The 142,561-nt window shown below is 45.8% G+C and overlaps 2 protein-coding genes across 4 annotated transcripts in view; one reads left to right on the forward strand and one right to left on the reverse strand.

Moving 5' to 3' along the window:
• Nucleotides 1-325: 325 nt before the first annotated feature.
• Nucleotides 326-115,260, forward strand: RBM33 (RNA binding motif protein 33). Of its 3 annotated transcripts, XM_082632962.1 has the most exons (19): nucleotides 326-923; nucleotides 14,148-14,226; nucleotides 20,430-20,478; nucleotides 23,472-23,548; nucleotides 25,532-25,844; nucleotides 29,567-29,683; nucleotides 41,187-41,358; nucleotides 46,749-46,957; nucleotides 50,816-51,104; nucleotides 57,872-57,930; nucleotides 77,348-77,480; nucleotides 77,881-78,218; nucleotides 79,667-79,930; nucleotides 81,285-81,572; nucleotides 84,949-85,587; nucleotides 99,546-99,752; nucleotides 102,108-102,296; nucleotides 111,746-111,834; nucleotides 112,084-115,260. In XM_082632962.1, exons 1-19 carry the CDS (start codon nucleotides 881-883, stop codon nucleotides 112,130-112,132), a joined length of 3,603 nt encoding a protein of 1,200 aa, XP_082489088.1. In that variant the 5' UTR covers nucleotides 326-880; the 3' UTR covers nucleotides 112,133-115,260. The 3 variants fall into 3 exon arrangements, with proteins under 3 accessions (XP_082489088.1, XP_082489090.1, XP_082489089.1); XM_082632964.1 differs by lacking the exon at nucleotides 99,546-99,752; XM_082632963.1 differs by lacking the exon at nucleotides 29,567-29,683 and having other exon boundaries at nucleotides 327-923.
• Nucleotides 115,261-133,738: 18,478 nt separating this feature from the next.
• SHH (sonic hedgehog signaling molecule) overlaps nucleotides 133,739-142,561 on the reverse strand; it is a gene marked incomplete at its 3' end in the record, with an annotated part of 9,581 nt that continues 758 nt past the window's right edge. Inside the window, exons 2-3 of the mRNA XM_082632520.1 lie at nucleotides 137,244-137,505; nucleotides 133,739-134,559 (exon numbers count right to left, since the gene is read on the reverse strand). Of these exons, the coding sequence (XP_082488646.1) occupies nucleotides 133,739-134,559; nucleotides 137,244-137,505 (1,083 nt within the window). The remainder of the gene's footprint in view (nucleotides 134,560-137,243; nucleotides 137,506-142,561) is intronic.

The raw sequence follows: 142,561 nt of genomic DNA on the forward strand, positions 1-142,561 counted from the left end.
TTCAACCCCCCTCCCCCACAAAGGCCAACAAATCATAAGTCGTCTTCGGACGCCTTATCCTGAGTAGCCCTCACTCTTCTCCGCATCACTGTCTGGTCCCCTTTCTGCCACTCATTAGCGTCTTGCTCTCCACCTTTGTCGCTGCTCAAACGCAAACTCTCGCGCACTCGTTCCGCGCCGTCTGCCTCAGGGCCGCACCGGCTCAGCGTACGCGTCTCTGCCCGCAGCCCGCAGTGCGCATGCCCGGCACCTCCCGGCCCGCCCCAGGCGCGCTCGCTCCCCGCGTCGGTCCACCGCTCAGTTACTCCGCCCCCACCCCGCGCCGCACTGTCTGAACACAGAAACCAGGCTCAGGTCCCATTGCGGAGCGCGGGTCCGCTCCCTCCCACTTCCAACGAGACTTCCGCCGGCCGTAAAGCACGGCGCCAACTGCTGCAAAGCGCCTTGCGACAGAGCCCGGGGCCGAACTACAGCCGGTAACCGCCCCCACGTTAAACAGTAGGCTATCCGGAGCCGAGGAAGGCGGACGCTCGCGTGTTTGACTTCCGCGCTCGGCCTGCGTCCCCCGGAGGTGGCTCGGAGCCGCCGCGGCCAGGAGGGGTGAGCCCGCGCCGGCGCCTCCCGGCCGCCATCATCCCGGCGTGCACTGCGGCGGCGGGCCGAACCGGCCGCCATGTTGCGATAGTTTGTTGTTTTCTTCCTGAGGAGGAGCAGGCTGGAGGCCCAGCCACCTGCCGGCCGCGCAGCCATCCGCCCCCAGGCCCGGCCCGCTGCCCCCCGTGTCTCGTCCCCCGCCGCGCGTCTCCGGGCCCCGGCTGGCCCGGCGGCCCCCACAGCTGGCCTGGTGGGGCGAGGCTGAAGGCCGGGCCCAGCGAGCACTATGGCGGCCGCGCTGGGAGCGGGCGGAGGAACCGGCGCTGGAGGTAAGTGAGCGGCCCCGCGAGGGAGGCGGCGGCGGGGGGAAGCGGGCCGCTCCCGGCCGTCGTTGTGCCGTCGTGTCCCTGCCTTCGCGGCGGTGAGGCGTCAGGCTCACCTGAGGTGGCGGGCGGCCTGCGCGGGGGGGGGGACAGCGCCCGCCCCCGGGCCCTTTGGGGGAGGGTCGCGGCCCAGGGGGAGTTGTCCTGTCGGGCTCCGGGTGGTTGGCACCCCTGCACTAGACCCGGCTAGGACTCACCTACGTGAGGGGATGTGTTTGTGCGGAGTTTCGGAGAGCAAGGAGTCTGAAAAAATAACCTCCCCGGGCTGGTCTCATTTTCCATGAACTCCTTAGTGGTCTGATACCGACCCATTAGGGCTTCGTGGTCAGCATCTTACAGAGATGGAAACGGGGCCGAAAAGGGTCAGGTACTGATGCAGTTCCTCTGGGTAGTTTCTCTTGTTTTCCGAGCGTAGATGAGTTTGATAGGGGACCTAACTCAAAACAGATTTCAGGTCAAATCACTTTCTGGTTGAAATCACGTTTTGTTGATTGAGTTTTTTTTTTTTTTTTTTAACGTGAGAAAAACACTTGAAAGTGACTTTACGATAGTTCGAAAACTTTGATAAAGGAGACCCTTAACTGGTAAAGTATGAACAACAGCAGTGTTTGGGCTTAGTTCTCATTATTGAAAGGTCAAACCATCCTATTGCGTGTTCTTTAGGAATGCTTATTTATGAGTACGTTGCAATAATCCTGTCTAGGTCTAAGTATTTTGGTCTAAGTATTGAAGCGCTCATATGGCGCAATGGAAAAACCCACAGAGACTAAGTGCAAGAAATGTCACTTCTGGCAGTATGATCTGGTGTATGCCGTTTTTCTGTCACGTGATTTTTTCCCTGAGGCTTTCTAGTTAAATTTTGAAAATACTTGGTTTACCTTCCTTCCTTGGTCACTTTCTGGGGTTCAGAATCATGGTTCTGTATCATTTTCAAAGTGTAGTCTGGGAGCTCCTGGGTCAGAACTGTTTCCATTAATAGCACTCCTGCCACTTGCATGTGTCGCTCTTTCACTGGAGCATAGCGGAGTGTTCCAAAGGCTGCGTGACACGTGAAGGCGTCGTTGTACAGGTGGCCAGTGGAGTGTGTGCTTGCATAGCTTTTTGAGTTTCTCATTTTTAATTTCGAAAATAGCAAATGTTAGTGAATGTAATTCACATAAACAAAAGCTTTTTGGTGTCCTTAGTAAATTTGAGTCTAGAAAGTTCTTGAGAATGGCTATTTTAGAGGATTAAGTGGGTTTTGTCCTTGATGATTTGGAGTTTTTCCTTCCATTTTGTCGCAGGTGCCTGGTTTCCCATTGCTTTTAGACTAAAGGCAAACTCCTTACCAAGGTGTGTGAGTTCTGCATGACTCGGTCCCCCAGCCTCCCCAAGCTCTTGGGTCAGCCTGCTTCCCTCCAGGAGGACTGCACCTGCCCTCCCTCTGGCTCTTCATCCCCCAGGTCTCAGGCTCCTTGGGAGGCCTCCCTTGAGCATTCTTTTTTCTGTCTCACATATGTCCATCTCTTGCTTGTGTGCCTCCCTCACCTAAATTCTGTGGCACCTTTCTTTCTTCAGAGCATTTACCTGAGTTTGTGATTTTATTTGGTTATTTATTTACCTTTTAAAAATCTCCCTTCCCCAGGAGCCTGTAAGCCCCTTGAGGACAGGAATGCTGCCTGTTTTACCTGCCGTGTATTCCAAGTTCCCGGCGTGTGTGCCCCAGTTTGCTTTGTTCACTTAGTAGTAGGTCTTGGCGATCTCTCCTGTGTTAGTAGGTGAGAGTTACATGGATCCACCATTTATTGATTAACCATTTTTGTATTGATGGGCATTTCAGTTATATGTCCTTTTCCACTGCTGTGGAAAATTGTGCACTAAACGTCTACAGACACATCTTGGTGTGCTTAAGCAAATATTTCTGGAGGATTGATAACTCTAGAAGTGGAAATATGGTGTTGTAGGCTACATATATTAAAAACTTTTTTTGTGCGTGTGTTTTTTTGTTTTTCGGCCTTGCCTCTCGGCACGTGGGATCTTAGTTCCCTGATTAGGGATTGAACCGATCAGGGATTGAACCCGGGGCCACACCAGTGAAAGCCCGGAATCCTAACCACTAGGCCACCAGGGAACTACCGCTCCCACCCAAGTTTTCTTTTATTGAAGTGTAGTTGATTTACAAAGTTGTGTTAGTTTCAAGTGTACAGCAGAGTGATTCATTTATATATATTTACACATATATATATTTTCTTTTTCAGATTTTTTTTTGTCACTTGCTTTCATAAATTTTTTTCGTAATGGTGTCTCCATGCCAAGAGTTCCTCTGTGCTTTTAATACCTTATGCTTCTGTGCTTTTTTTATGTTTAGCTTTTATTGCATATGGAATTTTATTTTGGGTGTGGTGTGAATTCGGGGCTTCTAATAGTTCTAATATGATTTATTGAATTCTCTTATCTTTTCCAACTTTATAACATATTAAATTCTCATTCATAATTTTAAAAAATTACTGCTCCATGGTGTGTGTCTATATATATTATAGCATGTTTTTCAGAAATTTCGATTAGCTCTGCATTAAAAAAAAATAAACTTCAGAATCATCACATTCTATAAAGAATTCTGCTGAAATTCTTACTGGGATTGCATTGAGTTTATTAATATAACTTTGGGATGATGGATACTTTTACAATATGGGTTCTTTCATTCAGCAACAAGAATGTCTTGCTGTCAAGCTCTTTTTTGCCCGTCAGTTATCTGCCACATTTCTGAGTACCTGCTCTGTGCTGGGCACTGATCTAAGAGGTTGGGATACATAAGTATTGGAATAGAAGAGATTGCAGATATGAAGAAAATTTTACTTAAGGTAAGTTCCTTAGGAGAAGGGATCTCTGTCTTCTATGGAACTTACCTTAGTAAAATTTTCTTTATATAGTTTTCATACATTTCTTGTTAGTTTTATTCCCAGATATTTTGTATTTGTTGTTGTGGATGGTGTAGTTTTTCATCCTATTCTGAAATTTGTTGCTGATCTACTACAGAAAAACTTTTTTTTGTTGGTTATTGTGTATAACTGGCTTATTGGAATCTTGTTTTAAGAGTTTGGTGCTTTAGATTTTCTAGTCAGACTGTCATATCTGCAGTCTCTTCTATTTCAGTATTTATGTCTCATTTCTTTTTCTTGTACTTCTCGTTCTAGAGCCATTCCTCGTCAAGTCCTCCAATATAATGTTGGGTAGTAGGGGTGATGACAGGCATCTTTGTCTTGTCATCGTGTCATGAGTTTAATGAGTGTTCTTTTAATGTTTTACCAGTGAGTATGGTGTTTGCTGTAGTTTTCTGGTAGTTATTGTTTGTTTAGCTAAGGAAGTTTATTTTTTGAGTTGGGGTTTTAATTTTATCAAAGCCTTTTCTGCATCATTGAGGTGATCATGAGGTCCCTTCTTTAATATCTTGCTGTGATGTATTGATAGATTTCCAATGGTGAATCAATCATGCAATCTTGTGTTCAAAACCTTCTGGTTCTGTAAGTCCTTTTCATTGTTTTGTTGCTTTTCATTTTAGGGTTTATCTGTGATCATAAGAGAGATAGGCTTATAGTTTTGTATTTGTGTGTGCACATGGTGCTATCCTGTTTTTTGTAAGATAGGCTGACTTCCTAGAATGAGTTGTGAGATTTTCTGGACATTGTAAACATCTCTTTATTAAATGTCAGAAGAGCTCTTGTCTGCAAAGCCATTTGGATCTGTTGCCTATTTATTTTTCGGTTTCTTCTGATACTATTGGTCTATTTAGCTTTTTTAAATCCATGGGTCAATTTTGATAAATTTTTCTGGGAAAATTATTCTTTATGTTTATATTTTCAGATGAACAAATATAGAGTTAAAGGCTTCAGTTTCCTAAGAGTGGGTGTGTTGAAGGTAGGTAAATTTTTGAGACCCACGCATGTCTGAATAAATTCTTACTTTATTTTCATGCTTGATTGATGATTTGGTTGGGTCTCGAACTCTAGATTTGACTTAGATTCATTTTCCTTAGATTTTTGGTGGTACTGCTGTGTTGTTTTCTGTCTTCCAGTTCTGCTCTTGAGAAGTCTGATGACATTCTGTTTCCCTGTCATTTGTATGTGACCTTTTTTCTCTTCCTGGAAGGTTTTAACAGTTCCTCCTTATTGTTATAACATTCATTAGCATAGGTCTTTTTCTATTTCTTGTGCTGCATTTGGTGGATACCTTAGTCTGGAAATATGCATCCTTCAGTTCTGGGAAATTTTCTTACGGTACTATCTTTCTCCTTTCAATTCCTCTGTTCTCACTTTCTGAAATTGTTATTATTGGATTTTGATGCTTCATTTCTATACAAAAGATCAACATGATGAGGTAGTTCATTAAGATTCTTTTGGAAGGATAGATACTTTGGTAGTTCACAGAGTCAGATAAAGGAGTTGGACAACTAAGACCAGAACAACAGAAGTCAGGGCGGTGTGGGCCTTGGGCGGGCTTGCAGCTGCTGATGGGGCTTGCTCCAGCTAGGCTCTGTGGCTGCCACTTCCTCATCAGTTACTCTTCTTATAAGCACAGGAAGTTTGTTCCTGTTTGGCCAGGTGCTGTTCATCTTTAGCTGATTTAGCTACAGCAAAATGTGGGTCCACTGTTGTAGATCTTTTGATATTTTTATGTTTTTTGGAAGAAGCTGTAACTCCGGTACTTATATATAATTATATTTTTAAAATATTGGCAACCAAGTTGATTAAAAAAAAAGACAACATAATTCAAAGAGAGTGTGTGTCTTCTAGGCCACCAGATTGCAACCTGTGCTTTAGAGTGATTCTGCCGTCATGATTTTGTAGGTTCCATGAATTAGTGATCTTCCTACCTAAACATTCAGGAAGTTACGGTTACCCTTAATATTTTTACATAGGAAATCAGAGGGTTTGTTACTGCAGTTGCTTCCTGAATAAATTCAAGAGCGTTGTACTTCGTGTTTGGTAGACCAGAGTTTAAATCTGATTTTGCCGTTAACTAACTTTGATTAGTCTTACTTTTCACATCTGTAAAAGGAGAATTTGGGGATGGATTAAATGAGAAAACAAATATAAAAATGCTAGCTTGCTGAAGTAAAATGAAGCCTCTCTTCAGCTCTTCAGTAGTGCTAGGCTTATTTGAGCTTTATCAGTCATGTTTGTTTTAGTTAGGACAGAGGCCATGCTTTGCATTCCAAGTATGAAGGGCTTTAACACAGGTATTAGAGGCTTGTACAATCCTTGGAAAGGCTGGGGGTGTGATGGTCAGGAAAACTTAGTCTGGTTATCTGATGCTGATGGTTGGGAGCCTGCCCGGACGCCCTTGTAACTGAAGACTATTGCGAAGCTCCAGTGGACTGTCTCAAGTCTGCAGTACTGGAGGTGTTGACTTCTGATGGTATCGAGTCTCAAGAAGCCCCCACTGACCGTCACAGCTCCTGCAAGCCCGGATGCCACACGTGGTTTTCAAGAGCACATTCTGACCTCTGAGGGCCTCATATCTGCAGTGTGTGTGTCCGTCTGTCATCTGTCCTGCCTCCGCCTCATCAGAGTAACTGATGATAATTGTGACTCAGAGCTCCTGTGGCTGCCTTACCTCGCATACTCTAACTCAACACCACACAGGGAAGGAGGCTCTGGGAGGTCTACTCCTCCCATCCTGTGCACCATTGCGTAGAGCGGTGGGGACCACAGGCTCAGCAGAGCTGTTACTTCTGTCTGTGGAAGGAAAGACAGATGGGTGGAAGGACTTTCTCCCTTTCTTTGACATTTCTTCCCTTACACTTCACCAATTTAGCAGCTAATCTTTAGCAGTTGAGAAGGTTTCACTTTTTAAAAAGAAGGTGTGGATTCTTGGGAAAAGAAATGGGGTGTCATTTTCTCTAGATTCTAAGTCATGATGGGAACGTTCAGTTGGCTGAGCTTAGACTTCTTGTCCTCTCCCAGCCTGCCCGGGCCAGCAGAGAACTCAAGGGTCTAGCTTTTATGGGAGGCAGGGCCCTGCTCTGTCTTCTGTCTTCCTTCAGGACTCATGCTGTGATTAATTTTCAACACAGGAAGAGGAAATGCAGTTGCAAGACTCGCAAAACAAAGTGTCAGTGTGCACTGCACTTCATAAGCGAAATACAAAGTTCACTTTAGGGAAACCTCTCCAGGGTCCCATGAAAGTAAGAGAGTTTTAGAACAAAACTACAAATAATTTTTCAAGTACATGATGTAGGGGTGCTTTCTGAAAATTTTGCTTGGTTACTCAAAATTTGGTAGTTATACTGTAGGGCAAAGATGCTCACTTTGAATGTTCTTAAATATTAGTCCAATTCCTTTCTCTAGCTGCTGTTTAAATAAAGGGTCTGGATTTCCTCACTTACAAAATATGGAATTTTGACTCTGTTAGTGATTCAGAATATGAGCATGTATACATGAGAATGGTGTTGAGGCGAAAGAAAGAAGGTTAGAACCTTTGGACTAGAGCAAAGATTGGCAATCTTCGTAAAGGGCCAAATGGTAAATACTTTAGGCTCTGCAGATCACAGGGCTTCTCTTGCAATCCTCTGCTGTGCCTTGTAGCTTGAAAGACCTATAGAGAATATGTAACTGAATTAGCATACAGTGTTCCAATAAAAGCTTATTTACGTAAGTCAGGCAGTAGCCAAATTTGGACAAAAAGAGGTGGCAGACCCTACGTGGCCTGTGGACTGCAGTTTGCTGACCCTTGGACTAGACAGTTGCTAGGACCCTGTTCCAAGTTAATATTCTATAAAATTTCTAATCTAAGCTCCAGGTTCCTGGAAAGGATGAGGAAATAAGAATGATAAGTAAAAGAGTTGTGTTCGTTACAGATATCTAATTGCTGTGTAATTGAAGATTGTAAAAGTTCCAGTAGCTGTTTTTAAGTCTTGCAGATGAGGAAAGTTGATTCCCTGAATAACATAGCATGTCTGGTATAATGTTTATGTTTAGCCTTAGAAGGAGAGTTTCTAGGTAAAGGCATTGACTACTCTTGTCCTGCTGAGTTGATCTTCCCCTTGGTCTTCAGGGATGCGATGTTCTTCCTTTAAAACTCTGGATTAGCGTGGACATGTTTTGTTCTCTTGGTTCTGCTCAGTATGACAGATACAAACTAGAATTTTAAAAAAAAAGGATTTGTTTATATTCTAAAGGAGAACAGAAGGGAAGTGATGCAGAAAATGTAAGAAGAATAAAAATAGGCATACAGAGTTCTTGTCTTAGTTTGTTTCTTAGGATTTTGAGTTAGAATTCTTTTCATATCCATTTTGACATTCCATATTCCAGGTGGTAAGAAAGTATGTTTTTGTTTTCTGCTTTATCAGGTGTGGTTTTTCCTTTGCTTAATGTGGTTTTGTCCAAGCACAAGGTTACCCACATTTACAACCTCCTGTGTCTCCTTTTGGGAATTCTAGTTATTTTCCACTTCCTTTAGGTATTTAGTTTCTCTCGGCAGTGTTCCATAGTTCTTAATTTATAGGTCTTTCACAAATTTTATTATGATTATCCCTAGTATGTATTTCATATTTTTAAGCTAGTGCAAGGATTTGTTTTTTAATTTCCAACTGCTCATTCCTTGTATGTAGAAAAACTATTGATTTTTAAAATATTGTTCTTATATTCTGTGACCTTATTTCATTCACTGAATAGTTTCAGTACCTTTTTTTCATAGATTCCATATGATTTTCTCCATAGTTGATCATGTTTGCTGTGAATATTGACAGTTTTACTCCTTCCTTTTCTATCTGAATTCCTTTTATTTCTTTTTCTTGTCTGATTGCACTAGGTAGAACTTCCATTACAATGCTGAATTGCAGTGTAATGGAAGCCACAATCCCAGTCTTGTTCCTGATTCCAGATGAAAGCACCGAGTCTTTGCCTTTACCTGTGATGTTTGCTATAGGTTTTTCTTACAGATGCCCTTTGATCAGGTTAGGGAAATACCATTCTATACTTAAATTTGATGAGAGTTTGTATAAGGAATGTGGATATTGAGTTTTTAAAAAAAATAAATTTATGTATTGATGTATATATTTATTTTTGGCTGCGTTGGGTCTTCGTTGCTGCATGCGGGCTTTCTCTGGTTGCGGTGAGCGGGGGCTACTCTTCATTGCGGTGTGCGGGCTTCTCATTGCGGTGGCTTCTCTTGTTGCAGAGCGCAGGCTCTAGGCGCGTGGGCTTCGGTAATTGTGGCACGTGGTCTCTAGAGCGCCAGCTCAGTAGTTGTGGTGCACGGGCTTAGTTGCTCTGCGGCATGTGGGATCTTCCCGGACCAGGGCACAAACCCATGTCCCCTGCATTGGCAGGTGGGCTCTCAACCACTGCGCCACCAGAGAAACCCTGGCAGGCGGATTCTTAACCTCCGGGCCACCAGGGAAGTCCACATGTGGGCTTCTTAGTTGCCACACTCGGACTTCTTAGTTGTGGCATGTGGACTCTTAGCTGTGGCATGCATGTGGGATCTGGTCCCTAGACCAGGGATCAAACCCGGGCCTCCTGCATTGGGAGCGTGGAGTCTTACCCACTGGATCACAAGGGAAGTCCCTCTGCTCTAATCTTTATCATTTACTTCCTTTTGCTATCTTTTGGTTTAATTTCCTTTTCTTTCTCCAGTTCCTCAAGATTTAAATTAAGGCTGTTGATTTGAGATCTTTCTTCTTTGTTAGTGTAGGCAGTTGTAGCCATAAATTTTCCTCCAAGTACTGCTTTTGCTGCATCCCATAAACTTTGATATGTTGTATTTTTGTGTTCATTTTTCTCAAAGTACATCTTATTTCCCTGTTTCTTATTTCTTCTTTGACCTATGGGTTGATGAAGTGTACTGGTTAATTTCCATGTATTTGTGAATATTTCAGTTTTCCTTCTTCTGTTTATTTCTAGTTTTATTATACAGTTGACCCTTGAACAGTGAAGGGGTCAACTGCAACCCTCTATGCAGTTGAAAATCCATGCATAACTTTGCAGCCGGCTTTCCATATCCATGGTTCTGCATCTGTGGATTCAACCAATCACGGATTGTGTAGTACTGTAGTACATATTTATTGACAAAAATACACACATAAGTGAAACCTATGCAGTTCAGTCCAGTGTTGTTCAAGGGTCAGCCATTTTTTAGTCAGGTTTGTATGCTTTGTATGCTTTTGACCTTTTGAAACTATTAATTAAGAATTGTTTTATGGCCTAACATATATCCCAGAGAACGTTCCGTGTACACCTGAGAAGAATGTATATTCTGCTGCTGAGTTGAGTGTCCTGTATTTATCTGTTAGGTGTAATATTCAGTATAATTTCATCTTTTAAAAAAAATGATAGTACTGTACCATTTATTTTTAAATAAATGGTAAATAAAGCTTTGCAAAGTCTTAAATTTCTATTTAACTTCCAAATACTCTCATCTTAACTTGATTATGTCTGCAGAGACCCTGTTTCTAAATAAGGTCACATTCACAGGTGGGGGAATGGGGAGGTAGGACTTAAATGTGTCATTTTGGGGCACACAGTTCAATCAACTACAGAGTCAGTTAGCAACAAATTTCTTCTGTTTTCGTTTAGCTGTGAATGTCTTTTTTTCACCTTTATTTTGATAGTTTTGCTGGATATAGAATTCTTTGAGCACTTGGTATATGCCTCTGACCTCCATTGTTTCTGATGAGAATTAGCTGTTAATCTTATCGCATTTGTTAAGTGATGAGTTGTTTTTCTCTTGATGCTGCTGAGGTTTTCTCCTTGTCTCTGAAACATTTTGACTGTGATGTGTGTATTTGTAGATCTCTGTGTTTATTTTACTTTGAGTTTGTTGAACTTTTTGAATGTGTAGATTAATATTTACAAATAAATTTGAGAAGTTTTTAGCTATTATTTCTTCACATATTTCTCCCTGCTTCTATTTCTCTTTTTCTCCTATTACACATATATTTGTGTGCTTAATGGTATCTCACGTTTCTCTGAAGTTATGTTCATTTTTCTTCATTTTTTCTTTCTGTTCTTTGGATTGGATAATCTCTGTTGATCTGTTTTCAAGTTTACCAGTTCTTTCTTTTTTGCCCGTTCAAATCTGTTGTTGAGCCCCTCTAGTGAATTTTTCATTTTAGTTATTTTTCAATTATAGAATTTCTTTTTGCTTCTTTTTTATAGTTACTGTTTATTTGGTGCAACATTGTCATCATACCTTCTTTTAGTTCTTTAATCATGGTTTCATTTAGTTATTTGAGCATACTTACAATGACTAATTTTGTCTGTTAAAGCTGATGTTCATGGCGTGTGGGATCTTAGTTCCCTGATCAGGGATCAGACCCATGCCCCCTGCATTGGAAGTGCAGGTTCTTGACCACTGGACTGCCTGGGAAGTCCCGCACAGGCAGTGTCTGTTGCCTTTTTTCTGGTGGGTTATGGGTTGTGCTTTCCTGTTTCTTTGCACGTCTTGTAATTTCTTGTTGGACATTGGACATTTTAGATAATATATTGTGTCATGTCTGAGTGCTGGTCTCCCCACTTCTCCACCCTGGGCCTGTTTTTTTTTTTTTTTTTTTTTTTTTTTTTGCGGTATGCGGGCCTCTCACTGTTGTGGCCTCCCCCGTTGCGGAGCACAGGCTCCGGATGCGCAGGCCCAGCGGCCATGGCTCACGGGCCCAGCCGCTCCGCGGCATATGGGATCCTCCCAGACCGGGGCACGAACCCGTATCCCCTGCATCGGCAGGCGGACTCTCAACCACTGCGCCACCAGGGAGGCCCCCCGGGCCTGTTTTTACTTGCTTGTTTACCTTTTTGGTGACCAGCTAGGTTTTAAGTGAAGTCTGTTCCCACCCCACATCCCACTCTGGGCAGTGTGAAGCTTCTGATGTCACTCCTCAAGGGGGCCACAGCCTTGGGCATGCCCACAGTCACCCTGGGATGGTGGTGCTTTGGCTGGGCTCCTTCCGTCTTTTTCTCTAACCACACCTTCCACAGTGCCCTGGGCCATAATTTCCTTTACAGACTGACCAGTCAAATTCAGGCTCCTTTGATTGGATAGTGTCTGAGGTCAGTGATTGAGATCTGTTCTAAGTAAGTAAGGGCCCTGGCCCCTGTCTCCTCATTTCTCTCTGGTCCACTAGGCATCCTGCAGTTCAGTCCTTATCTCCAGTGACTCTTATCTCTCTAATCTCTCTCCAAAACCTTCACTGTTTCTGAGAGCACCTTTTGCTTAGGACTTTTTTTGTACTCTGTTCATAACGAAGTTAGTTCCTCTGAGAGAGTTTTGGAGCTCTGTTGTTACAAGGTTTGCTTTGCCCCTTGGGCTGACTCTGAGCCCCAACTCTTGTGCTGTGGGTGGGGACAGTGATGTACTTGTCTCTTGGGTGACACCCTTGCTCTAGGAGCTGAGTGCCTGGGTGGCAGCAGGGTGGGGGGCGGGTGCTGGCAGTAGCCATGGATCTGCTTGCTTACCTCTCAGTATGAAACCCCCACCCCGTGAGCTGGGACAGGGGTGATCTGGGTGCCGGTGGCGTCTGTACCACACTTGGGGCCTGGGTGAAAGAAGGGAACACCGGTCTCCTGCTCACGCCCGGGAGTTAGCCTCAGCGCCAGGCAGGTTGCGAAGGGGGAGGACTGCTGAGGTCTGTTGTTCTTGGCTGCACTGTTCTAGAGTGGATGGAGTTGATGCCTCACTGAGCTGCGAGGGGGAGGAGTGAGTGGGTCCTGGTTCAAAAACCACAGAATCCTGTAGCCGTTCTTACCAAATGTGAGTAGATTTCTTGAATGAGTGTTTTCCACTTAATGTATGCATTTAGAATCAATTCCAGAGACATGAGTCATTTCATTAAAAATAATTTTCACCAGTTTCACAGAGTGGGTTGGTGGAGCTCCTCCTGATGTTATCCTGGAAGCAGAATTCCCCAAGGATGCTAATTCTTTAATATCTCTCGTTCTTTTTCTTCTTCTTCTTTTTTTTAAAGCACCTATTCTGTTTGGTAGTGTATGGTAGGAATTGATGTATTACCTTGTTAGAACTTTATTGGTTAATTTCTAGCCCCAGGCTGGAAAAATTCCTGGGGTTTTATGTTTATGTCATCTTGCTCCCCTAGGTAGACTCTCTGGGGAGACATATGCTGCTGCTTCTCAAGCCTCTTTGCTTGCATGTGTTCTAAGATGAAAAACTTAAATTCCAATTCTTTGACTTTCCTAATAATAAAAGTAAATTTGAAAATGAGGTAGGAGATATGGTGTATATGTGAAATATACACTCAGTATGGAAAAAAAAAGTAAAATATCTTAAAGTTATCTGTATTGAGTACATGTTATAATGATGTTTTTGATACACTAGGTTAAAATGTTGTTAACATTTAACCTGTTTAAATTTCGACTTTATTTAAAAATTTTTTATAATTCTTTTTTTAAAAATTGAAGTATAGTTGATTTACAATATTGTGTTAGTTTCAGGTGTACAGCAAAGTGATTCAGTTATTTTTTTCAGGTTATATTCCATTATAGATTATTATAAGGTGTTGAATGTAATTCCCTGTGCTGTACAGTAAATCCTTTTTGCTTATCTATGGTAGTTTGTGTTGATTAATCCTGTACTCTTATTTGTCCCTCCCTCCCTCCGTCGCTGTCCCCTTTGGTAATCATAAGTTTTCTGTGTCTTTTTCTTTTCACTTTTTAAAATGTGAACAGTAGTAAAATTTAAAATTATGTATGTAGCTTGTATTGTATTTCTATTGCTTGTTAATTCTCTACATAATCTCTACTGCCCTTAAATAGGGTCTTAGTTTTCCATGATTAATTTGGAAAAATGTAAAAATTTCAAAAAGTATTAGAAAAGTCTCTTTAAGTTTTGCAAAGTCGGCAATTTTCCCCTTTTATAGAGTTGTAGTAAAAAATAAAAAATATGTACTCAAAAACCATTGTTTTAAAAAGAAAACAGTTTTACTTAAATTTATGATTAAAAAAACGATTCTGTTAGTTTTCATGCCTAATAGTGTTTAGTAAGTTGATTTTCTTTAGGTAGATGTGTGCTTTAAAATTTTTTAATTATTAAAAATGGCTAAAGCATTTATAATTGTTGTATATGAAATTTTACTATTTTAAAATGTCGTGTCAGGAATCCTTAAATGAAACAAGTTGTTTCAGTATTTGAATGTGTGTCTGTTTTAATTTAGTAAGACTGACTTTCGTGGCCTCTCGCTCACAGATGATGACTTTGACCAGTTTGATAAGCCTGGTGCGGAGCGGTCCTGGAGGAGAAGAGCTGCAGACGAGGACTGGGACAGGTGCGGAAACCCCTGGTTACGTGCAGGATCCATGCTGATTTATCTCCCGTCGCTAGGCCACACAGAGATCTTTACTGAAAGCAGTGTGTTAGCTACTGATGCTCTTCCCTGGGCAGGCTGGTCCTTACTGGGCTAAAGTAGGGCAGGGGTGAGCACTCCAGGTAGGAGGCTTTGTGGTGGGCTTCTGCCCCAGGCCTGTGCTGTCTCAGGGCTGCCAGTGGAGCACTGGGGGTCTTATCTCTCTGTTTCTATACAGTGGTGGTATTGACTTGGTGGGCACCCAGGGCTCTTATTGGAGTCATTGTACGCCTGCAACAACAATAGCAACAGGGTCCCTCCACATTCTACACTGTGTTTGGCGAGACGTTAACGGTTTTGCTAGTATAATTTGTGCGAAATGGTATCTCGTAGTTCAAATGTGGATTTCTCTGGTAACTAGTGAAGATGGAAATCTCTCTTTAGGAACACACACACACACACACTATTAAAAATGTCTACAGTTATGATAGATGTCAGTTCCGTGTAGTGATTACTTCTGGGAAGGCGCTCTAGTAGGGGTTAGAGGGATGTGCACTGGAGAAGTGCACAGAGGCCTTCATTTGAGTTGGGGGAGTTCTCAAACGATGACTATTCGTTGCATATTTCTTACCATCTTAAATACTGTGTTGAAAATATGAACATTACCTTGGAGTTGCAGTCAGAAAGTTTGATAATGGAGGTTAATAGACCTGAATAAGGAACAACAGTGATATACTGCTGTGAAAAGAATACGTGGTTGCCGTTTGAAAAGTGTGATGTCCCAGAAGTACTGAAAAATCTACATTAAAAACTATGTAATTCTTATAGTCTACATAAAGTTGGTTACCCTCAATGATTCTTAAGGTAGTCCATCAAAAAGTGAGAGCTTAGAGCAAAGTTTTCTATATAAGCAGTGGTCCTATTGGGAAGTACTGATAACTAGTTTTATTTAAAAGACTATAATGGGGAGCTGAGTAAAATCTTGTGTATTTTCATAGTTTACTCATCATTTGGACTTTCTGTTCTGTTAGTCATCTGGTAGTATTTATGTCTGTTTTTCTTTTGGGTTGTTTGTCTTTTCCTTATTGATTTTAGGGATTCTTTATACTTTTTGAAATTTGTTTTTTGCGCTTAGAGATAACTCCTTCCAGTCTGTGGTATGTATTATCTTAAACTTAAGAGTCTTCAAGTAGATTTTTATAAATAATATCATTATAATCTTTTCCTGTATGTTTTTTTAAATTAAAATATGAAAAATGTGTTTGGAAATCATTTTTAGACTTATGGGAAAGTTGCAAGAATAACCCAGAAATTCTTATAAGCCCTTCTCTCAGACTCACAGTTGCTTTTTGTCATATTCATGTTATTCTCTCCCTCTTTACACACTCACATACACACACATAGAACATTTTTCTTTCCTGCACCATTTGACAGTAGTTTGCAGTAGTTTGTATCATGCCATTTTCTTCTGAATCTACATTGGTTATCCAAGGTTTGTCAGTTGTCCCAGTCATGTGCTTTCTAGCCAAAAATGAGTTTCTTTTCCTCCTCTTTGTTTCTTCATCTGGAAGAATTCTGTCTTTACAAACTTCTGTAAAGCCTTTGTCTTTGATGACTTTCGACACTTTTGAAGAGGACGCACTGTTTGGTCTTGCAGCAGCCCTCAAGTGTGGTTTCGCTGGTGGTTCCTCAATCCTAGTTCAGGCTGTGCCTTTGGTAAGGAGCGCTCTTCGGTGACACTGTGGCCTTCCTGAGGCCACCTCTTCAGGAGACACGTGATGTCAGTCAAGCTGCTTTCTGCCTCTTGTCCTCAAGAAATCCTTCCCTACCCAGTACTCTGTATGTTCCTATGAAAGTTTTAAAGTGTTTTTTTGGTCTCCCTCCCTCCCTCCCTCCCTCCTTTTCTTCCTTCGTCCTGTCCTTCCTCCTGAAATTGATTAAATTGATTGATTTTTTTTTACTTATTGAGAATTTCAAGTGTATATGAGAATAGTACAGTGCAGGCAACATACCATCCTTCAGCTTCAACAGTGTCAGTGGGAAGCACTCTTGTTTTATCTGTGATCGCTGTAACCCTCCTCACATCACAGACGTAATTTCATCTGAAAATATATCAGATTGTATCTCTCTAAAAAATAAAGGATTTATAAATATATAGCCATAATAGAATTATATCTAAAAAGAAGTCCCTTAATAGGAATGTTTTATTAATGTTCACATTTCCCTGATTGTCTCATGTATATATAAGTATATAACAAATACACACACATATAATGTGGATATGTGTCTGTGTGTTCTTTTATAGTTTGACTTGGAGTCCAAATAAGATCCATATATCATAATTGATTGGTAGGTCTTTTAAGTATTGTTTCATCTGTAAGTTCTCTCCACAGTTTTTGTTAGTTCCCTGCAGTTTTTGTTGAAGAAACAAGGGGTTTATCTTGGAGAATTTCTGCTTTTGGTGATTGCATCTCCTGGAGTGTTTTTAGTATGTTCCTTCATCTCTTGCATTTTCTGTAAATTCATAGTTAGATCTGGAGGTTGATCAGATTCAGGTTTGAATGTGGGCAGGAGTAGGGGCTCTGCAGTGTCTTAGTTGGTGGTGTGTTCCTCTATCAGGAGCTTCACAATGTCTTGTTAACTTTTTGTGGTGTTACCAGCCATTAGGTGATCCAAGTGGTGATATTCTCATTCTGTCATTCCTTCTTTTTCTGTTAGTTGTGGTAATTCCGTAAACTACTTGGTTCCTCTGAGGTACAGAATAAGTGCTTGATTCTTTACTTTTATTTACCGGTTTTCAAAAGAATGGGTCAGTTCCTTAGCATCCTCCAGAGGTGAGTTCTATTTTTGAATCGTTTCACATTCATAGATTTAAATACTGCATGTGTTTTTTAAATCCATTGTAGTTATTATTCTTATTCCTGTTTGAATTGTCCCAGTATTTGTTCAGTGGGAATTTATTTCAGTTGTCCTGACATTAGTTGGTCTTCTGCTGTGATGGAATTGGGTTTTGTGTGCAGTGAGACAGGGCTCTAGTTTTTCTTGTTCTTTCCAGTGTGACTAGCATTTGTCCCAGTGTCCTCTCTTCACTCATCTTCAGCGCATGTTTGCATATGAAGATTCTGTATCATATGTATTTCTTTATTTGATATTTTTAAAGCATAAAATGGCCTCTTCCATGTACTGGATGGTAGAGGAGAAGTTTGAAAGTTTAGGAGAAGAGTGAGTCAGAAAACGTATCAGTGTACGTCCCGGTAGGAAAGAGCATGTTGAGAAGGTCTCCACTGAAGGTCATTTGATGACGGGGATGTTTACGGGGCAGGGCTAAAGAAGCAGGTGTGACACTGGGGGAGCAGCAGCAGGCCTGCGGGGGAGGGCTGTCCGAGGGCCCAGCCAGGGCTGCGCTTGTGTGGGGGGTGGAAGTGGAGCTGAGCAGGTGGGGGGGACAGTCTCTCCTCCCGCTTTGTGACATTCCATTGGGACCTCCCGTGGCTGAGCCCATCCAGAAGAAAGGCCGGGGGAACAGAGAGCCCGGGGGAACAGAGAGCCCGTGGGAGCCATTCCCGGAGACCCCATCCAGGCCCTGGAGCCGGCAGGGACCAGACGAGGGTGGCCTGGAGTAGGGAGGCACAGAGACGACGAGCTCACGAGCAGTCTTTGTTGTCACTTAGATTTCTCATTTTGAAAGGCTGCAGCCAGGTGATTGCCTGCAAAATACCTGTTCCCTGAAGAAGTCTTTTAGTGTAATTCTGTTTGTTAGTGAAAATTTACGTGCTCCCTAAGAGCTGGTCGTCTCTCATCTTTGTTAAGAAATACCTGCCAAAGAGGTTGTTCTTCCTCCAGTAGTGTTTACTGGTGAAATCTTGTGGGAGCTCTGCAGTTGAGTGCAGGAAGCCTCCTCATCCTTTTGGTACTCCTTTCACTTCCTGACAGCTACCGTTATTGTCCACGAGTATTACTGTTCACCCCTTTGAAAGGACTCGATTTGGACCATTCAGTCCCATTCGTTCATTGTTGTTTTTGGTGACCCTTGGTGTACTTTTGGTAGTGTTTCGTATTTTACAAGTTTCTTCCCTTTTGTGTACTTCTTTCTAAGGATCCAACTTTATGATAACAATAGAGAACTAACTACATTTAACTTTTTTGGGGTGTGTACATAGTAGTTAGTATTTGGACTCTGGAGCCAGACTGTCTCAACTCATCTACTGGTTTCTGACTTGGAAGCAGGGTGACCTTGGGCCAGTTCTTTAACGTCTCGGCGTCTTTGTTTTCACGTTGAAAAAAAACGGAGAATGATGTAGGTGTCTGGTTGCTGGGGTTGTGTTATGTCAACAGAAGAGCGAGTATGTGTGAAACGCGTGGAGTGGTTCTTGGCATGTAGCACACTGAATGGGCGTTAGTGATTTCTTGAGCTATAATTTATGCATATTGTAGTCGCGTGCACTTAACCCTTCTGTCTCCCGTCTTGCTTGCTTATTTCATGCTATTATTGCCTTTGTTAGTCATGGAAACAACTGTTCTCCATCTCTGTACACTCCACTCATTTACATTTTCATTTATCTTCTTTTAAAAAATGCTTTTGTTTAGAAAAAATAGGTGGTAGTCCAAGACTGATTTCTTATTTCCATATATTTGTCAGCAACAAATACTTTCTAGATTTTTGCTTGTATGATTACCAGCACCTGTTCATATTATGGTTTAAAGAGTTCTCCTCAATTAGTTTCCCCTGGGCAAATGGTATTACCTTCCCTTTTCAGTTATTTAGAGTGATGCTCCAGAGGGGTGCTTGTCCTCAAAGGGATGCTTGTATTTTTGGGGGGTTATCTAGAATCAAATTCTCAAATGCGGTTATTGTAAACATTGTGACTAGAAAGCATTTTTTCCTCGTCCATGGAAAATGATTGTAACACTGAAGATACAAAAATTGTATCTGAAAGATGATTAGATGATTAGTGGATTGAAAATGTTGGAAGAAGTTATACATTAGTCTCTAATAACTGTTTTAATTATACAGGTCCATGAAAGATTTTTCCCATGAGCTAAGTTCTCGTCCTGAATCTGTCTCTGCCGTGTGACCTTGGGCAAATCGTTTTACCTTGTCCTTATTTCCTCTATCTATAAAACGATGGTATACGATTTATGTAGGGTAACATAAAATAGTGAAAGAGGAGGTATTCGGTGCATGAATGAAATGACTTGTTGAGTTGTTTCTGGTTCTAAAAAGTAGTATATAGAATTTCTGTTGTAACTTCATATGTGCATTCCAGAATATTCTGGCATTCTGCACAGTAGCACACTAGAAGTAAACATGGGTTTTGGGTAAAATAGCACTCAAAACCTATAGAACTTATGGATATTTGTAACCAGAGCCCTTATTTAAAAAATAGCAAATCATAATAAGAACATCGGTGCAGTTAAATCTCCATTGGCAGTTGTACCTAGAGTCATAGTCTAATTACGTTTCCTCCTTCTAGATGTTGGTCCTTAGTCATTTGCTTTTAAAAGACATAATTTAGTGGTAGCCATCTTCATCAGTTAGAGAAACATACAGTGGGAAATGTCTTCAGGTTTTTCATCTGGTAAGGGTTTTTATTTTAATTATGAGAAGAACTCCTTATGATTGCTTCAAAACATAAACATGCTGACAAAAGATTGCAGACAGCTGACATGACTCCCATGTTATAAAGATAATTCTCTTAGTTATGATTTACTTGAATGTCCTCATCAGCATTGATTTTTCATTTTTAAACTTCTTCAGTTTTCACAGTTTGAGTGTTAAATGGTCTTTCAATGATTTTGGTTTTTAATTTTCCTAGTTAATGATGTTGGGTATCTATCTTTTCCTATTTCATCGTAGGTAAGAGAAAGCATAGATATTGTATTATAGTTTTTTCTTTTGCTCATTAATGAACAAGTCCAGAGAAATTAAGATCTCATATTGAGGTGAAAAAACTAAGATTAGAAGTCTAGTGAGAGCCGCTAGTTATAGCAAAGCTTCCCATACTTAAAGGACCAGATGTTCCCTATATATTTGAAAATATGTTTTCATTATTAATAAAGGAAAATGTAGCAAACTTAATGTGAAAGTACCCAAACCCTAAAGTCCTGGATAAATTTCCCAGTGGTCTACAAACTTCGCAGTGTGTAATAGGAATAATACATTGTCATGTCTCTTTTTTCCACAGTGAACTTGAAGATGACTTACTTGGAGAAGATCTGCTCTCTGGCAAAAAGGTAAGAAATACAGATCTTCCTGAAATTAAATGATAGTTATTTAATTGCATTTAAAATATAGGAATACATCTTATGCATGGGATGTGTTACTGGAAAGTTGGGTATAGATTTTTATTGTGTGAATCGAATTACTCTTTAAATGCACAAAGAGTCGAGTGTTTAATTTGTTAATAAGTTCTTTGATAACTTAGAATTCAAGCCCTAAACCTGTTGAAGCAAGTTCTTTAGCTCCTGCTACGCCAAGGCACTCTAGCAGGCACTGAATCTCTGAAGGCGGCAGCAAAGCTGCCACTTGCCCAAAGGAAGCGGCAGCTCCTTCCTTAACATTCAGTGGTTAGTATTTGCATACTGGAGCCGGGATTTACTTTTTGGGAATATTCAGAGATAAGCATAAAAATAAACATACTCAAATATGATACATATTCAGATAAATAAGAATAAAAGTCTAAAACCTGATGTAGGTTTTTCTAAACTCTTGATCAAGTAAAAACTTGGAAGCAGTTATCGTTGATGTGTATATCTATTTATATATCGTGTGTGTATATGTATATACGTAACTCTACATATATATATATACTTTTTTTTTTTTTTTTTTGGCTGCGTTGGGTCTTTGTTGCTGTGCGTGGGCTTTCTCTAATTGTGGCGAGCGGGGGCTGCTCTTCGTTGTGGTGCGCGGGCTTCTCGTGGTGGCTTCTCTTGTTGTGGAGCACGGGCCCTAGGTGCGCGGGCTTAGTTGCTCTGCAGCATGTGGGATCTTCCCGGACCAGGGCTCAAACCCGTGTCCCCTGCGTTGTCAGGCGGATTCTTAAGCACCACACCACCAGGGAAGTCCCCTGCCAATATATTTTGAACCATATGAAACATTAAAAATAAAAAGCCAAAGGTTAACGTGAAATACTGAATTTTTATTTTACTTATTAACAGTTTAAAGACACTTGTTAGTCTCACTAACTATCAAGATAGCTTTTCAGGCTTAGTTTTTTGAAGTCTTCAGATTGTGATGGCTCCTTACTGTCAGCAGTTATATTCAGGCTCATTATACTCTTAGGTGATTGGGTCACATCAGTTGTCTGATTTATCAGATGTGATTAGATTTTCCTTTTCCTTTTATAATTTAGTTGATGAAGGTCCAGTACTAGAAGTACCAGCTTTGCCATTTTCCTGTAACTTACTATGTTGCATTAACATCTTCTCTAATCCGTGAATTTACTGTAGCCGCTCTGTTTTCTGTTTCTTACTGCACCATAGGCCTGCAGGTGTCTTGGCTTTGGCCTCCCCCAACCTTTTCTCCTTTAAAAAGTAGCTCTGTCATCACCTGTAACTCTAAGTAAAGATTAGTTCCCGTTACCTGTAAACCCGTTTGATCATAGTGACTGAAAGTGAAAAACCAGGGAGAGTGCCCCTCAGCCCGCCCATGTTGAACTTGTGCTCTGGCCTCAGGATGCTGCATGTGTGGTGTGATTTGGGGGGCCAGGGCCAGTCCTTCCTGTGTCATGGTCATAGAGGGGAGGGGAGGACTGTGTTCTTTCTGACTCAGTGAATTAGTTTGCACATCCTTGAACTGCACTCACTGTACTTGGGACTCCACTACCCTAACGTAGACACATTTTTTTCCTTTGTAATTATTTAAAATGCTTCAGTGAGGAATACCAATTACATGTTAAAATGTTTAAATGTAGTAAAGTATTTGGACATGAAGTTGGAGTTCTACCCTTGGGCAAGGCTGATGTATCATAGTTTGCCCTGGGTTTCTGTCAGGGAGCCCACCTGGCCCTAATGATTTCACAGGCATTCTTGGCCACTTTCTCTTACTCTTTTTTGCCCTGCTTTCCTGCAGACCACGCTGACCAGAGTCCTCCATAGCTATTCCACTCTTGCCTGAGGAAACACTTCACTCCAGTTCATCTTTAAGTAGAAACTCAAGTCTTTTTTTCTTCCTCTTTCTTCCCTTGTGTGCGTGTTGTCAGGGAGTAGTAACGCACACGCACCACAGAAATCATTTTAATAGGGTAGGGAAGTGTGAGGTGCCCCGGGATCTAAGAGACTGGCACGCACGCATGCAGCCTAACAAAGCCTGGAACTGTAAAACTTTGACCAGTTGGCAAATTCACTAGGCTGCTTCTGCTTACTGATCTGATGAGTAGACACGCCTGTCAAGAACAGGAGAGAGGGTCTAAGTTGTGTTTATTTTCATGTGTTCATCCGTACTGGACAAACCAGAGTTTTCTTTTAGTCCCTTACCATTTCAATTGGGCACTCTAGTTATCTAAAATCTGCTTATTTCTAAAATTCCACTATTTTTTCTTTTGTTGTGCTAAATTTAGTCAAATATTAAGGATACCATTTTTTTTGTGATAAGAAAAAATTACTTGTTTATAGGATACTGCCAAAGGACTCGTTCCTTTTTTTCCTTCGTTAAGAGTTATAGTAAATATGATCATTATGTTTGCTGCTTCTATACTTATTTGACTGTGCATCTAAAAATTAGTCTGGGGCTTCCCTGGTGGCACAGTGGTTAGGAATTTGCCTGTCAATACAGGGGACACGGGTTCGAGCCCTGGTCCGGGAAGATCCCACATGCCGCGGAGCAACTAAGCCCGCGCGCCACAACTACTGAAGCCCACACGCCCTAGAGCCCATGCTCCACAACAAGAGAAGCCACTGCGGTGGGAAGCCCGCGCACTGCAACTAAGAATAGCCCCTGCTTGCTGCAGCTAGAGAAACCTGCACACAGCAATAAAGACCCAACACAGCCATAAATAAATAAATAAATGAAAAATAAATAAATAAAAATTAGTGTGGGGTAGTTAGCCACTATGCCATATGTAGAATCTCGACTGTCAAATGGTTATATCAAACTGAGAAAACTTTCTGAATGGCAGATGTTTTAATAACAAGATTAGAAACAATCCAGTCAACGTAATTTTGCACTTTTGTAACAAGTCTTTTTTGTGGAAGTGACATGCATTAATTAGATTTCTTACTTTAATTAGAATCAATCAGATTTGTCAGATGAGGAGCTAAATGATGATCTTCTACAGAGTGATAATGAAGACGAAGAAAATTTCAGGTACTCAATATTAGCTCATTAAAAATGTTCTTTATGTAACTAAATTTCTAGTAACTAATTTATAATTATAGTGGCATATAAATGATAATGTACTGTATCTTTAACATATGATTATATTGTAAACAGGATATTAATATAACTCTTTGATGTGGAAGCCATATATATTTTTCTATAAATAGATCAACTGTTTAAAGTCAGTGTTGGTCTTGCATTTAACGACCTCTGAGAGCTCTGTTGAGTGCTGGTTATAAAAGTTCAGTACAGGTATACGCACCGCTCTTTTAAAGAATTCCTTTATTTGGACGGGGGGCAGTGGCCTCCGACTCTTAATACGGTTGGTCACAGTTTGATGTTCCTGCTTTTGTTTTCATTTTAGACAGTTTTTATTTATACATATCTAGTAACTGAATTGCCATTTTGAAAATTCCTTTGGACTGTACTTCGACTCTAGTTGACTATCTGAATATAGTTGTTTTAGTCTGTTTGGGCTGCCATAACAAAGTATCATAAAATGGGTAGCTTACAAAGAACAGAAATTTATTTCTCACAGTTCTGGGAGCCGGGAAGTCCTAGGTCAAGGTGCTGGCCTGGTTGGCTTCTAATGAGGACCCCCAGCCTTCTCACTGTGTACTCACATGGTTGGAAGGTGTGAGGGAGCTCTCTCGGGTCCCTTTTACAAGGGCACTGATCGCAATCATGAGGTTCCACCCTCATGACCTAGACATCTCCCAAAGGCTTCACCTCCAGACACCATCACATTGGGTGTTAGGATTCAACACATGAATTTGTGGGGGGGGCACAAATATTCAGTGCATGACAATAAAGAATATCTTTCTGTTGCTGACATAGTAACGCAATTAGAAGAGGAAGAGGCATTTAGTATACTCTGTTAGGGGGAATAATTTTTTCAGTTTTATGAGGAAACATTTATTGTGAAAATATAGAGACACTTCTTGCTTATAAATGTAGTTAACAAATATATTCCATTCATTGTTGAGCTATAGATTTGTAATAGTTTTTCTAACATAATGGGTAACAAGTTTTAAATTAATTTATTCTGTGAGTTATTTGTTTCCCAATTCCATTCTGTGACATCATTATTATATATTGATCTTTTGAGTTAGTTAAGTAACCCTTGAAATAAGCCTTTGGAATTTTTTTAGCCATATGTCTTCAAGTGTATGTGGCATGTTCAATTTTTTGTTAGGATTGGATACTTAATAAGTCTAAACTTAGATTTAGGTACAAAACCTTGCGTTTTAAGTGTTATTATGCATTTTTAATTGTTTGGCATTTATCTGTTGTGATTTAACAGGTGGAATATGATTTCTTTTTTTGCAGTTTTAAAACTGCCTTCGTTTATTTTACTCAGAAATTAACTGTTTTTTAAAAAATTTGTGGCTAGTATAAACTTTAGTTGAATATTGAAATGTATTTTCATGCAGATTTTTAATATTTTGATTTTTTAAATAGGAGTTTATAGTTTGCGTCATAGATTTAAAAAAGAAAACAAGTTCTTAAAATTCCATCTATGATTTTCTGTTTATATCGTAATACTCCTAGTTTTACCGGGACGTTTTAGAAAATAGATACCACCCGTTTCATTCTAGAAGTTAGAGTGAAACGTAGTCTGTTTGCTTTCAGTCCTGGACTTTTGCCCCGTAGACCTGTTTCTCGTGGTTGGTCTGATTCTCCCTGTCAAATAAGCTGCAGCTGATGATAGAGGGGGCGCCTTATGCAGTAGGAGTCCGGTGCTGGCCCTGTGTACGTGTAACGCACTGAGCTCTGCCGTGTGCGGGAGGGGTTTGTAGTGCTGGCCTAGTAGGGAGCACACGGAGTTTTGCTCATTGTTGTTGTCAGTGTGCCTTGATCAGTCACTGGAGTGACTTGTCACCGGTCTTTCTAACAGCTAACTTACGCAATGATTTAGTTTTGAGCTTCACTCCAGTTGCCTGCCTTTCTTTGTATTTTTGTCCCCTCTAGTTCTCAGGGTGTCACAATTAGTCTGAATACCACATCTGGCATGGTCACATCATTTGAACTGTCTGACAACACTAATGACCAGTCTGGAGAACAGGAATCCGAGTATGAACAAGGAGAGGATGAACTCGTTTATCACAAGTCTGATGGATCTGAACTGTATGCTCCCGAGTACCAGGAGGAAGGACAGTATGAAGGCCACGGGGCTGAGCTGACGGAAGACCACATCCAGTACGCGGGGGAGCCGGAGGAGGAGCCGCTGTACAGTGATGAGGTGTTAGACATCGAGATCAACGAGCCTTTAGATGAGTTCACAGTGAGTCTTTCTCCTTTGTATGGCCGAAGAGAGCATGGCTGCCTGGGTACAGGTTTCTAGACTGATTTGAAATCTGTTTCCCTCCCCTGGGAGGGCGGGAAATTAGACCTTATTATCACTGTCTGCCAGTTTCTTTATCTGCGCTATGACAAAGTTTGTGTTGACAGCTTGTTTGGCCAGAGGTAATGCTCCTTTGTCATCCTGGAAGGCTGCACAGAATCGTGACCTTGAGGAAGAAAACAGCTTTGTGTGGTGGAGATACACTGTCAATTGTTAGAAGTACTTAATGCAGGGCTTTTATCCAGGCTTTAGACAAGATCTGATAAAGTCCTTCTAAGGTGAAAAGATTATTGACCTGCTAAAGACATCTTTAAGGTGCTAATATTCCAGAGTGATTGATGTCCTGTTCATTCATCCTTTTTTGTAACTGCGAACTGTCTAAACATGAATAAAGAGATTGGAGATTAGTTTAGGAAATGTCACACACAATTTGTTATCTGTAATCAGGAAGCAAAGATTGCGCTGATTTTTATTTCAGAAAGGTGGTTTTGGTTGGTAGCTTTTTTTTTTTTTAGGTTGAACTGTCAAGAAAGAAAAAGGTATTAATGAAAGATTGCTCATCTGTCTTCATGATTTATCATTAAAAAAGATTTGTTTTTGAAATAAGCACTTAACGAAATTTATGTTGGAAGGGCATGACCTCCATAGGTGCAGTAGAATCTTAGGGTTTTCAGGGTGCTGGCCTCCCCCAAGGTGCAGTGTGAGTGGGGCTGCTGGAATGGGGTGGAGGCCTGCAGCGTTAGGGCTAGAGTTCTGCCTTTATCTCTTAATGTTTCCATTCAGAGTAGGTAATTTTTCATTTGAGAAAAAATGTGTGTGTGTGTGTGTGTGTGTGTGTGTAGTTTTGAAAGACACTAATTGTTTACATGGAGCCTTAGAATATTTAGTTCCAAACACAGTTGCGTTTATATATCGCAGTGTTATTTTTAAGATTTATTCTTTTTGAATGCTTTCTCTTTAGTAGATATAGTAATGAAAAAATGTTTCTGGGTTTGGTAAACAGAATCCTGTAAAAGGCATCATGGGTCCTTGTTTTTTCGATAACTCTGTAATGGTTTCTTTTGGTAATAAATCCTTCAGTAGTGTGGACAGGTGCTCTCTGGTTTACTGGTGTGTCCATATACTATGTTAAAGTGAGACACTGTAATTTAGAATGATTCTTAAAAATTAAGCCAAGATCTTTTAAAAACGTGACCCGTTATTCCCTGGTTAGAGCGTTTTAGTATTTCTACTGCTCATCCCTAAAATAAGATGGTCAGTCAGTTACATCCCTTGTAAATTCAAAAGCTCAACAGATCTTTACCAGTGTCCAAGCAGTGGGGACGTAAGTATTGCTGAAATATGAAGCATGAAGCGTGGCCCCTGCCTTCTGTGAACTTAGACTTTAGTGGAACAAATCACAGTGTGGAAAGTGCTTGATAGCACTTACACGTGGTCACATAAGAGGTATCTCTCACTTTGGTCTTCTTGCAGAGTTTGTTGTAAAGAGAATTTTTAGTGAGGACTTTCCCTCTCTTATTTTCCAAACTTGAGGTTACATTTAGGCCCCTTGTTTTATAAAATCCAGCTTAACTATCCAGCATCTTGTGCCTAAGATTCAGGTATTGAAAAGAAAAAAATGCAAATTCAATATACTCACAGTACTTCTCCGCATTAAAATAAATATTTTCAGAATTAAAAAAAAATCTTAAAGTAAATAAATTTACTTAACTGAACGTGTCCAAATGTTTTCACAGAGAGTTGTAAAGTTTAAAGGTACAAGGCGAAGTTAAATGTCTTTCTGTGAGCAATATCAGCTCACGTCAGTATATCCAGCTTTATAGCCACACTCATTCTTTCCTTTCTTCCTGGTTTCTTTAAGATTATTGGTTTTTTTTTATAGATATCACAGTGGTAGAATCTGGCACTGCCTCTTCTTTGCATGGGAAGAGAAAAATGGACTTTAAGCTGTGAAATACTTTTCTCTAGCCCTGCAGTGCAGGCCTCTTACTGTCTTCTTAGGCTGTCACTGGTGCACAGATTAATTAATTATTCATTATTAGAGTAACGAACATATGAGTAGATTGTAGTCCTGTGTGTCCCAGTGGTATTTTAGTTTATTAAATGGTTTATTTAACTGTGGTTCATGTCCTAGTTAGGACTTGTTAACTCATACTCTAAAGCTAGAATTAACTCTGTACTCATCACGAGTATATTCTCTCTATTTGAGCTCACATGTAACGTCACAGGGAGGAATTATGTGTATAACTTGGAGTGGAATCATAAAATCGCAGAATTTTACAATTGGAGGTGACAATCTTACATATGAAGAAACTGTATTTTCCCATAAAAAGTTGGTAGTAAATTGTGGTGTTCTTTCCTTTCATACTCAAAAAAATTTTGGGGGGATTTTGCTGTCCTAATCTTGAGAGTGCATTGGGATTTGATGTAAAAACTTGTATTCTTGTATTAGGAAGAGATGTATATTATTTATTATTCAACAGAATATTAGAACACTGTCAGATGATTTATACTTTTGAGCACAACCAGATTTACTTAGTGCCTTTAAAGTTAACATAGATTGAGATTTCATAAAACATTGTTCTGTAAAAACAATTTTAGATTGGTAATTTATGTAATGCATAGCAGATTTTTGCTTCCCAGTGAGAGTTCAGTGGTGTAGACTATTCTCCATTGTATGTTGGCTGAAAATTTTGATTAGCATCGTATGGCCTTATTTGAAATCTGACAGTTCTGCTCTCAGTGAATCATGGGTAGTGATAGGTGCTCTTTTAGGTAGGATGGTCACAGTTTCTTTGGGGAAGTAAAATGCAGTGTGTTTGGACAGTCTTGAGAGACAGTTGTGGGGACTAAGGTGGTCTGTCACCTTGGGTACAGCTGCTGTTCTTTGTAGAGAGACTATTGGATTCTGTGCAGTGGGGCTGTGCAGGTCCCGCAGCTGGGCCGCTCTTCCTGCCTGCCTGTTGTTCACTTGAGCTGGTGGCCGGGGCACTGGGGAGTTCAGCTCCCTTGGAGGGGATCAGATCTTGTTACTTGTAGTGACACCTGTAGGAGCCCTTCTTGCCTTGCAGTTGTTGTTTCTATCCAGCTTGCCTGCTTCCTTCCCTATGCCCTCAAGAGATGCCTGCCTGCTGCCATGCCCTTAACATTTCATGCAAACCTGGAATCATCCTTCTAATTCAAGGGAGCGGCTTATGGAGAAACTAATTCTAACATGTAATTTTAATACAGCTCCTGAGTTGAATTGAATTGCCCATACTTTTGTTGTCTATTGTTGCTATAAAAACGGTTCGAATTGGGCATGATTCCAGGCCCCATACTGCTGCTGAGCTGCTCTTTGCAAGCACATACACACTTTCTTTTTAAGATTATATTTCCTTAGTGTTGGATTTGAAGAAGAGCTACTTGTCAGGGCCCTTGGAGGTTGAAGCAGGGTCCGTGTCACTCCCTGTAGCGACTGGCTTGGCATGCTGCTCTCTTGCTCTCATGAACACTCAGGGAAGGCCCCATTCTGGTTTTGTGCTTAGTGCTTTTCTGCTCAGTCTGATAATTGCCACAGTAAAATTTACTAACATAACTAAGCATGAGTCATGAAGGTGAAAAGTGCTTAAAAACCCCAAAGCTATATGAGAAAAACTTACTTTCTCTTTAATGGCTGTTAGGATGAAGAATACTTGCAGGCTTGTGGGCAACAAGGGATGAAAGAGCAGGAAGACTGTGTTGCTGAAGAGGAATTAGATGAGATTACTGATTCCCAGGTTGCTCCTGAAACTGAAGAGGTATTTGTTCATCTTTTAAAAAGAGTCCAAAAGTTTGCTGGAGTTTCTTTCTTCTTCCAGATTTAAATGAGCATCTTTTTAATATTAGCGAAAAGTTGATACATCTCTTCTTTGAAGTATGAGTGTAGTTAAAAAAAAAAAAAGAACAAAAACAAAACCCTGAGCTTTCTAGAATCTTTGGACAGTGAGTTCTGGTTAGCTTTGGCTTCCAGATAGCTGTTTGCCCTTTGAGTGTTAAGAATGTTTTAAATGTTTTATGGGAGTGTGGGTAGAAATGTTTTGAAATGCGCAGTATATGTTAGTGCTTTGAAAGGAGTGCTGTAATTATTTCAAATTAGTTAACGTTAGTTAATTTTGACCATTATTCAAAAAATACTGCAGAGTTCCCTGGATTTAGGTGCTGTGTTAGGTATTGAAGAAACAAGGATGATTGAGAAGCTTGGTTCTTGTGCTCAAGGTACTTGCAGCCTCATAAAAGGGAGAGAAGATGTGGGCAAATTCCAGTGATGTAAACATAGGAGTAAACCTCCCAGAAGAGAGGCTCAGGTACATGCTTTAGCAGCTCACACAGGGGGCCTCTCTGGTCGGGTGTGTGTCTTGAGGATGGATTGGGGAACCAGGGTGGGATGTGTTGAGGCTTTATGGAAGAGGTAGCCTGTGAAGTAGGTCTGGAAAAATAGATGTCATTGGACGAATAGAGGTGTGCTCTGAGACAGAGGCTTATAGATTCTGTTTTCCAACCTTAGCACTTGTCCCATGGGTCAAGCATGTGAGCCACAGAATCATTCTGTAGTCTTAGAACTTGTGGGTTAAATATTTTTTTTCCTTAATAATGTTTTTTTCTCAGTTATTTTCCTTAATACTTTTTTCCCTCTTTTTCCCAAGAGATCATGAAAAGTGGTATTTCACTGGCTTAGGTCATTCCTTTAGGTCTTACACCAGTGCTTTAGAAACTCAGTATACATTTACCCTTATCTTTTCCCTAATATAATGCTACGGCAGAGTATATGAACACGTACAGACACTTTCTGGGACACATCCTTGCTTTTCCCCCACGAGCTAAATTTGACTTCTCTTTTTGTGCTTTTTCTCTGTCTCTCTTGCTATTTGAAATAATTTGAAACTTAGAGAAAAGGTAGAATAGTAGAACGCTCCCTTTTCCCAGATTCTTCAATTGTAGGCAAATATATTCAGCCCAAGGAACCAAGACAAAGCTAAAGAAGATGTTAAGTAAGAAATGGTTCTCCTACCGGTGACTGCTCTGTTCTGAGGGATGAGCCACCGAACCGAGGCTCAGGGACCAGGTTCATGCGGGTCGTGTTGAGCACCACGTTCTGCCCCATGCGAAGCCAGGACGAGCCTAGGTTAGGTCAGGCCTGTGAAAGGGTGTTTTGGCAAAAGATCTCTGAGAGAGAAATCTAAGAAGCTGTTAAGGCGTGGCGGGGACAGATGGAAATGGCTGTGGAGGTCATTCTGGGGGTGAGTAGTTGAAAGGGAAACCTGGGAATCCAGCACCCATTAATTAGTTCATGTCCTCTTCATTAGCTTGTAGTATTTTGTAGTTGGAAAATTAATTCCATTGTGTTTTTTTTCCCCCCAGTAATTTATTCTTTCAGCATTTTAGGTAATACTTCTCCTTACTCTGATAATGTATTGTGTTTGTAGCATATTTTAGAGTGAGAAAAGGTTTTGTAGATTTTAAGCTTTAAATGATCTCTGGAGATATAAACTATTTTATTGTAAAGCAGTTAAAGAATAAGAATGCTAGTAGGTGTTATGCTATTGCTTGGGTGCCTTCTGGAACTGATAAGTTATGACTTGTAGATCTAGATGTTTCCGACTTTGGTTCCTGAACTGTATTCATTAAAATATTGAAGCAAAAGTGGATTATTATTTTAAAAAATGGTAATCTTACCTTCCATTTTCAGTGTCTTCTGAACAGAGAGATTGAGAGAGAGAGAGTTATCTTTGGAGGAACATGAATGATCAGACCCAGCCCTCAAGTAAATGAACTCAGAACATGTATGAGTTAATATAACAATATCTCAGACATACTTAGGAAGGCTTAATCATTGGGGGAAAAGTTAGATCCCTTCCTTGTACCTTATGCCAATATTGATCTCAGATTAATTCACACCAAACTTTACATGTATTAGAAGAAAATGTTTTAATAATGGTGTGTTAGCCTTAGGCTTACCTGCAAAACAGAAAACTCACCAAATAGTACAAGTTTATTTCTCACTGATGTCAAAAAATTCCAGAAGGCATTTCAGATCTGGTATTGGCCTCACAAGGTAATCAGGTACCCAGGCTTCTTCCAGATTTCCATGGTACAACTCCAGGGCTGCTGGTCTTACCATGGTCCACATCCAAGCAGTGGATTGCAGCAAGACTGAATGAGACCATGCCCACCCTTTGAAGACATGTCCCAGAGTTCTCAAACAACACTGTGTAAACATCTCATGAGTTATGTCTTAGTTACGTGGCTGTACCTCACAGCAAAGGAGACTGGTGAATATAGTGTTTTATTAGGTGACAGCATGTTCAGTTAAAGCTGGGAGTTTCATGATTAAGGATGTGATAGAGAATGAGTAAAAATGAGTACCAAGTTGTCTTGGTTTCACTACTCTCTACTACTCTTGGTATTAGGCCTTTTTAAGCCGTAAAGGAAAAGAATGATTTGATCATACAGAAATACCCCAAAACACTATAAACAAGTTTAGAAAGTCTTAGAGAAATACCCCAAAAACACTATAAACAAGTTTAGACAATATGAGGAAATATTTACACATGAGCCTAAGAATTAATATATGTAGTAAAGTTAATATGTTCGTTATGGAAGAGTTAATACACTCAGTATGTTCCGTATATACAGATGAGCACTCCTGTAGAAAGAAGGGCAAATAATGTGCGAAAGTAATCCAAAAATAACATAAGCAAATGATCACTAAGTATATAAAATATATTCAATAAAATAAAAATTATAACAGTTGAGAATTCTAACCTGTCTTAATATTGGCAAAAATCAAAATTATTGGTCAAGTATTTTTTATTCTGTTGGGGGGGTTATTTTGGAAATATTGACTGCCAGAAGAATTTTCCACAATTCTGTCATGTCTCTGCATGTTCGGGGGAGCAAAGCACCTCCTTTGTTCCCGACAGTCTTTTCAAGGATGTTTTTGTAGCAGCATCTAGGAAAGACGTATCCTTCTCTGGAGCAGGGGGCAGCCATGCCTTCTCATTATAACAGTTCCCTAAACTCAGTGCCCCTCCTGTAATACAGCTACCTTTGCACAGGGTCACCTGGCCCTCTTCGTCAGATGGCCCAATGGGAATTGGGGCTTAGGGAGCTGGACCCAATTGCTACTGCTGTTGTTAAGAGTAATAAATTGTCCTAGTCTGTGGCTGAGAGTCTCGTGCCTTCTCACAGCCTCCATGAAACAGTGGCAGGCTACCTTACTGACTTGCAAGAAGAGTAAAACTGCAGACCCTGCACTGTTTCTGACAGTATCAAAAGCCTGAGGGTCCTTTGGCTCAATAACTCCACTGATGACGTCCTCCCAGAGTCACTCTAAGGTGTGTTCAAGGATACACGCACTGGGTATTTGTTTGCAGCGTTGAAAATAAGTGGAACCAATGTAAATAGATTTTTCTAAAAGGTTGAATAAATGATGGTCAGGGGACCGCAGGTTGCCAAAGGATGCCCTTGCTCTATGGAAAGAGGCTCGTGATGCGTTAAGTGAAAAGAGCAAGCAAACAGATTTCCTCCCCTTAGGTTCCTCCATAGCTTTGCATGTCTAAATGTGTGTGTGTGACTCTCAAACATGTGTCTGGACGGATAAAGACAGAAATGGTGATAGTGATCACCTCTGGATGGTGGGATTATTTTATACTTTGTGTGTCAAATATGTTAAAATGTTTTTGCCACAAATAAAATAACTTTTGTGAACAGGGAAATACAGAGTGGTTAAAATTTGACCCTTGGTGATTTGGAGGGGAAAGAAGTAGAATGCATTTGTTGAACTCCTGTGATTTCTAGTTGCTGCTAACTCTCACTTGAAACATCTTAATGCTTGTTTTCTATGTGACCCTTTTTATAGAGAAGAAAGTAAACTGTCATCCAGATACATAGTTTATACCGTCTGTTAAGAGGTGTGTTATCTGCTTTTTCTTTGAAGCTGTATGTTCCATAATTTAATTTTATATATTGTATTTTAAAATATTTTTAAAAGGTCACTCATACATTTTCCTTACTCTCTGTCCTTGATTGTTGGTTTGTTTATTTCCTTGTTAATGTGGCTTGTTTTTGTACTGACTGAGAATTCTTTGTATTGCTCTTTGCTCTCAGGACTTAATAGTCCTTCTCGGAGGCAGGTGTTGTGCTGGCCTTTTCTCCTGGCAGCAGATGTTTGGGGCTTGTTTTCTTCCCCGCAGTGGAATCGCTGAATGTCGGTCAGAGATGATTATTGAGAACTTGTGTGCACGGTACTGTTGTGGGTGCTGGTAGGTATTATTTCAGCACCTTTCGGTAGGCTTTGCTTTTGGGGGGCTGTCCTCCCATCGTTTTTAGAAGTGTAAATAAATCATAGAGTCCTCAGGGAAGAGCAGCACTTTTATTGTGCCGCACACACCTGTGTTTTGGTGTCTTCCTGGTTTTTTGACCCATTTTCTTAAATTCACTGTCTGCAGCGTGTTGATGAACCAAACCTTTGCACTCCACCTTGCGTTGCAGCGTTCATGGCTCTGGGTTGCTTAAGACGGAGGTGGAAGGCATATTGCAGTTTTTCAGGTGACTTCTTTCTAGGAGTTACGTTTAAGTACACATTAGAATCTGAATTATGGAACTAAAAAGTAATTTCAGTTGAACAGTCTATTTTCAGTGGCTTCTTTTATTTAACTAACGTTCTTGCTTGGTTAATGCAAAGGAATCACTGTACTCGAAACAAATTAGAAAGACTTAATTATGAAGACTAACTCTCAAGCCTTTCTAATTACACAGCCACTTCAGTGTCAGTGATGCTTTCGTCTTCAAACATGGTTAAAAAGGTTTTGGCTTGTATAGAGGAACAAGTGAGAAGTTTAAAAATATCTTTGCACTAGTTAAATTCGAAATACTTTTAAAATTGTGATAACATTTACATTTAGTGATAGGCACAGATCTGAGGTATACGTTCAGTGTTTTGATACATGTATACATCCAAGTTACTACCCTTTTGATGGTGAGAAACAGTTAGTTCATCACCCCAGAAAATTCCCCCTTGTTTCTTTCTAGTCCGTCCTGACTCCTCTCAGAGGCAAGCCGTGTTCTTAGTTCTGTTGACTTAAATTAGTCTTTCCTACTCTAGAACTTCATGTAAATGTAATCATACATTTATGTAATCAGTATGTGATGATATAGTGCTGTGTGTCTAGCTTCTTTTGCTCACCGTAACGTTTTTGAGTTTCATCCGAGTGGTCGTGTATGTCAGTAGTCAACAGTTCATTCCATTTTATGGATATACCTTATTTGTTTTCTCCTGATAATAGATACTTGGGTTGTTTCCAGTTTTGTTTTTGTTATTATGAATAACTCAAAGCTTATTTTACACAGTGTTTTGTGAATGTAATTTTTCATTTCCCTTGGCATTAACTAGGAGTGGAATTACTGAGACAGGGTAGCAGTGCGTTTAATGCTATAAGAAACAGCCGAATGGTTTTCCAAAGTGTTTGTACCGTTTATACTCCCACCAGTCATGTATGAGAGTCTCAGTTCTCCCATTTGCTTGTCTAGTTTTTGTACCATGATTTGTTGTAAAGCCTTTCCCATTGAGTTGCCTTAGTGCTTATGTTGAGAATCAGTTGACCACTTAAGTTTAGGTCTCTTTCTGGAATTTCTTTTTTGTTCTGTTGCCAATACTACACTATCTTGATTACTGTGGCCTGAAATCAGGAAGTGTAATTCACCAGTTTTGTTCCCTTTTCAAGATTGTTTTGGCTATTCTAAATCCTTTGAATTTTGCATATAAATTCTGCAATTCACTTGTCAATATCTATTAAAAATCCGGTTGGGATTTTTATGAAAATTACATTGTATCTTTAGATCATATTGGGGGAAAACTAACATCGTAATAACCATGTTGCCTGTTGATAAACAGCTTAATTCTTCCTACTTGTTTTTTTATTTCTTTCTTTTGCTGTGATCTCCAGCACTATGTAGAATAGAAACATTGAGGGCACTAGTTTCTGCCTTGTTCTTCATAGTAGGTGTAAAATATTCAATCTTTCATCAAGTAAAAGCTACTTGGAGGTTTTTCAGTCAAATTGAAGTTCTTTTCTATGTCTAGTTTGCTGAGATTTTTTTTTTAATCAGAAATGAGTGTTGAATTTTGTCAATGCTTTTTCTGCATCTGTTGAGATAATCTTGTGACTTTTATCCCCCGTTTTATTAATGTGAATTAAATTGGCTTTAAAAACTATTAACTATATTCCCGAATTAATTTCCATTTTGCAGGTTCTTCCATTAATGTCCTCTTTCTATTCTGGGATCCAGTCCAGGGCACCACACTGTTGTCTTGTCTCCTCTGGTCTGTAATAGTTTGTTGGTCTTTCCTTGAGTTTCACGACCTTGACAGTCTAAAGAAGTACTGGCCAGGTGTCCTGTGGAATGTCTCCCAACCTGGGCTCGTCTGATGTTTTTCTCATAATTCTACTGGGGTTATGGGTTTTTGGAAAGAATACCATGGAGGTTAGGTGTCCTCATTCCATCATACCACTGGGTACAGGACCTCCCTGGCAATGTCACCCTTGATTATGTGGTGAGGTGGCCTTTGCCAGTTAAAGATAGTAATTCTGTAAAGTTACTATCTTTCACTTTCTCTGCTCTCTTCTTTGGAAGCAAGTAACTAAGTCTAGTCTGCACCCAAGGCGAGGGAGAGGTCCACCCCTGGAGGAGGGGAGAGTATGTACATATATTTGGAATTCTTCTCGAAGTAAGATTTGTTAAATTGATTTTTGAATGTTAAATCAACCTTATGCTTCCGGCTAAACCTCACTTGGTCGTGACGAATTTTCCTTTTATTTTTTGCTGGATTCCATGTGCTTTTATTTTCTTAAGGAATTTTGTGTCTGTATTCACGAAGGAGGTTGGTCTGTAATTTTCTTCTCTTGTAATTTTTGCACAATTTAATTGCTCAGTCTTTCCAGCTTATAAATGTTAACTGTTGGTAGAATTAGATACTTTTTGTATTTCATGATATAGTAAAGAAGTATCCTCTATCAAATATTTTGTAAGCACTAAAAACTTTTGGGAAGTTTTTTAAAGCAGTGTTCTCTGTAGTTGTTTTCTATTGGGTTGGCCAAAAAGTTCCTTCAGTTTTTAAAGTAAAAATAAAAGACATTTTTCATGTTCATCAAGAACTTTATTGAACAACACATTCACCCTTTTGTTCCACTGCCTTCTTCCAAGAACTGCAAATAACTGTTCCAGGTGCCCTTTACAGTCTTCCAGGGAATTGAAATGTTTTCCATTAAGAGAAGTTTGTAAATGGAAATCCGAAGATGCAATGTCTGGTGATTACGACAGATGAATTAGAACTTCCCAGCCAAGCTGTAACAGTTTTTGCCTGGTCATCAAAGAAACATGCGGTCTTGTGTTACCCTGATGGAAGATTATGTGTTTTCTGTTGACTAATTCCGGACGCTTTTTGTCGAGTGCTGCTTTCAGTTGGTCTAATTAGGAGCAGTACTTGTTGGAATTAATTGTTTGGTTTTCTGGAAGGAACTCATAATGGAGGACTCCCTTCCAATCCCACCATATACACAGCGTCACCTTCTTTGGATGAAGACTGGCCTTTGGCGTGGTTGGTGGTGGTTCATTTCGCTTGCCCCGCGATTTCTTCCATTCCACATTATTGTACAGTATCCACTATTCATCGCCCGTCACAATTCGTTTTAAAACGGAACGTTTTTATTGCAGTTAAGTAGAGAATTGCATGCGGAAATAGGTCAGGAAGGTTTTTTTGCTTAATTGTCTGTTTTTAAAGAACTTTCATAATGGTTTTCATATGCACCCTCCGTTAAGCATTACAACTACATGTTTCAGGTTTTCAAGATAATTAAATAGCTAAAGATCAAACCTCCAGATATTTCTGGCAGTGTCCATAATGAAATCAGAGATTTACATACGTATTTAAATTCTTACAAAATATAATCTTAGGCTAATTTAATTTTTATATTGTTATCCAGCACCACCCTTGAGTGGAATTTTAGTTGTGAATGGAATATTGTGAATATGTATGAATATTCCATTCATAAGTATTTCTCTGCAGAGAAAGTCAACATTTTGGCAGGTAGGTTAGTTAGTTAATTCTGTAAGCACATAGCCAAAGGAGATGCCCAGTATTTAAAATAAGAGGTAGTGACCAGTGGCTGAAGGAGCGAGTCTAGCTTAGTGAATGTTGCCAGGTGGCCTGTACTTGAGGCAACTGAGACCAGGCAGTGTTTCAGTTTTAGCTCAGGGCTTGTATAATCCTTGATGTAGTTCAAAGCTGAACTGGACCCTGCGACTTGGACCAGAAGTTTGCATTCTAGGACATTCCATCTCTCAAAAAGCTACCTTGTGCCATCCTTTTTGTAGTCAGGCCCTCCCTCCATTCCTAATCACTGGTAACCAGTGCAGTTTTGTTTCTTGGAGAGTGTCATACATGTGGAATTGTCGCAGAGTATCACCTTTTGAGTGATAAACCTTTTGACTTCTCTCAATCAGCATGATGCCTTTGTGATTGCATCCCAGTTGTTGTATCAGTAGTTCATTCCTTTTTATGGCCGAAAGAGCATTCCCTGCTTTGGATGCACCATAGTTCGTATATCCATTCACTATTGTTTCTGTTTTCGGTGATCCAAAAGAGAACTGTAAACATTTTCCTGTAAGTTTTTACGTGAACATAAATTTTCATTTCTCTTGGGTAAATATCTAGCAGTGGGATTGCCGGGTCAAGACTAGAATTGTTTGTTGGTTTGTTTCTGGTAGCCTATAGTATTTGTTTCAAAGAAACAATTTTCAACTTGTCTGTGTTGTATTTAGATTTCTTAGATGGAGATTTGTATGTAGAATAAACTATTAGCTTCAGTACTGTCATGTTTCACGTTAAACTTGCTTGGAAAGTGTTTGAACTGTAATTGCTTTTAATGGTTGAATTAGAAATGACTATTGTAATAGAATCTTTGCTTTACTGGTAGTGATTTCTTTTCCTCCTCTGTGGCCTTGCTACTTAAAGTGTGTTCTGTGGACCTGCACCTTGGCTTCACTTGGAGCTTCTTGGAAATACAGAATGTCAGACCCCACCCTGGACCTGCGGAATCAGAATCTGCATCTTAGCAGGATTCCCAGTGATCGGTATAAACCTTAAATTTGAGAAGCACTGCTCTGGAGCATTAATGGCGGTGGAGAAGAGTATTTTGTAAATGAGTTGACGTTTGCTCAGTTTGAGTGTAGTGCAGCACAAACGTAGCTAGGTCCATCTCGCACGTCACTCATTCTTGGTTCCAGATATTCAGTGAAGTAATGGTATTAAACCAACAAAATGCCAACATTTTGGTACTTTAAAATTCTATAGTGGAGGGGCTTCCCTGGTGGTGCAGTGGTTAAGAATCTGCCTGCCATTGCAGGGGACACGGGTTTGAGCCCTGGTCCGGGAAGATCCCACGTGCCGCGGAGCAACTAAGCCCATGTGCCACAACTACTGAGCCCGTGTGCCACAACTACTGAGGCCCGTGCACCTAGAGCCCGTGCTCGGCAACAAGAGAAGCCACCGCAGTGAGAAGCCCACGCACCGCAACAAAGAGAGTAGCCCCCACTTGCTGCAACGAGAGAAAGCCTGCGCACGGCAACGAAGACCCAGCGCAGCCAAAAATAAATAAATTAATTTAAAAAAATTCTATAGTGGACTTCCCCTGGTGGTGCAGTGGTTAAGAATCCGCCTGCCCATGCAGGGGACACAGGTTCGATCCTTGGTCCGGGAAGATCCCACGTACCGCAGAGCAAATAAGTCCGTGCGCCACAACTGTGTTCTAGAGCCCCCAAGCCACAACTATTGAAGCCCCCGCGCCTAGAGCCCATGCTCCGCAACAAGAGAGGACACCGCTATGAGAAGCCTGCGCACCGCAACGAAGAGTAGCCCCCGCCCGCTGCAACTAGAGAAAGCCCACACGCAGCAACAAAGACCCAACACAGCCAAAAATAAATAAGTAAAATAAATTTTAAAAAAAGAAATGGACTAAAATTAAAAAAAAATTCTATAGTATGCTGAGTATCAGAATACTGAAACGTGGCTTTGCAATCATTAGGCTAAAAGTTACAGTTTACATTCATTATTTTATTTTCAGGCATTTGATTCTCTACTTTAGGGTTTATAGCGATGAGTGTGTGCATTTTTTACACAGAAAATATTGGGGAAAGAATCCAAAATGATTGTATCTTTTTAAATTTTTCTTGCACACTTTCTAATGAAGTAGTTCATATTTGTTTCTGTTAAGAGTAAAGGACATGTAAGAATTATGAATGATGAGACTAAAGGAGTAGTTTCTGGGTCTTTTTTTTTTTTTTTCTTTCAAGGTTACCAAAAGTCTAAGTGAACCTAACGGTCAGTAGGTACCTACCTTATTAGGTAACAGTAGGTCACTAACATGTAACATGAGGTGAAAGTGATTAGTGTCAAAAGGAACATGAGTTATACAGAAAGAATTGTTGATGAAGAAATTACTTTTAGTTTGGGACCGGATTAGGCAGAATTTTTGTAGGAATCCTGATGTAATGAAATAAAAGATAAAAACTGGTTTTAGTGTGATGTGAATGAAGAAAAAAATAGTTTTATGGTTAATAATCTGAGCTAGAGGTGGTAATGAGCAAACACTAGGCAGTGGAACGAAGTAGAAAGGGGTGAGAAATGTTACAGGAAAGATTATGGAGGCTGAAAAAAACCAGACCAACCCAACAGCAGATTTGGAGCACTTGCCTGGCATTGAAAGTCAAAGTAGATGGGGCCAGGAATTACAGGAAAAGTGGAGCCTGTTTAACGGAAGGAGTGTGCTGTCATCTAGTGTGAGTTACGGGGTGGGTTGTATGCTAAGAAGCTCGTGGAACACTAGTGTTAATGTAATGAAGATATTGAACTTTGTTTAGCTCTGAATTAGAGTCCAGGCCAGCAGGGATTTTTGGAATTCGTGTTTGTTCTCTTAGAAGTATAAGTAATAACAATGTGTAAGACTTTGTATATTAACCAGGAGTAGGAATTTGAATTTTTTCTAACATTGTTAATTTTTAATGTTTGAGATTTTGTCTCCTGGGATCAGTTTAATGTTTCACATGGCTTTACAAATAGGACATTTTGCAGTATTTTTACATCTTAAATATAAAGAGCTTTTATGTGTGCATACACATATGTGTATACATAACCATTATTCAATATTTAATTCAAAAGAATATGAACTCACTTTCCCTCTTGTTTTTTGTATGTCTGCAATGTAGGGAGGCATGGAAACTTTGGAGCTGCAGAAGGACATGAAAGAGGAGTCAGATGAAGAAGAGGATGATGATGAGGAATCTGGACGATTACGTTTCAAAACTGAAAGGAAAGAAGGAACAATTATTAGGCTCTCAGATGTAACTAGAGAGAGAAGGAACATTCCAGAAACTTTGGGTAACTTTTTTTTGCCTGTCTCCCATCCTTCACTCCCATTTCAACTTCCTCCATAGTACTGTTATGATTAATGAAACAGATAAAAAAAAGTTGCCTTTATAGAGTATTATGCATGGCATTCAGAAGGTGGATGGTCTGTGTGAGGGGTGAGAGCTGAGTTACGGTGCTGTAAAGGTCAGTCTATATAAATGACTTGTCTTCTGGATTAAAACATGTTTGAATAAAATATTTGATTGTTTTTTTTAATAGTTTTTCTTTTGGAGTCTGTGGCTTAGACCTGCTCTCATGCATACTGTGTGGTTCCTGGCTGGCTCTGGGAAGGTGGTGTGGGGTGGTACAGGGTCATTTTACCCTTCCCGAGACTGTCCAGGTTGCCAGGGCTAATTCTGGGCCAGACTGTTTTGATTTGGTACCTTTTAGTGTTATTATAACCATCTCTTGTTGTTGTTGTTGTTCTGTATGCCCTTCCTCTCAGTGTTTAATGAGACAAGATGACTTGTTTGTAGCACAGTCAGTTGAACATTATTCCTGTTACAGACCTACTGCAGGCTGTTGCTAATCAGCAGAGCCTTTTCCAGTATTGACCCCCCGCCCCCCGTCTATGGTTTTGTCTAGTGCCCATTGCAAAGAATAAAGCAGTGGTTCTCACATTTGAGCAGCAGAATCACCCAGAAGACTTGTTAAAACACATATTTCTGGATGCACTCTCAGCTGTTCTGATTCAGTAGGTTTAGGGTGGGGCCCAAGAAAGTTGCGTTTCTGGTGAGTTCCCAGGTAATGCTGTTCCTGCTGCTCTGGAACCCATACTTTGAGAACCACTGGGATGTTGTCCCGTATTCCAGGGAGGAGGGTAGGAGGGTGGAAGGATGGAAGGACAGAGGGTTGTTGTACTTGTTCTCTGGTCTTGGTCAAAGTAAAAGTCAAGAAACTACCCATTAGTTAACTACCTTTATTACTTCATAAAACTGTTATTTGTAACCGTTTCCAGTCGAAACCCTGAGTGTGTGTCTTTAAGTGGCAGATAGGAGTTCTCTGTCAGGGCACTAAGCTCACAAGATGCCAGAGTTAACAGTAGTGAGCCAGTCTTACCATGTTCCTGTACTAAGTGAGGTTTGTGGAAAGGTTGGCCTAGAGACTTAGTGTTCTCCATTTCTTCTCCCTCCAGTTTCCTCCTTCTACCTTTTGGCCCAGGATTTCCCTGGACTGTTCTTAAGTTATGGTATAAAGTTGCCGGTTAGTCTGAACCAGTACACCATAGGTTTCTAAGAAAGCAGAGCTGAGAAGTTGGGCTTGGGTAAAAGGAGATGAATCAAAGGTCTTAAAACGGGGATGAAATGACCAAAAGTATCCGTCAGCAGGAGTAATTGGTAACATTACAGAACAAGCTTATTGGAATAGATAGACATCTCAATCTTGGGCTGGGATAAGATGAACAAAGGAGAGATGGCACCCCTGGCTGAACACCAGAGGGCAATGGGCAGCGGCTTATTAGGGAAGGAGGGTGCCATGTGGGGCGGGTGGTGGTGAATCATCCCTTTTCTGCTTCTGTGTAGCTGGGCTGCGGCTTTGTTACATAAATTGGGGAACATATGTGTCAAATCTTAATAACTGGGATAGCTACACGTTCTAAGGATGTGAAATCACTTCACAGACAGCGTCAGGAATGGTGGCCTTCCCTCTCTGCAGCCAGCTCCTTATGGGCCCTGGTGCATTTCATGGATCTCCCTCCCCGCATCCTCAGTGCCCTTGCTTCTCCCATCCCCCCTGGTCCTCAGCTACGGTCTTCTCATCTCTTTGCACTTTACCTTGACCCAAGCACTGATGTGTTCTGAAATGTCCAGCTTGCCTGTGTTCATAATTTGTACTTGTTTCATTCCTGCATCTCTTTCTTTTCAGGATCTTTGCCTCATTTCATTCTTTTCAGGGTCATTTGTACTTCCTTTACTGAAAAGAATTTGTGTCGAATCTTTTTTTTTTTTTTTCCTTCTTTTTAAGGCATTTCTCAGTTGCTATAGTCACGTCATCCTGAGACAGGAGGGTGGAAGGGGGATAGTGATGGGCAGGTTGGCCCTTTACATACGGGCAGAGAGGGCCTGGGGTTCTTAGAGGCAGAGTGTCTGAAGCATAAACAGCTTGACCATTTACCATTTTTTTAAACATTAAGAAAAAAGGCTTTAAATGTATTTGTGCAGAATGTGATTCTTTGGCTAGATAATAGGGCAAGTAAAAATGATACTTAAAAGTATCTTTCTCTGTTCCTTATTTGTAAGCCCTAACTTAAGAAAGCTTAGTGTTTGAAAACATGAGTTTTCTAGTAACTGAAAAGTTAGGATTATTCCCAGTACAAAAACGATTTTTCTGTTCATTTTAGAGATTGGTTTCCTAAAGCAGTGAGCTCCCTTATTTCCTTAAGACCCCTCCCCCCCAACAAAAGGTTAATTTTATATAGAAGAAGAATATTCAGTGAGAAAGAGAAGCTACTACAGTATTTGGTATACTAGAAATTCACATAAATTTGTACTCATCGCTTTGTATATTCCTGGTGATAGAAATATCAGTTTCAGGTTCTGTATACAGATGCTTGCACTTATTTGATTGTATAAAGCTGCTTACCTACTCTTTGTAATGGGATTAAAATACCTTGCTACCAGAGTATATATGTCGTCTCATATGATATGTGTTTTTTGACAAATGATGTCTTTTAACATTCTGAATACAAATAAAAACAATTATTTTGTGATATCATTGATTAATGTTAAGAACACTCCACTCTAAAAAGAATGAAATGATGGTCTGGCATCCCCCATTTCTGACCCTTCCATCTGCATGTGGACTAGTGAGTTCTTTTCAAAATCTGGAAGGGCATTTGGTCACTTTTAGTCTTCTTTACATTCAAATATGTGATGTCATCCTTAAATATGAAGAACACATTGATATTTATGACAGTCTTGACCATTGGAGAGCCTAATTCACAGTTGTTGATCTGTATTTTGAATTACACATTGGATTAGATATGGAATTTTGGGCTTTTACCTGAGTTATGATCTTAAGTAGTGAGCTTTTATCCTCAACCAGGATTCTGGGAATTAAGTACCTTAGAGAAAATGTGACCGTTTCTCAGTTTTCCCAAGGATGGTACAAAACTACGTACTTAGGAAATACATTCATTCATTACATAAAAAGGACCCCATTGGGTAAAAGGGCTTAATTCTCTGACAGAATGCAGTTGAGAAGGGTTTCTAGCACATGCATGTTTAAGGGAAAGATTTATTTTGAATGGAAATGTCAAAAGCCATCTCTAAAATGTGGGTGTCATTGACCAGTTACCCTGAAGTGTCAGCACAGCAGTTCAGAGCTGCCAGTTCTTTTACCCTAGGAGGTGGACCTCAGATTCTCTTCGGAAGCAGTACAAGCGATAAATGAAAGACCATGTTTATTTTAGTTAGGCTTTGACTGTTCTTTCTCTATGAGGAGGCATCTAGATTTTGCCGTATTCTCAGTTTCATTGGCACATGTAATATGTTAAATTATGTTTTACTGCTTTAGCCTGAAGACCGTTGTTATTATGCCCACATAAAGTTCTCTTGAAATAATATCCTCGGTTAATTTTGCTTAAGGCAAAGGATCTTTGGGAAAAATATTTTCATCTAGTAATAAACAGTTTAAGGTCACCTAGTACCAGCAATAGGATACTGCCTTCAGTTTACACGATGGTCCTTGTATTTGCAAGATTTTCACAAATTTCTTGATTCAGTTATCTGTTTAAAAAAAAAAAACACCTCAGACTGTCTTTTGTGTTTATTTTGCCAAGTAAACTGTTTTATAGATATTCATTATGTATTAGTTCAACTATTATAAAATTATTTATATGTAAATATGTTTTTCTTAAGCACATTTTAGAAAGGGACAACACTGTAAAACCTTGTTACACTGAGCTATATCTCTTTACTTTGGAATATGGACATAGTTCAGAAAACGCTTAAAGGGAAATTAACATTTCAGTTGAAGTTACAAATGTAATTTCCATCCTGTCATATTTTGGTGACCTTTTGTGACAGCTTGTCTCAATTGGAGGAAAGCATTTTTACTTGCTGATTAAAGATGTCATTTGAAACCATTTTATTACTGGGGATAGTGAAATTAATCTTGACACTTAGAACCACTAGCAAAATAATTGCTGATTCACTGCATAAAATGTGTATGTGAACCAATCATGTAGTCAAGATGAGAATAAAAGTCTGTGCTTGTTAAGAAGAGATTAAATTTTCTTTTGAATGGAGTCAAAGATTCATTTGAAGGGAAGGGGAATAACATAGAAACAATTTTAAGAAAATGAAATGTGGCTTAGAGATTTTGGAAGAGTTTGGAGATGATGATGGAATCCAAGGTAGGAGATAAACTGGTAATATTTAAAATTTACCCTTCACTGTGGAAGAGGGCATAACAATGCTTCTTAGTAGAATTCAGTGAAATCTTTAGAAGGTATTCATTTATTAATGGAAGATATATTATCATAACTTAGATAATATTTTAAAATAAAGGAACCATATTTGAATAAGTTAGCATTTTTCTTCTAGGAATTCAGAATAATGTGCCAACTGAAGTTTCTTAGGGCCAGAGACTGTATGTTTCTTGTATCCCTAAAGCATTGGTCAGAGAGGTGAGCAGCACCTACTGGGTGTCCCAGAAATATCTGCATTAATGGGTTTTTTCTTTTCTGGCTTTGCTCTCCTTTGCTGTAGCTTCCCTATCAGACTGCATGGATGTAAGCCTTTCTTCACAGAGTAAAGTTGTTATTTTTAAAAAAATAAATCTGAAAATCTGAAATGACTGTATTAAATAAGTTTCCATTCTTTATGAAATTAACCTAAGCATTTGACTCGAGAGTGATTTTATTAGTTTTGCTTTTAAAGCAAAACAATCAGGAATTTGTCATTTTTGAGTCTCTGTGCCGCTGTGTATTAACTAATACTTGTCCTGGTTCCGCTTAGAAGAGTGTCCTGGTTTAAGGCTGGGGGAGCCAGGTCTTGACCAGCGTCATCCGCCATCACTGCAAGATGCCTAGCAGATTAAGGGCGGCGGTTGGGTTGAACTTCAGCTCCTTCTTTTTAGCTTTCCTCAGCACAAATGAAAACACTTTAAACTTTGCAGGAGATGCTTGTATTTTATTACAAGGGAAAGGCATGTCTTCCATTTGACTAGTCTCACTCATGGGGCCTGCACGTCTCCGTGATTGTGCCCTACTTGATGCTGCTAGTTGGGTTGTTTGTAGTGGGTGAAGCACTTGCTGTTCCTAAGTTTCATTGTCATGTATTTCTTTCCTGTTTTTCCCTATAAATCTGATTTAGGCTATTCGAAGGTATCTAACACATATGCATCTTTTCAAATAGAGCTTTCAGCAGAAGCCAAAGCTGCGTTGCTTGAATTTGAAGAAAGGGAGCGACAGCATAAACAGGGACGCTACGGCTCAAGGCGGGGAGGAAGGAGAGGAGCTTCGTCCATGTGTCGTGGAGTGGGAGACCAGAGGAGAGAGAACAGTGAGAGGGGAAGAGCCAAGGATCACAGGCCCGCCCTGCTGCCCACACAGCCACCTGTGGTGGTAAGTTGTATAGTTTCATTCTGGGAGCTTGCAACTTCAGAACAAATGAAAATATGCTTTTGTGTAGGTATCATATTTTGCATTTATCTTAGTCTGAAATTAAAATTTAGTAAAAGGCATAATGGCTCAAGTTTCTTTGTAATCTATAGTATGATTTCGTGTATGGTCACACACATTCAGTCCTCTAGTATTCAGGTAGTGCAAACTAATTCTCTGCACACTGCTGATAAAGAGAGAGGTGATAAGGAGACCTGGTGTCTGCCAGTGGCCGAACCACAGGGGAGCCTTGCTTGTACCTTCTGCTTGTGGAGAGGTGCTGCTCCTATGAGCACCATTCTGAAAATACTGAACGTCTTATATCTAGAATCTAGCAGTAATGGTGTATTTTATAAAATATTTTTTCTTATACACTGCTTACCGTAGGTTTTTCCTTAAATGTAGCAGTTTCTCTTACAAGTAACTGTCATATCCTATCCATAAAAATGGAGATTGTCATATCCATAAAAAGTTTTCATAATTTAGGAAGAAATCAGGTACTTGTAACTTCAACTTCATTTGAATTTCCTCTGTATTTCAAAGATGAGACATCTCAGGAATAAAGACAGGAATTGTAGTGATTTTTTTTTTGTTGTTGTTCCTTCAGTTAGCTTCAGGATTTTATAGCTTTTTCCTTCAGAAGTCAGTCTTCAAGGACAGATTCATTTAATATAAATATGTGTCCACACTGTCTACCCTCCCCTACATTATTATCTGAGTTTAGGGGAAAACCACACTTTGCCTCCGTGTAGAAATGTTATGTTTTAGGAGGCATTCATTTGTGAAATAACAAAGTAGAAAAGATGACTTACTGTTTTTTTGTTTTGTTTTATTATTATTATTATTACTTTCAGTTACTTTTTATTGGAGCATGGTTGCTTTGCAGTGCTGTGTCAGCCTCCACTGCACAGCAGAATGACTCAGCCGTACACATACAGACATCCCCTCCCTTTTAGACTTCCCTCCCATTTAGGTCACCACAGTGCATTAGGTAGAGTTCCCTGTGCTGTACAGCGCGTTCCCATCAGTTGTCTATTTTATACATAGTATCAGTAATGTAAATGTGTCAATCCCAGTCTCCCAGTTCCTCCCACCCCACACCTTTCCCCCTTGGTATCCATACATTTGTCCTCTAAGGATGACTTAACTGTTTTAGCATGAGAATTCTAATTTTGATCTACAGGGAAGAGAGGTAGGTGGGTTGATTACAGCATAAAGAGGTTGATGATATTAATAACTGCTGTCTGCTCATACAGCTGTTCTTAAGCTTCTCTGGTAGCGAGAAGACTGGCCCTTCAGTTTTTTCTTTTTCTTCTCCATCCCATCTCCTCGCCCCCAACCTCCACTTGCCGTGTACTGAACAGCCAACTCCATTATTTTGGCCTCCTGGGGGGGAACCAGCCACACAGGAGACCAGTTTTTGCATAATTGTGTCTCCGTGATCCTGGAAAAGTAACTGAACTCGCTGTTTTCTTATCTGCATAGGGGAAGTATGTGCCCATATGTGCCTCCTTCAGAGAGGCTCAGCTGGGAGGTCCGTGAGCGCTTTACAAACGTTGCCCAACCTGAGTCCCCCCGCAACAGTGATGCCGTATCTCTGGAATTGTGTAGATGCTACTAGGGCTCCCGGTGAGCTGGGACTGAACCCACTCCTGGAGCTTTGGCATACATGTTCTACGCTCATCTTTGCTAGTCAGTGGTGTTTGAAAGCTGCAGTTTACTGAAACGGTCACAACTGTCTGAAACGACCTTAACCTCGCTCACGCTTGTGTCCACCCTTGATCCTGGCCACTCCCCACCCCAGAGCTGTCTCTTTGACTCTTCACCCTCAGAGTTCTGGAAAGAATAACCTTTGCTCACCGTCTTTGCTTGTGTCCATTTTCTCGGTCCGTCCCTTGCTGCCTGGACGTCGTGCCTTTCCCTCTCCCGAATGTGCTCCCAGAATTGCCACCTGACGTTTGCAGTCCGTCCTGTTGGACTGCACTCTGGGACCTTGGGCATCACCCATGAGCTCCTCTTTCTTGAGCCTTTCTTATTTTGAGTGTCTGAGCTTGGGGTGTACTCTCTTCTTTTCCAGCAGGGCCCCTTCTGTCTCTCCTGTTCCTCTGGCTGCGTTGTTCTCAGGCCTCTGTTTAGTCAGAGCTCTCAGTCGGCAGCATTGTCCTTCCTGCCATCTGCTGTCTCCACACGAGTCTGGGTCTGTAGCCCTAGCCTCTTGCCAGCTCAGTTTCTTCATTTCCTAGCTGCCCTGGGCCTCTCTGCATGGGTGTTGCCCAGGCCCTAAATTCCCCTTGTTTAAAACATGCGATTTCCTTAAAAATCCTTCATGCTCTTGAGTGAATGGCCCTGCACTGTGCTCATTCCCACTTCTGTTCAGATTTAGCTTAGCTATCCCTCTGTCAGCGTGCTCTCCGTGTAGATTCAGTGGTGAATGAGATAGAAAAGACTCCCGCACCATGTGCAAATGTGCACATTACAGATGTCATGAGTTAGAGGAGGGAGCAGACTGGTTTCTGGGAGCATATGTATGTATCCACGGATTTAAGCCGTTTCCAGAATCTTTAGAGAAGTCCTCCCTGAGGAAGGATAGGTTAGACAAGGTCATGTACACTTTGGTTTCAAAATTCTCGTTGTTCCTTTGAAATGTCTTCTTTCTGCTGCTCTTGTTCAGACCACGGCCGTTTCTTCCATTCAGCTCCCGCTGTAGCCTGTTAAATGGTCTGTCTGCTTCCATCCTCCTTCCCCTCGTCCATCTCACACACTGTTAGTCGTCGTCGTCCTGCATGCTGTGACCACTGAGAAGCCTCCATAATTTGGGGTCATCCCGGGGAAAACAGCTCATTATACGAGACACTTTGGTCGGCGGTAGCCTGCTGGCTCCAGTGCTGCGTGTGGCCGGTTTGGTTAGTGGCTACAAGCAGGACTTGTGGAACCAGCTTCTCTGCTCTTCTGCTCACCAGCCGCTTGATCTCGTAAAAGGAGGGTCCTGACAGGGGCCACTGCATAGGGTGGTTGTCAGCGAGTCAGTTACTCCTCATGCTGACCTTTGAGTGGGTGCTTACAACACAAGAGCCCGGTGCTCTGCGGCTGTGGCTGTGGGGGGTGGTTTCCTGCTCTCCAGCGAGTCTTCCATGAAACAGCCCGAGGTCCTTGACCACCTTGAGGGTGTATTTTCCCACCGTCGCGTCCTCCGGTCTTCAGGTGTGGCTGTAGCCACGCTGATCTCCCCCTTGTGTACCCAGCAGGCATGTGTTTCTGCCTCTGCTGCTCTCCGGTGATTCTGTTCCCCTCCTGGCGTGGCACGTCTCCTTCCCCTCCTTCCTGGTTCAGATGCCGTCTTCTCAGGAGCTTCCCCCCACCCCCTTCGGGGAGCGCTTTGTCCTTTTCTGCAGCCTGGTTCCTAGCAGGGTTGTTTGTGCACGTTCCCGCCTGGCTCGCTAGGCTTTCTCACAGAGGAGCAGGGCTGGCTGTGCAGGGACGGCCCAGGGCAGGTCGTGCTCCGTCCCCAGCGCAGCGCTTGGCTCGCGTTGGGCAGTTTCAATGGTGGAGCTGCACTTTTTTTCCTTTTGGAATCCATGCCTGTTAGTCTGGAGCTGCTGTTTTCCCTCCTGGCCCTGAGGTCGACTCGTGTTGTCCGACAGTGGCCCTTACTGTGAGCAGGCGAGCAGCTTACTTATCCTGCTGTTTTACACAGGCTGCTCCTATAACTTATTTCTAAGTTGTAACTTTACAGTTCAGTCGATGTGAAATCTGTAAGGCGCTGGCTTTTTTTCTTCTGAGTGTTGATCTCTGTGAATGTGTCTCTTTTCCGGTGCTTTTCAGGCGCACTCTCCGAGGTTAATTCCTCCTCCACAGCCTCAGCCTCCCCCTCCGCCGCCACCGCCGCCGCCTCAGCAGCAGCCGATCAGAAGTCTGTTCCAGCAGCAGCAGCTCCAGCCTCTGCTTCCCCTGCAGCATCCGCACCACCCCTCCCCTCCTCAAGGCATGCACCTGCCGCCCCAGATTGAGGCCCCGAGGGCGATGATGACCCCTCCTCCCGTGACTCCACAGCAGCCCAAGAACATACACATAAATCCCCACTTCAAGGGGGCAGTGGTGACGCCCGTTCAAGGTACGTGTCTCCGTTGCTGTTGTAAAGTTCCAGGTTCCTCTGGCAGATCATTCTCACGTGCAGGTCTCTAAGGACCACGTGGATTCCCTGACTCTTCCCCCACCACTCAGATGCGCGCTGCCTGGCCAGGCTACGCTCGTCTGCTGCAACACGTGCGTCTCTTGTTGTATCATTCAGTGGCGGGGACTGAGAAGACACAGTACATGTAAAGGGCGTCAGAGGTAATTGTGGGAGTGTCTGCTTGGTGTTCTTCATAAATTCCCAGGTGGGGATGTTTGCAGAGTCAATGTTCCCTTCAGGTTCCACTCGGTGTGCTTCCTTTGAGTTCCAGAGGTACAAACCCATCTTTTAGTTGTCAATTCTAAGTGAATAACCTCTTCTGTTATGATTACAGATGCATGTTCCTGAAGCTGGGAAACTAGTTTTGAGCAGTTGATATGGAGCATATCTTCATGCATCTGTTCAACACAGTGTTGATTGAGATCCTGCTCTCCCTGGCATTGGAGATATATTGGTGAACAAAACAGACAATGCTTTCTTCAGTTGTGATCTGGCTTTCTAGCAGAGACAGCAGTGAACGTAATAAAATAAGAAGGCTGTGTGGCGTGTTAGAGGACGAGCATACAGTGACACACGCGTGCAGGGTGGGGGACATCGGGGTGGGCTGCAGCTTTCCATGGGGTGGTGAGGGCCGGCTTCATTGAGAAGGGAAGAGTTGAAGGTCCAGGAGCTAGTGATGTGACTCTTTTGGGGGAGAATATTCCGGGCAGAGGGGTCGGCAAGTACAGAGGCTCTTCCTTCTGGTGAGACTATGCCTTTTGTGTTCAAGTAACTAAAAAGAGACCATGTAACATTAACGTAGTGATAAAGGTGGAAAGAAGTGCGGAACCTGGGTCAGGTAAGACCTGGGAACCATCCCGAGAGCTTTGGCTTTTGCTGTGATTAGAGCAATTTGAGCAGAGGAATAATGTGATCTGGTGTATGGTTTTTTTTTTTTTTTTTTTTTCGCGGGCCTCTCACTGTTGTGGCCTCTCCCATTGTGGAGCACAGGCTCCGGATGCGCAGGCTCAGTGGCCATGGCTCACGGGCCCAGCCGCTCTGCGGCATATGGGATCCTCCCAGACCGGGGCACGAACCCGTATCCCCTGCATCGGCAGGCGGACTCTCAACCACTGCGCCACCAGGGAGGCCCTGGTGTATGTTTTAAAAGGGTTATTGTTGCTGCCGTGTTAAGAGTGGGCTTGTTAGGGTGGCAGGGGTGGAGACCAGGCATTCAGCTAGGAGGTGACTACGGTAATCCAGGTAACAAATGACATGGCTCAGGTCAGGGCGGTGGTGGTGGTTAGGGGTCAGATGCTGGATGCAATTCAAGATGGAGCCGATGGGCCGGATGAGCATGAGAGGGGAGAAGAGGCAGAATGATGCCGAGCGGGGCAGAGTTGCCTTCACCTGAGAGCACTCGGGGGAGAGCAGGTCTTGAGGAGCAGCACGACAGAAGTTCTGCGGTGGAGATGCCGCCTAGACGTGCAGGGGGAGTGCCACGTGTGCAGTTACTAGGGAGAGCTGAGACCAGGGGTCTGGGTGCAAAGCAGATGGGGGTTTGTTGGCACAGAGGTGGACCTAGAGCCTGCACCCAGTGGGAGACCCAGGCGTCATCGTGTCGGGGAGACCGAGGCCTGGAACCTGGGGCCCTCGACGTGATAGGCGGGGGCCCGCAGGGAGGTGGAAACCCAAAGAGTGTAGAGGACGGGGGCAGCAGGGGACCCACTGCTGCCGGGTTGTTGGGGACGGGCTTCAGGCCGCGTGCTGCACGTGGCGGTAGAGGGGTCTTTGGGGTTTTGACAGAGTGGTTTTGGTGAAGTGGTGGCCGTACATGCCTCACTGAGGTGGGTTTGAGAGGGAACGGGCGCACAGAAATGGGAGATGGTTGTACTGACAGTTGTCAAAGGTGTCCTGTTGAGACAGAAGCTGGGGAGTGGAGGTGCTGGGCAGCATTGACACCCACTCGAGCTGTGGGTCCTGACCGGAGACCGGGCTGCGTGCTTGCACGCTCTTCTCCAGTCACACTCACCTTTCTAGACAGAGGTGGACTTGCCGGAGTCCAGGTGTTGGCAAAGCAGTAGAGAAGGCGCTTTGCTCACAATGAAGGGCTGTGGCGTGTACGGTGACAGGGGGCCAGGAGATCTTTGAGGGTCCAACAGTTGGAGGAGCTGGGGTCCTGGAGGAAGAGGAGTGGAAAGGTAGAAGGTGGTGCGGTAAGAAGGGGGACCCGTAGAGATTGTGTGAGGTTGTGGGTAACGCCCAGGTCTCAGGTGTGGTGGACCTGGGACAGAGGATGGCAGCCGGGCGCCGGGGCGGCAGGGCGCTGGGGCATGAGCGTCGCTGCCGAGACCTGAGACAGGGCTGGTGTTGAAGACAGTGGTGAGCTAGGAACTGAACTCTGAGACCCAGGAAAGAGCAGTGGTGTGACCAGTACGTGGGCAGCAGTAGGGGTTCCTGGGCCGTGTCGTCCGATAACATGAGATCCAAACCTGGGGTCTGAAACGGCAGTGAGGACCGAGAAGGACCCCCCGCCCCCACCCCCACTCCAGAGCCAGCGGGAAGAAGGCTGAGGGAGCAAAACAGCCTCATCCTTTGGGAGAGCTAGATTTCCATTAGAGCAAGAAGGGGAAGAGCTGAGGCCATCACAGGTTCTGCTGAGGGTGAACTTGGAATTCTAAAGGGTCAGGAAGTTCCAGAAGATGGAGAGAGGCCTGAGATAGGACTTAGGAGAAAGCCAGGGCCTGGCGTCACCATGAAACTGTGCTGTGGCCTTGGAGCAGAGGGCTGTGAGGGCAGCTGGCCGCGGGTGTCAGTGTCCGTGTGTGGCTCTAGGAGTTGGTCCTGTTTTACACACCCAGGAGGGTCGGAGTCGGGTTGGTACCTCTGGGTCCCTGAGCCTCCTTCCCTGGCCCCTTCCCTTGTCCCCATGCTGTGCTGGAGTCACTCGTTGGCCTCACCCCCTCCCAGGGCTCTTAGCTCTCAGGGGCAGGCAGTATGGCTGCTGCACTTAACCTTTGTAGTCCCTGCAGCTAGCACACTGGTGGCCTGGGTCTCCTTCAGCAGCTGTGGGATGAAGAATCCAGCACACGCTGCGTGAAGGGGGAGGACGACTCATTGGGGAAGCCTGTTCCATAGCGGCTTCCCAAGACATGCAACTGCAGTAAATCTAATTTGTCGAAATAATGTTACCCATGTCAGCATCTGTTACTGTGTATTTCCTTCTAAAATTGAATGGAAAACTGGCAGTTGGTAAGGTGCACAGATTTTCTTTAGCTTAATGAAAATAAACAGTGTTGGAACTACACAGTGGGAAAGCTATAAGGAAACCCCAAGCTGTCCTCTAGGCATGAAAATAGTGTGCCTTGCCAGAGTCAGTTGCCAAATGGGTAAAGAATGCAGGCCTTGCATCCCAGTGCTCATGCCTGATTCAGTAAATACAAGATCAGCTTTCTGACAAGAGTTTTTAAACTCTTAGAACCAGCTAAATGTGTTCTCCTCATGAAGCCAGGCGACGCAGTGCCCCACCCACGTTCCTTCTCTTTAATGTACCTTTGATCTTGAGAACGCTGACACAGGGAGAGAGAGAAATTGCCTTTGCAGGATATACACTCAGAAGACTTTCGAAGCAGTTGTTTATTCGATATTAAATGAACGAGCTTAATTAAATAGAAAGTGGCCGTTATTCTTGAGAGAGGCTGAATGTCTAGTGGTCTCCTGTACATGAGAGAGAGATTAACCCGTGATTCTCGGAGCCTCAGGCAATTAAAAGGTATTTTAAAAAACTGTTTTTAAAAAAAATTTTTTAATGTATGCACACCTTTGCCTGATAGCACATATTTTCTTTTCAAGGATGAAGAGTGTTCTATCATATTGTAATTAACCAGTTTTGGTGGAAATTTAACTTGTTTTCCAGATTTTCGGTATTAGAACTGTGGTAATGAATTGAAACATTAATCAGTTTAGTTCATTAATTCGTGGGACAGTATGCGAAATAGGTATTAAATATCAAATATAAAGAGTTCAGGGTTCAACTAGAATGATCTGTTAGCATTACAGGTTTTATTTTATTTATTTATTTTAAAAATTTATTTATTTATTTATTTATTTATTCACTCATTCATTCATGGCTACGTTGGGTCTTTGTTGCTGCGCGCAGGCTTTCTCTAGTTGCGGCCAGTGGGGGCTACTCTTCGTTGTGGTGTGCGGGCTTCTCATTGCGGTGGCTTATCTTGTTGCGGAGTACGGGCTCTAGGCGCCTGGGCTTCAGTAGTTGTGGCACGTGGGCTCAGTAGTTGTGGCTCGCGGGCTCTAGAGCTCAGGCTCAGTAGTTGTGGTGCATGGGCTTAGTTGCTCCGCGGCATGTGGGATCTTCCAGGACCAGGGCTCGAACCCGTGTTCCCTGCATTGGCAGGCAGATTCTTATCCACTGTGCCACCAGGGAGGCCCTAGCATTACAGGTTTTAAATTCTCTCCTGTTCACAGTGAAGAAGGAGGCAGATAAGTAGAAGTGTTCTGCTTGCAAACCAGGTCGTGGGCTACGGGACTCCTGCAAAGACGCTTTGCAAACACCTTGGCAGTCTGACCACGGCCCCCCCCTGGGTTTGGCTAGATTTCTGATCTCCTATCACACCTGTTCTCAGATGCTCTCTTCTGTCATCTCTTGTTCTTTTTCTCTTCTTTCTCTTTCCTTGCTTTTTACAGTTGATTAAAAAAAATTGCCAACTCATCAGAAGGCTTCTGTGTAAGAAATCTGTTAATTATGATGGGATTTCTTGCTCTCATCCATCCCCCTTCCCCCCTCCCCCCGAACTTAGAGAGACTTAAAATACTTACCCTTTCATTATATTGGAATTATTTGATAGGAATTGATGTTTAAATCCCAAGTTTAAAAATAAGTGGTACATATTCTTGGAGACCTGTGTATTATTTTCTATTTGGTAGTTAATTTTAAAAACACTGTCTTTATATTGTTTACTATGTAGTTTTTTTCCTTCCTCACTTTCATTATAATCTTCTGAGGTCAGAGATACTTTATTAGTTTTTTCTTTCTCCACTTCACAATCTCATATTTTGCTTCAGGTATATAATCCACGTACCCCAGTGCCTGTTAGCTAGCTGTATAAAATTTTATATTGTCTTGCACAGTGACCCACTGTTACTTTGAAATTTTGACTCATTAGATTAGACTGTCAAGAGGGATGGACTTCTCCCATTTTTACATTTTATCAAAGGAAGTTTCTCTCAGTCTCACTTTCTGGCTTTGGTCAGGCAATTGACACAGGCTCTCATACTATATCACTTTCATTTGGACCTGTGGAAGTGTGATGTTAATAAGAAGCTGAGTTACGGAATTCTTTGAGTAATCATAATAACTAAAAAAAAAAATTCATCCTTAGCACTCTTTTTTTTTTTTTTTTTTTCTTTTGCGGTATGCAGGCCTCTCTCTGTTGTGGCCTCTCCCGTTGCGGAACAGAGGCTCCTGGTGCGCAGGCTCAGCGGCCATGGCTCATGGGCCCAGCCGCTCCGGGGCATGTGGGATCTTCCCGGACTGGGGCACGAACCCGTGTCCCCTGCGTCGGCAGGCGGACTCTCAACCACTGCGCCACCAGGGAAGCCCCTTAGCACTCTATTTTAAAAGTAATTTTGACTGACTTTTAAGCTTTATCACTTCTGTGTTTCTCATTTACCAGAACTGTTATTATGTTATTCTTGCTAAGTTCTACATGGTTATCCCTTTGTGTGTGTCTGTGTTTTGATGTCGTCCTCTTATGAGGACATTGGTCATGTTGGATCAGGGCCCACCCATGACCTCATTTTACTTAATCACTTCTTTAAAGGCCCATCTCCAAATGCAGTCACCTTCCGAAGTCCTCGTGGTTAGGGCTAACATACGAATTTGCGACGGGGCCGCAGGTCAGCCCACAGCCTCTGACCATCTGAGATCTTACTGGATGCATTTGGCAGGACGTTTTAATGGAAGCTATAGCAGGCTACCATGTAGCAGTCACCACTCGGGTGGGCATATTTTTCACCCCCAAAATCAAAATCAGTATAAGGCATATGTTTTAAATAGCTTCAACATATCTCACTTAGCCCCACGGTGTGAAACTAGCATCCGGCTTCTTCCCTTTGATAAAGTGTCTGTTTTACAATTACTTGCCTCCTTGTTCTTCTGGTAAGTTGATGGGAGTTCGGCCTGTTTAAACACAAAACTAAGACAAGCTGGTAGTCTCGGCATAGCAGGTGTTTGAGTAGGTCATTCTTTGTCATAATACCCTGGGTGTGTGTATTTTCCTTTCTCTGCCTGCTTCACTTCCTCCTTCCCTCCTCCTCTCTCTTTCATGATCCTAGAGGATTTGGGTTTAAATTCGTATTTGATTGGAGTCAGAAAATATAACTCGGATTAGATAGCCTGGATAACCTGGGTATGGATGTCAAACATAAAGTAGGTTTTTTATTGTAGAGGAATAATATCTCCTTTTGTTGCAAAATATTTTAATTCTAAATAAGAATTCACTGTTGAAATTTAAGCTTCTACTCGTGTTATTGTATACTGAAGACCCCTTTCCCTTTATGGAATTGTAAAAATATTCAGCTCTTAGCTTAAGTGTAAACTTATTATATGTATTATGCACATAGTATATATTTTTCATTAAGCTTAATACTTAATACTCCTTTTCTGGTGGGTTTGGATGTGTTTGTAATGAAAGGTGTTTTTCTTGCAGTGCCCTTGCTGCCAGTCCCGAGCCAGCCGAGACCTGCTGTGGGACCCCAGAGATTCCCAGTGAGTAGCAGCTGCCCCTTCTGCTCTGATAGGGATGAGCATGCCTTTATTAGGAAATATTACTATAGCAAATATAAGAGGTTCCAGCTAAGTATAAGTTTAAGGATTTGTAAATATTGACAATAATTTTTGCAGTGGAAAATGTTTGTTAAAAGCTTAAGGTCAGTGGATTTTTGAGAATGGAATTAATTTTGTTTGACTGTAAAATTGTTGAATCAGGATCATCAGTAGAATGCCTTTTGTCTTAAAGAATATGAATTTTGATTTTATTGTTGCCTTATGTTAAAGTGAAAAAGGGCCTTTATTATCGTGTGTGTGTGGGGAACATGTGCATTTGGGTAAGTACGGGTATGTGTGTGCAATTTTAGGGAATAACAATGAGATGTCTTCTTGTTTTTAAAAAAACCTCAGAAGTCTTCATGAGCCATTGGTTTTATATTTTAAAATGGAGGTTTTCTTTTTTAAATATCTTTAAGAGAAAACACTCCTCCCCACACTTTCCTGTAGTTCCCATAACTTTATCCATTCTTGTAACATGTTTTAAGTAGAAGAAAAATGTCCATTAAATAGTTATATCTGTTTAAATAAGTAAATTTCATTTTACTTGAGTTTTGGTTTGATACATAGTTAGTTCATGGTTTTGTGAAATCAGTGAGAACATGTTCTCTCAAAGAACAATTTTGCGGAAACAAGGACCAGACCATAACATTTTAATGTAGTTTGTATGTAAAACAGGTGTAGTTTTGTTGAGGCTAAACAATCTGATATCCAGGAAATGCCTAAATGACCTATTTGACTCTAGCTTTGATGCTTCAGTAGATATCATAGTTACGTGGGGCATTTAGCAAAAAGGTTTTAATGAAGGATATCTAGATGTGTAGTCAGATGATTATTCAGAAAATCAGTATTGGATTTAAGGTTCAGAGTGTTTTTAAGAAAATTCCTTGATTTGTAATTATTATTTATGAATTATGATTTCTGAAACTGATTCTTACTGGTTTCATACCCTGTATTAGCTAATTTTAAAAAATTACTTATCAAGTTCTAAAAACTAGTTATTTTTAAAAATTAGGTGATGTTTATTGAGTACAATTCTGTATTTGAAGCACTTGTCTAAATAGCTAAGATTTATTAATTGTATTACCCAAGGATAAGCGCGTATGATTTTAGTCATTAGATATATTTCTTTTGGTGAAGTAATTTAACTGCTAGTTATTGTAAAGCACTGACATTTAAAAAAATGTACTTTTTGCTATTTTCAGGGTTGTGAGCTTCTGCATTAGAATCCTCATTGGACTTGTGTTTGTGTTTTATTTGCAATATAGTGATAAAACTTGATGTGAAAAAAGCAATTGTAGCTTAAATCATAAAGCAATGTTGTGTGTAAATATAAAATTAGAATAATCATTTGCAGTTTTTATCTACTTATAATTTTTGATTGTGCAGATATAATTGTATCTGATACTGGAAGAAGCAAACCTCATAATACTTGAGGATTTTACAAGAGGATAATAAAACAGACTTTCTTTGTGAGAAATTGAACTTATTTTTAAGTTATATTGTACTCTGAGGGTGGTAAATATTATTGAACTGCTCTCGGAAGTTTCTGCAAGGCGTGATGTTTTGTTACTGTTTTTAAGGTGGGATGTGTGTGGGGGTGATGGGAAGGAGTTGGCCTAGAAATTAGTCATGTGTGTGATATAATTTCAGAAATATTTACCGCTGTTTATTATGTATCTTTTATTTATTTACTTATTTATTTATGGCTGCGTTGGGTCTTTGTTGCTGTGTGCACAGGCTTTCTGTAGTTGCGGCGAGCGGGGGCTACTTTTGGTTGCGGTGCACGGGCTTCTCATTGCGGTGGCTTCTCTTGCTGCGGAGTGCGGGCTCTAGGCACGCGGGCTCAGGAGTTGTGGCTCGTGGGCTCTAGAGCACAGGCTCAGTAGTTGTGGCGCACGGGCTTAGTTGCTTCGTGGCATGTGGGATCTTCCTGGACCGGGGCTCAAACCTGCGTCCCCTGCATCAGCAGGCGGATTCTTAACCACTGCCCCAATATGTATCTTTTAGCCCCAACTGCTGGTTCTTAAGCTGAAGTTACAGTGAACTTGTGACCTTGAAACCGCAGTGCTCTGCTTACGTCTGCAGTCAGTCTCTCCCTTAGAGACAACAATCGGACGTGGAATCCATTGTTTAAAAATTACAGTAGAGGTGTTAGGTGTTTTAATAGTCCATCAAAATGTTGTTGGGAAGAGAGAGTAACTCTAGGCCATGCCTGTCATGTTACGTACGCCAAATGTGTTTTTTTAATACCTTTATGAGTATTAATGTTTACTTTTATGTAATTTTAAAGGTGTCTTTCCATTTACAGTTATTACAAACTATTGGCTATATTCAGCATGTTGTACAGTGCATCCCTGAGCCTATGTTACACCCAGTCGTTTGTACCTCCCATTTCCCCACCCCTGTATACCACTCGCCACCCTGCCGCCCCCACCTTTAACCGCTGGCTTGGTCTCCATATCTGTGAGTCCTGCTTCTTTTTGGTTATATTCACTAGTTTGTTGTATTTTTTAGATTCCACATATAAGTGATATTGTACAGTATTTGTCTTTCTCTGTCTGACTTATTTCATTTAGCATAGTGCCTTCCAAGTCCATCCATGTTGCTGCAGATGGCAAAATTTCATTTTTTATGGCTGAGTAATATTCCATTGTATATACATACCACATCTTCTTTACTCATTCATCTGTTGATGGACACTTAGGTTGCTTCCACGTCTTGGCAATTGTAAATGCTGCTGCTGTGAACATTGGGGTGCATATGTCTTTTCTGAGTAAAATTAGTTTTTTCCTTTTCTGCTAATAGATTATACTTGGATTTTTATCAATGTAGGTATAGTTTTGTGACCATTTAGTGAGTTTCTCCTATGCAGAATGCTCTGCACAGAGCTAGTCCTTAAACTATAAAACGTATTAGCATAGGTCAATGAAGCCTAACTTTCCTCCTGAAGACAGTACTGTTGTGGCTTAACAAAGCCCCTTGGCGATTTCTTACTGATGGCAGTGTGCCCTGCAGGCTCTTTCTTGGTACTTTTCCATAGGGGACTTAAGTCATTATTTGTTAAACTGAATTTTGCTTTGTAAAATGACTATACACACACACACATGCGCATGCGAGCACGCGCACACACACACGTTGGTAAAACACGTTAGGAAACCTAACTTCAGTTTCATCATAGGGTCCGTTTGAATCAGTGTACTTCCTTGGCACACAAAAAGATTTGAATTACAGAAATGTATTGAGCAAAGCAAAGTTGATTTTGATCTTGTCTTTCCCCAGCCTAAGCCCCCTTAATGAATTCCCATTGCTCCTAGAGTAGGTCATGCTCTTGTTGACAGCTTCATACTTGTATTGATGTAAGGACCCGATTCATGTCTGTACAGAGTCCCAGGCATCCTGTGTCTTGTGGAGCCGACCTGACTCCAGGCCTTGTGCACAGAAGTCCAGATGAATAGTTGTTGAATAAGTGTATACAGGGATTTAATGTTGAGTTATCTTCTATTTATTAGGAACCTACATAAAATTCATAGTGTAGAGAAGGGGTGTATACTTTAATTTTTTACTTTTTGTTTTCAAGAATACATAAATGAATTTGCACAATAGAATTACATTATCCACATTTAACTATACAAGAATTCAGCTCTACCCAGTTGACTAAAAAGTGAAAAAGGCAGGCAGTAGACAGAAATACCACTAGATTTCCCAGTTTTAATGGGATTAGGATACAGTTGGTATTAATGCTAAGATATTCCTTCTCTTCCCCAACACTGGTAAGCTTTACTTTCTTAATGGTCCAGTTTGTTTGACAATTTTGTGAAAACTTGAGAAATTCTTGAGAACTAGTAAGAAAACTTGAGAACTAGTATGCCTAGAAATTGTACTAAGTGATAACACATCCAGTTTTTTAATTAAACCATCACAGAGGACTCTAGACAACCTAATATGAAACATAATTTTTTTACAGAATTATTTAGTTATGTTTTAAAGTCACAATCTTAGACCAAAATATGGTATTCTAGGCTACGCTTAATGTAGCAATACTAATATTTTTATTTCCTTTTAATGAATTTTATTTACAGAATTGAATAAACAGTTTCTGAAACAAAAGTTTGAATGTCAAAGTAATAAATATCATAAGAAAAGGATTCCTTATTTTTGATCATTTTAGAAAATACTGCTTAAGCTTTTAAGCTCACTGCCAGCACTTCTTTTGTCATGTTAGTCTTTGCATCCAGATGGGATTTTTTTTCCCCCTTCTTCCTTTGTTTATGAAATTTAGTGAAGTGCTTTGTAATTTAGGTTTCTAAAAATTAGATTCACGTATTTAATTTTAGTTACAGATATAGCCGTTAGTGCTTGCTTCTCACTTAAGCTTTTATTCCCAGGACTATTTTAATTGTTCATATCAGAGTTATGAACCTTTTTTGGAATCGTGAGTATATCTAAGTTGATAGCAAGCATATCAGAGAATGAATCTTTTTCATACTTATTTTCATATCAGAATATTAATCTGCTGAATGTAAAATGTACCTTAGAAATAGCGACTGCTTAAAAGAGCAGATTGGCACAGGAAGGAAGCACGTGCCTCAGGAGGTCAGGGGGCCATCGAGTGACTGTTCGTCCTTCCTCCATGTCAGCTCCTTCTCTCCTGCCTCATCCTGGCGTCTAGCCGCCTGCTTCCCCACAGTCCACTCCTGAAGCATTTTTGTTCATGCCACGACCTTTGAGTGTGATTTCACAGGACAGTTGTGGTTTTCTCGTGTGTGTGTGTTTGGTTTTTTTTTTTAAATAAATTTATTTCTTTATTTTTGGCTGCATTGGGTCTTCGTTGCTTCGCACGGGCTTTCTCTAGTTGCGGCGAGCGGGGGCTGCTCTTCGTTGCGGTGCGCGGGCTTCTCATTGCGGCAGCTTCTCTTATTGCGGAGCATGGGCTCTAGGCGCGCGGGCTTCAGTAGTTGTGGCACGTGGGCTCGATAGTTGTGGCGCACGGGCTTAGCTGCTCCACAGCATATGGGATCTTCCCGGACCAGGGATCGAACCCATGTCCCCTGCATTGGCAGGCGGATTCTTAACCACTGTGCCACCAGGGAAGCCCTCTTTTTTCTTCTGTTTTTGCAAGGGAGCGAGGATGGGGAGACTAGTTTACCTTTCTGCAAGTCAGCTTCTGTTTTTGTGTCTATTTGAATTCTGTTTTCAGTTCCATGTTCTTTGTTTACATATTAGTTTAATAGATCTCTCTTTCCACAAAGGCTGTTCCTGATGTTTTTGTCATTAAAGTTTTAAGTCCTTTTCTTATCCATAAGTATGGCTATCCAGTTACATATTTGTCCTCAAAGAGATGTTCGTTGTTTTTAAACTTTGTCCACTTGAAAAAGCAACACTGAAGTGTTGATTAATAATATATTTTTAAGTGTTTTCAGTGTCAGGTAAGCACACAGATAAATTTCAAGTAACTCACATTGTGAAGATTCTTGACCTAGGCTATTTTAAAACCTATTCAGTCATTCATTTTGCATTGGTGTTTCTGGTAAATGCTGCTATTTCAGGGTAGCCAGTTAAGTACTGAGTCATTTGGCTACTGAATAATTTCCTAGTGATCTTTGTTTAAATTAAAACTAAATATTATGTTTAAAAAAGACTACCATACTAAGTTTAAATTAGTCTTCTTAGTGATTACCTTCCTAGGTAGACCCAGTAAATGAGATTTCCATTTGTGTTTACTGTGTAGTTATAGCACCTCACAAGTAGGTCTGACTGCACTGTGTTTCCATGTAACGCGGATGCATGGTATCAGGTGGTGGTGATTGACACTTCCTGGATGTATTTTATATGGCATCTCATGCAAATCATGTTTGATGAGACTGCTGCATCAAATTACATTTCTCTCTGATTATAGCCCTTGCAGATGGGAGTCCAGACTTTATTCCGTCTGGGAAAAAGAAGTCTTTCTTTTGAACCCTTACTGTTTTTACAACTTGCCTGCAATGCCTTGTAATTATTAGCACTTAAGATGGGTAAGAGATGATGGGCATTTTCTCTTACCAGATCTCTGAGTAGTAGCAGGTGAATGTGGGAGGAGGTTCTTCCCCCCGTCAAACATTGTCAGACTTGCAGCAAGAGAATGCGTTTTAAAATGCAGGTGACATAATACCCAACATCCTCCATTTGCTAGTGGGTTTCTGATTAATCATGATTACCATACATTATCATACCATCAGATTTAATCATATCAGTGCATTCCCATCTGCAGCAGTAACAGGAGCAGCTAAGCACTGTGGTAACAGCTATTAAATATGGTGGTTATAAAATTCAGTGCCCTGTTGACTTGACTTGCTGTCCTGTCAGCAAGTGTTGTGTGCGTTGGGTGGAGAGAGGGCAGTGGGCATCCACACCAATAACTCGAAGGCCAGGGAATACTCATTGAGATCATAAAGTCCAGCCATTACATCACAGTGTAAAAACTGCATTGTAAAAGTGTGATGCACTATTTTGTTTCATTGTTGGCTAAGTAAAACTGTTACATTGAATTGAATACCTTTCATAAATCCTCCCAGATACATAGTGCCATTCATTGTATAGTAGACTTGAACTTTGAGTATGACTTGCCCATCTGTAATTTAATAACTCAGCCAATGAAATGTTGACAATAACACAAAGTTTCAAAGTCTTAGAACTCCTTCCATGCCAAGAAAATCTCTGTCCTGTTTTTACTGATTTGTCCTGCAAGGCACACCAGTTTTTTTTTTTTTAATGTTTATTTTTCCAGGAGTCCTTGAAGATCCATATTTCTGTTTAAACTTTGAAAGTGGCCCTATTTTATTTTAAAGCACCTGAAAGCACTTCTTCCAAAAGATTTGAATATTTTTAAACTTTAAAAATTTTGTCCTTTTGATGTACACTCTGATTTTTAACAAATACATACAGTTGTGTAATCACTACAATTAAGATAGAGAACAGTTCCGTCTCCCCAAAAGACTTCCTATGCTGCCCCTTTGTAGGCAGCCCCTCTCCCCCGACCCAGCCCCTGCCAACCAGTGATCTGCTTTCTGCTCCTCAAATTGTGGCGCATAAATGGAACCACATGGCATGCTTCATTGCGAGCCTGGCCTCTTGCTCCCAGCACAGTATATTTGAGGCTCGATCATCCCTTTTGTCGCCCCTGCCAGTGGTTTGTCCTTTCTTATTGACCAGCATTTTTCCATTGTGCACATGTAGCCCAGTTTGTCTGCCCAGTCACCATTTGGACATTGGAATTTTTTCTGGTCATAGTTGTCAGTGAATAGTTGGGAGTGGGGATTGTGGGTCATACGGTAGGTATGTTCAGATGAGAATTTTGAGACAGACTCTGTGCTGTCAGTCGACAGAGCTGATACCGCTGCTTTGCTTTCGTAGTCCTTTATTGAATGAGGAAATACCATCTTCCTAGAGCATATACTGTTGACGACCAGTGGGAGATGAAGAACATTATTGAGTGGTTACAGTATTACAGATTTTGCTCAAAGCTTGTGTTCAACAACCTCATGAAGGTACCATTTTCTCCACTTTACAGACAGGGAAACTTTGAGTCTTGGAAAGATGGAATCGCTCAAGTTCACGTAGCTGGGTGCAGGAGGTGGGATTTGAAGCCAGGCAACCTGAGTCTCTTAATCGTGCTGAACCGTCTCCCTTTCTCTCTGAGTATTAAAATGCACCTCAGTAAACCGGGTAAAAATAATTGGATCTGGTAAGACGCATCATAACTCTGTAAGATTGTGGCTGTCAGGAGTGCTGAGGTGGAGAAGTTTACCATGGTAGGGCCTGACGTTGGGTGAGCTTGTTTCCGGAGGGGAGTTGGGGGGCAAGGTATAGGGATAAAACGTTGTTCGATTTATGAAAAAATGGTAAACAGTCTTCAGTAGGTTCATCAGAAACAGTATTTTGTACTAAAGTAACAGTGTTATAACTTGCAGTGCCTGCTCTAGCTTCACCGCTTGAACCAGTAACCTTAAATACCCTATAGCATATTTAAGTTCATGTGGTGTCCTCCTCTCCCCCCCACCACCTCCAGTGTGAAACCTAGCGCTTGCTGCTGGGTATATGGTGCTTCAGAATGTTAAGAATGCATCTGCAAATACACGAGTACCTTCTAGGAAAATGAATGTAGGTATTTAAACAAGGCATAACCTGAAAGAAAAAAACCTATGGAAAATACTGAAATAAGAGGATTAACATTGTGACAACGGACTATAATTCTAATTACGTCGGGGGGGGTCACTAGTGGTCTTGATTCTTTGCACTTAATCCATCATTTAATCAGAATTAACTGAGAGGCATTCTCAAGTGTCTATTGGTTTCTTATATAGTTCTTTGCATTTTAAGTGAGATTAATAAATGAAAACATGTTGTAGTGGAGGCTGTAATTTATTGAAAGATTCATGAAGTTTCAATGACATTGTTAAGGTATTCAATGAGTCTTATTAAAATACACCAACTGACCCTTTCAGGGAAGCTGATAAATCACATAATAGCTGTTAGAGCCTCTTTATTCTTTGCATTATACGATTAACTTTGTGCTAAGCAATTTATGCAAAGTTTTCATCTTTCTTTTTTTGTAACTGAAGTTATCAGTTCTTCCTGAATAGGATTAACATAGATAACATCACATAATTAACAAGAGATGCAAAAAAGAAAGTACAATTTGTATAAGAATTATATGTGGGAGAATGATAATTTCTTACCTTGGACTTTTAAAGGGATATAAAGAAAAGCAAAACAGAGCAGTTATTTGAAAGGATTATGGTAGCTTTTTCTTTCAAAAGGCAGAATTACGGTAGTCCTAAAAGTTCTGTTAAGTGAGGTATTTACAGCTCACTAACAGTCTTAAAATAATTCTTCATTTTCTAGAGAGAGTTGGTCATTTATTATCCTTTCTACTTGTGAAATGTCAGATGCTATTACATGAATGATCGCATCAGGAGAATTTAGGTAGTGAACGCCAGACTCAGGAACGACCGTGTATTCAGCATTACCTGAGGACAGGTTGGCCGCAGCGGAAGCAGTGCGCGAGGTGAGAAAGAGCATTTACAAACCACAAGTCAGTGTAACTTTGGATAATTGTTTAACTCTGTAAACCTGAGTTTCTTCATCCCTTAAAGGAAAAGTTACTGGTTCTGTCTGATTCTTGGCACTGTATCTATGAAAGAAACTTGGTTTCTTGGTTTATCAGTCAGGATGTGAATGAGGAAAACTCAGTTAACAGTGACTTAACAAACTGAGTGTCACATTTTTTGCATAAAAAAGAAAGTTCTTCTGGGTGGGTATAGCAGTTCTGTGTTGTTATCAGAGATCCGTTTTTTTCCCCTACTCAAGTTTCAGGCTGAAAGAGGAGGAGGGTCAGGCAGCCCCTAGTGAGCCTTCCCGGAGGGCCCTGTCCAACTGTGCCAGCTCGCCTCATCACAGGCTGGGATTGGTGGTCTTCTAGCTGGGCACAGTGTTGTCCTTCTGTTACTAAGGAAGAAGTGAGAATTTATACTAGGTAAGCAATGGGAAGTCTTTTCCATGTGGCTAAAACTTGTGGTCAGAATTTAAGTTGTGTAAATCGAGAAAAAGAAAGTGACATCTGTGTTCAAAACAGAACAGAAAACAATGAGGAAAAATGGTATTGTGAGCTTAATGATACCTACTATTTGTTAAATTTTTATTTCATAAAGCCAATACTGATAACAGTCAGTAAGCAGCTTCTAGGACCTTAAAGCTGAACATTTTTCAGTTTGTTTACATATTCAGACTCTCAAGTTCTGTTATCCATTGAGGCAAATGGAGGCAACTAGGGGCCCGCTTATCTTCCCAGATGGTTTCTCCCTAGTGTCCGGCATGGTCTGACATCGCCAGAGAAGTAGCCGTTGTCACTGTGGTTTATTTCATGTATCAGCCATTGTCTTTCTTTCGGAATAATATCTTGTATCATCTGCCCTCTTCTTTCAAATCCTCTTACGTAGGCATTTGCCCTCCTGGAAATGGGCTTCTTCCTCGTTGGATACGCTGCATTTATCATTAAAGCTGTCTCTTTGCCAGTGTTGGCCTCCCTCATTTGTACACCTCAGGGTGGCTTTCAGCTTCTTGGGGGCCTGCGGGTCAGCTGCCATGATCTTAGCTGGCACCCGCTGCCTTCCACCTGGCTGTCCCAGGTTCCCACACCTTGCTAGTGTCACTTAGTTTCAAGGTTAAGCCCACAAAACCCCTCTTTTTCCATTCTTATTCTATTGAGCCAACTTCCAAAGCCAGAAATTTCCTTGTTTACTCAGCTTGAGTCAGCTATTTCTTTCTAAGCTGTAGATAGCATCTCTGGTCCTCCCTCCGTTATCAGTCTCTCAGGTTGATCAGATAAGAACTGCTAATTTGTGTTAGCCATTCAGGCCAGCCATGGAATGTCCATGGCTGTCTGACTTGGCTGGATTTAGTATTTAACTGGTTTTCTTAACTCTAAAGCGCACACACACTCTCACGCAATTACATATACATATGTGATTGTAAGACACTGAGACAGATAAGGGGATATGAAAGTAAGTCCCTGCTGTTTGCTGTTTGTTCACAGCAAGCAGTAGATAGCATGGTGAGTCCCTGTTCCGTGCTCTGGACATAGGTGACCTGTGCTTTCTAACCTTGTGCTTTGTGCAGGTGATTTAAGTGCTGAAAAGATTTCTGTGAGCACAATAGCTCCCTCGTAGGGGTAGGGCTGTTGGCAGGATTGAAGGAGATAGCAGAGGAGCTCTCAGCAGAATTGGCAGCAGCAGCGGCAGTGTGGGTTGAGCCTTAGGTGGGCAGCAGCAGGGCCCGGGAGGGACATTTGGGGTGCCCAGGGCTAGGTAAGGGCACAGGGGATGCAGGATAGGAAGGAGGTGGAGCCCCCAGGGTAAGATGCGGTTTCAGGTAAAAGCCCCCAGCGCTGGCCTGATCCCCAGAGGGTAGGGCTCTGGAGCGTAAGTTGTCCATCCTGGGGCAGAGGGCAGAGTGTGTGGCCATGTCAGGCAGTCCCTGGCGAAGGACGGCATGTGCAGCACCTGGAGCATGTGGTGCTGGCCCAGTGAAGGAGACTCGGCGATGGCCCCAGAGCGTCCAGCGTGGGAGTATCAGCCAGAGTGGACTGACTTCACAGCGCCGCCAACGGGATGCCTATTTCTCACTCAGGTCACCCTCTGGGCATCTTCCTCTGGCCCTCAGGGGCCTCTCTCTCCATCCTCTGGCAGGTGGGGAAAGAGGGAAGATTATTCACGGGAGGTTGTCTTTCACTGACCGGGCCTGGAACTAGCCCACATCACTTCTGCTCACATGCCATCTGCCAGGAACTTGGTCATGAGGCCGTATTGGCTTCATTCATCTTACAGGTGCATGGTTCTTCAGTTGGATCTACAGGCAAGGTGGGGACACTGGCCTGGGCTGTGTTCCTTAACAGCAGTGCTGGAAGTATACCCTACCCACTATCCACTTCAGTTTCATTCTTCAGGGAACAACCCTCTTCTCTAAAATTAGGGACGTGGTCATAGGTTGAGGACGAGAGTCTGCAGGTACATGTCACCTTTCCTCTCTAATTATATTACATCATTCCAGGACAAGTTACAGCAAATTCTCCCCTACAGTTAGGTTGGTCAGGGTCTGTTGGTCTTGGCTGCTCTCTGGTCCTGCTGCCCTGTCTGTGCTCCGAGTCCGCTCGGCTCATGAACCTTGGGGCTGGTCGCCGGCGCCTTGGTCAGCACAGTCCACCCTCCTCTGCTTGCCTCCTGAGGCTTTCAGCCATTCCCTGAACGTGTGCTTCCTGGGCAGCCGGTTGCTGGGCGTACTGTGGCATTCTCCATTAGATGTGGGGCCTGGCTCCCCTCGCCTTAGAGTCAGGCAGTTCATCCATCCCTTATGTGTTATGGGCGTCTTCGTGCCAAGCTCTGTGCCAAGCGTGGAAATGCACTGGTGAATGAAACAGTCGTGGTCTCGGCCCTCATGGCTCTGTGGGTGAAGGGTAGAGAGAGGCGGGGGTGGACTTGAGGGAGATTTAGGAGGTAAAATTACTAGGAATTGGTAATACCTGTTCTGTGAAGGCTTTCCGGTTTGAGCTCAGAATGAGAGTACAGGAAGGAGATCTGTGCTGATTTGTCTTTCACCTTACAAGGAAACACATTAATTGTCAGAAGCTGATACATTTATTAATTGTAACTATATTATAATATAATTATATCAATATAATGTACTATATATTATATAATAGAGGGTCATTTGGAAGTAAGAATAAAGTTCTAGTTAAATATCACTGATGGAGAAAGAATTCCGGGGCTTTGTTCTGTATTGCTAACACTTGAATGCCTGTGTATATGCAGTTAGCACATGGATGATTAGTAAAAGGGAAGAAGGTTTGGGGAAGAGATGAAAATCACAATATTAAAATTCCAGAGGGGGCAAGATTTATGATCCCAATGTATTTTCAGTTTAATACCAAAAAATGTCTTTAGAAGTTAGGAATATTCAATATAATCTCCCAGGAAATCTGAAAGTGCTTAGAGACCCAAGAAGTAATATACCTAGTTCTCAGGCAGCTTAAAATTATCAGTCTCTCTTTGAGTTTATTCTTGTAACTCAGTGACTATTTTTTTTTTTTTAACTTTTTAAAAAAATTCATTTATTTTTGGCTGCATTGGGTCTTTGTTGCTGTGCACGGGCTTTCTCTAGTTGCAGCGAGCGGGAGCTACTCTTCGTTGCGGTGCACGGGCTTCTTGTTGCGGTGGCTTCTCTTGTTGCGGAGCACGGGTTCTAGGCATGCAAGCTCAGTAGTTGTGGCTCATGGGCTCCGTAGTTGTGGCTCGCAGGCTCAGTAGTTGTGGCTTGCAGGCTCTAGAGCGCAGGCCCAGTAGTTGCGGCGCACGGGCTTAGTTGCTCCACGGCATGTGAGATATTCCTGGACCAGAGCTTGAACCCGTGTCCCCTGCATTGGCAGGTGAATTGCTAACCACTGTGCCACCAGGGAAGCCCCCTACTTCCTTTTAGAAAAGGATAAAGGGCTAAGGGGCGAATACTTTCCCTGATCTCAGCCTGTGGCAAGGTAAAAATCAAAATTTAGCAGACTTTCTACTTACGGTGGAGGGAAGCCAGTCTACTTTTCCACTTATATTTTGCCTTATCTGTAATGAGAAAACCTGTCTTTGGGAGGACTTGAAATTAACTGTCTAATGGAAGGAGGAAAAGAAGGTTATAAAGAGCCCTGTTGCAGCAGCCACGTGACCAGTGCCAGTCAGAGATTCATCAGCAGAGGGTGAGGCTTGTGGCACTAAAACGCACTCATGGAATTTACAAATAACTACAGATTTCAGAAGAAACCGAGTATTTTCCCAGCATGGTGCGAGCCTGCTAAGAAAAGTGGTAATAAATATTGGGGCTTCACATGTTAAATAATGAAGAAAGCTGTGTTTATTAGTCCAGACAGAAAAGTCAGGAAGCTTTTCCAGGCTTCTTCTAATTGTGAGCAGAATCGGGGAGGTAAGACAAAGAGTCTGTCACTCCCTGGCTTCCATGAAGCTGAGTGAAGGAGCCGTTCTGGAGTCATTCTTACGGGGCTGAGTTCTATGCCTTCTAGGTATTGGCAGTGCTGATGTCAGTACTGTGCAAAACCCCATGTGTCCTGCAGTGACCCACACCGGACGGAAGTGGAAGCGGGCGAGCTGGAGTGCAGGGGCAGTGCTGGCCTGGGGCCTGCGGTTACAGTGGTTCTGAACAACAGAGGTTACGTTTTGCTTTACACCTTACGGGAATCGGCGAAACATGTGTAAGTTAGTAAAAGTTCCCACAACGAGTGATGCTGCCTTCTAGCTATTCATACAACACAGTACTGAAGGGCTAAGTGGAAATAGCTCCAAAGGACTTTCCCTCTTTCTCAGAAAATGCGTTTTACTCTTCCCGTCCTCCGTCCTCCTTTCTGACACCGTCTCCCTGTGTCTGTCCCTCCCTGTGTTTGTCCAACTTGGTAGCACAGTGGTGACTGATACAGCTGAGTTTATGAGTCCTGAAGTATGCTGACTGTAGTTCAGATTGAAAGCTTGTCAACAAGTTAGTAGCTTAATACTTTCAAGTGCTGTTATAATTCAGCATACTGTTCCTATTTTTAAGTGAAAAATCTGACCAAATGCAGTAATAGAATGAGAATTAAAGTTTTTAACAAATAGACTGCTGTTAAAAATTAGCAACAAACACATGATTCATGCCAGAAAATTCTCTGTAGTTGTAGCTGAATGAAAGTGGAGGGAACAGAAAGGAAGCAAGAACGCAGAGAACACTGTTGGCCCCTGTGGTGGGGGGAGGGGAAGGGACACCTGACCGGGGTGGGGGTGGGTAGGAATCATCTTACCTGGTAGGAGGGTGAGAGAGGGTAGGTCAGGAGGCTGAGGGACTAGAAGATGATCAGAGAAGGGAGAATGTCCTGGGCAGTGGGAGGGCTGACCAGGAAGAGGGGAAACTCTGAGGGACCATGCTGGGCCCGTTAAGAGTAAATAGAAACTCAGCTTCTCTGGTGGCGCAGTGGTTAAGAATCTGCCTGCCAAAAAACAAAACAAAACAAAAACAAAAACAAAAAAAGAATCTGCCTGCCAATGCAGGGGACACGGGTTCGAGCCCTGGTCCGGGAAGATCCCACATGCCGCGGAGCAGCTAAGCCTGTGCGCCACAACTACTGAGCCTGTGCTCTAGAGCCCGCAAGCCACAACTGCTGAGTCCGTGCGCCACAACTGCTGAAGCCTGCGAGCCTAGAGCCTCTGCTCTGCAACACGAGAAGCCACCACAATGAGAAGCCCGCACAGCGCAACAAAGAGCGTAGCCCCCAGAGAAAGCCAGCGTGCAGCAACGAAGACCCAACACAGCCAAAAATAAATAAATAAATAAATAAATTTTTAAGAAAAGAGTAAATAGAAACTTAGAGTGAGTCCGATTCAGTGTATGGAGAGTATTACCCTGCAGTGCTCAGCAGCCCGTAGAGAAGCGGGGCGCTGGGGCCCACGTGCATGCAGGGTCTCCTGAAGCAGTGTGGCCGCAGGACGGACAGGTCGGTGAGAGAGTGAAGGAGGGACGGGAGAAAATGAAGTTTGTATAATGAGGGCTTACGAGAGGGCTCACGTTTTGGCTGAAACAGATGTATAGAGTGAACATTTCCTGAAGAAATCAGTAGTATATGGAAGTTTGTATGGGATGTGATGGTTTCCAGAATTCATGTTCTAGACGATCATTTTCATATCTAAGTCAGGGGAAAGTATGGTTTTTAAAATCGCCAAATTTAGTCTTTCTTTTTTTTTTTTTTTTTTTTTTTTTGCGGTACGCGGGCCTCTCACTGTTGTGGCCTCTCCCGTTGCGGAGCGCAGGCTCCGGACGCGCAGGCTCAGCGGCCATGGCTCACGGGCCCAGCCGCTCCGCGGCATGTGGGATCTTCCTGGACCGGGTCACGAACCCGCGTCCCCTGCATCGGCAGGCGGACTCTCAACCACTGTGCCACCAGGGAAGCCCAACCAAATTTAGTCATTTTGACAAGATTTATACCATATGGGATGAAATTTCCCCTACCTCATTTTAACTTGTTTTTCTTGGGCATTGTGATTAAAAAAAAAAAAAAAAAGAATGGTGTTACCTTGGACACGTTATTTAATGTCCTAAGTTTCGATTTCCTTGGCTGTGAAGTAGGACACCCACCCCCCCGATGTCACTGTGCTGTGCGTTCATGAGCTCAGGTGGTCAGGGGCTCTGCACAGGGCCTGGCGGGCAGTGCGTGAGCCACAGGTGGGGAAAGCTGCTGCCGTCACGCCTGGGTCCTCATTATTTCTTACTGTGAAGCAGATGCTCATGCTGGCTTCACAAGGTTACTTGTGTGAATTCTGTGCCAGTTGCTGCCGTCGTTATCCGCTGTATGGTGGGAGTGTGTCAGGAGCATGGGCGTGCACACACACAGGCTGAGAATCCTTGTGAGTAGAAAGGATTATCTCCCGCTCTGGTTGACGGTGCCCAGACCTGAGCCTTGGTTCAGGCTCCGGCCTGGGTTCTTACGTGGGTCCTGAGTCTCTCACCAAGCTCCCCCAGGGCTGTCAGACCAGCCAGAGAAGCAAAAGAATTGACACTGAATCCAGGTGACTACACCAAGTAAGCACCCACCGAGTCCCAGCCCCTGCATTTCACCAAGCCATCATCCCCCAGGTCTCCCTGTCCTGCCTGGAGCCGTCCTGATGCCACCCCGTGCCCAGCTCAGCAGACGGACCTGCAGGTTGCTGGTTGCTCCAGCGCTGGCCCAGGTTCACAACTCGGTCTTTCAGCTTGCCGCCTGATTCTCAGAACATGGACGGGCCTGAGGTCCTTTCCTGGTGCAGCAGTCCCCCTGCTGTGGGGCACTTCCATACCCAAGGGGCTTTTCTGAGGCTTTGTGGTGCCGTTCCCTCCCTGGCTGGGATCTACCCCACCAAACCTGTATCCAGACAAACCCTGCCCTAGTGACCTGATGCAGGCTAACATACACCTGCTTGTAAGTGATCACAGCTCAGGTAGTTGAAGAGAGCTATCGTTTCTTAATACACTTTAAAGGCGGAAAATGTTTTCTGTCTTTCAAGTAGGTGTTAATATTTTACTGTTTGTAAGCTAAAGCCTTATGAAAAATACATATATTTCATTTTTAAAAGATTTTAAACTTCAGTGATTTCTTTTACCTTTCACATCCCATAGCTTGTTTTAGGCTGTGGTGATGTTAATGAATCTTATCTGTCCCTTCTGTATTTATCTATTTGAAACTCCTTCTTGGTGTTCCCCCTCCAGAAGAGGGACAGTCAGGTATACATCAAATTAGTTTAAGGAAACAAGCCGTATAGCTGAAACCGGGTTTTACTTAGGTGAACGTTGCTAATTTATGTAGTCAAATTGCATGGATTGGAGGCAGTGTGACCAGTCAAACCTTGCCACAAGCCAGAGGGCAGACAATTTTAAATTTTATTTTCTGGGCCACTCCAAGAAAAATGGTTTAAACATAAAAAAAAAAGACTGGGGACTTCCCTGGCAGTCCAGTGGTTGAGAATCCACACTTCCACTGCAGGGGGCACGGGTTCGATCCCTGGTCAGGGAACTAAGATCCCACGTGGCACGGCCAACAACAACAACAAAATGACTGAACCTTGATTGCTAATTTGTTATCATCCAGAAAGTTTTGAAATACGTGTATACATGAGGGAAAAGGCCTGTAAAACTATACACAGGATACTAATGCTATATTTTATAAAGAAATACTTTATTAATAAATGTTCTTTTTAAGTTACCTGGCAAAATATCCATGCAAACGCACACCACGTATTTCATCGGCTTCACACAAAAATAAGAGTAGTTTTAAAACGAGGAAAGAACGCGGCAGTGAAAGACAGAAGGCAAGTCCATTGAAACTCTTAATGCAGATGTAATCAGTACCAATGTAGGATAGCCGATGCTATTAGAAATGTGTTTTTCTAGCGTATTATTACCATAGTAAAAAATAGTAAATATTGAAGAATATCCATATCAAAGCATCATATTAGTAAAGTCTCAAACATTGCGATAAAATATATACATTTATTAGGGGTAAAAAGCTTTATGGTTTAGTATGAGTGTATACAGTATGTATTCTCAGTTATAAATCCAGCATTTCTCTGATGTTGTTTACTTCAATTGTATCTTAATTGATGCCTTTATCTGGAATGAGAAGTGATGTTCCCTAATGTCAGATGTCAAACACTGGTGAGGTGAGAATACCCTTGATTTCACCTAAACTGATAGACACAGACTACAAGAATTTAAGCTTTGCAACTTTCTGATCCATATGTTTCAGTACCATGTGTTTTTATGAAGATGTAATATTTGTGTGTAAATCTAATTTCGTTAATGTTCTATAGCCAGTGGTCATATGGGTTTGTGGTGTTTATTGTGTTCATTTTGCATTATTCTTACAACACTATGGATAGAGCAGACCTTTAAAGAGAGAAGGAAGGCAAATGTAGTTTGCAGAAGCATTTTCAGTGTTATAATATGATGTCACATTTAGAAAGAACAGCTAATTCGTAATAAAATGACAGAAAAGTCATTAGAATTTTAAGTTTATGAGAAAGAAGTGTGGGTTTTTTTGGTTTTTTTTTTTGCGATACGTGGGCCTCTCACTGCTGTGGCCTCTCCTGCTGCGGAGCACAGGCTCCGGACGCGCAGGCTCAGCGGCCATGGCTCACGGGCCCAGCCGCTCCGCAGCATGTGGGATCCTCCCGGACCGGGGCACGAACCTGTGTCCCCTGCACCGGCAGGCGGACTCTCAACCACTGCGCCACCAGGGAAGCCCAGAAGTGTGGTTTTTGAAAGTTGAAAAATACTTCAAAGAATGAGTTGTTATTAAATGAATATTATTTTGATGATACAGTATGTATAATCAATGAATTTCTGGATAAAGAAGTGAAAAAAAGTTGTGAGGCTTTCTTAAGTAAATGTGGTGTTTTAAAAGAATCTCCATAAATGCTTGAAAGGCCAACTGAAAAATGAAGTAATTTTTCAAAATTGAGGTGTAGTTGATTTACAATATTAGTTTCAGGTGTACAATGTAGTGATTCAGAATTTTTATAGATTATATTCCATTTAAAGTTATAAAATATTGGCTAAAAAGTGAAGTAATTTTAATTTGTCTTTGTAGAGTTCTACTGGTAACCTGCAGTTATTGAAAAATGGTAATCTGTTTTAAGAGTTCAGAATTTTTAGCCAGTGGAATCTGACTATTATTTCTTTTGTAGTAATGTGGTTTCTTAAACATTTCACATTTTCCTGTTTTGTCAGAGATTGCTGATTTTTGTTATGGTACACATTCAGTTTCTTTTTCTTCTGTTGAAATAAAGCAGCTTCATAGCTGTGGCTTATGGTTGTGTGAAAAAGGTAGCAAAGAATAGCATGTTTGAGAAGATGAGTGTCAGGAACACTGAAAGTAGACATTTAGTCTTTTGGATTAATGGGCAAGAAGCTCAGTAATTGCATGGCTTTCAGTAAGCTTAAAAATAATATTCTTTTGGTTTTGTAGTGCTGTTAAAACATTGAATTAATTTTCAGATGCTGCATTTTGACATTTGACTGTTTCACTATGGCAGAATCACCTATTTTATAACATGAGGTTATGTGTGTGTGTGTGTGTGTGTGTATACAGGGGTAGTGGCTTCAGGAGGTGAGTTCCTTGACGTTTGCAGAGGAAAACTTAAAACATGTACACCTTTCTAAAAAAAAAAAAGCATAAAATAAAAAAAATAAAAAAATAAAACATGTACACCTTTCTGAACACTACCGTTTATTTTCCTGCCTTCCACCCTGTTTTCCTGCTGTGCTTCAGGGCCCTCCAGAGTTCCCACAGCACACACCTGGACCTGTGCCCAACAGTTTCAGCCAGCCCCCGCGGCTCCCTCTTCAGGACCAGTGGAGGGCCCCGCCGCCTCCCCAGGAGCGAGACCCTTTCTTCTTAGGAGGTAAAGGATGGCGCAGAGTAACAGAGCAAAGCCGCGTGGGGCGACGTGCCTGAACATGCTTATGTTTTAAACGGTGTTTAGCTCCCAATAGGAGATTTTGTTAAGAGTGTCAGATTTTTGTCCCATAGCCCTTCTGCCTGTCATTTCAGATGCTAAAATTGGACATTATTGGTATCTGAAATGTGAAAATCTCATACAAAGGAGGAATTCATCTATAGAAGATGACTAATGAAGCAATCTAGAAATAAGAGGCAAAATGTAGAATTCTTTTCAGACATTCACACCCAGCCACCTCTTGTAATTTTCATCCGTAGTAAGACAGTACATAAAACTGATTTCTGTGAAGTGTGTGTTCTGTGTGACCAGAGGGCAATGACGTGGCAACGCCCTTCCGTTTCAGGTGAACCGAGGTTCCCGAGCCATCTCTTTCTGGAACAGCGAAGTCCCCCTCCCCCGCCACCTCCTCCCACGCTTCTTAGCAGTGGTCACCCTGTGCCCACTCCCAGTCCCTTACCATTCACCCAGCCTGGACCAGCGTTTAATCAGCAAGGACAGCAGCCTGTGTTCCCCAGAGAGAGGCCCGTGAGGCCAGCCCTCCAGCCGCCAGGGCCGGTGGGGATTCTGCACTTCAGCCAGCCAGGGTCCGCAGCAGCACGGCCGTTCATCCCTCCTCGCCAGCCCTTCCTGCCCGGCCCAGGACAGCCGTTCCTGCCCGCCCACACACAGCCTAACCTTCAGGTAGGCGTCAGGGGCTGGTTTTGTGTTTCAGAATTCAAGTGAAAACCTTTCACATTTTTATTCTAGTCTTACAAGATGTGGAGATTATTTAAAGAACAAGGGTATTAAAATTAAATGTGCTCTTTATTAAAGACAGCTTCCTTAACAATATTGGTTATCTCCTTAATCATAGGAGAAATGGAGAAAGTGATCGTCATTTTTTGGGAAATGAAAAAATTCAGTAGTCAGATTTTGTAAAGGATATACTATACACTGCTAATGAAATTAGGGCATGTTTTGATAATACCTTTGCTTATCATTGCAAGATTCTTAAAAGGTGAACAGGAAATAAGGTTCTTTGTCAAATTATGTTCCTGCAATGTGTAGTGGGGAAAAAAGGGTTGCTGCTCCCTCATTATTTGAGGGATTTGAGTGCCCTCTGCTGGTGGTGTATGGTTCATCAGCTGCCTTGAGTCTGATACCTCTCTTACCCAGTATGTTTTTTCTTGTGTTTTAAGTTTCCTGTTAAGGTATGTAATGATGATGGGCTTGAACCGATTATTTAGAAACACATAGAATATGTACCTAAAGTAAGAACAGGAGAATGGTTATTATATAAGGTGTTACAGTAGGATAAAATGTTTTTTTCTTTTTATTAAACGAATATAATTTGGGAATTCCCTGGCGGTCCAGTGATTAGAACTCTGTGATTTCACTGCCGAGGGTGTGGGTTCAACCCCTGGTCGGGGAACTAAGATACCACAAGCTGCTCTGCACAACCAAAATACATATAAATGTGTGTGTGTATGTGTATGTATGTGTAAATATATATACATAATACAGTATAATGTAATATAATATATATATAATCACTACATCTGCATTGCAGAAATACGTATAGATAGGAATTTGAAAAGGAATGAAGTCATCCCACCATCTAGAAACAGTAACCACTAACATTTGGGTGCACATGTCTTTCAGTCTCTTTAGTGCTTGCATCCTCATCATGATGCTTACTTTTCCCAGTTAACATGTTATTACCATCTTCTCGATGGTGATGAGTTAGTTCTCTTTCACCACGGCATTTGAAAACACTGCACGAGTTGACGTTTTATGGCTGTCACTACTTCTGGCACGTGTTTATTGGTTTCAGTCCTTGGGTATTGGAAACAGTGCTGCAGGAAACATCCTTGAGGTTGTGTTTGCTCGCATCCTTAGTTATTTCCTTAGGATAAATTCCTGGAATTTCAGGATCTAAAGGATTTAGGGCAAATATAAAATGCAGCGTAGTAGCTTTTGGCTTATCACTGCATTTAAGATAGTATCAGCTTCATCAACAAATCTAAAATGAAATTTTAGTGCCACTTGAAGCTTCTTTCTGGTGTTGGGGTTTTTAAGGAAATGGCTGAATCGGAACACGAGCAGTATGTACATGATAAACTGTTGCTTCTCTCTTTTTGGCCTGGAAGGGGCCCCTGCACCCCCCGCTGCCCCCTCCCCCGCAGCCCCAGCAGCAGCCCCCGCTCCCGCCCCCGCTCCAGCCACCCTCGCAGCACCAGCCGCCGCCGCCGCCGCCGCCGCACCCGCACCAGCACCAGCACCTCCACCTCTCTGTTCCTCCCCCGCCCCTGATGCCCGTGGCTCAGCCCCAGTTCAGGCCTCACATGCAGACGGGGCCGCCTCAGCCAAACAGCAGTCGGACGCAGTGCCCCCAGCGCCAGGGGCTAAGGCATGTAAGTGTCCAGTGTCCTCAGCTGTCTTCCGGGGGCACCTTTTATGTCGCGGGGCCTTGTGTATCTAGATCCTCCTGTAGTGCGAGGTGGCCTCAGTAATTGACGCATAACTTCAGAGAGTAGTTTTGGGGGATAATCATTCTACCTTTGCCGGTGGCTAATTACTTGGTACCGAGATTCTGTCTATCTCCTTGGGCAATGAATGCACAAGTAAACGAATTCAGGAAGAACTTCTTGAATATCCTTTGTGGTCAGGCACTCCTCTGGTTCCTGGGAACACAGCAGTGGATGAGAGAGACCCCCTTCCTGCCTTCATGGGGCTCATAGCTAATGGGGGTGGTGAGCTGCATTGATTTGTGAGGTTATGCTCTCGAGTACCATCAACAGACGTGTGGCTTGCCATGCATTGAAAGAGACTGGGAGATGCGTGTCGCTTTAAAAATCAGAGACTAGTCATGGTTACTGTCTTATCCTCCATTAAATAACTAACCCTGTAAAGAGGCTCAGGGTTAGAGTTCCAGGCTGTAAGGTGAGATAGTTGGGTTTTCCCTTTAATACTGATCCTTTTGACCTTGAGCTTCAAGCATGTCACTTCCCTACTTTTAATCTCAGTTTTTTCATACCCGCCTCTTTGTTTCTTAAAGTAACACTTGAGACTAAAATGATGTAAGAAATAAGAAAGGATTTCTAGATCTGGAAAGAGGGTGCTTTGTAACCTGGGCTTCATTTTGTAAGAACAGTGGCAGACGACACCCCCAGTCTTGAGCTGAACAGCCGTGGAATGCAGTCCTCCCTCAGCCATCTCACAGATCTACACACTCCTCTAGGCGTTGGGTCTCTGTTAAGAATCCTCAGGGTGAACATGACTTGACGGTCTCCTCCCCAATGAGAGCTTTGGGCATCTTTCTCCTTTTTCTTAGGGCACTAACTTAATGCTTCGTTCTTTGTTTGTTCTACCTTCAATTTAGGGGACCCTTTGACAGTGGTGGTGCCATTAACCCAGCTGACTCCTTGTGCGGGAGTCCTTGTTGCACTGTTGATTCTGTTAAAAATGTTTGTCCCCATCCTGTAAGTCACCTGGTGTAATATCCATAAAGAGGAGCCTGTCTGTAGGCAGGTATGGTACCTTTCCCAGCCCCAGTCCTTATCAGTAAGGATATGTCACTAGGTAGAGCAGGAAGCATTTATGCAGGGAAAAAATGTTTACCAACAGGAAAGTATCTGCCCCCCGAAGTAGAAGTCACTTATTCAGTTAGAATGATTTTTTAAAATATTTTAATCTAACGTGCCTTTTTATGTTTCTTCTCCCAAGTTTCCAGTTGTAATTAGAATTTCTTTCTTCTTGTGATGATAGAACACAACTTCTCAGAATGTAACCAAACGACCAATGCAGCAAATGCAGCCAACTGCTCCAAGAAACAGTAATTTGCGTGAATTACCAATAGCACCGTCACATGTTATAGAAGTGAGTAACAGTCGCTGCTCCTCCACACCGGCAGCTCAAGTAAAGCCTATTATCAGCACGTCACCGACCACGAGGCCCGGGGTGGGGCCCAGGACTGCGCAGGGGAAGGCTGATGTGAAAGTCAAGCCAGTTAGCCCTGTGGGCCGGCCTAAAGAGGAAGCAAAAACAGAACCAGAGGTAGGACTTTTCTTTTTCTAATTAAAAAATAATGTTTGGTCTCAAACCGGGAGACCTTATAATCAAGGTCTCTACCTCTTATCTCAGTTCACTCTCACCCAATGAGTTCTTCACAACATCTTCCCACCTTCTTTTAACCTAACAACCATATTCATATAAGATACACTTTCATTCTCACTGGTGCTATATCAGATTGTATTTATATATTTATACAGTTATAGTTGTGTGTTACAGAATCTGTGTGTATCAGGGATCTTAACCAACTGTTTCTCTGAAGGGCCCAGATAACAAATATTTTAGGTTTTAGAGTCCAAATTGTCTCTCAGAATTACTCAACTCAACAGTTTTATCACAAAAGCAAACATAAACAGTCTTACATCAATGGGCATGGCTGTGTTCTGGTAGCACTTTACGACAAAGTCAAGTGTTGGGCCAGATGGGCTCATGGGCCATAGTTAGCTGACCCCTTACGTTTACTCTTATGTTCCTGTGGCTTTTCTGGTTTTAACTGTGAGCTTCTAGAAGGTAGGACCAGTTTGGACCTTTAAATAAGATGGGGAGGGGTGTTTTGTTCTGAATTGTGTATATTATTGCTGATTTCTAGATAGGTATAAATGTTGTAAGAATAAATAATAAATGCAAGTCAGTATTCTACATGATTTCCAATTGAGATGTTGTTTGTACCTTGGTTTAGTTTTGGCCACTTGATTATGTTTTGCTTAGAGGCAGTTCAGTGTTAATGCAGTATTAGTCACGAACTTTTACATTTAAAAAAAAAAAATTCTTTACGTCAGCAAAATTTATGCCTGAGACAAACCCCTTGCGGCCCTTGGTCTCCTGTAAAAGAAGTGAATGTGCTTGTCTAATGCTTCCCTGAAGTCAGGATTCCATTGTGGGCTGTTCCCTGGAATTATAGATACAAAAGTTGGGCAATATCTGTATAATGTAGGAGCATAGGCATCTAGTGTAGCACAGGTTAGAACACGCCCTTGGAATGATCCTCTGTCGCTAGCAGAGCGGCTCTGAGCCAGTTACTTCACTTATCCCAAGCCTCAGTTTCCTTAACTATTGGGTGTATGTGCCTGAGACTTGGCAAGAGACCAGTACGTGGGAGTTACGTTAATAATAATATATATAACGTAATAAGTAAGTATATCTATTAACTTTATAAAATAATGACACAGAGTTTCCTTAGATGAGAATATAAGCCCTTAATCATAATAAAAACAAGTGTTAACTGGTTTTTGCCTTTCAGTCAGTTACATTGCGGGGGTGTGTGTCAGATTTTCTTCTAATAAATTATTATAGCAGCTGTAATGTAATGTTTCCAAGTCAGAGATGTAAGTATAGAGTGAAAATACTGAGTTAACGTTTAATAACATCTTATTAGAAGAAGGGTGACATTTCGGTTTTAAAATCAATATATGAAAAAATCATGTAGATTTACAAACGGGATTGGGATAGTTTATGAAAAGAAATCATTGCTAAAAATCTTATCCTGCTTTTAGTTTCTATAGCTAGCTCCTAACTCACATGTATAAATGGATTTGGCTCAAAAATGAAGTCACATACACTTTTGTAGTAACAGTGGCTAAATAAAATGAGAAAAGTGACTTTTCAGGCATACCACCAGGCACGTTTGTCTGTCCCTTTCATAATAGTTGATTTAGTAAGCAGGCTTCTGAAGAAGTCTTCTGTAGGATAAAATGGATGCCTTGTGCCTGAAGTGGAACTTGCAGGTGGCCATAGTGTAAGTGGTGCGTGTCTTAATTTGTTTGCTTTTAATTTTCTGTGCACATAGAATGGGACCACGAGTAAAGTTTTTTTTATTTTTTAAAATCTTCTTTTCGTTTTGCTTAGGTAAGTGTGGTTTATCTTCTTATAATCACCCAATTGGTAATGATATAATGAAGGACAAATCTATTTAGAAGTATTTCTACCTATATTCTTGAATATACTTTAACTCTTTTTTGATTACATGGGGAAAAATCCTAGTGAATATTAATTATTCTTGCATTTGAAACAGTGGGTCCTCTGGACCTGTTACTATTTCCCCAGAATGCCCTAGCCCCTGTACTTTTTGAACTTCTGTTTTTCTGTCTTCCCCTTAATGTCACTTCTAGCTCTGTGTAGCCCTCATCCAAATTAAGATTTGCTGTTTCAGGTCTGTCCTAGACTTTGAAATTAGGGGACTGAGTTGACCAGGATTGCTTCTAAAATGACAAGCAAGCCCCAATGAGGGGGCTTGGCTCTGTGTCTTGTAGGTCAAGTACATGGGCTCTGGGGGCATCAGCCAACCCTTCAGCTACATTTTGGTCTTATAATTCCTAACTTCTAAGGTTTATTTGTTAACAGCTGAATTCTAGATAGAGTAAATCCTATTCTTTTGCAAAGGATCTGTGAGTGATGATATCTATGATTTTTTTTAAGAAAATTATTACAATTTTAAACAAATGGTAAACTTTTAACTTTTAATAAACTTTCCTCTTTGGATGGTTTTTTTTTTTTTTTTTTTTTTTGCGGTATGCGGGCCTCTCACTGTTGTGGCCTCTCCCATTGCGGAGCGCAGGCTCAGCGGCCATGGCTCACGAGCCCAGCTGCTCCGCGGCATGTGGGATCTTCCCGGACCAGGGCACGAACCCATGTCCCCTGCATTGGCAGGTGGACTCTCAACCACTGTGCCACCAGGGAAGCCCCTGGATGCTTTTTTAAAGAAAATTATTGGACTTTTACAAAGATTCTTCTGATAGACTTTCAGAATGGTTTGGGACTGGTATATTAAAGGCATTCCTTATATACCATTAATATTCCAATACTGCAATTGGCAGCATTTTGATTCTGAGGAGAGTGCATGAGTTCAAGGTCAGAGAGATTGACTTGTGCTGTTCATTATAAGCAATTATTCTGTGACAAATGAGTTTGAGATCAGGCTGAAAATTCTGTACGAAAAATCAATAGTTCTAATCAGGCCCTTTCAGGTCATTTACACCCCACCTTTTGTTGGTTCGTCAGAGGAGAGCCAGATAAAACCTGTGTGACAGCGAGGCCTCCGTACTGTTGCAGTTTCCATTTCAAACGTATTTTGATATCTTAAATGAATAGTTTAATTGGTTTCAAAGTTGTAAATGAGTGGAAATTTACATTATTTCATTTTTAATATTCTGATAAGATTTTCCAAATTAGCTTTAGCTGTGTAATTTTTTTTTCCCTCCCCAGGGGAAGGAGTTATACTTAAAGTCTATAAGCAGATTTTGAATGGCTTCTTTCAATCCTGAATTAAAGGGTTTTTAGAAAGTGCCTTTTCTTAAGTTTGCTGAAACAGACCGGAACCGTCACCTAGCCTTGTACTCAAAACCATGTGTGTTTTCTGCTTCAGTTCCCTGATGAAGATGAAGAAACGAGGTTATACCGCTTAAAGATAGAAGAACAGAAGCGCCTCCGAGAAGAAATCCTGAAGCAGAAGGAGCTGCGGCGGCAGCAGCAGGCCGGCGCGAGGAAGAAGGAGCTGCTCGAGAGGCTGGCGCAGCAGCAGCAGCAGCTCTGCCCCCCACCAGCCCTGGCCGGGCAGGAAGAGCAGCTGTCGGCACCGTCGCCCACCAATGGTAACCCACTGTTACCCTTCCCGGGGGCACAGGTCAGACCGCATGTGAAAAACAGACTTCTCGTGAAAAACCAAGATGCCACTGTTTCAAATGTTCCACCCAAAACATCCAATTTTGTGCCATCTGGTGCTAACACGCAGTATCAAGGACAGCAGATGAAACCACTGAAACATTTGAGACAGGCCAGAATCATACCTCAGTGTCCAGCTCAGCACAAAGTCCTGCAGGTAAAGCCTGCAGACGGGGAGGGACCGCCACCCCCCTTGCAGACTGCTCGAGCCGCGTCCCTCCAGGGCCGGCCCCCGGAGGCCAAGCCTGGCACGAAAAGGACTGTCATGCACCGGGCCAACAACGGTGGCGGAGACGGGCCGCACGTCAGCTCCAAGGTCAGGGTGATTAAGTTGTCAGGAGGGGTAAGTTGACGAGGTCACCAGTGCCTCTTGGAATCTATGTTTCACTTAGTATGTCCTAACTCCCAGAGAGGATTTTTGAAGGAAGGGAAGTAAAGTTGCCTGTCTTAGAATCACGTGGACCAGCCTCTCCCCACTTGAAGCTGGTGCAAGGATTGTCGTTTAAATCCTGCTTCCAATTGGGACCCATGTTCCAGTTGTCTCTTGAGTCTTACTGAAAAACCAGTGTGACAGTTCCTAAGTTAGACGTTTCTCAGTTTTAGCTTCTTTTTATAGATAATTTATGCTAGAATCATCAAGTTTGTTTTAAAAATAAAATTTCCTTTACCACAGAACACATAATTTGTTGTGTGTAGCTTTAGATTCAGGGAGCATCTATGGCAGCGGGGGGCGGTGGGGGGCAGTGTGTGTGTTGCTTTTAAGCAGCGTTGTTTCAAAGACTGTTTCCCGTCTTCCAGTTAAAGCTAATTGCCCACCACCCCACCCCCATTTGAGGGAAAAAGGGATTGACAGTATTCTAAAGTGAAATCATGTGTAATCCTGCCATGTGCTTTCAGAAGTGGGGCACCCCTCATTTCTTTCTTCACCTCAGAACAGTGCCCATTTTAGAGCATTTTCAGTAAAGCACAGTAATTGCAGTTTGGATAAGTTCAGTACTTAAACTAAACAGTTGCTGCAGATAGATTCCCATTGCAGGAGATTCTCCCCTCAGCGTCTGTAGAATACTTGCTTCCTTAATTCTGCCGTATGGTCTTTATTTATTACAGAAGGTAGCACTCATCTCTTGCTTTAATTATAATGAATTCTGCAACAGACTTTCTTTGGTCCGAGTAACTGTCGTACTCTCTGTCGCAGCTCCCTATCGTGTGCGATTTGTGTTACAAGCTGGGGAAGAAAGGGGGAGAGCTGTAAGACACAGGCTCTTAGAGCAAACCAGCTACAGATGATTACTTTTAAAACCACAAAATATTTACAGTAAAAAAAGAAAAGGACTTCTAATTCTCAGTTCACCCAGGGACAGCAGTACCACTAGGAATGGGCAGGAGTTGTTTGCTGTACTGGATTAAGGGCAGCTCCTCGTTAGCTGCTTAATTAGTTGAGTTTTAGTTGCTTTTGTTTCTAGGTTTGTAGACTAAGGTGTGAAGCTTTTCACATGCCATAAGAAAATTTGTGATAGAGCTAATCTGTTGTTTCTCACCTCCGTTCATTGTGATTCAAAATGTTGATAAGTACATGGCCTGTATTATATCAGATTGTTTAAATACTGTATGAATTTATTATCTTTAGGTGAAGACCCAAGTGTTCATCCGTTTCCGGTGTCTGTGTGGCCTTTTGCTTTTGACCGTGTTTTAATCATACTTTGTCAGTGTCTCATTTTTTTACTTGAGTTAGAAACTTCTGAGGATGGGCCATGGGGCGATGGTTTGGGAATAGGCCTTTTCCCTGGGCAGCCACAGTGGTGCGGTGCGGGCCTGGGCACTCGGCTCCAGCAGACTAGGAGGTGCGGGGCACGGCTCTGCTGTCCACAGGCAGCCTTCAACTAACGAATTTATCTACTTCCGCAGAATTTATCTGCCTCAATTTTTGCTACTCTTTTTTCTCCAGTGGAAAAAAATATAGTTTTTATATCAGACCATATTCCAAAATCATGCTATATAATTTTACAATACACAGGAAAACAACAGGAATTTTACATGAAAATAGCTGTCTGCCAAACTTCGAAATGGTTTTTTTAGCTCCCTTTTTAGTTCTTAAGTATTAAGTTAATTAACCAACATGTTCTGTATATTAGGATTTATTCCAATAATTCCTCCAATAGCATGTCGACAACTTTCACCTTATCAGAGGATAAATGTCTCTTGTTTGTTTGTATCTCTCTGAACCAGAACAAACAGTGTTTCCCTAATGGCCTGGGTTTTTTTGTGTGTTTTTTTGGTGGGTAGGAACTATTTGTAACGTACGCATTGTGCAAAAAGGAGACAGTTCTTGTAGGTGCTAAGAATGCTCTCATTTTTCCTTTTATTTCTGTTCCTGCTGGTCCTTCTCTCCTTTCATGCACCATGGCATTAATGCCCAGGGCTGTGCTGTGTTGTGTGCCTGGAGCTGAACCAGCCACCCTGGTGAGGGTCTGACAGGGGCTTAGCATCTGGGAGGATTGACTTGTATATCGTACCTGTGCAGAATATTATTTATGCATTTCAGGTTTATAGTTACTTGTTTAATAAAAGCATTTCATTGTCAGTTCACATTCTTGTATTTTGCTATGAGCCCAGGACTTCTTCACATTCTGTTAGTGCAGAAATACAATAGATATTCTATTTATAAGGTTTTCTAGAGAAATTTACTTTTCAGAGAGTCAGTTTGATTTCTTTCACTTTTTTTCTAACGTAAACTGGCGTTGAATGTATTAACTAAACCATTCTTTGCATTCAGTGGTCTCCTCGTTCTAGTAGTTGGTCTTCAGACAGGACACAGGACTATCGCAGTACATAGTGCTGTTCTAGAAATTGTGCTCTGGCGGTGATCACAGTAAAAATAGGTTTCAGCAGGATTGTTAGGAAAGCAGAATTTTCTTGGCAGTCTTATTCTGGTGTACAAATTGAAAATATATTATAGCTTAAATTAGGTTTCTTTAGGTGAACTTTTACTTGTGAGGCAATTGTGAATCAATAAGGTCTTCTCTTTTGTCATTTTCCATATTTCATTATCTGTAATTAAATAATTTATCTTTGGATTTTATTAAATTTGGTTTTTTAAAAGGTGAAAGAGCCTGAGTCTTAAGACTATAGGTTTTTCAGTCTGCCCTTTCATTAATTATACTGTCTTCAAAGTGATTTTAATTCATACTAATCATCGAAGGAGAATTTCTAGTCTTTTTATATTGTTCCTCTTTGTTAGAGCTAATGCATTACGGACATGGGAAGCATTTTCAAAAAGAACGTAATGAAAAGTCTTTCTTGGTGTTGGTTCTCACACAGTCTCTGACCAGGGTCTGGTCTGGGTTTGTAGCTCGCAGAGTCGTACCTGACTTTCTTCGGGGGCCGTCTTGGCATCATGCGTTCTTTGTTGGCCGTTCCGAAGCTCCTGTGTGTGGGGCGTGGAGGTTGAGGCCCTCAGTCACCAGGAGAGTGTGATGAGGTGAAAACAACGTGGCTGTGTTTGAGGAAGACCCGTGGCTGGATGCTTGTCTATTATTTATTGTCTTGGGGGCCCTTCTAACACGTAGAAGGTACTTTATAAATGTCCATTTTCTTTTTGGAATGCTCCTAAGGCCCCTTCTAGAAATACGTTCCCTGATTTTATGCCGCATAATAGATAGTAGCTACTGTTTATCAGGTGTTTAGCATGTGTTCACAGCATCCTTTATGAGTTAGATCTGTTATTGCCATTTCATAGGTAAGTAAATTGAGTCTCAGACAAGTAGCCCAGAGCCACTCAGCTACTAACTGGTAGAGTGAGGCTTCTAAATCCTGTGCTTTTTACCGTTATTTATAATAGCTATTTTTGCTACTCCTTTTCCTCCTAGGTTTCTTAGTTCTAGATTAGGGAGAGTAGTCTACTTTTTCCAGTGAGTTTTTTAGGGGGGGTTCTAGGATAAGGGGGTGATCAGGTTTCATTTTGCTTGCCAGCCCCAGTTGGTAGTGACTGGCTGCAGAGTATGTTGAGAAGGGTTTAGAGGTGTGCCACAGAACCCTGCCTGCTGAGTGGCGTCAGCTGTGGAGTCAGGCCTGGGGAGCGGCTGGGTTTCCATCACGCCTGTTCTGGAACCTGTGTGGAGTAGCCTGGTATGGTGAGTTAAAGCAAGGGACGGTGTACCCTGGCTGAGCATAGCTATGGCCAGCTGTGTGCTAGAAATGTGTCTTTGAACATTTCTGTGTAAATCAAAATAGATCAGATTTTCTATTTAAAATTGAAATCATTAAGGGAATTTGAAATTTAAAGAGACCTTTTGTTATGAGGCTAATCAATCTCTTTGTGAATTTTAGTTTTTTCCCATTTATATTGTCTGGATTTGTTGGGTGAGATTTAAAAAGGAACAAATTAATGCTACTTATAAAGAGTGTTAAATGTTGGCAAATATTGCTTCTAAAATTTCGTGTGCCTCCCTGAATATTATTTATATAAGTAATCTACTTAAAGAATTTTATTTGATGGAATGGTTCTCTTTTTATTATTTAAAACATAGGAATAGTCTCCATTTGCTCATTTCTCAGGAAGCTACTTTTAAGTATTTAATTTTCAGAAACCAAAAGAGCAATCTTGTTAAATCATAATTTCTGAAATTCCCTGGTGATCCAGTGGTTAGGACTCCATGCTTTCACTGATGAGGGCCTGGATTCAGTCCCTGGTTGGGGAACAGAGATCCCACAAGCTGTGCTGTGTGCCGTGCCCCCCTGCCCCCAATCATAATTTCTCTCATAATCAATACATAATCCAGAAAAACTCTTCAGGTAATAACAGAGCATATATAAAAATGTTTACTTACTGTAAACTTAGTATAATCATCCTCAGCCATGTTTTGTGATTAAACACCAGAAAAAAGAATTAGGACGAGCAAGTGCCATGCAAAATTTGTTTATTCAGGAATTTAATTAGGCCTGCAGCTCTGTCTTCCAGTTTAGGGGAAATGGGGAATCTTTGAGATGCTTGCGTCGGGTTACCTGGCCCAAATGAACCCGTGTCCTCAGAATGAGGCTAAGCTTCTCCCAGGGTGGCTGTGAGGGTTAACTGTCGTGACATGGGTGAGATGAGTGGCACAGTGCTTGGGCACATGGCAGTGGCTCAGTAGATATTACTACCCTTTCCTTTTAGTTAAAGGAAGAAAAAGTGTGTTCTTACGGTGTTCTTTAAGAAAATGAAAGCAAATTCTGAATTCAGCTGCTTTATTTTAATTGAGGTCATGAAAATTTTAAGAATTTGGCAGCAAATTAAGAAAAGAGCCCTTTGTTCTGCTGGCCACACAGAGAAATGGGAGAAGCACAGAATGCCTCAGCAGGAAAGCCAGCTGTCCAGTCATGATACGCTTGTATTTTACTTTTAAAAGGCTGTCAAAATGCTTCACGTAAAAGGTCCCAATTTGTTTGTGTGAGCTTGCTTTTGGGGGTTGGTGTGCATTTGTAGATTTCTTCTCTTCCTCAAAAGTTATTTTCAGATTTTCTCTAGCGCGATGGTGTGTGCATACCTGATCTTTTTTTTGTGGAGTGGGGGACGTTTAATTTTGATATACGTAATCTCAATTTAAGAGAAGTTTCAAAAATAGTATAAGGAGTTTCTTACACTGTGTATCAGATTTACTAGAAACAGAAGTGCTGGTCTTGGAGTCATCTGTCAGTCTTAGGGGACTGTAGTCTGAGAAGGAGTTGCAGGTGGGGATACAAGTGGTCACCCTCGTGGCCTCCCGTTCTCCGGACGTGCCCTGTTGTTCCGTGGTCTGGCCGCCTCGCTCTTGCAGTTCTGTCTCCCCGCTCCGTCCACACTCACGCTGCGCCCTTTCTCGGCACCGCACCTGCACGCCCCCGCCACGCCCTGCCCTTCTCTGCCCACTGCTGGAGCTGTCTCCTGGTCACTGCTCCCGACTGAGGCTGGGTTTCCGCTTCAGTTCATTTTTTGTCTCAAGTACGTTATAAATATTTAAGAAACGTGTTGAAATAATAGAGAAAAGAAGTAGCTTCTCCCTTTAAAAATACAGGTATTGTTTACAGTTTCTTTATGGAAATATCCAAGGAGGAGCTAACACAGTGCCGTGTTGTCGCCGTTCCCCGCCCCACGGTACTTCTGATTACAAAAGTAATAGCTGTATGTTGTAGACATTTAGACGACACTAGTGAGCGGAGTATGATAATACCACGAGTAGCATTAATCCTTGTTAATTCAGTTTACAAGATGCGATTGTATCGTACGTCGGCTGCCGTTTGATGAGTCTGTGGCGATGACTCGTCCTTGGGGAGACCCACGCCCCAGGCCAAGGCAGAACAAGGCTCACGTTGTGGCTGTCCTTCTGGGACTCGCCAAGCTGCCTGGCCACGGCTGGAGGATTCAGCTGTCCTGACTCACTGGTTTCTGGTGGAAACTGACTTGATGCCATGGTTTCGGGCAGTACCCAAGAGCTGATGCCGTGCTAGAGGACCAGTTAGGGAAAGCAAGTCAGGTGAAAGTGAGTTGGAAATGGGTAGTCAAGGACAGAACTGCAGTGGGCTTGTGATCGAGAAACACCTCTGGGAAGCTGAGTGTCCGAGAAGCTGCTTTGACACAGGTAGGGGAGCCAGGAGAGGCCCTGCCCAGATGGACGGGGAGTGGGGGCGGGCGTGGAGGCACCACCGTCTAAGGAGGCGAGGTGAGAGCCCAGACTCCCACCTTGCTGACCCCTGGTTCCCTCTCGTCCTGCCATCCCTCTCCTCTCTGGTGGGGAGAGTGGCCAAGTGGCTGGTTGTAGTTGGGCCTCATTTGTTGCCTGATCGTTTCCCTGTTAGAAGAGCTGATGAGCAGTCAGATGGCCGAAAGGCAAATACGAGAGGAAGGAAAATGGGGCACGGATCTTGATTAATCGCTTGTTTGACAAGATGTATATTTTAGAATCTTCTTTCGGAGGAGAGGCTACTGTGCATAAGTAATTGTTTTTAAGAGCTTTGAAACACTTTGGTGGGAAGAACTGATAACTTCTCGAGGTATGACGTTTTAAGCATTCTTAAACATGTGACCTCTAAATTTGGGCAAAATAGACTACTGTTCATTAGAGGACAGGAATCAGTTTTAATGAATTAGAATGTCTGCACATGAATTTATAGGTGTTTTTAGGCATATGGTGTTTCTTTCAGAGCGAAATAAGTGGTTAAATCAGAAATAATTCTCTTGGAATTAGGAATCAGGATTTGCTAACCCACCTTCTCCAGCAGAAAAGGAATCTGTTTTCTCCAGCGTCTTGGGTAACTTCCCTCTCCTCACTTCGAACGGCTACCAAGAATAGGAGCCTCGTCATCTGCGCCGGGAAGTCGCCCAGCGCTCTAAAGTAGGTCCTTCCCAGCTGCCCATCGGGGCAGGTTGGAAGCGTCTGCTTTCCAGAGTCTGGAGCTTCCTCCCTACGGGGGAGCTCTTGCTGGAGAAGCCGGAGTTCGTGGGCCCCTCCCGCTGCTGGCTGAACCGCAGTGTCACTTCTAGCAGTCCTTCCCTTTTTTTAGATTGGTAGGTCTGTGCTGTAGAAATCGGAGAATCCTGGGGCATCAGATCCCCTCACAGGCTCAGGGCTTTGGTATATTTCTCCAAAGGCCAATTAATTTTGCTTTTAAAAGATTCCCCAAACCTAACTAGTTTCAGAAAGGTAGAATGTTGAGAGAGAGAGAGAGAGCACTTGAATAACTGTGCGTGTTATCACCATAAGGCGAAATCCTGGTGCACCTACCGGTTGAATCCTTTTTTTCTCCCGGAAGCCCAAGCAAGCACTTGTGAGATCCCTTTAACCTTATGGATTTTGTTTCAGTTCAACCCGTGTAGACCTGTTACTGGAATTTTATAGGAAGCATTTTAGATTTAAGTTACTGCTTTTACGTGTTTTGCATGCTTGCCGTATGAAAGGATAATTTATTGCATAGAATAGATGGACACTGCACATGTGAAGTGTCCTCACCTCATATCATATTGCAGCAGTTTAATTAGGGAATTGACACAGGAGCCTGGATAAGAATGTTATTAGCCTGTTTGTTTTCTTTTATCTTTTCTCCTTTAAGTAGTAGTCTCAAAGACAAACTAGAGCATGAAATGTATTTGTGTTTAGAAACTTCGTAGAGCATGCATATCATTTATTGTCCAGATTCTGGGTGAGCTTTCTAAAGATCACAGGGCCAGGCCCAGCATTGTTGTAGTTAATAGAAACCTGCTCTGTGAGGTCTGTGGGCTGGCAGATGAGCAGCATTGCCATGACAGTGAAGTAGGCCTTATCGGAAGGAGAATTCATAAGAGGCTGCCCTGGGACCCTAACCACTGTCCTTCTCTGTGTCCCGACAATGTTATCTGCCCTCTCAGTACGGAGTATCAAATGTCTGTCATGAGTACAGAAATTAATTTAATGTCACCTGAAGACATGCAATTAATCTTTTAGAGGTTTTCATAATACCTTTACAGAAAGAGTTGCCAGTTTGGCGGATTTGGATTTTGGGGTTTAGAAGAAGATAAGGAAAATTAATTTTTCATCAGGGTTAATACAAGCTAGCAGGGCCACAAAGGCTGAGAAAAATGGTTGGGGAATTTGTCAAGTGTTGTCACTCTAGAATAATGCTGCTTAACGTCTGATAGGTGTAATCAAGAGTTGAGATTTCTATAGAGAGGGATTAATCAATTTGCTCACTAGTGAATGCGAGCCAGCGATACCACTTCTTCATGATGTTTAAGAATGAAAATAAGATTTGATCTGTCAAATTGCAGGCTACCTTGACAATATCAATGGGCATTTTATCTATACGTTTAAACAATTTGTTATAAATAAATTTGTCATGCTAATGTTGGTGGCTACAAACCTCATTTTTTGTAACGATTAAGCTGATAAAAAGTGTTCCCTACGCTTACTTAATTCAGGAAGTGCCTTTTATATTTAAGAAAAACTGCTCTCAAAAGACATTTTTATAGTATTCATTAAAAGATATTTATTTGTGGAAAAAAAACCAAGAAAATATTTCCAGGTTGGTCTAAGACAGGCCAAACTTCTTTTCTCTTCATCTGTTTTGGAGGAAGTAAAAGGTATTTAATATCATGTCTAAACACACTGCTGTGTAAGGAATTTAAAAGGGAACTGTGCCACCCTAGAGAAATGCACTTTCAAAGTGGATTTCCTTTCTTTGAATGGAACGTAATCTGCCATCCACAGATGACTAGTTATTTCCTTACATTAAGATGATAATGTAACTTAATAAGTTTTTAATGAAACTTTCAGGTTTCTGAAAGTCCTAATTTGAATCAACAGTATTTTTAAATTTACATAACTAATAATTTTGGGATCTCCTTCAGTGCTATTAACTATATGCACAAGTTGTAGAAGACTTCTAAATAAATAGGTGGGTTCAGTTTGGCTTGGTTCTCTTTCACCTTTTTTCTGTGTCTGTGAGAATGTGAGAGTAGGTGTAAAAAATATGTTTCTGGCCACAGCCTAGAAGTTAGTAGGTTGAATGTTACCTGGTGTTAACCGGAATAACTCTGGGATTTAAAATTTATCCTAAGAATTAGCTTTTCGTTGTGCTAATTTGAAAGAAAATAATTGTTCTCTCAATTGAAAAAAAAAATCTGCTTTTCCTGCAAAATGAAATAACTTATTACTTATATTTAAGCCTTGAATCTTCAGCATGGTTTCCAGAAAAACGTCAGAGCAGAGCATTATAGTAAACCTTCATTTCCTTAAAATGATTTAATTGAATGATGGTTAGTCCCTTTGTTTCCAACCCTGCTAAAAATAGTTATGTTAGTATAAGCTCCTTGCCTACGAGGTAGTATAAGCTCCTTGCCTACGAGGTTGTGTGGAGTCCATGCTTTGGAGCCACTGAGACAGGAAGTCCTAAAAGCACTTGCTGTGTGACCAAGGATCTCGGGTTTTTCATTTGGAAAGTGAGAATAATAATATTTACCTAGAGGGAGGATTGAAGGAAAACAGTCCCTGTACAGACCCTAGTGTACAGACCCTAGTGTACGACTTGTCAAATTGAAGACATTCAGCAAACAGCTCCATCCATCTTCCCGTGAGTGGAGCATGTTGGATGATGCCATTCAGCATGGTGATGGAGAGCCTAGGGTGCCTTGGAGATTTCTGTTACAAAGTTTATTACATCATTTGTAGCTGTAGGAGGTGTAAAACATTGTGCTGAATATAAGTAGCTCCAGACCTTACCCAGATCTTCCCGTCACTTGTCAGTAAGCTGATGATAGCTGTTTTTCCCAAAAGTTGGGCCTTTGTTATAATCCCTGCTTGAAACATCCCTCTTTCTTGTTCATCGCTGACTCACCAAGTGCTTGTCGTCTGCCTGCTCGGGGCTCGGTCCTCTTCTGTGTCCTGAGGATGCCGTGGTGACCAGTGCTCCCTGTGGGGCTCCCATTCTCGTGAGCATGACAGGACTGTGAGTGGTGATTAATGCTGTGAAGAAAAATAAAGCAGTTACGTGGCCTGGGAAACCTTAGGATTAGAGATGCTGGGGGCCCCCTCGAGTGAGCAGGTCAGGGTGGTGGCTGCTGAGGCTCCCCGGGCAGGGAGGAGTAGGGGTGCTCACCGTGCTCGTGAGTTTGTGAGATGCAGACGGAGCGAGGAGACCGCCAGGCGGTGAGGTCCAGACCCGCAGGCACTCTGATCACAGACGTCATTTACTGTCTTCTCAGGCCATCTCTTGGAAAGTCCTAAATGGAGAGGCTCTTTGTGATACCTGTACCTTTATTTCTGAACTGCAGATGGGAATCAAGTTTACTTTAAAACGTAAACTTGTTTTGAAAGGAAAATAAAAGTTTAGAACTTTGTTCTTCAAGGTGTTCCTCTGACCTAATATTGTCAGACATAAATTATCACCAGTCTCTTAACTCAAAATAGCAGTAAAGAGAATTTTTGTTTGGGGTGTTTATTGACTAAATGTTTCTGTTCTTAATTCCCAGTTTAAAAATCATCAGATCACCACAGCGTTACATATTTATCACCCAAGTACATACACATGGTGTATTGTATACCTTAAAAATAGGCAAATATCCTACTTTTGGTGCAAGCTCTTCTTTTTAAATAGAAGTTTTCTATCTATATCATCTACTTTTTTTTTTTTTTTTTTTTTTGGCCGCTCCTCACGGCTTGTGAGATATTAGTTCCCCAACTGGAGATTGAACCCAGGCCCCCTGGCCGTGGAAGCACAGAATCCTAACCATTGGTGGTGAGGGAATTCCCTTTTTTTTTTTCTCTCTTTTTCTTTCTTTTTCTTTTTTTTTTTTTTTTTTTTTTAAGATCATCTACGTTTTTAGCTCTGGATTGCTAAAGAAAATATCTGCAACGATACCATGTTGTCCATCGTATATATGGACATCATTCCTTTTAGACCACATGTACCAGCTGATTACCGATTTGTACAGCATGACAGTATGTTTTCTGATGCACCCAGTATCAGTGCTGAACTGAAGGCTGGCCTTTTTAGTATCACAGTGGCATTTAGTAAATACATATGTACTAATTGACAGTGGCCCCTAGTGGGACCTAGTATCCTGATACTGTAATCTTTTTTTTAATAGCACATTCAGAACTACGTAGTTTTTAGAAGCCTGATCTACCGTTGATTGTTTTATTCAGTAAATATCTCAGTGCCATCTATATGCATAGGAAATTTTGGCTTGGTGAACAAAAGCAGACTCACCAAAGTCTAAGCCACTGGTTTCTCTAGACCCTTACAAAATGGCATATGCTCTAGGTGTCCATAGACTTTGCCCTCCTCTGATGAGCTTCCAGGGAGTCCGTAAAATGGAAGACTTTCCCCAGAGAGCTAACCATACATAATAGCCAGTTCATTTATCCACATTCGTGAAAAAGGTAGATGGTGGAGGATCAGTCAGTAGACTGTTAGGTAGCTGAGCTGTGTGGAGAATTTAGTGACCCAGTGCCACCTGGATCTATGGCACAGCCTCTGGTGGGCCCTGGGGGCTAGTGTGAAGTGTCAGCCCATGTAAAAAGATGTTTTTAAGAACAGTGAGACTTAACACTTGAATAGTGAATTTATGAATCTTATACTAACATAATTTCAATATGATTTTAGGTAAATTAATAAGTGATGGATTACTGGCTTTTAAAGATAGGAACATGGGGCTTCCCTGGTGGCGCAGTGGTTGAGAGTCCGCCTGCCGATGCAGGGGACACAGGTTCGTGCCCCGGTCCGGGAGGACCCCACATGCCGTGGAGCGGCTGGGCCCATGAGCCGTGGCCACTGAGCCTGCGCGTCTGGAGCCTGTGCTCCACAGCGGGAGAGGCCACAGCAGTGAGAGGCCCGCGTACTGCAAAAAAAAAAAGATAGGAATATGTGGTGTATATCCTTAAAATTTTCAACTTTTTAGTATAGAAAGTTTCAAGCATATACAAAACTAGAGAGTGTTCACATAGCTTTTCAAGATAAGAACTTTGAAAAATTGTGTGCTGAGAAGAGGCCATTCCTGCCTGGCTGGGGTACCTGCTCACACCTTTTGGATAAAAGATGTAATGGAGAAGTGTCAAGAAGCACAAGAAGCAGTCTCACTTTGTGTGGATCCTGGTCCTGCAGTGTGGCCTGCCTTTCCGCAGTGCTTCCATTTTCATTTGGGGAACAGTCTTCCTTCAGGTTGGAATAGCTCCCAGCAGGATCACGTTTCAGGCACTTACAGCCGACATTATAACGTCACAGAGTCACAGACCATTGTGGGGGGACCCACCTGGTTCAGCCGTCCTCAGCCCTGGCTGGACAGCATCACTGGAAGAGCCTTTAAAATAGGCTCATGTCTGGGTTCCAGCGCCAGAGGGTCTAATTGGATGGTTCTGGGTCAAAGTCCAGGAACACTAACACCCAAGAGCTCCCCAGGTGACTAATGTGCAGGTCGAATACCCCTGACTAGTCTCACGCTAAGCATGATGTGAGCTGTCGGTTTTTGGTAGATTTCCTTTATCAGGTTGATTTGTCCCTTCTGTTCCTAGTTCATTGAAAATTCTTATTATGAGTGCTTTTCCTGTATCAGTGCAGGTGGTCATGTGGTCTTTTCCTCTACTGATGTGGTCTGATAGCTGATTTCTGAGTGTTAAACCAACCTTGCATTCCTGGGATAAATCTTACTTGGTAATGGTGTATGCTTCTTTTTCTGTGTTGCTGAATTTAGTTTGCTAGTGTTTTGGTGAGAATTTTTTTCATGTATATGTATGAGGGATATTCTTTTGTGGCTTTTGTTTCTTTTGATGTCTTTGTCTGACTTTTGTGAAAGGGTAATACAAGTCTGAGAGAATGAGTGGGAAAGTTGTCCCTCCGCTTTTGTTTTCTGAACCAGATTGTGTAAGATTGGGAGTCTGTCTTTCTTAAATAGTTGATAGAATTCACCAGAGGATCCATTTGGGCCTGGGGTTTTCATTTCTTAGCCTGGTCTCCTAGGGAGGCAGCCCTGTCGCTGCCTAGCTCAGTGGTCAGCCAGCGTTGAGGAATCGAGGGTGCTCGGCGCCTCGCCCTTCCCTTGGCCGGCGAGCTGTGTGTGCGTTGCCCCCTCGGACCCCTCCTCAGCTCTTCTTCCTGCTGTCCCCCCGTGGTTCCCTGTCAGCCATGTGGGGAGGACTTGTCTGGGCCTCCAGTAACTCTTTCATTTCTAGAATTTCCTCATTCAGTTTCTCAGATTCCTGGCTGGTCTGCTCTTGTTCCAAATAGGACTGAGGCTGGAGGCCAGCCTACGTGTGGGAACTTGTGACTCAGAGGAGGAGGGGCGACCAGGGTGCTGCTCAGCCTGTGGGCGCTCTGGGGAGCCCAAGTGTTCAGGGTTGTATCTGCAGGGAGGAAGGCACTGGGGCACGCCCAGGATTTACACCAGTGCCAGGGGGACAGCGGGGCAAGTCAGGATGATGACCCACTTTCATTAGGTTTGAACGGGAGTTAAAAGTTTAAAACCACTGCCTATACAAACTGTCAGATTTTAACAAGAATGCTCCTGAAAATGGAAAAGGCATGTCGAGTATGAAGTATTTTTAAAGTCAAGCACTATTTCTCTGAACTCAACAGCACTTACTTTAGTAATTACAGACCTCTTGAGTGGATACAGTAATTAAAGATCTTAGTTTTAAATTTGAAACATTCGACTAAAACCCAAACGCCCGTCAAATAAGAAATTTCCTTAGTGGCCCTAGTGCAATGGCAGGCTTGATGGTTTTGCTTCTCAGTTGAACGCTGATCGAGGTGGAGCCCGATGCTGGGGAGGGGTGCCTGCCCGTGCGGAGACTGACCAGCGCGCTGCCTTGGTTTCGGCAGGGAGGAGAGAGCGATGGCTGTCTTCACCTGGAGGGCCGGCCTCCGCGGCTCCCTCCGCCCCCAGCAGCGAGACAGCAGCCTGCCCGCACGGTGACGCTGGCCAAGGGGGCGCCTCAGCAGCCCCTGCACCCTCCGGCGGGGGCCCACGCGCACTCGGCCGGCCCTCCCGGCACCAAGAGCATCCAAGGGATTCACCCGGCCAAGAAGGTACTGCCCGTTACCGCCCCCGCCCCAGGGGCCTGGCGCCGGAGCCCCGTGACCCACTGATGGGGGCGCCTGGCGCAGCGGGAGCGCCGACTGTGGGTGAACGAACCGTAGTTTCCTTCGCCCTGGCCTCGAAAGCTAACGTGTTCACAAAAGCGCTGTCCTCTTGGGACTGTTTTAGTGGTACGATGCGGGGAAATCACCCTAAACCCAGGCTGCGGGTATTTCGGGCAGCTCTGAGCTGTGCTCTGGGGACAGCCCTGCACAGAGCCCAGCCCAGCGCTCCTTCCTCCCCTGCCAGCTGCTCCTCCAGAGACTCTTGCTCCTCGTCACCCCAGTTCGCAGATGGGAAGCCTTTGGGGGTGAAGTTCCTTGCCCGAGAAAGTGCCTCTCCCCCCGGCTCTTCCCTCCTCCCTCCCTCGCTCTGGGGGTCGAGGGGGTGTTTTCCTTCTCCGAACTCAGTGTGGGCATCCAGTACCCCTTGTGAATTTAACCTTCCCGAGGAGAGGAGCGTCCCCCTTGTCCCATCATGTCCTGGTGGGGACCCACCCCAGCTTCTGGTGAGGGTGTCTTTGTAGCTTTCCCAAGGCCCCCCTCTCTGCCTGACAGCAAGGTCCCCTCTTGGCGCAGAAGCCAGATGCCCCTTGCCTGATGACCTTAGGGTGGAAGAGGGGCAGCAATGCCTGCTCTGAGTTCCTTCTAGAAGGCTCTGAACTCTGCCAGTTCATCCTCTCTGCTTGCCTTGCAGTTGATATTAAGGACTAGTGTTAGCCTGAAGACCATTCTAGCTCTTTGAAGTAATTCAGTTACTCCGGATTTATTTTCTCATAAATACCTTATGATACAGGGACAAACAGAGTTGTGACATTTTTGCTTCAGGTGGCACGGGCACAGGCACAGACACATTAAGTCGTATCTTCAGATATACTCTTTAAAAATTGCTCCAGTCTAAATTTTCTTCGGTCAGGTGTTGTCCCTGGGTATGCGATGAGGAAGACTGTAGAACACCGCCCCCCCCAATACAGCTGTTGTACACATAGATAAAGCACTCGTGTTTCTTCAACTTCAGCCTCAGGTTACTCTCCTATAAAAGTGAGGACAGTAATCTTTCTTGTCTTATTTGGGCTCTTGTGAGGGTTTTATAGGAAGATATACGGCGCCTGGAATGTAAGCCAGCACTTGGTAGAGGATGTTGTTATTAGTTACAGAACACAACAATAGTTATTTAGTGCTGGTTTCCAGGCAGTGAAACTTGCACTTTTTGATGGTGTTTTCCTGTGTGACTTCTCTTGAAATACCCTTTTGCACTCCAAGAACTCACTTCACAGGAGTAGTTGTGTCACCTTCTGTGGAATGTTCAGAAGTGTTGCGTTTTTTTCTCAGTTTCCCTTTGTGTGGTACCCATTCATGTACGAAGGTTCCATTCCGATTTCTGTCTGCCTTCCTCTCTGCCCTTTTCTGAGACGGGACGGGAGGTCATTTTTGGCTCTTTCTACGCCGACTCTCGGGCAGAGTTGGGCAGGATGTCTGGAAAACCCAGTGAGCCCAGTCACATCCGTGTCTGCGTTTCACTGTTCTCCTGATCTGGGGGGTGCTGGTGCTTTATCTAATTTCCGGATTAGAAAAGACCGGAAAGCTCAGCTGTTTCTTCTTGTTTAAAAGATCCCAGAACAGTGGTTTTGAGCCCTGGACGGCTTTAAAAAATGCTAAGGTCTGGGCCCCACCTTAGGCCAGTGATGTTGTAATTTTGGTGGGGGACAGGGACACTCAGTCGTTGTAGTTTGGGTTTTTGGTTTTGTTTTGAAAGCCCTGCAGAGGAGTGTAACGTGCAGTGGTGCAGCCGGTGGGAGACTCCTGCTGCAGAATCTGCCCTCCGGGGTACGTAGGGTTGTGGCTCGCAGTGACAGGGAGGCAGCTGTGGGGAGCACCATGCACAGTCCCCTGGTCCCCGCTGGGTTTGCCTGGGATACAGTGGGAGAAACTAGGGCTCTAGGGCCGATAAGGACTGGACCCAGATCTTTGTGTTACTCGTGGCAAGTTTCTGAACCCCTCTGATCCTGCTGCTTCGTCTACAGAAGGATGGTAGCACAGAAAGTGCCTACCTGGTACCATGCTCGGCACCAAGATAGGTGCAGACTTCGCTACTTCCTTTTCCTTCCTTTTCCTTCACTCCAGTTTGCTGGGTACTGTGGTCTTATTTAGACATTAAACCCTTTTCTGATAGTGGATAAAAACTACAGAAGGTCCTGTCACTCACGGTATATTTTAATGGATTCTGATTTGTTCACTTTTGTATCTTAGTAGCTGTGAAAAAAACCCCAAGCTTCAACCTTGAATCGTTCCTTTTGTTGTTGCCAGGTCCTCATGCACGGGCGCGGCCGGGGAATGGCAGGTGCGATGGGCCGGGGCCGCCTGATGCCCAACAAGCAGAATCTCCGGGTGGTGGAGTGCAAGCCTCAGCCCTGCGTCGTGTCTGTTGAAGGGCTTTCTTCATCCACTACTGACGCCCAGCTGAAGAGCCTGCTGATGTCAGTAGGACCCATTCAGGTGGGTCACCTGGGGCCCCTTCTGTCTGTGCCCTTTGTCCTTCCCAAGACTCGGTTATTTCTTCATTTAAAATCCCGTTGTGTTGGTTACTTCATGTTAAAACAGTACTCTTGAGAAGAAAGACAAATATTTTATCTACTGTGCACACTTGATGCCAGAACTTTTGCCTTAGGGTTAGATTCTTTGGAAATTATCAGGTGCTCAGAAACGTTCTGAAATATTTATTCTAGCTGAACAAATTATCCTTTGAAATCCTCAAATTATCCTAAAGTTCTTATATGCACCCAAACACACACTCTTTTTGCTCTATCACACACTTGTTTTGTGTGTAACAGTTTTAAAATTTTAAAGTATTTAGCCTTTTGACCTTAATTTTCAGAAATAGCCTCACATGTTAACACCTGTGGAACTTGCTTTAGACTTTACAAATGTGAAATAATGGGGACTATATTTTGGTCTCTTAATTTTAAAACTCGCTAATTCTAAATGCGTGAAGATCTCTGCTGAGCTGGCTGCAGATAGGTCTCCAGTTGTGTTGTAAACAAACATTGCCACTGAAATCCCTGATCGCTCCAGCCTCTAGAGCCCTGGAGGTAAACCAGCGCAGTGGGTAGACCTGGTTTTCCTTGAGCAGTGTGTCTCTAGTCCCCAACTCTGGCCTTTCCTACCAGCTCCCCGCCTCCCCCACCGCCCGCCACCGAGTCACAGCCGTGAGCAGCACACCCCTCCGTCCTGCGCCAGGATCCGTGTCTGAGGCTGGAGCACTTCCGAAGGATGTTTGATGCAAATCGTAGGACGTGGAGTGTGAATGTTAGATTTCTGAGTAAAAAGTGCACAGAAAGGGGACTTCCCTGGCGGTCCAGTGGTTACACTGCAGGGGGCACAGGTTTGATCCCTGGTCAGGGAGAAGTAAGGTCCTGAAAGCGTCATGGCCAAAAAAAAAAAAGAACACAAAAAACACAGAGTGCTTTCTCTTAAGGTCTCTTGCTTCATGGGTTAATGGGGAAACAGAGTTGACACAAGTAATTAATTTTTAGTGTATTTTAAGCCTTCATCTACCATTGAGTGTTGACAAGAGTGAGGCGTAGGTGGAAGCCCTTCCGAGATGATGTCGTTGTTGAGGTTTAACTACTTCTGCCTTCATCCTTGGATTCTCAGAGAGGTGGTTAAGCTTAGTTTTCATGTGTATGTAATAACGAAACGTTAACCGGAGGCTGTGGCTTCTGTTTTTAGGAGGGTCAGTTTCCCAGCTGTGTGGTCAGGAGCGGCTTGTCAGTCATCAAGAGGTATTAAGCTCATGGCCAAGGAGAGTTGTCCTTGGACAGTCCGTCATAACACGGATTAATTTGCAGGAACAGAACTGGCATTAGAGAACTTACGATGTATTAAAATAGGGTTATCCTGAGTGGACTCTCAGACAGATGGCGGTTGAAAACTTGGGGTCACAGTTCACAGTTCACCAGGGAGCCTGGAGTTAAAGACCCGGGGCCTAGTCCAGTCTGTTCTCTGAGGGCTCGTGTTCCTGGTGTCTGCGTTTGGGTGGGAAGTGGTAGCGCTGTTGCTTTCCACATGTGACCTGCTCGTTTTCTGGACTTGGCTCCCTCCTCCGTAGTCTTGATAATTCTCTTGAGCATCCTTGAATGTGATTCCGTTTTCAAGAAGTGTGCATGGCAGTGCTGTTGCTGCCCAGCAAAGGTCAGCTTGGAGCCACTGCTAAAACGCCTAACCGTGGCTTTATCCATCTTAAAAACTGCATTTTGAGTTCTGCATTTTAGGGGCCATCTTTCCTCGCATTTGCCTTTTTAATTTATTTTTTCTCCTGTGCTGGAAAGAAGGATTAGAGGTCATTGCGTTAAGTAAAGTTGAACTGAGGGCACTTAAAGCCAGGCAAAAACAATGTCAAGTGTTTTAAGGGCTTCTCTTAACTAGAAAGGGAGAGGGAGATAGGAAAATGAGAGTGGTGTTTTCTGAGTTACATCAGGTACCCTGAAAGTGCCACCGTAAAAAATCCCGGAGGGTGATGGATGAATCTAGCACTTACTCAGTAGGGCACGTTTGTCCATCCCAGGGAGCAAAAAGCAGAGCTCTCATTTCTTGCCAGTCTTACTTAGTTCCGTAGAATGATTTTGAGGGAGAGTTCATAGATTTTTAAACACTGCATTCACAAAGTGCTGAGTTTCTCAATTTAAAAACAAACAGGGCTTCCCTGGTGGCGCAGTGGTTGAGGGTCCGCCTGCCGATGCAGGGGACGCGGGTTCGTGCCCCGGTCCGGGAAGATCCCACATGCCGTGGAGCGGCTGGGCCCATGAGCCATGGCCGCTGGGCCTGCGCGTCCGGAGCCTGTGCTCCGCAACGGGAGAGGCCACAACAGTGAGAGGCCCGCGTACCACAAAAACAAACAAACTGATCTGTCAATAGCAAGCTTCTGCCAGCATTAGATAGCTAAAGGATGATATTGCTAGGTATAAATTATTTAAAGGCGTTTATAACAAGACTTCATTGTGGTTTAACTATAAGTACACTTCAGACGGATGGCTAGGGGACCCAGGCCCCCTGCCCCGCTGCGCTGGCTGAGGAAGAAACGTGTGTCAAGCCTCTGGTGGGCTGGGCTGTGGTGCCACCTGGCGTTCACTTAGTGTAACAGCAAGAGGTGGTGTCTGGACTAGGAAGGCCGGTTCCTTTGGGCCTTTAATTATGGGAACGGCAGTAACAGCACGTCAGCTCTGCTGCTTTTCTGTGGCGGCGTCACTCCCCGGTTAGTGTGCTGTCCCCTTAACCTGTTCTCATAAGCCTCTCTAAAGAGTCCTTTTTAAAGACATTTATCTGTAGTCTCCCTGACAGAATAAGGAAAAATGATAGGATTTTGTAGAAGTGTTCTGACCAGTGGTAGAAATGACACAGGAAGCATCGCAGCGTGTTTGAGAGTCTCAGGTGAGAGGGTGCAGTGAGAATAAGCCCACCTGGTACTCTCTAGCAGTGATAGGGAAAGAATCAGAAAGGAGGTTCTGCCCGGACACTGGGGGGTCTTGCTCTTAGGGAAGGGAGGGGCCGGCTGGGTGCGTGTGGGGCTCCGGGAGGCGGACTTGTGCGGGGGCATGGGGGCTCCACAGACAGGTGAGCCTCGCGCAGGTGCCCCTCTGGTGACCGGCGCACGTTCCCAGGGAGCGGCCTCCCGCTGCGTTGCGGAAGACTGAAGCCGAGCTAACTCTTAGGGTGAGGAGGTGAGGTAGTTATAACTTCTGAACCCCTTTGCTTAGTTATCCTTACTTCCCTGTTTGTGGGATTTTACCTAAAACTGTTAAGAAAAATGTGTTATCCTATAGAGAAACGAAATGCCATGGTGTGAAAATAGAAGTATTTTCCTTGTTGTGATCATCACTAAAATAAAAAGGCGGCACTGGCCACGAGCAACGGCAGGGATAACAGCGGAGGCTTAGATCAGGCCAGCACGTGCCTGGCACCGCGCTGTTCACTTTTCCCCGGCGTCTTTCCTGATTTCTCCAACAACCCTGGAAGGTAGTCGCTAAACCGAGAGCCCGAGTGACCGGAGTGGCCATGGCAGCTCATTCTCGAAGCTGCCGGGCCCTCCGGGACGCGGCAGTGCAGCAGCAAGTGTCGGGCTTTGAGAGAGGGCTTCGGTTTCGGTCCCGAGTCTGCCGTTTATTGGTGTGCAGCTTCCCAACCAAGTACTTCACCTACGTGAGTCTCATGAACCACACAAGCTTGCAAACGCTGTCTCCTACCCCTTTCACCATTCCGTGGCGTCACCCGCAAGGGGGAATGGAAGAAACACGGAGGCCTCCACATGCCATTGAGGGAAAGCGTGTGCTCTTGAAAGGCCGCCTGTTGTCCCAGAGCAGAGTCTTCTGGGGGCTTCGCTTCAGGCTGCTGAGGAGAGGCCGTCCGGGATCCACCACGTTTGCCAAGCTCCCAACGCGGTAGTGCCAGGGAACCAGACACTTGGAAAGCCCTCATTCTGGCGGGTGTCTTGGGCCGCCCAGTGAGGGGGAGCCCTTTTGAGCAGTCGTGTAATGTGGGGTCACATTGGAGCATCTCGTTTCTGGGATGAGACCATCTTACCTTCTTTGCGTCTGGTTCTGACTGACCAGGGATGGCTGGTGGGTGATGTGGAGAAAGCTGGGATCTCAGTGAAAGCAGTTCAGTCATTTTGAAGTTCAGGACGTTTGGGAAGGAAAACACCAGGCATAGTCAAATGTAGACTTTCCGAAAACCGACGTCACGAGGTTTAAAGAAAATATAGCCGTGGCCGCATGATCTGAAACCGTAATGGGAAAAACTGTTAATTGGAGGCTCCCACACAGAGTTCTGAAAACAGTGTTGTAAATAATCCCAAAAGAAAAAAGAAGATTCCAGGCAGACCATGTGATAAGACACGGGCTGTTACCTGCAGGGCACGTTTGTACAAGATGAAGGTGAGTGTGGAAGAAGAGGGCCTCAGAATGTCTTTAAACTGTATCAGAGCAGAAAGAACAGCACTTAGGCCGTGGACACAAGAAGCCCAAACTACAGGACTCGAGGAAAAAACAGAATCGGCATCAAAAAAGACCGCACACGCTGCGATGATTAGTTAAATATGAACAGGCACGGGAGGAGTCGTTGATTTCCGTGAAAAGCAGCCTGAGACGCTGCCCCGTCACCAGCGAGAGGGTCGAGTGGGCTGTGCACAGAAAGGGTCCGGAATGAAGGGGTCGTGCGCCATGCTGCCCGAGGACTGGCTTGAGGAGCCCAACTGCGAGGCCAGAGAAGAAAAGGTTTAATGGGCATAGGCCAGCTGCCACCAACACGTGCAGGTGCCATCGCGTGAGAAAGGAGGACCTAGTGCGTGTCCCTTGATGGCTCCCAAGCTTTCCCTGGAGGCTGGGCCCACCCCAGGGTATCTTATCAGGTCTGGGGTGGAGCCCGAGAGAGTAGATTTCTAATGATTGATCAGTGGGGCTCTTGTTTGAGCAATTTCACTTGTTTAAAACAACTAATATCAATATCATTTTTGGCTTTAGGTTGATTCCTGAAGGTTCTGGGAACTGTTGGCCAGAGTGGGAGAATAGTTTAATTGATTTTCAGGACTGCAGAATCATTTCAGAATCCCCTTAACATCCATATGGGGATATACGTATACGTATAGCTGATTCACTTTGTTATACAGCAGAAACTAACACAACAATGTAAAGCAATTATACTCCAATAAAGATGTTAAAAAAAAAGAATCCCCTTAATATTGTAATTTATTAGTATACATGGACATGAACACAAGCTCTTTCTAGAAAGAGGAAGAACTTTTCCTAATCAGGGGAATTCGGCCAAGGTTCTGAACAGCATGGACATTTTTCTGGACTTAAATTGTAGGTTGTCACAGCTTTTCTACTGTTAATGTAGTGCCTTGTGGCAGTTCAGTCAAATGGCCCTGAATGGGATGGCTGAAAATAAGCAAAGGAAGCGGCCAACTAAAGGAGTATTTTAACTGGTATTTTGCTACTTACAGTAGCACAGTTATTCTCAAATTTTCTGCAGACGTCTTGTCTCTGAAAAATGAGAACTATATCAGGGTGGGCGTGAGCAAGTTAGCCTGTCTCTCCGAGGGCCAGTACTGTATTTGTGGGGGAGATGGGGTGGGGTCAGAGTGAGTGTGTAGACTGGAGACAAAGTTTAACTCTTCGTTCATTCTGGGTGAATTGAAGTGTTTAATTATTTGGAAGTGGGCTACTGATTAGCAGAAGCACATATTTTCAAAGTAGAAGCTGGTGATCATAATAAGTTTTTAGCTTATTAGTGGACAGTGTCTTTTCCTCGCTTCCCAGTAAAGTGATCGCTAATACTTGTCGTTTTGGTGGGTCAGAAATGGTTGAATATTGACAGTTTTAGCAATTCAATGTTATATCTGAAAATAGGTTTTGTTTTTCGGAAAAGGGTGCAAAAATGTCAATAAAGGGGAACAGACAGAAAACAAATTTTAAGACAGTGTTCTTATTACTTTTGTTGACTATTGAGAACCAACTCCTTCCTGTGATTTAAAAATTTCATTGAGGGACCTCCCTGGTGGTCCAGTGGTTAAGAATCCGTCTTGAAATGCAGGGGACGCAGGTTCCATCCCTGGTCGGGGAACTAAGATCCCACATGCCACAGGGCAACTAAGCCTGCGTGCCACAACTAGAGAGGAGCCCGTGCGCCTCAACGAAAGATCCTACATGCTGCAACTAAGACCTGACGCAGCCAACAAATAAGTAAATAAATATTAAAAAAAATTCATCAAAAGTTTATGCTCTCTTGATTGATACCTTCTCAATCAAATTGAGCTTTAAACCACTTAGATACAGATAAGCTGTCTTCTTACCTCTTACCTTATAAATTGGTAAATGGTAAAGAGGAAGCTTCATGTCTTCATTCCACATTGTGAAATCACCTAGAGGAAATGACATCTAGACATGCTTTTTCTCAAAAGAAGAGCATAGTATTTTCAAAATCCAGATTCCATCTGTGAATTGTAGAGTGTGCATAATTATTTGTGATACCATAACAAGTTAGTTTTTTCTTGTCAGTTCCTAATTGAGCGATTTTTGTAGTTTTGGACAAAATAAGTTTAGGTAAGTTCTTCTAAGTCTTGTGGTAAGAACTGCCACAGTGATGGCAGCAGTTAGCATGAAGCTGTGCCTGCACATCAGCGCCCTCCAGCACTGCAGCCGTGTGGCCGGAAGAGGAAAAGGGTGCCTGAGGCGCCCGAGATCGAATCAGAAAGCAGGGCCTGGTGGGAGGTTCTGCTGCAGTGCTTGGGTTGGACTTGTGACTTGAAGCAGGCTCTTACCCACCTTCTTCTCTGGCCTCCTCTGGTGGTGACAGGACAGCACGGCATTTTCTCTTGCATTTTCTCTTCAGGAGCAGTTCCAGAAGAGCTTCAGCAGCTGGAGATGATTCAAGAATAAGACACAGAGTGGGCGTGAGCCGGAAGCTGGGGCTGGCAGAGAAAACAGGTCTTTGTCAAGTAACAGAAGTGGAATTTGAGAGGCCAGAAAAGCCGCATGCTGACAGTGTGTCCAAGAGAAATTAATTGATGGCATTAATTAAAGACCAAGTTGCTGAGCTTTACTTGTCCAGTTAACTTAATGATAAGTGAAATCATCAAGAAAAATCTTCTGCGTCTGGTTTTTATATCTGAAAGAAGAGGAAAACTCTGGTAACTACTAAACTGGTTTCAGAAAACCAGGCAGACAGAGCTCACTGCTGCCTAGTGGCTGCCTCTGTCACCTCCGGACCTGGTCCTTGCACTGGTCCAGGTCTGGTTGGTGATGTGCCCCGGACTATCTGACTGCTCCTCCGAGGGGAGCCTGTGTGCAAACCTTAGTGCCATGTAATGTGGAGACTGGAAACTGTTTATTTCTGTGTGAAGCACTGAAAAGCAACTTTTTAGAAAGAATATTTTTTTAGCGCTGTCCTGGTCATGTTTTACTCATGGGAGTTCTGTGTTTACTAAAATGGAGAGTGCTTATTTCATTTACAGTATACCTTTTTTTTTTTTTTTTGCGGTACGCGGGCCTCTCACTGCTGTGGTCTCTCCCGTTGCGGAGCACAGGCTCCGGACGCGCAGGCTCAGTGGCCATGGCTCACGGGCCCAGCCGCTCTGTGGCATGTGGGATCTTCCCGGACCGGGGCACGAACCCGCGTGCCCTGCATCGGCAGGCGGACTCTCAACCACTGCGCCACCAGGGAAGCCCTACAGTATACCTTTTTTGAACATATTTCAAGGAATTGATATTTTGGCTATGTGCTTTTGTTGTAGGTCTTTGAACAAATGCTTTAAAATGAAACAGCCACGTGTGTAAACACTTCCAAAGGGTTGTGTGTTACCATTAGTTATTTTTTCTGGCTGTTAAACGTCACTGGACAGAAGCCCAGACACAGCAGACGGTTCCCCGCCACTGAGTCCTGTGCTGCTTCCTCAGGCTGTGTCCCCGTGGTAGCAAGGCCCCCCTGCCACTTTGCTCATTGCCCCAGACCACATGGCAAGTCACCAAAATGCTTGAGAAGGATCAGACTCGAGAGTGGGGCCCGCTGAGAAATCCGAATTCTCCTCCAGCCCATCCCTCCCAAATCCTAGAATCCTACATCCCCAGGCCTCGGGGAAGCACAAAGCTGGCCCTTGTCCTCAGGGCAAGTGTGAGGGAGGACCAGTGTAAGTTCACTGTCCCTGCACCAGTCTCTTCACTTGATGGATCCGTCTTCTTCATGAACTCAAACAGTAGCCTCAGGAATGGTTGTTTCAGATCCTAAAGATCTAATTTTTTTTTTAAGGTTTTTTTGATGTGGACCATTTTTAAAGTCTTTATTGAATTTCTTACAGTATTGCTTCTCTGTTTTGGTTTTTTTGGCCACGAGGCATGTGGGATCTTAGCTCCCCGACCAAGGATCAAACCCTCACCCACTGCACTGGAAGACAAAGGCTTAACCACTGGACCGCCAGGGAAGTCCCCTAAAGGTTTAATTTAAGATGCTACTTCTCTCAGACCCTTTAAAGCACAGACCGTGACCAAATTGTGCTGATGGTTGCCACAGACACAGCTGCCCCTCACTGTGGCCCACCTACATATATGAAACCCTTAATTTACCCCAGTGGTAATTAGGAGGTAACTGCCCACTCTGACTGTGGGGTCCCGTTTCATTACAGCAGTTCCTCCTGTATAATGAGTATTGTGCTTTTAAAAAGCTGACTGAGGGCCCCGTGGAAAATCGCCTGACAGGAAGACGTGAAAGCAGAAAGTAACTCTCCGAGGACACCTGTCCTGGGCCTCCCCAAGAAGGCTTAGAGAGATGAGGTGGCTGACGGGGCAAATGGTGGAAGGTCTTATATATATATGTATATTTATTTTATTTATTATTTTTTGGCCGCGTTGGGTCTTCGTTGCTGTGCGCGGGCTTTCTCTAGTTGCGGCGAGCAGGGGCTACTCTTCGTTGCGGTGCGTGGGCTTCTCATTGCAGTGGCTTCTCTTGTTGCGGAGCACGGGCTCTAGGCGCGCGGGCTTCAGTAGCTGTGGCTCGTGGGCTTAGTTGCTCCGCGGCGTGTGGGCTCTTCCCGGATCAGGGCTCGAACGTGTGTCCCCTGCATTGGCAGGTGGATTCTTAACCACTGCGCCACCAGGGAAGCCCCCATGATGGAAGGGAGGTCTTAACACCAAGCTGTGAGGATACGAATGAGTGCTGCTCAGGGCAGTGACTTACTGGAGCACTGTTGTTGGATAGATTATCTGGATAGATTACAAAACATTGCCGGGGAGGTAGAATTAGTTTGTTTTAGTGATCTAAGGGTCAGCCTGGACTCAAATTTTGCATTAAATCTGATGTAAATAAATAAATAAATAAATAAATAAATATTTATATATATATATATATATATTACACCCTATACAACAGGATTCTAAAGTATTTCTGTTATCTTCCTTCAGAGTTTACAGATGCTTCCCCAGCAGCGGAAAGCCATAGCCAAGTTCAAGGAACCCGCTCATGCATTAGCGTTTCAGCAGAAGTTCCACAGGTAGTCTTGGATTCCCTGGTGACAGATGGGAGATGGGAGGGGTCTGTTGCTGCCGCCTGCTGTCTGTCTCTGCGGAGACGCACCAGGGGTGCAGAGAGAGGGCACGCCACCTCCTTTTGTGACGTGGGTGGTTACTCCTGGCTTTGTGTGGATCTTCTCTGTCACTCTGCATGTTTTCTTCTACTTGATCAGATGGCTGCTGATGTGCAGAGGTAGCTTAATGGTCATTGTTTCTTTAAATCCCCACAGGCATATGATAGATTTGTCCCACATAAATGTGGCCCTGATCGTTGAGTGATTTCTGGCAGGAGAGCCTGACCGTAACGCTGCACACGCGCTGTGGAATTTCTTCCCGGGAGCTGCTGCGCAGAGCCCCGCAAGCTTGGGTCTCTCCGTCCGCAGCCCTGCGTGGCTGTTGTCCGGAGCGCCCAGCGGTCCAGCACTGATTCCAGAAGAGCTGGCCTTACGGGACGCGGCAGACTCGACTCGGTGTTAGATCGCTTCACATTCTCTTGTCACCACAAAGAACTACAGGTTTCGCTTTCTTTTGTGTTCAAAGTGCTTACAATGCATGTACACATCGTTCCTCGTGATCTCATGTATGATCGATTACAGCGACCTAGAGTGAGTAAAGAGCATTAACGTCACAAATTCTCAGTAACTTTCACAGCAAAGAATATTTGATAATGGTTGCACTTATCTTCAGTGCAGGCTAGATGAGCGTTTTCTCAACCAGCTTCACTTGTTTTACTGTCTCAGAAAGCCCTCAAAAGGCTCTTGTAAAAACGTAGGTTAAAATTCGGGTGATTTTGATTGGCAGTTGCATATCCTGGAAAGCAGGGTATGAGGGTGGTTGGGAGTGGTGCCAAGTGTGTGGCCGATTCTGCTTCTTGTAAATATTCCAAAAGCGCCAACTGTATAGTCCTAGTTCCAAAGGGAACGCCCCTTTTTATACTCGTCCTGAGGGCGGCAGAAGTGCTGCTGGGTATCGTCACGCGCCCCCAGGCTGAGAGCAGGTGTCCGGCCGCCCTCGCCTCCAGCCCTCGCTGGGCTCCCTCCTAGGCGAGCTGCGTAGCATACCTGCCAGGTGAGGAGGGTAGGACAGCCGGAAGCTTTCGCAGGGCTGTTTTTTCCTCTTTTTAAATGCAGCCCCAAGTGGCATATTCATGTCACCGGCTCTGTGACGCATATAGAACATTCTTGGGCAACCTGTGATTAAGATTTTCTTTTTTGAAGGCCTTTTGAGCAGGGGCTGCGCTGTCCTTCAGTGGACCCGAGAGCGAGGGGACGTTTGCGCTGGCTTGTCGTTCTCCGTGGCGTGTGGCGCAGTGTGTCTCTGGGATGCTGGGTAGGCTCCTTCAGGTGAGAGACACTTCCTCGAGGCCCTTAAAGTCATCTGTAGTAAAATTCATTCTGGGCAAACGTGGAAAAAAGTGCCTTATTGTATTTCTGCTCATGAAGGAGTTTCACTATTTTGGATGGATTCTAACGTGGACCTGAACTATTTGAGCAAATGATACCGGGGCATACTCAGACTTTTTAGCTATATTTTATACCTAAGATTTCCTGTGATATTTATTAATGGAATTAAGGGAAATAGAAGCCTGTTACCACCGGTTAATGCGTCTGGTTAGTCCAGCGAGGACCAGATGTGAGCAGGAAGCCCCCTGCAGCAAGGTGTCCCTCCCTCTCAGCCTTCTCTTGGGAGCTAAGACACAGGTCATGTGAACTTGTATCTTCTTATTTTCACAGTTGAAATTTTATATTACTTTTTCAAATTAAGTTACCAGAACCAGAGGAGGAGAGCATTTCAGACCCTGGGAGACTTTTTGTAGCATTGATTCCACTGTGGTACCGTGTGCTGGGAGTGAGCCTGGAATGTGAAGGTGGGTGTTGATGGCTGCTCTTCAGAAGATTTCGGTTCCAGGAAACTATAGGCACTCATAGAACACACTAGAACACCGCCCGCCCCGAGCTGAGGTGCCTGGCCACCCGTGTTCCAGAAAGCCCCTTCCTAACCCTTGGGAGGTGGTGGTGTGTGCCAGCCTGGCCCTGGGTGCTCCAGTGGAGCATCCAGATGGCCAGTGGCCACTGCCCACGTCCTCACAAGTAGTAGATACAGGTGTGTTCACAGGTTAGGAGCGTAGCTTATGTGGCTCAGTCCACAGAGAGCTGCGTTGAAGTGGTGAGTTGGATAGCGTGCAGGCACCACATAGGAGAGATCCAGACCACTTCCCCGCCCTGGGCAGCAGGAAGGCTTACAGTTAATGGACTTATCATCGAGGGCTTAATGACGCAATGAGCTGAGTTTACAAAATTTTACCGCTTTTTGAAATAGTCTGAGTATGTTGTGGCTTTGAAACTAAAAATCTGCATGTTGTCTCTGAAAAGTAGCCATTCAGGCATACTTTCTTCTAGTTAGTGGTAAGAAACGAATCCTATTTGGGCACCTTTGTTCAAGGCAGACCTCACGGCTACTTTAAGGTCTGTTTTTGTGTTGTCTGAGTCTGACGGGTGCCCCGGAACAGGTGTGTGTCTGTAACAGTCTACACACAGAAGTAAGCTTTCTCTTGACAGAAGGTTCTTGAAAGGCCTAGTCGAGCCGGGCCTTCCGGAAAGGACTGGTTTAGAAAGGCTTCCCGCGGTCGCCTCCTGATGCACAGGGCCCCTGGGCACGGGCTCTGTTAGTGCCAGCCAGGCCTGGGAACAGAGGCTTGGTTTCCTTGAGGGAAACTGGAAAAGGAAAGAAAGAAGCAGAATTAGAAAGGAACGTTATTTCCATTTTCGGTGCACTTCTCGCAGTGAAATCAGACCACCGTGATGAGCTGAACCCTCTTGGAAGATCTGCTGCAACCATTATCTTTGTTCTTTCTTTATCATGCATTTAAAGGGTATGCAGGAGCAGTTAACATACCATGTAAATACGGACCTCTTAAAACTAAATGTTACTGGAAATGCTTTCAGTTCAACAGCATCTTAGCTATTTGTTAGTTCTTTTGTGTTGTCTTATCAAAGTTTAATGGATACAGTTCCGTAATTGTTGATGTGTTTGTGTGTATATTCGATTTTTATAAAGATGGTAGTAAGTCAATACATTTATCCTGACCTGTGTATTATTTGTTCACAAATTCAAGAAGCCAGTAAATATCAGTATATCTCATAAGGTAAAGACAGTAGGTGACTGTGTGGACCTGAGGTGCTTTTTCTTTTTGCATTATATCTTGTTTTGATCTTATGCTGTAATAGAAGCTCACTTAGCTACTTACCTGAGCATAACCTTGCACTACCGTTGGTCTGGCCACATTTGTTAAATTCTTATACTGATATCCTTCTTAAGGAGAAATATCGTCTCTTTTTTCCAAAAGAAACATTGCGGGTTCCCCCCTTTCTGGACAGGCAGCATGCTAAGTAGGTGTCTGTGCCCTCTCCCCACCGGGGAGGGCGGGGAAGGGGATGGGGGGAGGGGAGGGGAGGGGGGCGTCATCATAACTATTTCTAATTGGGGGTCTTCCTTCTCATGATTTGTAAAGGTCCTGGATAAACAATTGTTTATGCTTGGTTCTGTAGCGTTTCTGAATTGTGACAGCTTAGATCCTGCACAAAGGGGTCTTTTTTTTTTAAAGGGCATTTGGCTTAAGTATGCAAACACACTTTGTTGCTGGAAGGAGGCTGGGAGAGGTGTCCAGGGTGAGGGAAGAAGGAGCCTAGATGTGGGGCGAGGAGAGTTGTAGCACGGAGGGGTGGTGACGAGGGTCCATCAGAGGCTTTATTCTAACACGCTGGCTCTACACAGGAGTCAGCCGGTCTGGGGGGGAGGCCTGCGGGCGGGCGGCGGGCACGGTGGGCTCGGTAGATATCCGCTGGCGGCCCGGGCTGGAGGAGGGGCGTCCGCGCCAGGCACAGCCCCTTGGGCTCGGTGGACCGCCGGGCTCTTGGACAGGAGGAGGCCTGGCTGGCTTGCGTGGAGGGTAGATGAGAACTGAGGCCATGTTGTTTTGAGAACCTGTCACTTTCTTTTTTGTTTGTTTGTTTTTTTTGTGTGTGTGTGTGTGTGTGTGTGTTTGGCTTCTGGTTTTTGTTTTGTTCTGTTTGGCTTTTGTTTTCTTATTTTTTTAAATTTCTTTGTTGTTTAATTGAAGGTAAGCTCAGTGTGCTCGTCGTCCCCCCCTGGGGACGGTCAGGTTTTGGTCGAGGTCTGTGTGAAGAGCACCTAGAGCCGCTCTTGGGGGCTTCTGGTCCTCCCTCCTGTCCCTTAGATCCTGGAGGGGCAGCGGGCCGCTTGTCCAGAAGCGTGTCCCGGCGGGCGCAGGCCCGCGCTGCCCTTGCTCTCCTGGTGCCTCTCCGGGCTTCACGCGCGCCCCAGTAGAGCTGCTTTTACTTTCCTGTAGTCAGCTAGAGGCGCCCCGCCCCGTCCCCCCACAGCCCAGCTCCTTTCTCTTTGTTTGTTGGGGGAGGGGGTGGGGTGCTTGAAAGGTATTACTGATTTTTTTACAGGGTTTTAAGTGACAGAATTCTAAAAGGGAATTAACCAACAGAGGGAGGGGGTGTGGGTGAGGCAAACTAGGACCAGGAGATGCCCCCACCCCTCATGAAGGAAGCCACAGGAGTTACATCGATAGAGGGAAAATTTAGGTATTCCATTGTATTTAATGAGCATTTTTAATTAACCTTCTCAGCTCTTCTTAAAATTTGTGAATGACGCATTATTTTGGACATTGGTAAATATGAACTCTCCAAAGGCAGTCAGCCTTGACTTCTATTAAATCCTAAGGATTTTGTGTAAGGTTTTTTACAACCTAATTAATTTTTCTCATTTAAAGTGCCCATGGTTTTGTGTCCTAGAACCAAACAAAACTCACTGATTCATATTGGATCCCAGGTATACCTTCTGGTAGCGTGTGGTTGGGAAGGATCATTGGTTTTACACGTGTAACCTGCTCTTTCTAGAGAAGGTGCAGAAAGTCTTAACTCGCTCTTTTCTGTGCCGTGTTTTGGTAGGAAATCTTTTCATTAAGATGGGCAGGCAGAACAGGTATTTTTAGTGAGAAGTTGCTTTTTGCTTTTACTTCGTACCAACTGAAATGTAAAAAGGCCTCCATGTTGGTGTTTTGTTTTACTTATTTTGAAAGGTATGTAGAAAAATACAGGCCTTTTAAAAAGGAACATGATGTAGTCTTTGAATTTTAATATTTTCCACAAAGTGGACAAACAGTTGTACTGTTTTAATATATTCTGTATTTAGTAATTTATATACTCTAGAAAGTAGACCTCTTGCTAGCATGGTTTTCTTTTAAACTATTTTTCATTTTAAGGGCACGTAATGGAACCTGATTTTTAAAGGACTCTTTAAATTGTGTGCGCTCTGCAGTATTGTCTTAGAGTATATAATTTATGTTTTTAAAGCACCACGCATGCGTGCAACACATTTATACTGTCGACTGAAGAGCAGATACTCACTTGTTTTTATAATTCAGCTTCGCTTTTCACAGGCATGGGATCCAGAATTGTTCTTCCTTTGTGAGGATCTTAACTCTGAGGCTTTCATTCCACTGTTTGATTTTCAGGTTCACCAACGACACAGCCTGCAGTCTGATTTTTTCTCCCCCCCCCCCCATTGTTGAGTTGGTTCTCTGCTGGGCTCCCGGTCTGGTCGTGCTGCTGCTGCGGAGCGTCTGGGCCACGTCAGCCAGGCTTGCTGCGCACCCTCCTTCCTTCCTTCGGGGCTCTCCCTGCCAAACCCACCACCCACCATCCTCAGGCGCGGCCCCTTCTTTCACTTGCCATTGCTGGGTGTCCGTTCTCTTCTCCTGCCGTCTCCCCTGGTGACGGCTTCTTCATCCGGTGACGGCGCTCCTTCCTGGCTGCCCTGTCCAGGCGTTAACGTTTAGAATTCCCCTCTCAGTGCCGTCAATATCTTTGTGCTGTGTCGACAACTCGATGACATCCAAACCTTTGCTTTGACAGGTTTTACTCACGGTTTGTTCCTCCAGGTCTTTGTTTGGTTGGCGAGAGTAACATCTGGATTCTGTTGTTTTGCAGTCCGACTCAGGGGCTGGGGCCCCGCGGAAGCCAGCGTCCCGCAGCCTGCGCCGGCCGTGCCATTAATCACCCCTTCTCTGTTTTTATCCACTTTTGCAGGACCTCTTTTGCATGGGTTCAGTGTTAGTGGTAGCGCGCCTCTTCCTCCACGGGGAGGTGGCCACCTGTTTGGCTCTGTTGCCGCCGGCTGTGACCCTCCCTAACCTTGTTGCTCATCGCTGTGAGCTGGGCTGGGCCGGCTCGGCGTCGAGGCAGAAGCTGTGGTTGTGGGGCGTGCAGTGGGAGTTGAGACATCAAGAGCTGAGCGAATCGCTTTCCTCTGGGTGATCCGCTCCGCGTGTTCTACCGAACGCTACACACGTTTGCGGGAAGTGATGTTGCCTTGTTTTACCCCATGTTTCACTTTGCTCCAATCACTGGGACAGCTTTATCAGGAATATATGTGAAGAAGAGTTGTGACATGGTTGGAAAAAATGTATTCTTGTGTGTATCATTTGTGTGATTCCATGCTGAGAAATATGTTTTGAACTGTACTGTAATTTGAAAGATGTGTTAATAAATACTTGTAGTTTCTGCTTTTGTTCTGTAGCTTTTATTTTTTCTCGCACTCGGGTTCGGTCCATTCCATGTCTTACCCATGTGGACAGAGGGCACTGGGACCATCCCTCAGAGGATGGGGGTTGTCCCCAGGCCCCCCAGATCCACCTCCTCTGGTCAGCGCTTGGCCTTGAACAGGTGTCTAATTCATGGAGGGTCAGGTGACTGTCTTCCTCACAGTCCACGGTCTCGTGAATCTGAACCGACCAAGCAGACAGCGTCATGGTGGGTTTTGTTTGTTGGAAGTGGGAGACTTATATCCTCTTCTTGAATTTTTTAAAACATCACGAATAATCTGTACAGGTTTTCAAAGGGAATCTGTACTCCAGCGCTAACTGTAACCCTGAAAGTGGGGAAAACCAGTGGCCCCGCCCTTCCGCCGCCATCGCCTGGTGACTTCTGTTTCTGTCACACGCACACGGCCTGTCTGAGGAGCCGCATGCACTGTGTCCACTTCCCACTTAAGGCATCCTCAGAGCTTTTCACGCTGCTACAGATTGCTCATAATTCATGGTCTAGTTTGAAAATATTTCAAAAAATAAATGTCCCACCCCCCCCCACACACACACAAACCAAACACTGTTAAAGGAAAAGCTTGAGGAGGAGAAAACCAGAGGTTCCCCCCTCCCACTTGCTGCCACGCTGTACAGGCCAGGAACCTGGGCTCCATCCACACACACCCGCTGCCTCACTGACCGAAATGAGGCTGACTTTTAAAGGTAAGCCGTAGCTTAGCACTGCTCTCCCCATGGGAAGGCTGAGGAGAGGGATCCCAGGTTTCAGGTAAGGACGGGAGAAGGTGAGAAAGAAGGCTGGTTTGGGGGAACACAGAAGGAAGTGATGTATCACAGAGGTCAGTGCATGTAATCAGTTTCTCAGATCTGATTTAGTGGAATTTTTAAACCTCAGTCAGAATCGGAAAATACCTAGTGATTAAAGTCAAAGCCATTTTTCTTCTATTTTAATCCATAGTCCATGGGTAAGTCATTCTTTTTCTAAAAGGCCGACCTTTGCGTTGAGTCGTGGGATCTCGGGAAGATGGACTCAGCACCTGGAGATGTCAGGTCGCAAGCGGGTTTCTCTGAATTGGGGGGATTCCTTATGAATGGAGCTCTTTTGAAAGGTGCTTTCAGGTCTCCAGCCCTTTGTACCACACCCCCCCGCCCCCGCCCCGGCCTGGAGAGGTGTGGCCGAGTATCCCTGCAAGGGCTGGAGAAGAGAGCGTGTGTCTCCGGCGGGTGGGAGCCTCCTTGCGGGCTCGGGAGGCGGGGAGGTACTCTGTGCGCTCCCACGACTCCTGTTGAAAGGCTGCAGCTGTCTCCACAGTTCTCGCCCAGCTCTCATCTGACAGGCTCTTTTACTCAACAGTGTATTTCCATATTTTGAAGGAAATTATTTATAGTCGATCTGAAGAGAAAAATAGGTCGTGAAAGAGTTCTCTAGGCGACTACAGCGCTTAGGAATTGTGGCTCCAAGAAAGAGAAGCACAGGAAGTAACATGTCTGCAGCTTGAGGTGTGGCTTCCAGATTTAAAGAAGTGATGAGCACAGCAGTTTTTCAGCTTCATGCTCAAAAATAACGTCTCCTCGCTCCACTTCTGGTGTCGCCTATAGACGGGGTGAGAGGCAGAGAGGTTTAAGTTAGATCCGAACCAGAAAATAAACCCTGAGCCTCCCACCAAGTACCTCTCCCTAACCTGCGTCCACACTTGTGCCTGGGTGATAAAGGGGGCGGGACGCGTCAGGGACGCTCATGGATGGATCCCCTCCGCCTTGAGGTGAGACTTGAGGTGAGCCCGGCCTAGGGACCAGGATCGGCGTGGGGAGGAGAGCAGAGGTTTGGCCGGAGGACAGCGCCCCCTGGGCCCGAGCCCCCGTGGGGCCCCTGCGCTGGCAGCCTGGTCGGGAGGGCTCCTCAGGTGGACATGGCTCGCGGCGACCGGGCGGTGGGCAGTGGGCGCCGAGGGCTGCGCGACCATGGGGAGGCCCTGCCCCTGCAGCTTCCAGCCGTGAGCGCCGAGCACTGGCCGGGGAGCCCCCTGCAGCTGCCCCGAGGGCACAGGTCGCAGCATAGCTGGGTCGGCACCGCCACGGGACCCACCCCGCCCTGCGCCCACCCAGCCTGCATCCTCCGCGATGCAGGCCCCAGCCCTCCTTCCCTCCCGCGCCGGCGGGCCAGGAAAGGCGGCTGCACGTCGGGTGCTCGGGTCTGCGTGACCGAGAACCCCTCTCTCCTCAGGGGTACTTGCCTGAGGCCTGAATCCTTGGACGAACCAGAGGTGGGACTCTCCCACCCACTGCCCACTGTGGATGCCATCTCCCCAGGGTCACCACCCTCCCCCATGGTCGCACACACATCCACCACCACCACCCCCGCCCCGGCGTCACGCCCTCCCGGTTTCTCTCCCCCATTTCTTTGGTCGTTACTCTTAGGAAATGTCATTCCCACAGCATGATATTAGATGGAGACTCGGTCCCTTGCCTTCCTCTCCGCCCTCAGCTGCCCCCATCCACCCCTTGTCGGCCACCGGGTCATGGCCAGAAAATATCCCCTGTGGCCTGTGTGGGCACCTCCCGACGAGCAAGTCTCCACGCCGCTGGGACCTCCACGCCTCAGCCCTGCCTCTTGACTGCTTGTCACCTGATGTCGGGTTTCTGGCTGCTGCTGGGAACCAGCTCCTTGAGCTCTCTCGACTCCCTTGCTTTTGTTCCCTTCCTGCTTTGATGCTCCCTGGGCAAGACCCCAGTCCTCCAGGACACTTGCCTTGCACCCCAGCTGTGACCACGGCTGGAAAAACGGGCAGCCACACTGCCTGGCCTGCTCTGAATTCACAGCTGCAGGCCTCAAAGGGGAGCCCCACGTGTAGCCGGGAGGCCCTACCGCATCTCCCGATCAGGTCAGAGTCACTCTCATGGGAGCATTTCCACATCTCCTCTCTCCTCCGAGTCAGCAGCCTCTTCCCCGCTCCCATTTCCTTACTACAACAGGAGCACTCAGAAGAGAGCTCCCACATTCCCTTACCACCAAACCCCCCACATGCCTTCAGGTGCCCTGCGTGAACCACCGGCCCTGCTACAGTAGGCGAGCATCCTTGCTCCTGTGCAAGGCCAGCATCCCAGCTGCACTGCCTCCCGCCCCCCTCACCGAAGGACCCGGCACCTGCAGGTATGTCTTCTCACCCCTGGATGTTTTCTTCTGCACTGGACCTTTCCTGTTAGCAACAGACAGGCAGGAATATCCTCCAGTTAAGAAAACAGTCCTCCCTTGACCGCATAACCACGTTTGGTGACCAGTGCATACTTCTTTCCCCCTTTTGGTAGAACTCACTGAAAGAGTTATCTTTTCTTGCAGCCTCCGTATTCTCTTTTAAAAATTCTCTCTTGAATCCACACCAGTCTGGCTTTCGAACCCAACATTCCCCCAAAACTTCTCTTGCTAAGAATGTTCCTGGTGCCCATGTCACCAAATTCAAGGATCAAGCCTCAGGACTCCGCAGTCCATCGGCGTGTGTAAAGCAGTTGACTTCCCCCGGTGTCCAGGACACCGCCTTCTCTTCGTTTTCATCCTACCTCACTGGAACCTGCTTCTTAGTGTCCAGGTGGGGTCCTCCTCACTTCCTGTCGGCTAAAGATCGGAGCCCCTGGACCTCTCCCTTTCTCAGTCCACACACACTCCCTACATGACCTCAGGCAATTGGGTAGCTTTAAAGAGCAGCAGCAGGCCACCGAGTCCCATGGACTTTCCCATCCTCCTGTGGACTTTCTCCTGAACCCCCCGACTCGGACCTGCGCTCCTCCTGAGATGTTCAGTACGCGGCTCACACCTACTCCAGCTGAACTCTTGATCTTTCCCTTCTCTCCCCATCTCAGGAAATGGCAGCTCCTCTCTCAAGGATGCTCAGGCCCCAAACTTTGGAGCCATCCTTGCCTCCCCTTCCCCCCTAACGCACCACCCACCCTCAGCAAGCCCTGTCCTCCAAGTGTATCTGGAATCTCACCACGTCTGGCTCCACAGCTGCCACCCCAGTGAAAGCCACCAACCTCTCACCTGGAAGGCCGGCCTGGTCTCCAGACTGATTTCCCTGCATCCACTCTTAACCTTCTACGGTCTGTTACCAAACATCAGCTGGAAGCATCTTACTTAAGATGTAAGTCAGGTGACATCACTCCTCTGTTGGGAATGCTCCAGTGATTTCTCGTCTTACTCAGGCTAAAATCAAAATCCCCACAACAGCCTTCCAGGCCTTGGGTCCCCTGACCCCCATCATGTTAGCTCATCTCACGCCCTTCCGCTCACTCAGCCCGAGCAACATTCGCTGCCCTGCCCTTTCTTGATAAGCCAAGCAGGATTCCCCGTGCTGTGTCCTCGCCCTGGGATGCTCTGCCCCTGGGTGTCTTCCTGGCCTTCTCCGTGCACACTCCCAGGCCTTTGCTCTCTGTCAAAGCGACCGCTCTCTAAATAATCTCCCCGTTCCCTTGCTGCCATTATTTTCTCTCTCCTTATACTACTTTATTCTCCTGGGAGTTTTCACCCTGGTCTCTTCCTTCTTAGAATGTCCAGTCATTTTGGATTGTATATTGGACATTTTGGACACATCATTTTGGGAATCTGGAATTTGTTGTCCTGATTTAAAGAATGTTCATTTTTGTTCTGGAAGGCAGCCAATCTCATGGAGGGTTGGCACGAGCCTTTGAGACGTCGTTTCAGCTTGGTTTGGTCCATCTTGGGGGGGCCCTTGCTCAGGGCTCCTGGGGCTGGAGTTGCAGATTGATTGCCCAGGATGTTCAGTAATGTTTCCGCCGCGTCTGGTCAGGGCGCCTCCTCTCCCAGCACCGAGTCCTCTGCAGTCTGCGTAGCTCGCGGTTCTTCGTGGCTGATTCCTGCCAAGCCCCACGGTGTCATGCCCAGAACACGTGCAGCTTAGTAGAAAGCCAGGACTCACGGGGACCCCCTGCAGGTGTCTGGAGCTCCTCCTCTGCTTCATCCTCCCCAGGACCCTGCACCACAAATTCCAGTCTGCTCGGCTCAGCCGAACTGGCGTGCTGCACTCGGGGTCCACGGCCCTGCACTGAGGTCTGGAAGGTTCCTCCAGGCAGAAAGCCGGCCATGTGTGATGGCAGCCCTGGGTGCCTGTGGTCCAGCACCTGGCAGAGATGCTGCGTACATTTCACTCCATTTCATGCCTGGTACAGGGGCAGAACCAGTTGGGTTATGGTCGCTCTGTCCTGGTTGGAAGCAGAGCTATCCTGTTGGGTAACATAACCTAATAAATTACTACATTTTGTATATTTTGTTGATCACGTGCCTCCCTTCACTCTATAAGTAAGTAAATTCTAGAAAGGGAGGAAATATTTCCTGTTTTGTTTTTTCTTTCCCTGCTGTATCCAGAGGGCCCAGAACTGTGCTTGTCACTCAAAAGGTGCTCAGTTCATAAGTGAACAAGTAGAACTTGTCCCCAGATGGTACCACATGAGCTCCTTTTGGAGGAGGACCACCTGGGCCCTGATCCTGCCCCTCACCTGCTCCCACGGGGGCTGCGAGGACCGCAGATTCAGTGCTCCCGTCCGCGGGGCCCAGCATCCCTGGCTGCCCGGCACACTGGGAAAACCTCTCTCGTTCAGTCTGCTGACGGGGGCTGAGTGTGCAGTGAGGAAACCCTTCTGTTTGAAGAGAAACTGTAAACGTTTCAAATGGGAGCGACCGGCTGCAGGCGCCCCTTGGAATTCAGGTGTTATGACCTGTGCAGGAGTTGGCGGGGCACGGTGACCACCTGGGACACGGCATGGAGTGGGGCGCGTGGCCACGGGAGAGCACGGCCCGGGCAGGAGGCACGGAGCCTGAGCCGGGTCCCTGCCACCCTCAGCTGCAAGACGTCTTCCCCTGGTTGGGGCCCAGAAACCAACGTGGCATGAGGCCCAGGGACCAAGCAAAGATGTCAGCCCTTCAGTAGAAAGCAGCTGCTTCCTGGGAATCCTGGTGGGGAATCTCGGAGGACGAAAGGCCCTCAGGTCACACCTGGACATCAGTGACTTCTGATCCTCACCTTCCATAGCCCCCTCCTCCTGGATTTCATGGTGACTTGATCCCGTCATCTTGTAAGTCCCAGGCTTCGGGAAAAAACATATATTTTTTAATATATGTATGTAAATATCCATATTGATTTTATAAAATACGGCATTATGGCCCTTATTCTTTGTGAAACAAATTTAAAGCTCTCTAGAGAAAAAGTCTACACTGTACTGTGGTACGTTGACTGTAAGATACTCCTTTTTTTCACCCTCGACATCTCTGAGATGGGGTATGTCTGACACGACACTCGCCATCAGCCAGGAAACACTCAAGAAGCAGTCGCACACATCTTGTTGTTCATCTTGAGGGCGTCGTCAGATGGCCGCAGCGACTTGATGTTGCAGAAAACAGCCATTGAGGAAGGACCGTGGTGTGTGAAAACTTCCATTGGTACCTCCCACTGGTAAGTTAGGCAGCTTCGATTGGATAGAAGATGTAACGGCTGCCACTTACCGAACGCGTGTAAGTGCGGGGCCTGTGTGATGTGCGTTATGTTGCTTACGATACATAGCGTACATGTACCACAGATACGCACACACGTGTTGTCCAGTGCACAACAGCCCCTGCGTGCTGTGAACAGTGACGTCGACTACAGCCTGGTTTGGGCCAGGGCCACACGGCTTGGCATGTTGTTGCCGCAAGTTTTGGAAATCCCCCCTGTCCTGGTTGAGGATATGAAATCGTATTAACCAAGGGCTCAGGAGCGGAGGGAAGGGCCAGGCTGGGGAGAGGGGGCTCACAGCCTCCCCGGGGCCCCCTCCCCTCTCCTCTGAGGCCCCTCACCTCTGTTTGGGGCCCTCAGTCCCTCTGTCCTCTGCCTGCCCCTCCAGCGGCCCCGTGGTCCCCGCGTGGCCTGTCCCAGGACCCCGTCACCTGCCTGTTCCGTTCCTCTCAAGACCCATCCTCAGAAGAGGAGTCGATACTGAAGAAGTGACTGAAAGGCTTTCCTCCCCAGGGGCCTAGCATTTCCAGCCCAAGCTGCCTCTCTCGGCAGGAAGACAGGCGCCTTTCGCTCGCGCTCACCCCATCCGGGTGCCCTTGGACTCAGAAGACACGTTCTCACTCAGCCAGTCAGGTCCTCGCTCTGCGGCCCGGCGCCTGCGCACTCCTCCCCGACTCCACCGCTCACGCAGACACACGCGTGTGCGCGCACCCTCACAACTCCCGCGGTATACTTGCGTACACGTACGCCGCACACTCACACGTACACTTGCACACCCAGCCACACCCTCAAGCGCTTAATCCGGAAGCTCGTGTGCTCACCTGCCGGTCTGCACCCTCCGGGGTGGGAGGGGGACGCAGCGGGGGCCCTGCCTCTCCTGGAGTTGGACTTGGCGGGGGGGGGGTCTGTCTGCCCTGGGGCGTCTTCCCTGGGGACTGGAGGTCACAGCTGGCAGGACGGCAGGAGGGTGCCCGGCCTGCGCTCAGAGGGTCCGCCTGGAGGAGGCTGAGGATGGGAAGGCTGCGCCCTCCAGCTGGCTCACTCGCAGGCAAAGTATTTTTAAACTCATTTCCTTGACCTAAAAAGGTTCTTTTTGGACTGAACACCTCGTGTTCAGGACCGATGCGGAACACTGCCTGTAAATAGCTCGGAGCGGTGGGGAGGGCGCTGGCACCCGGGGGCCCCGAGGTGGAGGCCCGCGTGAGGGCCACCGGGGTCGCTTTAAGTCACAGAACCGGGAAGGGATGAACCGGGCTGTCCTGCCCTGCCCCCGGGTGCCATGCGGCCGGAGCGAGGGGCTGCAGGGAAGAGGGCGGCCTGACCGCACGGGCAGGATCTGAGCTCCTGGCATTTAAAAATCACTTCACTCTCCCCACGACAGAAGTGCGCTCCTTCCATGGAACTAGGGAAACAGAGAATGGAACGAATCGATACGCATCCACGAAGCTCCTCACAGGTTGTTTCCAGGCCACGGAAGCCAAGTGACGGTCCACTGTGATGGGCATGGCTGGGCTGAGACCCCCCGGGCCGCCCCTTCCCGGCTCAGCCTCCTGGCCGACTTGGGGTGTCGGGGCTTCTCTGCTGAGGGTGGGCAGGCTCCTCAGATGCACCTTGGACCACGGGGGCTGGCAGCTGGCGGCTGAGACCCCCCCCGGGCTGCCTCAGTTTCCCCTTTTCCTTCTCACCCCCGGTGCTCACCTTCCTCTGCCCTCCGTGGGTGGGCTGGTGGCCAGGAGGGCAGGTGGGGGGCCTGGGGCTGCAGTGGGACCCAAGCTTGGTGCCGTCTGCAGGAGGTGCCCTCCGCACGCTCTGTCTGGTTCTTGGCTCGGCCCTGCAGGGCAGTCACTTGAAAGCCTCTCCTGCAGGCCGTCCGGAGGTCGTGGACCCCTGGACGCGAATAAACGGGGGACGGGGGAGAGGGAGAAGGCAGCGTGCACTGCAGGCAGCATGGCTGTGGTGCCACGTGGCCGGGAGTTGGGGGAGTTGCGGCTCCTCCCCGTGGGCGGGCTGGTCGTATCGCAGAGCGAGCTCCAACAGGGAAGGGGTTCTGGACGTTCGATCAGCGTTGGTCTATTAGGTTTTTTCTTGTTTCTTCAACTTCTTCCTTGAAAAAGAGGAAGAGAGCTGAAAGGGGTGCTTTCCCCACAGCAGCGGCTGCGCTGGGGTCTGCATCTGGGTGGCCTGGGCTCTGTCCGGGAGGGGCTGGCAGGAAAGTGCTTTCTGGCCTGCGGTGGGTGAGGACAGAGGGGTCTCTCCTCCCCGCCCCCAGCCGCCCTCCGCACACGCCTGCTCCCGCCACAGCCAGCCCCGGCTTTTAGGGAGGGGGCATTTCTCCTACAGTGTCTCTGGTCCCCAGGTGTTGCTGCAGAGGGCACCGGGGCAGGGCAGATGCCGGGTTCTTTCCCACTGAGGATGGCGTCCAGCGCAGGGACGGGTCCCCTGTGAAGGCCGCTCGAGGGAAGAGCCCCCCCCTGCCCCCCGTGCTTTGTTGCTCAGGACACAGCTGGTGTCGGCATCAGCGCTCCACTGCAGCCGACCCTAAACATCGGTTCACAGAGACTCAGATGCCTTCATCTAGAATTTTCAAAGACTGTAAGGTCATCTTTTTCCGCGTGTGTAGAGAGACTCCATCAGAGTCTCATCTGAATCCAGGTGAGGCCTGAGTACGGGACAGGGGAGTGATCCAGCCTTAGATCAGGGGTATTTCTGAGCTTAAATGGACCTCAGGGTGCCCTGGGGTGGAATGGAGGCCTGGCAGAGTTAACCCCCCAGTCAGAGGGCTGCGCAGTGGGGAGCCCATCGGTTCCCTCTTGGTAAAGGAGAGGCCGCCATGATACTGTCCACGCATGTGGCCCTGTCCTTCCTAAGAGCCTCTCACAGGTCATCCACTCACCCCAAGATGTGGGAAGTTGTTTCCAGGCCACGGAAGCCAAGTGACGGTCCACAGGTCCAGGAACCTCCGGACGCTGCCACCCCGGCCCTCTCGGGAGGAGGACTCGCCAAGTCGCACCCCTGGCCACGCCCCTCAGCTCAGAAAGGGCTGCAGCTGAGCCCGGATGCGGGGCCTCTCAGCCCGGGGCCCCTCAGCCCCAGTTAAGGGAGAGGAAGGCTCGAGGGTGCCTTGCCGCCCTCCTCAGCGCGTTTCTAGGCTTCAGTTTTCCCAGCACAGTCATCGTTTTCTTCTTCCTTTTTTGACTACTGGCCAGAATAAAGAAGAAAGTGATGCTTTAGAGCACTGACCCGGCCTGGTGCACGGGGGCAGCTTTGATGGCTGGGCTTCAGCTGGTGGGGAGGGGATGCAGGACAGGCCGGCGCTGTCGGCTCTGACCCCACATGTCACCCCTCTCTGGGGGCTTGCCCTGCCGCCATTGCCCTCTTTTTTTTTTTTTTTTTTTTTTTTTTGTGGTACGCGGGCCTCTCACTGCTGTGGCCTCTCCCGTTGCGGAGCACAGGCTCTGGACACACAGGCTCAGCAGCCATGGCTCACGGGCCCAGCCGCTCGGCGGCATGTGGGATCTTCCCGTACCGGGGCACGAACCCGTGTCCCCTGCATCGGCAGGCGGACTCTCAACCACTGCGCCACCAGGGAAGCCCATTGCCCTCTTTTTGAAGGTACTTTTGATATTTTGTGTTTATCAGCCCCCGCTGGCGGTCCTATCACTGTCGGCCCCTGTCCGGGCGCGAGGCCCGACTTTCCCTCCGTGACCAGCAGAGGGCGCTCGGACTCCACTCAGGGGAGTTTTCCCTGCCAGCCCGGCTGCCCCTCCGTGATGCTGGATCCCGGGAAACTTTCTCGGCGAGCAGGCTGAACCAGAGGCATGGTGCCACCCTGAGCCAGCAAGTCCGCAGCCCAGCCCTCTGCTCCCGGCCGCCTCCTGCACTTGGCGCTTCTGCTGCCCGGGGTAGCGTCGAGGGGAAGGAGGCTGCCCAAAGTCCCAGCGAGAAGCGGAGCGGCTGCAGGCTCGGGAGGGCGGGCGCCGTCCCGGGAAGGCAAGAGACGGAGCCGGCCGGGCCAGCCGGAGCGCGTCCGCGGAAGGGGCGGCGGCCGCCCGGTGCTGGCAGCGATGGGGCACTGACCCGCAGAGCCCCGGGCTCAGGAAGGTTGGCTGCGCCCTCCCACATAGGCCCGGGAGTAACACCGCCAGGAGCAGGGGGAGCGCTCAGGTCCAGCCTCACCTGGAGGTCCCGTGCTGATGCCAACGCTTTGGGGCTCTTTCTGAAACAGCCCCCCTTCCACACCCACGTCTCTGCCCAGGCTCCTGCTTTCTTGGCCCGTGTGTGGCCTGCCTGTTGGGTCTGGCTGGAGGGTTTCGGCTGGGATTCTGATGAGTTGGACCCGCAGGGTGACAGACACAGGGACCCGGGGCCCAAAGCTCCTTCCAAAGACATCGGGTTTGTTTTGCTGCCTTTTGGTTGCGAGGCTCAGAAAGGGAAGCCTTGAGCCTACCTGGGGCGGGGGGGGGGGGGGCTCTGGAGAAAGGGAATTTCCCAACTGGGATGAGGCTTGGCGTCCAGCAGAAAGGGCATCACCTTCCCCTGGAAGCAAACACCCAGGCCCTCGCCTGGGACGTGGAAGTTTCCACCCAGGAACCGGTTCAGTTGTACGGGGGAAATCCTTGGGTTTTCGGCATAATATTTCTTCGAATTTATCTTTTCAGATTTCTTGAGCCTCTTATTTAAACCAGTTTCCCCCTTCTGGAAGCATAGCTGCCCTCATCCTGAAAACCAAAGACACCCATTGAAAAGGCCACCTTCATGCAGTTTCCCTGTCTTCTTGGTGGGCCCAGAGCTTGTTTATAGAATGTGAATTACTGTCAGTTTCTTCTTCCTTTGAGAAAATCAGGCTCAGCCAAGAAAAGCCAAGAAGGTTACCTCCAAACACCGGCTTCCTATTTTCCCCCTGGGGACGATTTTCACCAGATTGGGATGAAGCCTGCATGGCTTCTGGCCACCCGCTTGTGGGTCTTTACAGGTGGGTGTCTCCTGTTTACCTCCAGGCTAGCATAGGGTTCGCCTGTCACACCACCAGGTCTTGCTGGATTTGTTACCCCAGCCAGGAGCGATGTGAGCCGCCTTTGAATTCCAATAGAAAGTGTGCTCTGCTGGCCTCACCCCACTACGTTCCAGCCCCACCACAGCGGGCTGGGTTTCCATGAGATCCTAGATGGGGGTTGGTTCTCTGTAAAGACCCGGATAGTACATACTTCAGGCTCTGTGGGCTGCATGGTCCCTGATGCAGCTTCTCAGGAGCCGTGGGAGCCTGAAGGCCCCCTCGGGACAGCAGGCAGAGGGATGAGCCAGCCTGGGGGTGGGGTGGGGGGAGTAAGATTCCAAGAGCAACTTGCTGATGGAAGCTGAGTTACAGATTTTATAGAATTTTCACATATGGAATATTCTTCTTTAGCTGTTTTATTTTCAACCATTTAAAATGTAAAACCCGATCTCAGCTTGTGGGCTGTATAAAGACGGGCCGCTGTCCAGATTTGTCCCTGGGGCCATGGTTGGCCGATAAGAAACTATGAAGGTCACTTCCCTGGACCTCTCAGCCCCCTTGGGTGGATGGTTCTTTCACAAGGATGGACAGGCCACTTTTCTGCGTCACTGGGGCACCCAGTTGCTTCCCCCCGCCCCCCAGCCCTGGAGCTGGCTCACAGGCAGGCACTTTGTTGCTTTCTTGCCAAATCTTGCAACCAGCCGGCATTCTTTGCATGTCAGCCCAGTATTTCCCATGTGGATGTGATGCTGACAGCAAAGGGTCTCCACCAGGAGAGGATGGGGCTGCCTCCCCCCCCCACACACACACACGCCGCCGCGTGCTGGCAGCTTCCTCAGATGGACGGGCCTCGTGCTTTGTCCCACACGTAAGAGCCCATCACCACCCCTGATGGATCCGAAGTGTGCACTCTCAATGACATTTCTTCTTTCACATATTTGGGACAACCTGGTGGAAGAAAACGGGAGTTGCAGATGACAGGATGGGACGGGAATTCTGCCACAGAACAGACACGGCACAAAGTCTCTGTAACTTCTTTAATTATTCAAACAACAGAGCACAAAGATAACAGTTTCAAGTACATTCTGGTACGCGTGTTTGACAGGAATAGATATGCAATTAGTCACGAGGGAGGCCGGCGGCAACACCACGCACACGCTTGGCACAAACTCTTGGTCCTGTCAACCCTGAAGATGGAGAAGTGGGCCCTCGTCCGGCAGCAGTGCTGCACCTGCCCGATGCCCTGCACTTCGTTTCTCTACGCTGTGGACGTGAAAAAGAGAATTCTCACTATAAAGCTGCGAAGGGTCTTAAAAGGTGGGGAGAGGGGGGGGAAAACAGGCGAGGGTGCCACAACCTTGCCCGGCCAGGAGGGGGCGCTGCCAGGGACCTTCGGGCCAGGCCAACACCTGACCTCTCTCTCTGACCGCTAACTAGTCCAGTGGACCAGTCTGGCCAGAGCTGCTGGTGTGCTTCGTGCTCCTGCTTGGCTTAACACTCAGACCTGAACAGTCATCAGAACAGAAACCACCAGCCTTACCAGGGATCGTAACCCTGCTGCCCACCTAGGAGACCAAGGAGAACCAGGGACCACTCCTGCCCGGAGGGTGAGCTCTGGCCCCAGCACCGCCCATCGGGGCCCTCGGCCTCCTGGAGAGCCACATCTCACCAGACCTCAGCACAGAAGCCCCCCAGGGACCTGAGCCCTAGCCTCAGAAGCAGCTTCTCCAGACCCTGACCAGGTGGGACCGAGACTGGCCCGAGGCCGTCGAGTTCAATTCTGTTCCCCTAAACCCAGGGCCGCCTTATTTAATCTTCTGAGAGGCCCTGAGGCCACACGGCCCACCTTCCCAAAGCTCGGCCTGCAGAGGCATTTGGGCGCAGAGCGCAAAGCGGGACAGCAGCCTTCACTAAACCAAAGCCCTCAGAGTGACCGCCCAGGGCGGCTGAGCCCATGACACAGCATCAGGCACGGAGGACCTGTCCCCCCGGCCCTGCTGACACAGGGCCACTGGCCCCAGGGTGCCCGCAGGAGGACTACGACCTAGGGACAAACGTCCACACCTGACAACCACTCAAGACAGACAACTTGGAGACGCCAGCATGGCCCGAGGACCCCGGCACCCTGAGGCTCTAGTGGGTGTGACGGGAGAGGAGGGAAGGCCGGGTCCGCACAGAGCAGGCAGGGAGCACGTCCTCCTGCAGATCGTCAACACCTGGCCCTCTCCTTGGGGACCCTTCTGAAAAGTCCCGGGTCCCAGGACTTCAGAAAGCAGTTAAGGACCTCCTCCCTGCAAGGCCAGGGGGACAGTGCACCCCAACCTGGGTCAACCAAGTGGAGGGAAACAAAGTTGGCCACCAGTGATGCGGGGCCTGGGGAGGAAGTTCTGGGTGAGTGCCCCAGACCATCTCCTCCAGGCAGCCACTGAGGCTGGGCTGGTTAAGCTGGGGGAAGTGAGGGCAGAAGGGCACCCAGCACGGCACTGCCAGCCTCTGAGTAGAGAGACTTTCACACAATAAATACAAACAGAGCTGAGGTTTCTCCAGGGACGAAAACAAACACATCGATTCGGTTACCTACGTGAGTGGATCTGAATTCACAGTATAAGCAACACATCTAAATATAATACTGGGAACTCCTGTCAGCACTAGGTTTCCCAAACAAAGAAGCCAAAAAAAGGAAAGAAAAAGGGCTGCAACAGGAATTCTTAGTTATTATATACTAACCAGGCTGTGCGTGGCACATTTTATTTCTATAAAACTATTACAAAATATTCAAAAATACATTTTAGTAAATTTACAGCAGTTATTTCTCAATTTATTAATGCAAAAACATCCTTTGTTTTTCTCTGTACAAACTACAGGCTCCATCCTTGTGGGATCATCACTATGTGCGCTTTTAAAAAATATTATTTTCTAATAAATTCTTTGAAGTTAAAAATAAGAGTTCTTCCAGTTTGTCCAAGAAAAAAAAAAGTGTATGTGTGTGTGTGAGTGTGTAACAGTCTTGACTTCCAAGAATGTGGCCAAAATGGTGATGACAAAGCAAATATTAAACCCGGAAGACAAAACAGGAGATGGCTGTTACATTGGAAACTAGTTAAATTAAAATAATATATTTTCATATTTTACACTATTTCAAAAATGAAATGTAATTCAGTTAAGTATTGATCTCTCAAAAATCTAATTTACAATTCTGTGTATAAAAATATAATTTGTGGACCCCCATGAAGCATGTTTTAGTTTACACTTGCTGAAAAGCAGGAGCGTTGCAAACGAGGAATGCAGAGGACAGAAGTTTGCTTTCTGAAAGTCAGGACGAGGCACATGTAGAAAAATAGACTCTGAGCGGGTCGCTTGGCTTCACAAAATAATCTTTCCCCCTGTGAGTACAGTTCACATGATAATAAATTATCCAAGAAACAAACTATTTAAGGCTCTTGAAGGTCCGGTTCATATTATTTTAAAACATCTATTCATACCAAACAAATAAATAGCCAGGAGAGGTGAAAAAATAACCAAACTTAAACAGGAATCAAAAAATTCAAAAATATATATATATAAACTAAACACAACAACAGAATTTCTCGGGGTCTTTGATTCCTTATAGTCTACTTTGGACTGTCCTACTTTTTTATTATTATTAATTATTATTATAATTAAAGTCTCATTTCGTGCGCTTTTTCCGTGTGTCATTTGCGGTATCTCGCCCCTCCCCCCGCCCGCCCCGCCCCCTCCCGGTGCCCTCCCCGGCCCCCTGGCCTTCAGCTGGACTTGACCGCCATGCCGAGCGGGTGCAAGGCCTCGCTGTCCAACAGCCAGGTGCCTATTTGGTAGAGCAGCTGCGAGTACCAGTGGATGCCCGAGGCGCCTGGCGCGTCGGTCGCACCTGGCGCAGCCGGCGCACCTGGCGCAGGCGGGGGCACGCGGCCGCCGCCCCCGCCCCCGCCCCCGCCGCGGTCCGTGCGCGAGGGCGCCAGCGCGGCCAGGAGCGCGTGCGCCAGGCGGTAGGGCGCGAAGGCCCGGTGCGCCCAGTTGTGCTCCTCTATGACCGCATAGCACGACGCCAGCACCCGGTTGATGAGGATGGTGCCCTGCGCTGTCAGCGGCGCGTACGCGCCCGTGCTCTCCTCGCGCAGCGTCACGCTGTGCACGGCGGCCGGCAGGAGCCGCCGATCCCCGCCGCGCTCGGCCACCACGTACACGTGCTGGCCAGGGCGCACGCTGCTAGCGAAGAGCGCCCGGCGCTCCGGCGCGCCCCCAGGCGGCCGCCCGGCGCCCGACAGCGCCTCGGGCTCCCGGCCGGCCGAGCCGTTGTGCGGCGCTACAAAGAGCAGGTGCGCGGCGGTGAGCAGCAGACGCTCGCGAGGCTCCCGGGTCTCGATCGCGTAGAAGACCTTCTTGGCGCCGTGGTCGCGGTCCAGGAAGGTGAGGAAGTCGCTGTAGAGCAGCCGGCCCTCGTCGTCGGCCGCCAGCACGCGGTCCCCGGGGCGCAGGTCCTTCACCAGCTTGGTGCCGCCCTGCTCCAGGTGCACCGTGGCCGAGCCCGGGAAGCAGCCGCCCGATTTGGCCGCCACCGAGTTCTCTGCGGGGGGAGAGAAGGGAGAGAAGAGGAGACAGGGCGGTGAGTCCCGAGAGGAAGACGCGACTGGGAAGGGGGGCGCACGCTTGGTGTCCCGCGCGCCCAGAACGAGGAAGCGCGTGGCTCCGGGGAGAGGTGCCAGGCTGGTCCCGCGCAGACCTCCCTCCCCCCATCCCCACCGCCTCGGTGACCAAATTCAGATGCAGACGCATTCCTTAACGACTCTCTTAGGATTGGACTGGCGGTGACAAAGGTCGATTGGCGTCTCCGGCGGGAGGCCGGTTACACTCCTTCCCTTTCGCCTCCCCCCTCCCCCCGCCCCCTCCCCCGCCGGCTCAGCACACACCCAACCTCGCCATGAATTCAGAGGGTATTTGCTCTCCACTTGGATTCCTCAGGAAGCCTCCTTGAGCTCACCCGGGCGCCGGGGCGCACCCTCCTTTGCTCCCGCCTCCGGCGCGGGGCGCGGCGCCCCCTCGTGCGCTCCGCACCCGGGCTGCGCGGCGGGGACCCTCGGCCGCTCCCCGCACCCCCCCCCCCCGCCCCCAGTGCCCAGCGGGGGGCCTTGGTGTCGGCTGGTTGGTGTCGGCCGGTTGGGGGCGAGGGCGGGGTTGAAAAATAGCTGTAGTAGTTGTAGCAACTGGACAAACATTCCAGAGAATTGGCTGAGGTGTGAAAATCCGGGGCTTGTGTGGATCTTCTAATTAAAATCCAATAAACGGCTCGCCATTGTCATTGTAATTTCTGCAACAAATGGGAGGCGCTCTTGGAAGAGGGGCTCCTTCCATCCCCCCCACCCCTCTCGGCTCCCTCTCTCTCCAGCTCTGGGCCGCCCCCTCCCTATTTGCTCAGGTGCAACCCCCCCGCCGCACCCCCGGCGATTCACACGCGGGCTCTCCAGAAGCCCGGGCCTCACAAGCACTATTTGCACAGCCAGGCCTCTCCTCCAAGCACTCGAGATGTGTATTTGAATTTTAAATGGCGGGGCCTGCTCCGAGCTCTGGAAGCGCCGGGTTCTCAAGGCCCCTTGACTACCCGCTTTCTCCGGCCTCTGTCGCTCTCTGAGGCTCACTGTCCCGAGGACAATAATCGGAGTCGGGCGGCGCGCAGGGGGCCGTGGAGGAGGGGCGGGGACGTCCCCGTCTTCTTTGCATTCCAGTCTCCGGGATCCTGCTTTTTGCAAATAGAGATCGCGAGAAAGAATCTTCCTGCTGGAATTACTGAGGGCTTTTAATCTTCTCATCGTTTTCTCCGGCATGAAGTGCGGGGCCGGCCTTTGGAGGCCCGACATAGCCGCCCGGAATGCGCCCGGGACGCAGGCGAGCCCGAGGCGTCGAGTCGCACGACCCTGCTTGACACGCACCGCCCCGCGCCCGGCCCGTGTGCGCGGAATGCCAATGAGCGGCTCTGCGCGCCGGGCCCGGCTCCCCCGGCGGGGTCCCGGGCCGGACGACCGCTGCTCATTTGCGAGGAGACCTCGAGGGACCCCCGCCAGGGGGACCCCGCGGACAGGGGTGGCCCGGAGCGGGCCGCGCGCCGCGCCGCGCCGCCATTTAGGAGCCCCGCGAAGTCGGGGCGCGCCTCCCCGCCCTGCTGGCGTCTGAGACCCTTTCCCAGGTTCTAAGCCCAGACCTTCTCCCCAGCCTTCCACACCTTTCCTTTCTGTTGCTACAGGAGGCCACTCTTTTCTTTACCTCCAAAGTGTGCCTCGACACTTTGAAAGTGTTTTTCTACTAACATACGCTATTAAAATACAGTTTAGGAGACAAACAGGCGAAACGGGGGGGCGGGGGGAGACGCAGTTCCTCTGAAATTCACTGTGAACTGTCTTGCTGATGCGCCGGCTTCTGCCGAGAGTTGGAGAGACCTGCTTCAGTGGAGCTGGGGAACTGTGCGCGCGCGCGCGCCTTCCTTCCGGAGCTGTTCCTCGCCAGCAACAGCGTGTGGCGTTGCAGGCCCAGGGAAGTCAGCCTCACGCAGCAGGGCGGGGGCTCCAGCTGCAGGCTTGGCTTTCCTGGCCCTGCCTGTGGCTCAGGGCAGCCCAGCTGGTTCCTAATAAGGACGGATGCTTCTGGGCTTGCGGCCTCCAGATGTTGGAAGTGGTAACTACCGGCTTTATTACCTCCCATCAGGCCTCTTCCCAAAGGCCGAGTGACTTAAGTGAGTTCATAATCCACAGGCGCTCAGGGGGGAAGGGAGTGGACCGGGGCTTCCACCCCGGGCAGAACCTCCTGTGCCGGGTGCGGGCCGGTGGCGAGTGGCGAGTGGTTCATTCTTAAGCTCTATTGAGACAGAGGCTCTGGGCCAGAGCCGGCCGACTGGGCAGGGCTGCAGTCTCTCACCAGGACAGTCCCCCCGCCCCACCATCTTTCCTCCCTGTCTCTGCCACCTGCAGCGGGGACTCCGGAAACAGGGGTAGGGGAAGGCTCGAGAAGCCAGATGCCCCCTGCATCTGGGTTCAGAGAACGTGGGCCTCTGTGGCCTCAAAGGTAGGGACAGCTCCCGGCTGGGGACTGGGACAGGCCTCACGGAGTCTATTCCCGCCACAGAAACACCAGTCATCACCCAGTCCCCTCCCTGCCTGCCCCCCTCCTCCCCACTTTCCTCCTTCCCGTGAGCCGGGCTTTGGGGCACAGATCTGGAGCTGCTGGGGGGTGCTGTCGGCGTGGGTGGGCCCGCCCCCTCACCTGCTTTCACCGAGCAGTGGATGTGCGCTTTGGACTCGTAGTAGACCCAGTCGAAGCCGGCCTCCACGGCCAGGCGCGCCAGCATGCCGTACTTGCTGCGGTCGCGGTCCGAGGTGGTGATGTCCACTGCGCGGCCCTCGTAGTGCAACGACTCCTCTGAGTGGTGGCCGTCCTCGTCCCAGCCCTCTGTCACCCGCAGCTTCACTCCCGGCCACTGGTTCATCACGGAGATGGCTAAGGCGTTCAACTTGTCCTTGCACCGCTGTGGAGAGAAGGGGGCACCCAGCGCCCGTGAGCGTCCGGGCCTGCCCCAACCCTACCCCTGGGCTGCTCTGCCTAGCCCCCCGGGATGCGGGCTGTGCGCAGAAGTAGGGAGACAAGGCCAGGCCTGGAACGGGCCGGCCTGTTCCGGAGAGGGGGAGCTCGGCTAGGGAGGAGGGGGTGGCATCGTAGGAGGAGGCACGTCCTCTCGGAGGCGACTTGAGCGCCTTTCTCCACACCTGAAATAGCAGAGCCCCCGTCACGGCCTGAGAAGCAGATGAAATGTCTGTCTTCGAAATAAGTAAACTGCGTGGTTTTGGACAGTGGCTGCACAAGCCTCCAGGAGCACCCTAGGCTGTGGCCCGCGTCCTCCTCCACGACGCCCTCCACGCCCCTGCCCTCTTCTGTGGCCCCATCGCTCCGCACCTGTGCAAGGTTCCACCCAGCTCCCTGGACAAACTCCCTCTCAGGAGGCAGGAGAGAGGCCCCGGGTGCAACTTAGCCGTAGAAAGAAAAATACACGGTATACTTCTTACAGAGTTAAAAGCCTTGCCTTATCTCTGCCCTGCGCCTATCTGAGGTGAGAATTAAGCCAAAGGTAGAGAGGGTGGTGGGACCCTGATAGCAGCCGAAGGGGTGGGGGAACCAGAAGTGAAAGGCAACCAGGTGAGTTATAATTTTCAATAAGACCAGGGCCGGATGACAAACATTCTTTATCTGGACAGCCACATTCCTTTTCCCTGTGGAACCCTTTTCTCCCGGCTTTTCTGTGGTCTGATTGTGTCTCTTGTTTTCCTTAACCTGTTCCCTCCCCCCCCTTGTTTTCTTGGCCGGCGCAGAATGGTGTCCTGCAAGTTTGAAGAGCCAACTTAAGAGGTGGAGGGGGGAGGGAAGGGGAGGGGGAGGGGAGCCAGAAAGGCCTGGGGCCTCTGAGCTCTTGCCTTAGGGAGGCTTCTTCTGGAAACCGCCCTTGGGGTTCCCCCCCTCCCACAAGGAAGCTGCCAGTAGGAGTAAAGAAGCAGTGAATAGGCAGGACTGAAGCCAGGGTAAAGCTGTGGGAGTTCCCATATAATTCTCGGGTCCCATTCAGACAAGGATGCAAGAAAGAGTTGAATCACGTGCATGTTTGTGTGGACAGTAACTCACTGGACGTTTATATGCGGCTGGTGCGGGGTTGAAAAAAGGGGAGGTGGTGACAAAATCATGATGGGGGCGTCCCCCAGAGAGCCAGACTCAGGAGAGATAGGGGACAATTCCAAGTTGACTTCTGCAGAGGGTAGGGCTGATATCCGGGCGGGGACCCCGGTTACGGAGATGACCAGCCGGCCCCAGCAAGGACCCTATTATAGCCTGGGGGAACTCTTTCTTACAGAGCGCGGGGGAGGCGGAGGGCTCCTGCAAGGGCCGCTGCCGCGTTTTAAGGGGATGCGACCGATTGCGCGACAGGAAAAGACCTGTGTAGTTGGCGGCAGTAAAAACCAGTATATGGTTGTAGAGTTAGACACAGCAAGTGTGTGTGTGAGTGTGTGCGTGCGCGCGCGCGTGGTGGAGGGAGGGCAGACGGCTAGGGGGCGGTCCTGGTAACAGGTCAGCGCTTGCAGGTTTCTAGGCCCGCCAACAGTTTTCTTAAAAAAAAAAAAGTCAGAAGGACAGAGTTTGAGTGAGGTCATCTTGAGGATTGAATGCGTTTTACATGAAAATCAATCAGTAAACCAGGGTCAGTTTAGAGCCGGGATGTGGAACCGGCTGCGCAGGCGCACACCACCGACGCGCACACGCAGACACTCGCTTCCCGAGCCCCCATCGCAGCCCAGCTCCCTGCTTTCGGGGGGCAGATGAAGCTTTCAGTGGCTTCCCCCGGGGCCGCTGGCGAGGGGGAGGGCAGGAAGGGGAGCACGCGTACCATCCCCCAGCGTTCTGAGCTGCGCCACTCAGACAAGAGGTGGAGACCCCAGGCGAGGAGCCCAGGGCCGAGGCAGGCCCGGGCTCCGCCAGGCGCAACGCGGCCTCGGCCCGCGGCTGCAAGAGTCTCTGCGCCCCGGCCGGGCGGGATCGTCGCGGGCAGAGCCGGGAAGCCCGGGCCGGTTATCAATTCACTGGGTCGTGTGCCGCGAATCAACCCCGCCTCTGTGCAGCCACCGTGAAGCCCAGAGGGGCCGACGGGCCCGGCTTTGTGTCGGCGGAGGCCAAGTTGTTCCCCACGCCTGAGCTCCCGCGCCACCTCCCCAGTCTGCGCAGCCGCTCCGCGCCCGGGAGCCGAGCAGGGACTGTCACCGCCGACGCCCACGGGCTTCCCCAGCGCGGGGGAGGGGGTGTCCCGACTTCAGAAGGGTCCCCTCGGGTCCCCGCACACACCTCTCGCTGCTCCTCCTCCCCCCACCTCCGGAAAACCAGGCCCCTCCCTTCAAACCCACACCTGAGCGCCGCTCCCCGGGGCCGCCACGCACCCGGAAATCTGCCCAACGTGGCGCCTCGGGCCGGTCCCCCGCGCAGCCCGCAGGCCGGCCCCTCGCGGCCTCCTGCCCCCTCGGAGCCCCTCGGCACCGCGGCCTGCGGGGAGAGCGTATCTGTCTGCGCTTCCCCCTCTCGGAGTTAATATTAACCAGGGGCTCATGCGTTCCTGAACTGCTCTGAAAGTTCCACTGGGGACGATCTTGCCATGGTTGAGGGACTTGGGCAGCAGTCACGTTAGGGAGACAGAGACACGCAGAGACGGGGGGGGGGAGGGACACGCACCTGAGAGCAGAGTCTAGGTGCTTATCTTAAGTGGGGGGCCGGCGGGGGGGCAGGTGCCCCAGGAGCCCGGGAGGCGTTGCCGCTTCCCCTTCCCCCGGCCCTGCCCTCACCTCCCAGGTCCCCCGCCTTCCCCACTTTAACTCTTAGGACCGGGGACGCAGGAAGGACGTGGAAGGGGTAAAGCAGGGGGCGCCTTTCAGGCCACCCCCCCTCCCCAGCCTCCAGGTTTTTAGGGCACGTTTTTAGGGCCCGTGGTACACGCCTGGCCTGGCTCTCCCCACCCCACCCCGACGTCGGCTGCCCCTCCCCCCTCCTTTTGTGCTGGGAACGGGAATAGCCACTGCCCAGGGAAAAAAAGTATTTGTTTTCGTTTCGTTCGTCTGAGGGAAGTTGACAGAAGGTCAGAAGTTCAAATGCTGCCAGCGCACGCTGCGGCCAGAGCGGCCGGGCGCCGGGCCGCGCGGCTGTAGGTCCCGGCGGGGCGGCCGGGGGCGGCGGGGCGAGGGACCCGGCGGGGGGCTCGGGCCGGGCGCCCAGGCCCGCGAGGCGCCTCCGCCCTGGACCGGCTTCTCCCTCCCGCCCGGGCCCGCCGGGTCCGCCCGCGCCGCCTCGCCAGCCGGGCCGTCGGAGCGCCGCCGGGAGCCCTGGCCGAGCCCGCGCTCGGGCGCGTGGAGGGGCCGGCGGGCGGCCGCAGCCCAGCCCCGCGCGCACTGAAACCCGAGCCGCGAGATCGATAACCCGGGAGTAAGTGGAGCCGAGATGCGTCTGCCCGGGTGCGCGGCTCCGCGCGCTCGCACTTGTAGGCGGGGCGGCGAGGCCCGGGGCCCCGGGCAGGGCGCGGGCCGGGACCCGCTCCCTCCCGCGTCGGCCCGGCGCGGACCGCGGCGGCCGCTGAGCCCTCCGGCTCGGGGACCTCCGGCGTCCCCGCCCCCGCTGCTTTCTCTGGCCTCGCGCCCCTCTCCTCGGTGCCGAGGGATCCCGGGAAGGCCCCTGCCCTCCCGCCGGGACCGAGGGTGCCAGGGGGTCGGAGCCCCAGATGAGCTGGAAAAGCGCCCGCAGCCGGCCGCACGCGCAGGGCACCCCGCGGCCTGCGCAGAGTTAATTGCGGCTCGCGCTGCTCTCGGGCACAGGCGCGCGCGTCCACACTCGCGGTCCAGATTTAAGGTGGTCGGGAGCAGATGCGAGCGAGCCGGGGACGAGGACCCTCTCCTCCCCTCCCTCTCCGCCTCCGTCCGTCAGCTGGAGCCCGCTACCCCGCCTGCCCCTGGCCTTCCTCGGCTCCGCAGCAAGGCCGGGCATCGGGCTGGGGAGCGGAGCGGCCGGGAGTGTCTCCTCGGTCCCTCCCACCCCCAGCCTCCCCTGCACTTGCGCCCCGCCAGCGCCGCTCCGTCAGCTGCGGTGCGCTCCTGGCCCTAAAGGTAGGACTTGAATATTTTAATAGGGCAATAAAAAAGATGTTGACCTATATTTGCCAGGAAATCCATTTCTAGCTTCAGTTATACGTGCCTGGAGTTGCAGAAAGTCTGCCATTGACGGGCAGATTGGCAGCCAGAAGTCTCAAACGGAGGCGGAGAGGGAGAGAGGAATGCGTGTTTTGCTTTGGTTCTTCTTTCCAGCCCCCCTCCCGCTAATATCTAGTCGCTCCTAATTTCCTATGCAAGCAGGTTGAAAACTAGCGTGATGCAATGCCAGTAAGTTCTAAGTCCCTCCCCTCAAGTACCGCGGGCTCGGGAGAATAAGAGGGCATCCTTAAAGAAATATCGATACATTCACACTCTGGTGGGCACAGCTGCCAGCGATGGAATCGCAGTGGAGCTATGTGATACGGTCAGGGACTGGCCCAGCCGCCTCTGGAGCCCCGACCTTTTGTCAGCCCGGCCTCCTGGCTTTTCCAGTTGAGGGTCTTTGGTGGGGGGCAGCGGGGGGCGGGTAGCAGTGGTGGGAAAGAAAAACACAGAGGAGAAGGGAAACGTGTAAGCGCCGAGGCTACACTTGCACAGTGATCTGGACGCCGCTCTATATTTATGGGGGGGGATGCTTGCACCCCCCCTCCATTCCCACTCCCAACTTGGAAAGGACAGACGCCCCCAAAGTGAAGGTCTCCCCAAGTTACAAGCCAGAGCTGAGGCAGGATGGGAAGGCCATCCCAGCAGGACAAATCAAATCAGGGCCATGCAAGGACCACATCTCCTAGCGTCCTTATCCCCACCCCCCAGCCTAAACTTCTCCAGCTGGACCCTTCACCTCCATTCCCCTCAGGAAGAGGAAGGGATGGTAGGTCGGCAGGTGGGTGGGGAAGGAGAGGGTAAAATCGGCTTTCT

The sequence above is a fragment of the Mesoplodon mirus genome (genome assembly GCF_964341445.2).
Source record: "Mesoplodon mirus genome assembly, chromosome: 9".
NCBI lineage: Eukaryota > Metazoa > Chordata > Mammalia > Artiodactyla > Ziphiidae > Mesoplodon > Mesoplodon mirus.

What these genes read in the sequence shown, in the direction of transcription:
- RBM33 (XM_082632962.1), top strand. Translation starts at nt 881, where the DNA reads ATGGCGGCCGCGCTGGGAGCGGGCGGAGGAACCGGCGCTGGAG. An exon ending in AGCCTTTAGATGAGTTCACA is followed by an intron (nt 25,845 to 29,566) that starts GTGAGTCTTTCT and finishes AATGGCTGTTAG; the next exon opens with GATGAAGAATACTTGCAGGC. An exon ending in AAGCAAAAACAGAACCAGAG is followed by an intron (nt 81,573 to 84,948) that starts GTAGGACTTTTC and finishes TTTCTGCTTCAG; the next exon opens with TTCCCTGATGAAGATGAAGA.